Consider the following 144,179-nt stretch of genomic DNA (forward strand, 5'->3'; position numbering starts at 1 on the left):
AACAGGCTAAAACCAAGAAAACATTGCTTAGAAGCTGTAAACAGCCATGTTAGTGTTTCTGGGGTTAAAATGTTTCTTAATCCAATACAACTGACTAAGTATAAGACTTTAAGATAGATGTGGAGAGTTTAAAAGCCACTTATACCCATTTTGTCCCAAAACAGGCTAAAACCAAGAAAACATTGCTTAGAAGCTGTAAACAGCTATGTTAGTGTTTCTGGGGTTAAAATGTGTCTTAATCCAATGCAACTAACTAATTATAGGAGTTTGAGATAGATGTGGAGAGTTTAAAAGCCACTTATATCCATTTTGTCCCAAAACAGGCTAAAACCAAGAAAACATTGCTTAGAAGCTGTAAACTGCTATGTTAGTGTTTCTGGGGTTAAAATGTGTCTTTATCCATTGAAACTAACTAATTATAAGACTTTAAGATAGATGTGGAGAGTTTAAAAGCCACTTATACCCATTTTGTCCCAAAATAGGCTAAAACCAAGAAAACATTGCTTAGAAGCACTAAACAGCTTTGTTAGTGTTTCTGGGGTTAAAATGTGTCTTAATCCAATGCAACTAACTCATTATAAGAGTTTGAGATTGATGTGGAGAGTTTAAAAGCCACTTATACCCATTTTATCCCAAAACAGGCTAAAACCAAGAAAACATTGCTTAGAAGCTCTAAACAGCTTTGTTAGTGTTTCTGGGGTGAAAATGTGTCTTAATCCAATGCAACTAACTAATTATAAGAGTTTGAGATTGATGTGGAGAGTTTAATAGCCACTTATACCCATTTTGTCCCAAAACAGGCTAAAACAAAGAAAACATTGCTTAGAAGCTGTAAACAGCTATGTTAGTGTTTATGGGTTAAAATGTGTCTTTATCCAATGCCACTGACTAGTTATAAGAGTTTGAGATAGATGTGGAGAGTTTAAAAGCCACTTATACCCATTTTGTTCCAAAACAGGCTAAAACCAAGAAAATATTGCTTAGAAGCACTAAACAGCTTTGTTAGTGTTTCTGGGGTTAAAATGTGTCTTAATCCAATGCAACTAACTAATTATAAGACTTTGAGATTGATGTGGAGAGTTTAAAAGCCACTTATACCCATTTTGTCCCAAAACAGGCTAAAACCAAGAAAACATTGCTTAGAAGCTGTAAACAGCTATGTTAGTGTTTCTGGGGTTAAAATGTGTCTTTATCCAATGCAACTAACTAATTATAAGAGATTGAGATAGATGTGGAGAGTTTAAAAGCCACCTATACCCATTTTGTCCTAAAACAGGCTAAAACCAAGAAAACATTGTTTAGAAGCTGTAAACAGCTATGTTAGTGTTTCTGGGGTAAAATGTGTCTTAATCCATTGAAACTAACTAATTATAAGACTTTAAGATAGATGTGGAGAGTCTAAAAGCCACTTATACCCATTTTGTCCCAAAACATGCTAAAACCAAACTAACTAATTATAAGACTTTAAGATAGATGTGGAGAGTTTAAAAGCCACTTATACCCATTTTGTCCCAAAACATACTAAAACCAAGAAAACATTGCTTAGAAGCTGTTTACAGCTTTGTTAGTGTTTCTGGGGTTAAAATGTGTCTTAATCCATTGAAACTAACTAATTATAGGAGTTTGGGATAGATGTGGAGAGTTTAAAAGCCACTTATACCCATTTTGTCCCAAAACAGGCTAAAACCAAGAAAACATTGCTTAGAAGCTGTAAACAGCCATGTTAGTGTTTCTGGGGTTAAAATGTTTCTTAATCCAATACAACTGACTAAGTATAAGACTTTAAGATAGATGTGGAGAGTTTAAAAGCCACTTATACCCATTTTGTCCCAAAACAGGCTAAAACCAAGAAAACATTGCTTAGAAGCTGTAAACAGCTATGTTAGTGTTTCTGGGGTTAAAATGTGTCTTTATCCAATGCAACTAACTAATTATAAGAGATTGAGATAGATGTGGAGAGTTTAAAAGCCACTTATACCCATTTTGTCCCAAAACAGGATAAAACCAAGAAAACATTGTTTAGAAGCTGTAGACAGCTATGTTAGTGTTTCTGGGGTTAAAATATGTCTTAATCCATTGAAACTAACTAATTATAAGACTTTAAGATAGATGTGGAGAGTCTAAAAGCCACTTATACCCATTTTATCCCAAAACAGGCTAAAACCAAACTAACTAATTATAAGACTTTAAGATAGATGTGGAGAGTTTAAAAGCCACTTATACCCATTTTGTCCCAAAACATACTAAAACCAAAAAAACGTTGCTTAGAAGCTGTTTACAGCTTTGTTAGTGTTTCTAGGGTTAAAATGTGTCTTTATCCAATGCAACTAACTAATTATAAGAGATTGAGATAGATGTGGAGAGTTTAAAAGCCACTTATACCCATTTTGTCCCAAAACAGGCTAAAACCAAGAAAACATTGTTTAGAAGCTGTAGACAGCTATGTTAGTGTTTCTGGGGTTAAAATATGTCTTAATCCATTGAAACTAACTAATTATAAGACTTTAAGATAGATGTGGAGAGTCTAAAAGCCACTTATACCCATTTTGTCCCAAAACAGGCTAAAACCAAACTAACTAATTATAAGACTTTAAGATAGATGTGGAGAGTTTAAAAGCCACTTATACCCATTTTGTCCCAAAACATACTAAAACCAAGAAAACGTTGCTTAGAAGCTGTTTACAGCTTTGTTAGTGTTTCTGGGGTTAAAATGTGTCTTTATCCAATGCAACTAACTAATTATAAGAGATTGAGATAGATGTGGAGAGTTTAAAAGCCACTTATACCCATTTTGTCCCAAAACAGGCTAAAACCAAGAAAACATTATTTAGAAGCTGTAAACAGCTATGTTAGTGTTTCTGGGGTTAAAATGTGTCTTAATCCATTGAAACTAACTAATTATAAGACTTTAAGATAGATGTGGAGAGTTTAAAAGCCACTTATACCCATTTTGTCCCAAAACATACTAAAACCAAGAAAACATTGCTTAGAAGCTGTTTACAGCTTTGTTAGTGTTTCTGGGGTTAAAATGTGTCTTTATGCAATGCAACTAACTAATTATAAGAGATTGAGATAGATGTGGAGAGTTTAAAAGCCACTTATACCCATTTTGTCCCAAAACAGGCTAAAACCAAGAAAACATTGTTTAGAAGCTGTAAACAGCTATGTTAGTGTTTCTGGGGTTAAAATGTGTCTTAATCCATTGAAACTAACTAATTATAAGACTTTAAGATAGATGTGGAGAGTCTAAAAGCCACTTATACCCATTTTGTATTGATCAAGAGAATAAGCCTAAGGCAGCCATGGCCGTCCGTACAATTATGGGGCCGTCCGTACAACCAAGCAATAAGGCCGAGTCATGTAAGTGTGTAAAGACAATGAGGAGGCCTGCTCTCCTTAGGCCCATGAGAAGGATCTAGAATGTCGCTTGTAGCCGTTAGAGAGGAGGAACAAGTGGAGTCACGGGTTATGTTGTGTTTAAGGAGACTAGGACGGGTCACTATCACCGTTGGGATTAGTTCTATCTCTCTCCTTGTCCCTATCACTTATACGATCGGTTGGTAGAGGGTGTAGCCCTAATTTTCCCTTGATATATATAGGCTTTAGCCTACATTGTAATATGTATTCTTATGGAACAATAACCTAATCTTTTCTTCTTCCTCATTCTCTTTGTCTACCGATATCTCTCATCAATCTCTTGATTCTCTTCTTTATTCTACAAAGTCTTACATGGTATCAGAGCAAGTTCTTCGATTCTCTACAGTCTAATCTCATTCTCCTACTCATTTCTACACTCTAGTCTCCTTATCTTCGTTTCTTCTTACTCGCATCTCTTTTATTCTCCGGGTAAAAGCTTTACCCATCGGTCCATAGAAATCCGACCATGGAAAACGCCAAGCCCATTGTTTCACCGGTTGTCCTAAAGGGGACAAACTACTTGCTGTGGACAAGAACCACAAGAACCGCCCTTGGAGGTCGTGGCCTTTGGAGTCATGTCGAGTCCGACTATGTCCCAAAGAAAAACCCCAAAGGAGAGGACGCTTCCGAGGCGGAAGCGGAGGAAGAGAGCGAGAGGAAGGCCAAATGGTTCCAAGAAGACCAAGTTGTCCTATCTGTTCTCCAAAACTCTCTGGACACGCCTATCCTTGAGGCCTACTCATATTGCGAGACGGCCAAGGAACTGTGGGAAACACTTAAAGGCGTGTATGGTAATGTCTCTAACATGACTAGAGTCTTTGAGGTCAAGAAGGCCATAAATGATCTTAACCAAGATGATGTGGAGTTCACTAAGCATCTTGGTAAGTTCCGTGCACTATGGTCCGAGCTTGACATGTTGCGGCCAAGTACACTTGAGGCAAGTGTGCTAAACGAAAGAAAGGAGCAAGACAAAGTCTTCGGACTCCTACTTACCTTGAACCCGTCCTTCAACGACCTCTTGAAGCACATCCTAAGGGCAGAGAAGCTCCCCTCCTTTGAAGATATTTGCTCCCAAATTCAGAAAGAGCAAGGATCCCTTGATTTGTTTAGCGGTAAGGGGGAGCTTGCTTCGGCCAACAAAGGAATGTACAAGCAAGAGGAGAGGAAGTTGTTGGTGTGCGACCACTGCAAGAAGCGGGGTCATCTGAAAGACAAGTGCTGGGTTCTCCATCCTCATCTCAAGCCGGCCAAGTTCAAAGCCAACCTCTCAAAGGAAGCGGTTAGCGATAAAGGAGCCGGATCATCAAAGCAGGGAGATGAGGTGGCCATGACCGCAGCCTACGGAGATGTGGTGAGGAAGTCAGACCTTGAGGCTCTCATCCGCTCCATTGCTTCACTCAAGGAGTCTGGTATCTCTTTCTTTACTTCTAGGCCTAGCAAATCGCTTGTTATTGACTCGGGAGCCTCACATCATATGATTAGTAACCCTAGTTTAATTGACAACATAAAACCGGCCTTAGGAAATGTTGTTATTGCAAATGGAGAACAAATACCAGTAAAGGGAATAGGGGACTTGAAACTATTTGATAAAACCTCAAAAGCTTTCTTTATGCCTACCTTTACCTCCAATTTACTATCGGTTAAGAGGGCCACAAATGATTTGAATTGTTATGCAATCTTTGGTCCTAACAATGTTTATTTTCAGGATATTGAGACTGGAAAGGTTCTTGGAGAAGGGCAAGGGAGTGGAGATCTCTATGTCCTAGAGAAAACCGATCCAAATTTATCCTCTACTAAGTCTTGTTTTGTTGTTGATTCGAATATGGTGTGGCATGCTAGGCTAGGCCACCCACATTCACGTGCTTTAGGGTTGATGTTTCCTAATATTTCTTTTGATAATTCTACTTGTGAACCTTGTATTCTTGGAAAACATTGCAAGTCTATCTTTCCTAAGTCAACTACTATTTATGAGAATTGTTTTGATTTAGTTCACTCAGATGTTTGGACATCACCATGCCTATCTAGAGATAATAACAAGTATTTTGTGACTTTTATTGATGAAAAATCAAAATACACTTGGATTACCTTGTTGCCATCTAAAGATAGAGTATTTGATGCCTTTATCAATTTTCAAAATTATGTGACTAATCACTTCAATGCTAAACTTAAGGTACTTAGGTCTGATAATGGGGGGGAATACACAAGTTGCAAGTTCAAAGAACATCTCTCCAAGCATGGCATTCTCCATCAAACTAGTTGTCCCTACACGCCACAACAAAATGGTGTGGCCGAGAGGAAGAACCGGCACCTCATGGAAGTGGCGCGGGCAATCATGTTCCATTCGAGTGTTCCTAAACGATATTGGGGTGATGCCGTGATGACTGCATGCTACCTAATCAACCGAACACCAACTAGAGTTCTTCATGACTTATCTCCATTTGAAGTACTAAACAAATTTAAACCATCTCTTGATCACTTACGAGTTTTCGGCTGTGTTTGTTTTGTGTTAGTACCAGGAGAACAAAGGAGTAAGCTGGATGCCAAAAGTACAAAGTGTATGTTCATTGGCTACTCCACCACACAAAAGGGGTACAAATGTTATGATCCGGCCACAAGTCGACTATATGTCTCTCGAGATGTCCGGTTTCTAGAACATGTGGGCTACCATGACAAGAGGGATTGGAACAGCCTTAAAGATCTCTCTCACTCACCTAATGACCGAGCTTCGAGTCTACGGTTCCTTCTTGATCGCCTTGGCAACCCATCTCCACCAACGGGTGCCGTGCGGCCAACACTAAGTCAAATTTCTACCGATGGTGGGTCTGACCAAGGAGATGCAAATGACAATGGTTCAGCCCAAGATGGTGAATCTCTCGAGTCTGGCCTACCCATAACCGGTGTTCCCGTCCCTGGCCCTACAACGGACACGCATGCTCCGGCGGCGGCCTCTACCGAGGAAAACACGGAGACGGCTCCTACGGACGGTACGTCCACCGTGTTGCCTAGCGTGGATCCACTTCCGGCACCAGTCCTGCGTCGGAGCACCAGACCTCGATCGGATCCCTCCACTTGGAAGAACAAGCGTGTCTATTACAACAGCCAAGCTGTCGCTCATCCCATTCAGTCCGTTTGTTCCCTTGAGCTGTTACCTGCTGATCACCAAGCTTTCTTCGGCCAAGTGGACGCCAATTGGATCCCGCAGACATATGATGAAGCCAAGGAACATCAAGTTTGGTTAGATGCGGTCAAGGATGAAACTGGCGCCATGATCCGGAATCATACGTGGGACGAATCGGATCTTCCTCAAGGCAAGCGGGCAGTTAGCTCCAAATGGGTGTTTACCATAAAGTATTTGAGCAATGGTGACATTGAACGGCATAAAGCCAGGTTAGTGGCCCGTGGCTTCACCCAAACCTATGGCGCGGACTACACGGACACTTTTGCACCCGTGGCCAAGCTCCATACGGTTCGGGTTGTGCTGTCTCTTGCTGTCAACCTCTCATGGGACTTATGGCAGATGGATGTGAAGAACGCCTTCCTTCAAGGTGAACTTGATGAAGAAGTGTACATGACGCCTCCTCCCGGCCTTGAAGACATGGTTACACCCGGAAAAGTCTTGAGGCTACGTAAGGCCATCTATGGCCTTAAGCAGTCCCCACGAGCGTGGTACCACAAACTAAGCTCCACTCTCAAGACTGATGGTTTTACGCGATCGGAGGCTGATCATACTCTCTTCACGCGTCGCACCTCTATTGGTTGGGTGGTGGTGCTCATATACGTCGACGACATCATCGTGACTGGTGATGATAAGGCGGCCATTCAGGACACCAAGGACTCTCTCAAGTCGGTATTTGACATCAAGGACCTTGGGGAACTCAAATACTTTCTTGGTATTGAGATTTGTCGCTCACCGGAAGGACTCTTCCTCTCACAACGCAAGTATACTCTTGACTTGTTAGAGGAGACTGGCAAGCTTGGTGTGTCTCCGGTTGCTACGCCCCTTGATGAAGATTACCAGCTCAAGCGAAAGGGGGAGAGCTTACGGGCAAAAGAAGGCCGACCTAAGGAACCAATGGACGAGCCATTCTTAGACGTCACACGCTACCGCCGGCTTGTAGGTAAGCTGATATACCTTACTATCACACGACCTGACATATCCTATGCTGTGAATCAGGTTAGCCAACATATGAAGGCACCAAGCAAGTACCAATGGAGTCAAGTCGAAAGGATCCTAAGCTATCTCAAGGGCAGTCCGGGTCAAGGTATTTGGATGGGCAAGAATGACAACACCGAAATCGTTGGCTATTGTGATGCGGATTACAATGGCGACACGCTGGATAGGAGATCCACCACTGGGTACTGCACGTTTGTTGGAGGCAACTTGGTTACATGGGGGTCTAAGAAACAAAAGGTGGTTTCATGCTCTAGCGCCGAGGCCGAGTATAGAGCTATGAGGAAGCTCACTAACGAGATGACATGGCTGAAGGGCCTACTCAAGGACTTAGGCATCGAGACAAAGCAGCCCATGACCATGCACTGCGACAATGAAGCGGCTATCCATATTGCCACAAACTCAGTCTTTCATGAGAGGACCAAGCACATAGAAAGCGATTGCCACAAGGTGAGAGAGAAGATTGAAGAAGGAGTGGTGTTACCATGCCACACAAGGAGTCAAGATCAGCTAGCTGACATCTTCACCAAGTCTGCAAGCTCCAAGGTTTGTGATCACATCTACAGCAAACTTGGACTTGTAGACATTACACGGCCATGATCAAGCTTCCCTAATCCGTGGACAGCACACTCTTTTTCCCTTGACTTGGTTTTGTCCCATGAGGTTTTCTAAGTCAAGGTTTTTAATGAGGTGCTGCTTCACGGGTTCCAAGCTTAGCCATTTCACTCGGCTAAGCTTGAGGGGGAGTATTGATCAAGAGAATAAGCCTAAGGCAGCCATGGCCGTCCGTACAATTATGGGGCCGTCCGTACAACCAAGCAATAAGGCCGAGTCATGTAAGTGTGTAAAGACAATGAGGAGGCCTGCTCTCCTTAGGCCCATGAGAAGGATCTAGAATGTCGCTTGTAGCCGTTAGAGAGGAGGAACAAGTGGAGTCACGGGTTATGTTGTGTTTAAGGAGACTAGGACGGGTCACTATCACCGTTGGGATTAGTTCTATCTCTCTCCTTGTCCCTATCACTTATACGATCGGTTGGTAGAGGGTGTAGCCCTAATTTTCCCTTGATATATATAGGCTTTAGCCTACATTGTAATATGTATTCTTATGGAACAATAACCTAATCTTTTCTTCTTCCTCATTCTCTTTGTCTACCGATATCTCTCATCAATCTCTTGATTCTCTTCTTTATTCTACAAAGTCTTACATTTTGTCCCAAAACATGCTAAAACCAAACTAACTAATTATAAGACTTTAAGATAGATGTGGAGAGTTTAAAAGCCACTTATACCCATTTTGTCCCAAAACATACTAAAACCAAGAAAACATTGCTTAGAAGCTGTTTACAGCTTTGTTAGTGTTTCTGGGGTTAAAATGTGTCTTAATCCATTGAAACTAACTAATTATAGGAGTTTGGGATAGATGTGGAGAGTTTAAAAGCCACATATACCCATTTTGTCCCAAAACAGGCTAAAACCAGGAAAACATTGCTTAGAAGCTGTAAACAGCTATGTTAGTGTTTCTGGGGTTAAAATGTGTCTTAATCCATTGAAACTAACTAATTATAAGACTTTAAGATAGATGTGGAGAGTCTAAAAGCCACTTATACCCATTTTGTCCCAAAACAGGCTAAAACCAAGAAAACATTGCTTAGAAGCTGTAAACAGCCATGTTAGTGTTTCTGGGGTTAAAATGTTTCTTAATCCAATACAACTGACTAAGTATAAGACTTTAAGATAGATGTGGAGAGTTTAAAAGCCACTTATACCCATTTTGTCCCAAAACAGGCTAAAACCAAGAAAACATTGCTTAGAAGCTGTAAACAGCTATGTTAGTGTTTCTGGGGTTAAAATGTGTCTTTATCCAATGCAACTAACTAATTATAAGAGATTGAGATATATGTGGAGAGTTTAAAAGCCACTGATACCCATTTTGTCCCAAAACAGGCTAAAACCAAGAAAACATTGTTTAGAAGCTGTAGACAGCTATGTTAGTGTTTCTGGGGTTAAAATATGTCTTAATCCATTGAAACTAACTAATTATAAGACTTTAAGATAGATGTGGAGAGTCTAAAAGCCACTTATACCCATTTTGTCCCAAAACAGGCTAAAACCAAACTAACTAATTATAAGACTTTAAGATAGATGTGGAGAGTTTAAAAGCCACTTATACCCATTTTGTCCCAAAACATACTAAAACCAAGAAAACGTTGCTTAGAAGCTGTTTACAGCTTTGTTAGTGTTTCTGGGGTTAAAATGTGTCTTTATCCAATGCAACTAACTAATTATAAGAGATTGAGATAGATGTGGAGAGTTTAAAACCCACTTATACCCATTTTGTCCCAAAACAGGCTAAAACCAAGAAAACATTGTTTAGAAGCTGTAAACAGCTATGTTAGTGTTTCTGGGGTTAAAATGTGTCTTAATCCATTGAAACTAACTAATTATAAGACTTTAAGATAGATGTGGAGAGTTTAAAAGCCACTTATACCCATTTTGTCCCAAAACATACTAAAACCAAGAAAACATTGCTTAGAAGCTGTTTACAGCTTTGTTAGTGTTTCTGGGGTTAAAATGTGTCTTAATCCATTGAAACTAACTAATTATAGGAGTTTGGGATAGATGTGGAGAGTTTAAAAGCCACATATACCCATTTTGTCCCAAAACAGCCTAAAACCAGGAAAACATTGCTTAGAAGCTGTAAACAGCTATGTTAGTGTTTCTGGGGTTAAAATGTTTCTTAATCCATTGAAACTAACTAATTATAAGACTTTAAGATAGATGTGGAGAGTTTAAAAGCCACTTATACCCATTTTGTCCCAAAACAGGCTAAAACCAAGAAAACATTGCTTAGAAGCTGTAAACAGCCATGTTAGTGTTTCTGGGGTTAAAATGTTTCTTAATCCAATACAACTGACTAAGTATAAGACTTTCAGATAGATGTGGAGAGTTTAAAAGCCACTTATACCCATTTTGTCCCAAAACAGGCTAAAACCAAGAAAACATTGCTTAGAAGCTGTAAACAGCTATGTTAGTGTTCTGGGGTTAAAATGTGTCTTAATCCAATGCAACTAACTAATTATAGGAGTTTGAGATAGATGTGGAGAGTTTAAAAGCCACTTATATCCATTTTGTCCCAAAACAGGCTAAAACCAAGAAAACATTGCTTAGAAGCTGTAAACAGCTATGTTAGTGTTTCTGGGGTTAAAATGTGTCTTAATCCAATGCAACTAACTAATTATAGGAGTTTGAGATAGATGTGGAGAGTTTAAAAGCCACTTATATCCATTTTGTCCCAAAACAGGCTAAAACAAGGAAAACATTGTTTAGAAGCTGTAAACAGCTATGTTAGTGTTTCTGGGGTTAAAATGTGTCTTTATCCATTGAAACTAACTAATTATAAGACCTTTAGATAGATGTGGAGAGTTTAAAAGCCACTTATACCCATTTTGTCCCAAAACAGGCTAAAACCAAGAAAACATTGCTTAGAAGCACTAAACAGCTTTGTTAGTGTTTCTGGGGTTAAAATGTGTCTTCATCCAATGCAACTAACTAATTATAAGAGTTTGAGATTGATGTGGAGAGCTTAAAAGACACTTATACCCATTTTGTCCCAAAACATACTAAAACCAAGAAAACATTGCTTAGAAGCTGTAAACAGCTTTGTTAGTGTTTATGGGGTTAATATGTGTCTTAACCCATTGAAACTAACTAATTATAAGACTTTAAGATAGATGTGGAGAGTTTAAAAGCCACTTATACCCATTTTGTCCCAAAACAGGCTAAAACCAAGAAAACATTGCTTAGAAGCTGTAAACAGCTTTGTTAGTGTTTCTGGGGTTAAAATGTGTCTTAATCCAATGCAACTAACTAATTATAAGAGTTTGAGATTGATGTGGAGAGCTTAAAAGACACTTATACCCATTTTGTCCCAAAACAGGCTAAAACCAAGAAAACATTGTTTAGAAGCTGTAAACAGCTATGTTAGTGTTTCTGGGGTTAAAATGTGTTTAATCCAATGCAACTAACTAATTATAAGAGTTTGAGATTGATGTGGAGAGCTTAAAAGACACTTATACCCATTTTGTCCCAAAACAGGCTAAAACCAAGAAAACATTGCTTAGAAGCTGTAAACAGCTTTGTTAGTGTTTCTGGGGTTAAAATTTGTCTTAATCCAATGCAACTAACTAATTATAAGAGTTTGAGATAGATGTGGAGAGTTTAAAAGCCACTTATACCTATTTTGTCCCAAAACAGGCTAAAACAAGGAAAACATTGTTTAGAAGCTGTAAACAGCTATGTTAGTGTTTCTGGGGTTAAAATGTGTCTTAATCCATTGAAACTAACTAATTAGAAGACTTTAAGATAAATGTGGAGAGTTTAAAAGCCACTTATACCCATTTTGTCCCAAAACAGGCTAAAACCAAGAAAACATTGTTTAGAAGCTGTAAACAGCTATGTTAGTGTTTCTGGGGTTAAAATGTGTCTTAATCCAATGCAACTAACTAATTATAGGAGTTTGAGATAGATGTGGAGAGTTTAAAAGCCACTTATATCCATTTTGTCCCAAAACAGGCTAAAACCAAGAAAACATTGCTTAGAAGCTGTAAACAGCTATGTTAGTGTTTCTGGGGTTAAAATGTGTCTTAATCCATTGAAACTAACTAATTAGAAGACTTTCAGATAGATGTGAAGAGTTTAAAAGCCACTTATACCCATTTTGTCCCAAAACAGGCTAAAACCAAACTAACTAATTATAAGACTTTAAGATAGATGTGGAGAGTTTAAAAGCCACTTATACCCATTTTGTCCCAAAACATACTAAAACCAAGAAAACATTGCTTAGAAGCTGTTTACAGCTTTGTTAGTGTTTCTGGGGTTAAAATGTGTCTTAATCCATTGAAACTAACTAATTCTAGGAGTTTGGGATAGATGTGGAGGTTTAAAAGCCACTTATATCCATTTTGTCCCAAAACAGGCTAAAACCAAGAAAACATTGCTTAGAAGCTGTAAACAGCTATGTTAGTGTTTCTGGGGTTAAAATGTGTCTTAATCCAATGCAACTAACTAATTATAGGAGTTTGAGATAGATGTGGAGAGTTTAAAAGCCACTTATATCCATTTTGTCCCAAAACAGGCTAAAACAAGGAAAACATTGTTTAGAAGCTGTAAACAGCTATGTTAGTGTTTCTGGGGTTAAAATGTGTCTTTATCCATTGAAACTAACTAATTATAAGACCTTTAGATAGATGTGGAGAGTTTAAAAGCCACTTATACCCATTTTGTCCCAAAACAGGCTAAAACCAAGAAAACATTGCTTAGAAGCACTAAACAGCTTTGTTAGTGTTTCTGGGGTTAAAATGTGTCTTCATCCAATGCAACTAACTAATTATAAGAGTTTGAGATTGATGTGGAGAGCTTAAAAGACACTTATACCCATTTTGTCCCAAAACATACTAAAACCAAGAAAACATTGCTTAGAAGCTGTAAACAGCTTTGTTAGTGTTTATGGGGTTAAAATGTGTCTTAACCCATTGAAACTAACTAATTATAAGACTTTAAGATAGATGTGGAGAGTTTAAAAGCCACTTATACCCATTTTGTCCCAAAACAGGCTAAAACCAAGAAAACATTGCTTAGAAGCTGTAAACAGCTTTGTTAGTGTTTCTGGGGTTAAAATGTGTCTTAATCCAATGCAACTAACTAATTATAAGAGTTTGAGATTGATGTGGAGAGCTTAAAAGACACTTATACCCATTTTGTCCCAAAACAGGCTAAAACCAAGAAAACATTGTTTAGAAGCTGTAAACAGCTATGTTAGTGTTTCTGGGGTTAAAATGTGTTTAATCCAATGCAACTAACTAATTATAAGAGTTTGAGATTGATGTGGAGAGCTTAAAAGACACTTATACCCATTTTGTCCCAAAACAGGCTAAAACCAAGAAAACATTGCTTAGAAGCTGTAAACAGCTTTGTTAGTGTTTCTGGGGTTAAAATTTGTCTTAATCCAATGCAACTAACTAATTATAAGAGTTTGAGATAGATGTGGAGAGTTTAAAAGCCACTTATACCTATTTTGTCCCAAAACAGGCTAAAACCAACAAAACACTGCTTAGAAGCTGTAAACAGCCATGTTAGTGTTTCTGGGGTTAAAATGTGTCTTAATCCAATGCAACTAACTAATTATAAGAGTTTGAGATTGATGTGGAGAGCTTAAAAGACACTTATACCCATTTTGTCCCAAAACAGGCTAAAACCAAGAAAACATTGTTTAGAAGCTGTAAACAGCTTTGTTAGTGTTTATGGGGTTAAAATGTGTCTTAACCCATTGAAACTAACTAATTATAAGACTTTAAGATAGATGTGGAGAGTTTAAAAGCCACTTATACCCATTTTGTCCCAAAACAGGCTAAAACCAAGAAAACATTGCTTAGAAGCTGTAAACAGCTTTGTTAGTGTTTCTGGGGTTAAAATGTGTCTTAATCCAATGCAACTAACTAATTATAAGAGTTTGAGATTGATGTGGAGAGCTTAAAAGACACTTATACCCATTTTGTCCCAAAACAGGCTAAAACCAAGAAAACATTGTTTAGAAGCTGTAAACAGCTATGTTAGTGTTTCTGGGGTTAAAATGTGTTTAATCCAATGCAACTAACTAATTATAAGAGTTTGAGATTGATGTGGAGAGCTTAAAAGACACTTATACCCATTTTGTCCCAAAACCGGCTAAAACCAAGAAAACATTGCTTAGAAGCTGTAAACAGCTTTGTTAGTGTTTCTGGGGTTAAAATTTGTCTTAATCCAATGCAACTAACTAATTATAAGAGTTTGAGATAGATGTGGAGAGTTTAAAAGCCACTTATACCTATTTTGTCCCAAAACAGGCTAAAACCAACAAAACACTGCTTAGAAGCTGTAAACAGCCATGTTAGTGTTTCTGGGGTTAAAATGTGTCTTAATCCAATGCAACTAACTAATTATAAGAGTTTGAGATTGATGTGGAGAGCTTAAAAGACACTTATACCCATTTTGTCCCAAAACAGGCTAAAACCAAGAAAACATTGTTTAGAAGCTGTAAACAGCTATGTTAGTGTTTCTGGGGTTAAAATGTGTTTAATCCAATGCAACTAACTAATTATAAGAGTTTGAGATTGATGTGGAGAGCTTAAAAGACACTTATACCCATTTTGTCCCAAAACAGGCTAAAACCAAGAAAACATTGCTTAGAAGCTGTAAACAGTTTTGTTAGTGTTTCTGGGGTTAAAATGTGTCTTAATCCATTGAAACTAACTAATTATAAGACTTTAAGATAGATGTGGAGAGTCTAAAAGCCACTTATACCCATTTTGTCCCAAAACAGGCTAAAACCAAACTAACTAATTATAAGACTTTAAGATAGATGTGGAGAGTTTAAAAGCCACTTATACCCATTTTGTCCCAAAACATACTAAAACCAAGAAAACATTGCTTAGAAGCTGTTTACAGCTTTGTTAGTGTTTCTGGGGTTAAAATGTGTCTTAATCCATTGAAACTAACTAATTCTAGGAGTTTGGGATAGATGTGGAGGTTTAAAAGCCACTTATACCCATTTTGTCCCAAAACAGGCTAAAACCAAGAAAACATTGCTTAGAAGCTGTAAACAGCTATGTTAGTGTTTTTGGGGTTAAAATGTGTCTTAATCCATTGAAACTAACTAATTATAAGACTTTAAGATAGATGTGGAGAGTTTAAAAGCCACTTATACCCATTTTGTCCCAAAACAGGCTAAAACCAAGAAAACATTGCTTAGAAGCTGTAAACAGCCATGTTAGTGTTTCTGGGGTTAAAATGTTTCTTAATCCAATGCAACTGACTAAGTATAAGACTTTAAGATAGATGTGGAGAGTTTAAAAGCCACTTATACCCATTTTGTCCCAAAACAGGCTAAAACCAAGAAAACATTGCTTAGAAGCTGTAAACAGCTATGTTAGTGTTTCTGGGGTTAAAATGTGTCTTAATCCAATGCAACTAACTAATTATAGGAGTTTGAGATAGATGTGGAGAGTTTAAAGGCCACTTATACCCATTTTGTCCCAAAACAGGCTAAAACCAAGAAAATATTGCTTAGAAGCACTAAACAGCTTTCTTAGTGTTTCTGGGGTTAAAATGTGTCTTAATCCAATGCAACTAACTAATTATAAGAGATTGAGATAGATGTGGAGAGTTTAAAAGCCACTTATACCCATTTTGTCCCAAAACAGGCTAAAACCAAGAAAACATTGCTTAGAAGCTGTAAACAGCTATGTTAGTGTTTCTGGGGTTAAAATGTTTCTTAATCCATTGAAACTAACTAATTATAAGACTTTAAGATAGATGTGGAGAGTTTAAAAGCCACTTATACCCATTTTGTCCCAAAACAGGCTAAAACCAAGAAAACATTGCTTAGAAGCTGTAAACAGCCATGTTAGTGTTTCTGGGGTTAAAATTTTTCTTAATCCAATACAACTGACTAAGTATAAGACTTTCAGATAGATGTGGAGAGTTTAAAAGCCACTTATACCCATTTTGTCCCAAAACAGGCTAAAACCAAGAAAACATTGCTTAGAAGCTGTAAACAGCTATGTTAGTGTTCTGGGGTTAAAATGTGTCTTAATCCAATGCAACTAACTAATTATAGGAGTTTGAGATAGATGTGGAGAGTTTAAAAGCCACTTATATCCATTTTGTCCCAAAACAGGCTAAAACCAAGAAAACATTGCTTAGAAGCTGTAAACAGCTATGTTAGTGTTTATGGGGTTAAAATGTGTCTTTATCCATTGAAACTAACTAATTATAAGACCTTTAGATAGATGTGGAGAGTTTAAAAGCCACTTATACCCATTTTGTCCCAAAACAGGCTAAAACCAAGAAAACATTGCTTAGAAGCACTAAACAGCTTTGTTAGTGTTTCTGGGGTTAAAATGTGTCTTCATCCAATGCAACTAACTAATTATAAGAGTTTGAGATTGATGTGGAGAGCTTAAAAGACACTTATACCCATTTTGTCCCAAAACATACTAAAACCAAGAAAACATTGCTTAGAAGCTGTAAACAGCTTTGTTAGTGTTTATGGGGTTAAAATGTGTCTTAACCCATTGAAACTAACTAATTATAAGACTTTCAGATAGATGTGGAGAGTTTAAAAGCCACTTATACCCATTTTGTCCCAAAACAGGCTAAAACCAAGAAAACATTGTTTAGTGTTGGGATTTATGAGACAAAGCTCACAAGAGAGGGTAGACAAACACTTGGTGAATGAATCCCCCTTTACCCACAACAAACTAACTCATTCTCAAGGGGGAGGAGAGAACATCAACTTGTGATGAACTCCCCATAAACAAGCTAGATAGAACCCAAATACTAGAGAGTAAGCGGATCCTAACTAGGAGAAGCACTAGTTTGAGACTTATCCTCTTCTAGTATCACAACACTTAGAGTTTGTGTACTTAGGAGAAGGAGGATTAAGAATCAGTAATCTAGGCTAAGTAAAGCAGTAAATAAGAAGAGTTTAGGTGGGTTTGAGAAGAGAATTAGGCTGCCATAAGGGCAGCCCCTAACCGCTAATCACCTAAACAATCTACATTGTGAATATGAACAAGAACACAAGTAGAGAGGGGAAATCGGATTCTCTTCTATTAGATAATATTGTGTTGTGTTACAAAATGAGAGATTACAATGCTTAATATAGGAGAACAAATGTATATGGCCGTTTGAGATAAATGAGAGGTGAGAGTGACATATAGCCGTTGGTGCACAAGTGGGTGTATGGTGAAAGGGACAGCTCCTTCCCTTCTTTTCCCTTTGTGAGACATTTAACTTCTTCTTGGGCCTCTTCTTCTTATAAGGCCTTTACTTCACAATTCTTCTCACATTGCTCTTATGGCCTTGCTGACCACTCTCATTGTTCTCACGGCCCACATGGCCTTATTGGCCACTCTTATTGTGCTCACGGCCTTACTGGCCGCTCCCACACCACTCATGGCCTTACCGGCCACACTTCTTGTACTAGCAGCCTTACCGGCCACTCTCTTCTTCCTTGTGCAGCTCGGCCTCACCGGCCTCACTCTCTCTTCTCCTTCATATATACTAATAGTACGGACGGGCCTGTACGGACGGGCCTGTACGGACGGGCCTGTACGGACGGGCCTGTACGGACGGGCCTTCTCTTCAATGTGTTCACGGCCTAACTGGCCGCTCACCGGACATGGGTCCGTTCACGGACACGGTACATGGTACCGGACACGGTACATGGTCGCTCACGGACACGGACATGGCCTTACCGGCCTTTACATGGCCTTTCCGGCCTTTCTTCTCTTCTTCCAAGGCTCGGCCTAACCGGCCTCTCCTCTCTCTTCCTTCTTACTCTCTAATACTCCCCCGCACGCTTGATCTGCAGGGCACCATGGGGACCAAAGATCAAGGGTGGACTCGTGTCGACTACCTCATTAAAAACCTCAACAAAGAAAACCACTTGGGAAAAACTTTGTTAAGTAAAAAGAGTGTAGTTTCCACGGTCCTTGATGTCCCATTGATCTTGGTTTGTCAAGAACCAGCTCTCTCCTCTTCAGGCCTTGAACCGCTACACTCCTTAGCCCTTCTTGCCTTGAACTCTCTTCATATGATCTCTCCAAGCTTGCACTTCTCGAATTTTCTTTTGAGGCTCTCATAGTCTCCTTCACCCTTGAAACAAGTGATAAAGAAGAAAAGAATAAGTGTTTGCTATGAGGAATATCAAAGAAAATTCTAAAGAAAACTTTAAAAGAACATATTAAAGAGTAAAGACTAGTAATAGAGCTAAGATAATGAATTTAAGAAATTTAAATAGAGTAGAGTTTAGAGCACAGCCTTTTTGGTGTTTTGATGGATAGGAAGGAGAGGGTTGATCACTGATGCGGTTTGGAATTCCTCCTTGAGACCGCTCCTACTCTAACCATGGTTTTTTAAACCCGGCCAGTTTTATCGTCAGACTGACATATGCCCACTGAATCGGACATAACTTTTGAACGGCTGCTCGGATTGGTATGATTCCACTTCCACTGGCAAGATGACTCCATGGTCTAGAACTTTTGTGAAGAACGCGGAAGCTGAATCGCAGTGGAAGGGTTTCGTCCGAGTCAATCTTTGAGACGCTTCGGCTGAGCTTTAAGTAAAAACTTTTGCTTGTGGCCGAGCAGAATCTGTGAGGTACGGTCTGAAGTCACTTGATCTCCCCCGTAACCTTTACTTGATGATGGGCTGAAACCTCATCACCTCAGTTGAAGCCTTGTGCATCACCGTTCTTGTGCACATCCAATCAACAGTTGAAACCTTGTGCATCACCTTTCCTAAAGACCATTGTGCACATCCGATCAACAACTTGGCACTAACACACATGCTCTTGGACTGATTCATCACATTCCACCAGCTTAACAAAGACTTGGTGGCCCTTGGTTCTAACTCCAGGCATTGTGCTGCGCTCTCCTCATGGCTATCTTGTAGCCTTCAACCTCGCCACTTCTTCTTCTTGAGATAGTAGGCGAGCTCCACACAATCTTCAAGGCTGAAGCTGAAACCAAATTCAATGGAACAGATTCTAAACAAGAGATTGTTAGAGATTAGAGAATAGAGAATATAGAATATTACTGAAAATAAAATAGAATTTAGAGAATAAGTAACCAAGTATAAGTAACCAAGAGAATAAAGTATAAGAGAGTATAAGAGAGAATATGGGCGATAGTATAAGGTGAATGGAGAGTAGAATAGAGCTCAAGAGTTCCTATGGACAGAGTTAGACTCTGTTTTCTTGAGTTTGCAGAAGCTTTGACAGCCAAGAACAACCAAGAAGACAATCTCTTTTGGTGCTTTAATGGCTGAAACACATGGACCTTATGGAAAATTAGTTTCTCCAAAGGTTTAGGACACTTCTCATGGTAGAATCACTTAAACAGGTGTTCTCCAAGAGTCTAATGCCTTCAAGGATCACGAAATAGCATATAGAAGATGCTTTCCATGTTCAAAATTCAAATAAAAGAAGAAACACCTTTGGAACAACCTTTTGTCCATTGGTTAAAAGAATGCATCTTGGACCAACTTGAATCTATTTGACCAAGCGGGCCAAACATGCTAAAAACAAGAACTCTCTCTTCCCCAAACTCGAATCTGGACACACCATATGGCCAGAAACAAAGCTTTCTCAACCTTGAGAAGAAGAAGAAGCGATTTAGTAATTAAGCCTTTAAAGGAAATTTAACAAAAGCAAAATTAAACCTTTAGAGGAAAATTAACTAAATCCTAAGAGAACTAAATCCTAAGAATTTCGTGGCTCATACAAGCACACAAAAACGTGAATCCTTACCAAGAACAAAACCGATTTGCTCCTTGGTTCATCACCACCTCATTTAAACCCAAGCTTTCACCAAATCGGTAAGCCTAAAGATGAGGTTTTAAAATCGATTTCTTTCACACACTTGGTCTACAAATTCTAACAAGACAAGAGACCAAGCTTACTCAACAATGAGCTGCTAGAGAATCGATTTAACAACAAAAGCAAAATTAAAGCTTTAAAGAACTAAGCTAAGCGAATTAACACCTAAGCTAGGATTAAAACTTTAACTAAGCTAACTCCTAAGAAAACGACATTGAGAATGAGTTTGAATCACCAAGAACAGAACCTGCTCTGATACCATGTTGGGATTTATGAGACAAAGCTCACAAGAGAGGGTAGACAAACACTTGGTGAATGAATCCCCCTTTACCCACAACAAACTAACTCATTCTCAAGGGGGAGGAGAGAACATCAACTTGTGATGAACTCCCCATAAACAAGCTAGATAGAACCCAAATACTAGAGAGTAAGCGGATCCTAACTAGGAGAAGCACTAGTTTGAGACTTATCCTCTTCTAGTATCACAACACTTAGAGTTTGTGTACTTAGGAGAAGGAGGATTAAGAATCAGTAATCTAGGCTAAGTAAAGCAGTAAATAAGAAGAGTTTAGGTGGGTTTGAGAAGAGAATTAGGCTGCCATAAGGGCAGCCCCTAACCGCTAATCACCTAAACAATCTACATTGTGAATATGAACAAGAACACAAGTAGAGAGGGGAAATCGGATTCTCTTCTATTAGATAATATTGTGTTGTGTTACAAAATGAGAGATTACAATGCTTAATATAGGAGAACAAATGTATATGGCCGTTTGAGATAAATGAGAGGTGAGAGTGACATATAGCCGTTGGTGCACAAGTGGGTGTATGGTGAAAGGGACAGCTCCTTCCCTTCTTTTCCCTTTGTGAGACATTTAACTTCTTCTTGGGCCTCTTCTTCTTATAAGGCCTTTACTTCACAATTCTTCTCACATTGCTCTTATGGCCTTGCTGACCACTCTCATTGTTCTCACGGCCCACATGGCCTTATTGGCCACTCTTATTGTGCTCACGGCCTTACTGGCCGCTCCCACACCACTCATGGCCTTACCGGCCACACTTCTTGTACTAGCAGCCTTACCGGCCACTCTCTTCTTCCTTGTGCAGCTCGGCCTCACCGGCCTCACTCTCTCTTCTCCTTCATATATACTAATAGTACGGACGGGCCTGTACGGACGGGCCTGTACGGACGGGCCTGTACGGACGGGCCTGTACGGACGGGCCTTCTCTTCAATGTGTTCACGGCCTAACTGGCCGCTCACCGGACATGGGTCCGTTCACGGACACGGTACATGGTACCGGACACGGTACATGGTCGCTCACGGACACGGACATGGCCTTACCGGCCTTTACATGGCCTTTCCGGCCTTTCTTCTCTTCTTCCAAGGCTCGGCCTAACCGGCCTCTCCTCTCTCTTCCTTCTTACTCTCTAATATTTAGAAGCTGTAAACAGCTATGTTAGTGTTTCTGGGGTTAAAATGTGTCTTAATCCAATGCAACTAACTAATTATAAGAGTTTGAGATAGATGTGGAGAGTTTAAAAGCCACTTATACCCATTTTGTCCCAAAACAGGCTAAAACCAAGAAAACATTGTTTAGAAGCACTAAACAGCTATGTTAGTGTTTCTTGGGTTAAAATGTGTCTTAATCCAATGCAACTAACTAATTATAAGAGTTTGAGATTGATGTGGAGAGCTTAAAAGACACTTATACCCATTTTGTCCCAAAACAGGCTAAAACCAAGAAAACATTGCTTAGAAGCTGTAAACAGTTTTGTTAGTGTTTCTGGGGTTAAAATGTGTCTTAATCCATTGAAACTAACTAATTATAAGACTTTAAGATAGATGTGGAGAGTCTAAAAGCCACTTATACCCATTTTGTCCCAAAACAGGCTAAAACCAAACTAACTAATTATAAGACTTTAAGATAGATGTGGAGAGTTTAAAAGCCACTTATACCCATTTTGTCCCAAAACATACTAAAACCAAGAAAACATTGCTTAGAAGCTGTTTACAGCTTTGTTAGTGTTTCTGGGGTTAAAATGTGTCTTAATCCATTGAAACTAACTAATTCTAGGAGTTTGGGATAGCTGTGGAGGTTTAAAAGCCACTTATACCCATTTTGTCCCAAAACAGGCTAAAACCAAGAAAACATTGCTTAGAAGCTGTAAACAGCTATGTTAGTGTTTTTGGGGTTAAAATGTGTCTTAATCCATTGAAACTAACTAATTATAAGACTTTAAGATAGATGTGGAGAGTTTAAAAGCCACTTATACCCATTTTGTCCCAAAACAGGCTAAAACCAAGAAAACATTGCTTAGAAGCTGTAAACAGCCATGTTAGTGTTTCTGGGGTTAAAATGTTTCTTAATCCAATGCAACTGACTAAGTATAAGACTTTAAGATAGATGTGGAGAGTTTAAAAGCCACTTATACCCATTTTGTCCCAAAACAGGCTAAAACCAAGAAAACATTGCTTAGAAGCTGTAAACAGCTATGTTAGTGTTTCTGGGGTTAAAATGTGTCTTAATCCAATGCAACTAACTAATTATAGGACTTTGAGATAGATGTGGAGAGTTTAAAGGCCACTTATACCCATTTTGTCCCAAAACAGGCTAAAACCAAGAAAATATTGCTTAGAAGCACTAAACAGCTTTCTTAGTGTTTCTGGGGTTAAAATGTGTCTTAATCCAATGCAACTAACTAATTATAAGAGATTGAGATAGATGTGGAGAGTTTAAAAGCCACTTATACCCATTTTGTCCCAAAACAGGCTAAAACCAAGAAAACATTGCTTAGAAGCTGTAAACAGCTATGTTAGTGTTTCTGGGGTTAAAATGTTTCTTAATCCATTGAAACTAACTAATTATAAGACTTTAAGATAGATGTGGAGAGTTTAAAAGCCACTTATACCCATTTTGTCCCAAAACAGGCTAAAACCAAGAAAACATTGCTTAGAAGCTGTAAACAGCCATGTTAGTGTTTCTGGGGTTAAAATGTTTCTTAATCCAATACAACTGACTAAGTATAAGACTTTCAGATAGATGTGGAGAGTTTAAAAGCCACTTATACCCATTTTGTCCCAAAACAGGCTAAAACCAAGAAAACATTGCTTAGAAGCTGTAAACAGCTATGTTAGTGTTCTGGGGTTAAAATGTGTCTTAATCCAATGCAACTAACTAATTATAGGAGTTTGAGATAGATGTGGAGAGTTTAAAAGCCACTTATATCCATTTTGTCCCAAAACAGGCTAAAACCAAGAAAACATTGCTTAGAAGCTGTAAACAGCTATGTTAGTGTTTATGGGGTTAAAATGTGTCTTTATCCATTGAAACTAACTAATTATAAGACCTTTAGATAGATGTGGAGAGTTTAAAAGCCACTTATACCCATTTTGTCCCAAAACAGGCTAAAACCAAGAAAACATTGCTTAGAAGCACTAAACAGCTTTGTTAGTGTTTCTGGGGTTAAAATGTGTCTTCATCCAATGCAACTAACTAATTATAAGAGTTTGAGATTGATGTGGAGAGCTTAAAAGACACTTATACCCATTTTGTCCCAAAACATACTAAAACCAAGAAAACATTGCTTAGAAGCTGTAAACAGCTTTGTTAGTGTTTATGGGGTTAAAATGTGTCTTAACCCATTGAAACTAACTAATTAGAAGACTTTCAGATAGATGTGGAGAGTTTAAAAGCCACTTATACCCATTTTGTCCCAAAACAGGCTAAAACCAAGAAAACATTGTTTAGAAGCTGTAAACAGCTATGTTAGTGTTTCTGGGGTTAAAATGTGTCTTAATCCAATGCAACTAACTAATTATAAGAGTTTGAGATTGATGTGGAGAGCTTAAAAGACACTTATACCCATTTTGTCCCAAAACAGGCTAAAACCAAGAAAACATTGTTTAGAAGCTGTAAACAGCTATGTTAGTGTTTCTGGGGTTAAAATGTGTTTAATCCAATGCAACTAACTAATTATAAGAGTTTGAGATTGATGTGGAGAGCTTAAAAGACACTTATACCCATTTTGTCCCAAAACAGGCTAAAACCAAGAAAACATTGCTTAGAAGCTGTAAACAGCTTTGTTAGTGTTTCTGGGGTTAAAATTTGTCTTAATCCAATGCAACTAACTAATTATAAGAGTTTGAGATAGATGTGGAGAGTTTAAAAGCCACTTATACCTATTTTGTCCCAAAACAGGCTAAAACAAGGAAAACATTGTTTAGAAGCTGTAAACAGCTATGTTAGTGTTTCTGGGGTTAAAATGTGTCTTAATCCATTGAAACTAACTAATTAGAAGACTTTAAGATAAATGTGGAGAGTTTAAAAGCCACTTATACCCATTTTGTCCCAAAACAGGCTAAAACCAAGAAAACATTGTTTAGAAGCTGTAAACAGCTATGTTAGTGTTTCTGGGGTTAAAATGTGTCTTAATCCAATGCAACTAACTAATTATAGGAGTTTGAGATAGATGTGGAGAGTTTAAAAGCCACTTATATCCATTTTGTCCCAAAACAGGCTAAAACCAAGAAAACATTGCTTAGAAGCTGTAAACAGCTATGTTAGTGTTTCTGGGGTTAAAATGTGTCTTAATCCATTGAAACTAACTAATTAGAAGACTTTCAGATAGATGTGGAGAGTTTAAAAGCCACTTATACCCATTTTGTCCCAAAACAGGCTAAAACCAAGAAAACATTGTTTAGAAGCTGTAAACAGCTATGTTAGTGTTTCTGGGGTTAAAATGTGTCTTAATCCAATGCAACTAACTAATTATAAGAGTTTGAGATTGATGTGGAGAGCTTAAAAGACACTTATACCCATTTTGTCCCAAAACAGGCTAAAACCAAGAAAACATTGTTTAGAAGCTGTAAATATGAGTTTGGCACACCACCTTGGCCACCACCGTCCGTACAACCGTACGGACGTCCGTACGATCGACAACCTATGGGCTGACCAAGCCATCTCGTATCTCATAAGCCCAATCCACTAAGGAGAGCTCCCAACGATCTCCCTTCATCGAGATCCTTCTATTATAGCCGTTAGGCAACTTGCAAGTGGGAAGTCAAAGGTTTAGTCACATGTAGGAATAAGGAGATGTCGCTATCTCTCATTAATGTGCACATAGAACCCTAGGAAAGAATATCCTCTTTGTATAGCTCTATATATGGTTTGTAAGTATGTTCTAATTCAAGTAAGAAAAGAGTTTATTCTCTTTCTCCAACACTCTCTCTCTCAATCGTTCACTCTCCTCACTCTTTACACGATTTCACTCTCTTCCATAATCTCTTGATTACTCTACTCTCAAACTTACATGGTATCAGAGCAGATTTGATTCTGTTCTTGCCTCAAATCTCCATCACTCCCTTCCGCATTCTCTTTCTTGTTCTTGAAATTTCTTGTTCTTGAATCTTCTTTCTTTAACCGTTGGACAATAGCTTTAACCAACGGTCTCTTCATCTTTTTCCATGGAAACTACCAAAACTCTCATTGTTCCAGTTACTCTCAAGGGAGAGAATTACTTACTGTGGGCTAGAACCACAAAGACAGCCCTATGCGGCCGAGGACTTTGGTCCCATGTTGAGACAAGCGAAGCTCCTAGTGGCGAGACCACCAAAGACGGCAAGGATCTTGTCGATGAGAAGAACAAGTGGTTTCAAGAAGATCAGGGAGTCCTAGCTATCATTCAAAACTCCCTAGATGCACCTATACTTGAAGCTTACTCTTATTGCGAGACAGCAAAAGACTTGTGGGACACTCTCAAGAATGTTTTTGGGAATGTTACAAATGTAAACCGAATTTTTGAGATTAAGAGGGCCATCAACAACCTCAACCAAGAAGACATGGAGTTCACCAAGCACTTTGGGAAGTTTAGGTCCCTTTGGGCTGAACTAGAGATGCTCCGGCCGGCGACTATAGATCCGGCCATTCTGAATGAGAGGCGTGAACAAGATAAGGTGTTCGGCCTTCTCTTGACCTTGAACCCCTCCTACAATGACCTTATCAAGCATATTCTACGGTCGGACAAGCTCCCTAGCCTTGATGATGTCTGTAACCAAATTCAAAAGGAGCATGGCTCCATGGGATTGTTTGGCGGCAAGGAAGAACTTGTGACCGCTAACAAAGCTGAGACGGCATCAGCAAACAAGGGCTACTACAAGCCGGAGGACAAGAACAACCCGCCATTTTGTGAGCATTGTAAGAAGCTTGGTCACTTCAAGAGCCGCTGCTGGATTCTACACCCTCATCTAGCACCACCGCCGGGTACCATCCGAGGTGGACGACCAAACCGCGGAGGACCACCGAGAGCTCATCAAGCAGTAGCCATGGGGGGGTCATCAATCTCTGAGCAACCTCAACAAGTGACCAGTGGAACTGCTCTTGCTGCAGCATCGTCCGAGCTGGTAAGGCGGTCCGACCTTGATGCGCTCATCAAAGCCATCAAAGAGGCCACCGGTAAGGCGTTTCTTGCCTCAAACAAAATTAAACCCCTCATAGTTGATTCTGGTGCATCCCATCACATGATTAGTGATTCTAGGCTAATTAGTGATATTAAACCTGCTAATGGTCATGTGATAATAGCAAATGGTGAGAAAGTACCAGTTAAAGGCATTGGGAACTTGAAACTATTTGATAAGGAGACTAAGGCATTTTATATGCCAAACTTTACTTCTAACTTGCTATCAGTTAAGAGAGCCACTACTGATTTAAATTGTTATGCTATATTTGGTCCTAACAATGTTCATTTTCAGGATATTGAGACAAGTAAGGTTCTTGGTCAAGGAGGATCCAAGGATGACCTCTATGTGCTTGAGGACTTGAACTTATCTTCTAATGTATCTTGTTTTAATTCAGTTATTATGAAACCTAGTGATTCTATTTTACATGCTAGGCTAGGACACCCTCACACAAGAGCTTTATCTTTAATATTTCCTAATGTTTCTTTTCAAAATGATGAGTGTGAGGCTTGTATTCTTGGTAAACATTGCAAGGCTGTTTTTCCTAAATCTATTACTATTTATGAAAAATGTTTTGATTTAATTCATTCTGATGTTTGGACATCTCCTTGCTTATCTAGAGATAATCAAAAATATTTTGTGACTTTTATTGATGAAAAATCAAAATATACTTGGATAACTTTGCTTCCCTCTAAGGATAGAGTTCTTGAGGCCTTTACTAATTTTCAAAATTATGTCACTAACCACTTTCATGCCAAGATTAAAATTTTGAGATCAGATAATGGTGGAGAGTACACAAGCCATGCCTTTAAGCAATATCTAGCCAAACATGGAATTCTTCACCAAACTAGTTGTCCTTACACACCACAACAAAATGGAGTGGCTGAGAGGAAGAATAGGCATCTGATGGAGGTAGCAAGGTCTATGATGTTTCACACAAGGGTTCCAAAGAGGTTTTGGGGAGATGCTGTGCTAGCCGCTTGTTATCTTATTAACCGCACACCAACAAAAATTCTAAAGGATGTGTCTCCATTTGAGGTATTAACTAATGACAAACCTACATTTGATCACTTACGAGTGTTTGGTTGTGTGTGCTATGTTTTGCGACCAGGTGAGCTAAGAGACAAGCTTGATGCAAAGAGTACAAAGGCTATGTTTCTTGGCTATTCTACTACACAAAAGGGGTATAAGTGCTATGAACCTACAACAAGGAGAATTCTAGTATCTCGTGATGTCAAGTTCATGGAGACACACGGCTTTTATGACGAGAAGAATTGGGATGAGCTCCGTAATCTCTCCGACTCTCCATCTGATCGGACGCGCAACCTCCGAGTAATTCTTGAGCGGCTAGGTCTTGAAAATGATAGGATCTCTACCGAGTCAGCCAGACCAACATCACCAGAACAATCTGAGCCATTCACTGAGCCTGATCCTGATATACATGCCGATGACCATACTGAGCAGCCTGAGGAGTCACCCGCGGACATCACGGCCGAAACAACCGAGGAGTCGGCCGAACAGCTTGAGGAAATCATAACTCCGGGACGGGCCAACTCCGAAGCTGGGGCTGTAGTTCCTCTTAGGCGCAGCCAACGTATCAAGTATCCTCCTAGTCATTGGAAGAACACCCGTGTGTACTACAACAACATGGCCGTTGCTCATCCGATTCAGGCCGTGTGCACCTTAGCTCATTTTCCGATAGAGCATCAAGTGTTTCTTGGCCATATTGATGAGCATTGGATCCCCAAGACCTATGATGAGGCTAAGCAGCACAAGGTATGGAGAGATGCGGTGGACGCCGAGAATACGGCCATGGTGCAAAATCACACATGGGACGAGGCTGACTTACCCAAGGGCAAGAAGGCTGTCACATCTCGGTATATCTTCACAATCAAATATAAGAGCAATGGGGAGATAGAACGGTATAAGGCACGCCTTGTAGCCCGGGGATTCACGCAAACGTATGGGGAGGACTATCTTGATACGTTTGCTCCGGTGGCCAAACTTCACACTGTTCGAGTGGTTCTCTCTCTTGCCACAAATCTTGATTGGGAGCTATGGCAAATGGATGTGAAGAACGCCTTCCTACAAGGAGAGCTCGAAGATGAAGTGTATATGCGGCCACCACCGGGCCTAGAAGACACCATTGGTCCGGGGAAGGTTCTCAAGCTCAACAAAGCCATCTATGGACTAAAGCAGTCGCCAAGGGCGTGGTACCACAAGCTGAGCACAATCCTCCTTGACAAAGGCTTTCGCAAATCCGAGGCTGATCACACACTATTTACCTCACCAAGCACCAAAGGTATAGTAGTCATCCTAGTGTATGTTGATGATATCATCATCACTGGGAGTGACTCGGTAGGTATTCAAAACACTAAAACCTTCTTGAAATCAGTCTTTGATATTAAGGACCTTGGAGAGTTGAAATATTTTCTTGGGATAGAAATATGTAGATCAAAGGAAGGTTTATTTCTATCACAAAGAAAATATGCTCTTGACTTGTTAAATGAGACAGGAAAATTAGGTTCAAAGGCAGTGGCATCACCTCTTGAAGAGAACTACAAGGCCGGAGGTCAGGGGGAGCTTGAGCAGGCACCATACAAGGACGTTGGTCGCTACCGGCGCCTAGTAGGTAAGTTAATCTATTTAACTATAACACGGCCTGATATTTGCTTTGCTGTGAACCAGGTGAGCCAGCACATGAACAATCCAACTGTCCATCATTGGAACATGGTCGACCGAATCCTTAAATACATCAAGGGCTCACCGGGACAAGGCATTTGGATGGGCCGCAACAAGAACACCGAGTTGGTAGGATATTGCGACGCTGACTATGCTGGAGACCGTGGAGACCGTCGCTCCACAACTGGCTATTGCACATTCCTTGGAGGCAACCTGATCACATGGAAGAGCAAGAAACAAAAGGTCGTATCGCTTTCAAGTGCCGAATCCGAGTATAGGGCCATGCGCAAACTCACAACTGAACTAATGTGGCTCAAAGCACTCCTCAAGGATTTAGGAGTGGAAATCACAAGTCCTATCACCATGCATTGTGACAATGAAGCTGCCATTCACATAGCAACCAATTCAGTGTTTCATGAGAGGACCAAACATATTGAGGTGGACTGTCATAAGGTGCGAGAGCAAATCAAGCTTGGAGTTGTCCTACCATGTCACACCGAGAGCAAGGAACAACTCGCTGACATCCTCACCAAAGCTGCAAGTCCCCAAGTGTGCGAATATATTCACTCGAAGCTCGGCCTTATAGACCTCACTCGGCCATGAGTCTTTCACAAGGCACCTACACTCTTTTTCCCTTATGTATAGTTTTTCCCATGAGGTTTTCTATACTAAGGTTTTTTTAATGAGGTGGGTGCCTCGACTGTCAAGCTTGCCTGATCATCTAAGTCAAGCTTGAGGGGGAGTATGAGTTTGGCACACCACCTTGGCCACCACCGTCCGTACAACCGTACGGACGTCCGTACGATCGACAACCTATGGGCTGACCAAGCCATCTCGTATCTCATAAGCCCAATCCACTAAGGAGAGCTCCCAACGATCTCCCTTCATCGAGATCCTTCTATTATAGCCGTTAGGCAACTTGCAAGTGGGAAGTCAAAGGTTTAGTCACATGTAGGAATAAGGAGATGTCGCTATCTCTCATTAATGTGCACATAGAACCCTAGGAAAGAATATCCTCTTTGTATAGCTCTATATATGGTTTGTAAGTATGTTCTAATTCAAGTAAGAAAAGAGTTTATTCTCTTTCTCCAACACTCTCTCTCTCAATCGTTCACTCTCCTCACTCTTTACACGATTTCACTCTCTTCCATAATCTCTTGATTACTCTACTCTCAAACTTACAGTAAACAGCTATGTTAGTGTTTCTGGGGTTAAAATGTGTTTAATCCAATGCAACTAACTAATTATAAGAGTTTGAGATTGATGTGGAGAGCTTAAAAGACACTTATACCCATTTTGTCCCAAAACAGGCTAAAACCAAGAAAACATTGCTTAGAAGCTGTAAACAGTTTTGTTAGTGTTTCTGGGGTTAAAATGTGTCTTAATCCATTGAAACTAACTAATTATAAGACTTTAAGATAGATGTGGAGAGTCTAAAAGCCACTTATACCCATTTTGTCCCAAAACAGGCTAAAACCAAACTAACTAATTATAAGACTTTAAGATAGATGTGGAGAGTTTAAAAGCCACTTATACCCATTTTGTCCCAAAACATACTAAAACCAAGAAAACATTGCTTAGAAGCTGTTTACAGCTTTGTTAGTGTTTCTGGGGTTAAAATGTGTCTTAATCCATTGAAACTAACTAATTCTAGGAGTTTGGGATAGATGTGGAGGTTTAAAAGCCACTTATACCCATTTTGTCCCAAAACAGGCTAAAACCAAGAAAACATTGCTTAGAAGCTGTAAACAGCTATGTTAGTGTTTTTGGGGTTAAAATGTGTCTTAATCCATTGAAACTAACTAATTATAAGACTTTAAGATAGATGTGGAGAGTTTAAAAGCCACGTATACCCATTTTGTCCCAAAACAGGCTAAAACCAAGAAAACATTGCTTAGAAGCTGTAAACAGCCATGTTAGTGTTTCTGGGGTTAAAATGTTTCTTAATCCAATGCAACTGACTAAGTATAAGACTTTAAGATAGATGTGGAGAGTTTAAAAGCCACTTATACCCATTTTGTCCCAAAACAGGCTAAAACCAAGAAAACATTGCTTAGAAGCTGTAAACAGCTATGTTAGTGTTTCTGGGGTTAAAATGTGTCTTAATCCAATGCAACTAACTAATTATAGGAGTTTGAGATAGATGTGGAGAGTTTAAAGGCCACTTATACCCATTTTGTCCCAAAACAGGCTAAAACCAAGAAAATATTGCTTAGAAGCACTAAACAGCTTTCTTAGTGTTTCTGGGGTTAAAATGTGTCTTAATCCAATGCAACTAACTAATTATAAGAGATTGAGATAGATGTGGAGAGTTTAAAAGCCACTTATACCCATTTTGTCCCAAAACAGGCTAAAACCAAGAAAACATTGCTTAGAAGCTGTAAACAGCTATGTTAGTGTTTCTGGGGTTAAAATGTTTCTTAATCCATTGAAACTAACTAATTATAAGACTTTAAGATAGATGTGGAGAGTTTAAAAGCCACTTATACCCATTTTGTCCCAAAACAGGCTAAAACCAAGAAAACATTGCTTAGAAGCTGTAAACAGCCATGTTAGTGTTTCTGGGGTTAAAATGTTTCTTAATCCAATACAACTGACTAAGTATAAGACTTTCAGATAGATGTGGAGAGTTTAAAAGCCACTTATACCCATTTTGTCCCAAAACAGGCTAAAACCAAGAAAACATTGCTTAGAAGCTGTAAACAGCTATGTTAGTGTTTTTGGGGTTAAAATGTGTCTTAATCCATTGAAACTAACTAATTATAAGACTTTAAGATAGATGTGGAGAGTTTAAAAGCCACTTATACCCATTTTGTCCCAAAACAGGCTAAAACCAAGAAAACATTGCTTAGAAGCTGTAAACAGCCATGTTAGTGTTTCTGGGGTTAAAATGTTTCTTAATCCAATACAACTGACTAAGTATAAGACTTTCAGATAGATGTGGAGAGTTTAAAAGCCACTTATACCCATTTTGTCCCAAAACAGGCTAAAACCAAGAAAACATTGCTTAGAAGCTGTAAACAGCTATGTTAGTGTTCTGGGGTTAAAATGTGTCTTAATCCAATGCAACTAACTAATTATAGGAGTTTGAGATAGATGTGGAGAGTTTAAAAGCCACTTATATCCATTTTGTCCCAAAACAGGCTAAAACCAAGAAAACATTGCTTAGAAGCTGTAAACAGCTATGTTAGTGTTTATGGGGTTAAAATGTGTCTTTATCCATTGAAACTAACTAATTATAAGACCTTTAGATAGATGTGGAGAGTTTAAAAGCCACTTATACCCATTTTGTCCCAAAACAGGCTAAAACCAAGAAAACATTGCTTAGAAGCACTAAACAGCTTTGTTAGTGTTTCTGGGGTTAAAATGTGTCTTCATCCAATGCAACTAACTAATTATAAGAGTTTGAGATTGATGTGGAGAGCTTAGACGCTGTAAACAGCTATGTTAGTGTTTCTGGGGTTAAAATGTGTCTTAATCCAATGCCACTGACCAGTTATAAGAGTTTAAGATAGATGTGGAGAGTCTAAAAGCCACTTATACCCATTTTGTCCCAAAACAGGCTAAAACCAAGAAAACATTGCTTAGAAGCTGTAAACAGCTATGTTAGTGTTTCTGGGGTTAAAATGTGTCTTAATCCAATGCAACTGACTAGTTATAAGAGTTTGAGATAGATGTGGAGAGTTTAAAAGCCACTTATACCCATTTTGTCCCAAAACAGGCTAAAACCAAGAAAACATTGCTTAGAAGCTGTAAACAGCTTTGTTAGTGTTTATGGGGTTAAAATGTGTCTTAACCCATTGAAACTAACTAATTAGAAGACTTTCAGATAGATGTGGAGAGTTTAAAAGCCACTTATACCCATTTTGTCCCAAAACAGGCTAAAACCAAGAAAACATTGTTTAGAAGCTGTAAACAGCTATGTTAGTGTTTCTGGGGTTAAAATGTGTCTTAATCCAATGCAACTAACTAATTATAAGAGTTTGAGATTGATGTGGAGAGCTTAAAAGACACTTATACCCATTTTGTCCCAAAACAGGCTAAAACCAAGAAAACATTGTTTAGAAGCTGTAAACAGCTATGTTAGTGTTTCTGGGGTTAAAATGTGTTTAATCCAATGCAACTAACTAATTATAAGAGTTTGAGATTGATGTGGAGAGCTTAAAAGACACTTATACCCATTTTGTCCCAAAACAGGCTAAAACCAAGAAAACATTGCTTAGAAGCTGTAAACAGCTTTGTTAGTGTTTCTGGGGTTAAAATTTGTCTTAATCCAATGCAACTAACTAATTATAAGAGTTTGAGATAGATGTGGAGAGTTTAAAAGCCACTTATACCTATTTTGTCCCAAAACAGGCTAAAACAAGGAAAACATTGTTTAGAAGCTGTAAACAGCTATGTTAGTGTTTCTGGGGTTAAAATGTGTCTTAATCCATTGAAACTAACTAATTAGAAGACTTTAAGATAAATGTGGAGAGTTTAAAAGCCACTTATACCCATTTTGTCCCAAAACAGGCTAAAACCAAGAAAACATTGTTTAGAAGCTGTAAACAGCTATGTTAGTGTTTCTGGGGTTAAAATGTGTCTTAATCCAATGCAACTAACTAATTATAGGAGTTTGAGATAGATGTGGAGAGTTTAAAAGCCACTTATATCCATTTTGTCCCAAAACAGGCTAAAACCAAGAAAACATTGCTTAGAAGCTGTAAACAGCTATGTTAGTGTTTCTGGGGTTAAAATGTGTCTTAATCCATTGAAACTAACTAATTAGAAGACTTTCAGATAGATGTGGAGAGTTTAAAAGCCACTTATACCCATTTTGTCCCAAAACAGGCTAAAACCAAGAAAACATTGTTTAGAAGCTGTAAACAGCTATGTTAGTGTTTCTGGGGTTAAAATGTGTCTTAATCCAATGCAACTAACTAATTATAAGAGTTTGAGATTGATGTGGAGAGCTTAAAAGACACTTATACCCATTTTGTCCCAAAACAGGCTAAAACCAAGAAAACATTGTTTAGAAGCTGTAAACAGCTATGTTAGTGTTTCTGGGGTTAAAATGTGTTTAATCCAATGCAACTAACTAATTATAAGAGTTTGAGATTGATGTGGAGAGCTTAAAAGACACTTATACCCATTTTGTCCCAAAACAGGCTAAAACCAAGAAAACATTGCTTAGAAGCTGTAAACAGTTTTGTTAGTGTTTCTGGGGTTAAAATGTGTCTTAATCCATTGAAACTAACTAATTATAAGACTTTAAGATAGATGTGGAGAGTCTAAAAGCCACTTATACCCATTTTGTCCCAAAACAGGCTAAAACCAAACTAACTAATTATAAGACTTTAAGATAGATGTGGAGAGTTTAAAAGCCACTTATACCCATTTTGTCCCAAAACATACTAAAACCAAGAAAACATTGCTTAGAAGCTGTTTACAGCTTTGTTAGTGTTTCTGGGGTTAAAATGTGTCTTAATCCATTGAAACTAACTAATTCTAGGAGTTTGGGATAGATGTGGAGGTTTAAAAGCCACTTATACCCATTTTGTCCCAAAACAGGCTAAAACCAAGAAAACATTGCTTAGAAGCTGTAAACAGCTATGTTAGTGTTTTTGGGGTTAAAATGTGTCTTAATCCATTGAAACTAACTAATTATAAGACTTTAAGATAGATGTGGAGAGTTTAAAAGCCACGTATACCCATTTTGTCCCAAAACAGGCTAAAACCAAGAAAACATTGCTTAGAAGCTGTAAACAGCCATGTTAGTGTTTCTGGGGTTAAAATGTTTCTTAATCCAATGCAACTGACTAAGTATAAGACTTTAAGATAGATGTGGAGAGTTTAAAAGCCACTTATACCCATTTTGTCCCAAAACAGGCTAAAACCAAGAAAACATTGCTTAGAAGCTGTAAACAGCTATGTTAGTGTTTCTGGGGTTAAAATGTGTCTTAATCCAATGCAACTAACTAATTATAGGAGTTTGAGATAGATGTGGAGAGTTTAAAGGCCACTTATACCCATTTTGTCCCAAAACAGGCTAAAACCAAGAAAATATTGCTTAGAAGCACTAAACAGCTTTCTTAGTGTTTCTGGGGTTAAAATGTGTCTTAATCCAATGCAACTAACTAATTATAAGAGATTGAGATAGATGTGGAGAGTTTAAAAGCCACTTATACCCATTTTGTCCCAAAACAGGCTAAAACCAAGAAAACATTGCTTAGAAGCTGTAAACAGCTATGTTAGTGTTTCTGGGGTTAAAATGTTTCTTAATCCATTGAAACTAACTAATTATAAGACTTTAAGATAGATGTGGAGAGTTTAAAAGCCACTTATACCCATTTTGTCCCAAAACAGGCTAAAACCAAGAAAACATTGCTTAGAAGCTGTAAACAGCCATGTTAGTGTTTCTGGGGTTAAAATGTTTCTTAATCCAATACAACTGACTAAGTATAAGACTTTCAGATAGATGTGGAGAGTTTAAAAGCCACTTATACCCATTTTGTCCCAAAACAGGCTAAAACCAAGAAAACATTGCTTAGAAGCTGTAAACAGCTATGTTAGTGTTTTTGGGGTTAAAATGTGTCTTAATCCATTGAAACTAACTAATTATAAGACTTTAAGATAGATGTGGAGAGTTTAAAAGCCACTTATACCCATTTTGTCCCAAAACAGGCTAAAACCAAGAAAACATTGCTTAGAAGCTGTAAACAGCCATGTTAGTGTTTCTGGGGTTAAAATGTTTCTTAATCCAATACAACTGACTAAGTATAAGACTTTCAGATAGATGTGGAGAGTTTAAAAGCCACTTATACCCATTTTGTCCCAAAACAGGCTAAAACCAAGAAAACATTGCTTAGAAGCACTAAACAGCTTTGTTAGTGTTTCTGGGGTTAAAATGTGTCTTCATCCAATGCAACTAACTAATTATAAGAGTTTGAGATTGATGTGGAGAGCTTAAAAGACACTTATACCCATTTTGTCCCAAAACATACTAAAACCAAGAAAACATTGCTTAGAAGCTGTAAACAGCTTTGTTAGTGTTTATGGGATTAAAATGTGTCTTAACCCATTGAAACTAACTAATTAGAAGACTTTCAGATAGATGTGGAGAGTTTAAAAGCCAGTTATACCCATTTTGTCCCAAAACAGGCTAAAACCAAGAAAACATTGTTTAGAAGCTGTAAACAGCTATGTTAGTGTTTCTGGGGTTAAAATGTGTCTTAATCCAATGCAACTAACTAATTATAAGAGTTTGAGATTGATGTGGAGAGCTTAAAAGACACTTATGTAAGACTTTGTAGAATAAAGAAGAGAATCAAGAGATTGATGAGAGATATCAGTAGACAAAGAGAATGAGGAAGAAGAAAAGATTAGGTTATTGTTCCATAAGAATATCGGTTACAATGTAGGCTAATGCCTATTTATATCATGAGAAACTCTAGGGCTACACCCTTTACAAACCGCACAGCTAAGTGATAGGGACAGGAAGAGAGAAGAGACTAATCCCAAGGTTGATAGCGACCCGTCTTAGTCTCCTTAAACCAAACATCACCCGTGACTCTTCTTGCTCCACTTGCGCTTTCCCTCCAACGGCTATCTTGGGAATTCTAGAGTCTTCTAATGGGCTTAGGATGAGCAGGCCTCCTCTCCATTCCTTATCACTAGAAGACTCGGCCATTTCACCACACTTGTACGGACAGCCCATATTCAATACTCGTACGGACGGCCATGGCTGCCTTAGGCTTATTCTTTTGATCAATACTCCCCCTCAAGCTTAGCCTAATGAAGTGGCTAAGCTTGGAACCCGTGAAGCAGCACCTCATTAAAAACCTTGACTTAGAAAACCTCATGGGACAAAACCAAGTCGAGGGAAAAAGAGTGTGCTGTCCACGGATTAGAGAAGCTTGATCATGGCCGTGTAATGTCTACAAGTCCAAGTTTGCTATAGATGTGATCACAAACCTTGGAGCTTGCAGACTTGGTGAAGATGTCAGCTAGCTGATCTTGACTCCTTGTGTGGCATGGTAACACCACTCCTTCTTCAATCTTCTCTCTCACCTTGTGGCAATCGCTTTCTATGTGCTTGGTCCTCTCATGAAAGACCGAGTTTGTGGCAATGTGGATGGCCGCTTCATTGTCGCAATGCATGGTCATGGGCTGCTTTGTTTCGATGCCTAAGTCCTTGAGTAGACCCTTCAGCCATGTCATCTCGTTAGTGAGCTTCCTCATAGCTCTATACTCGGCCTCGGCGCTAGAGCATGAAACCACCTTTTGTTTCTTAGACCTCCATGTAACCAAGTTGCCTCCAACAAACGTGCAGTACCCAGTGGTGGATCTCCTATCCAGCGTGTCGCCATTGTAATCCGCATCACAATAGCCAACGATTTCGGTGTTGTCATTCTTGCCCATCCAAATACCTTGACCCGGACTGCCCTTGAGATAGCTTAGGATCCTTTCGACTTGACTCCATTGGTACTTGCTTGGTGCCTTCATATGTTGGCTAACCTGATTCACAGCATAGGATATGTCAGGTCGTGTGATAGTAAGGTATATCAGCTTACCTACAAGCCGGCGGTAGCGTGTGACGTCTAAGAATGGCTCGTCCATTGGTTCCTTAGGTCGGCCTTCTTTTGCCCGTAAGCTCTCCCCCTTTCGCTTGAGCTGGTAATCTTCATCAAGGGGCGTAGCAACCGGAGACACACCAAGCTTGCCAGTCTCCTCTAACAAGTCAAGAGTAAACTTGCGTTGTGAGAGGAAGAGTCCTTCCGGTGAGCGACAAATCTCAATACCAAGAAAGTATTTGAGTTCCCCAAGGTCCTTGATGTCAAATACCGACTTGAGAGAGTCCTTGGTGTCCTGAATGGCCGCCTTATCATCACCAGTCACGATGATGTCGTCGACGTATATGAGCACCACCACCCAACCAATAGAGGTGCGACGCGTGAAGAGAGTATGATCAGCCTCCGATCGCGTAAAACCATCAGTCTTGAGAGTGGAGCTTAGTTTGTGGTACCACGCTCGTGGGGACTGCTTAAGGCCATAGATGGCCTTACGTAGCCTCAAGACTTTTCCGGGTGTAACCATGTCTTCAAGGCCGGGAGGAGGCGTCATGTACACTTCTTCATCAAGTTCACCTTGAAGGAAGGCGTTCTTCACATCCATCTGCCATAAGTCCCATGAGAGGTTGACAGCAAGAGACAGCACAACCCGAACCGTATGGAGCTTGGCCACGGGTGCAAAGGTGTCCGTGTAGTCCGCGCCATAGGTTTGGGTGAAGCCACGGGCCACTAACCTGGCTTTATGCCGTTCAATGTCACCATTGCTCAAATACTTTATGGTAAACACCCATTTGGAGCTAACTGCCCGCTTGCCTTGAGGAAGATCCGATTCGTCCCACGTATGATTCCGGATCATGGCGCCAGTTTCATTCTTGACCGCATCTAACCAAACTTGATGTTCCTTAGCTTCATCATATGTCTGCGGGATCCAATTGGCGTCCACTTGGCCGAAGAAAGCTTGGTGATCAGCAGGTAACAGCTCAAGGGAACAAACGGACTGAATGGGATGAGCGACAGCTTGGCTGTTGTAATAGACACGCTTGTTCTTCCAAGTGGAGGGATCTGATCGAGGTCTGGTGCTCCGACGCAGGACTGGTGCCGGAAGTGGATCCACGCTAGGCAACACGGTGGGCGTACCGTCCGTAGGAGCCGTCTCCGTGTTTTCCTCGGTAGAGGCCGCCGCCGGAGCATGCGTGTCCGTTGTAGGGCCAGGGACGGGAACACCGGTTATGGGTAGGCCAGACCCGAGAGATTCACCATCTTGGGCTGAACCATTGTCATTTGCATCTCCTTGGTCAGACCCACCATCGGTAGAAATTTGACTTAGTGTTGGCCGCACGGCACCCGTTGGTGGAGATGGGTTGCCAAGGTGATCAAGAAGGAACCGTAGACTCGAAGCTCGGTCATTAGGTGAGTGAGAGAGATCTTTAAGGCTGTTCCAATCCCTCTTGTCATGGTAGCCCATATGTTCTAGAAACCGGACGTCTCGAGAGACATATAGTCGACTTGTGGCCGGATCATAACATTTGTACCCCTTTTGTGTGGTGGAGTAGCCAATGAACATACACTTTGTACTTTTGGCATCCAGCTTACTCCTTTGTTCTCCTGGTACTAACACAAAACAAACACAGCCGAAAACTCGTAAGTGATCAAGAGATGGTTTAAATTTGTTTAGTACTTCAAATGGAGATAAGTCATGAAGAACTCTAGTTGGTGTTCGGTTGATTAGGTAGCATGCAGTCATCACGGCATCACCCCAATATCGTTTAGGAACACTCGAATGGAACATGATTGCCCGCGCCACTTCCATGAGGTGCCGGTTCTTCCTCTCGGCCACACCATTTTGTTGTGGCGTGTAGGGACAACTAGTTTGATGGAGAATGCCATGCTTGGAGAGATGTTCTTTGAACTTGCAACTTGTGTATTCCCCCCCATTATCAGACCTAAGTACCTTAAGTTTAGCATTGAAGTGATTAGTCACATAATTTTGAAAATTGATAAAGGCATCAAATACTCTATCTTTAGATGGCAACAAGGTAATCCAAGTGTATTTTGATTTTTCATCAATAAAAGTCACAAAATACTTGTTATTATCTCTAGATAGGCATGGTGATGTCCAAACATCTGAGTGAACCAAATCAAAACAATTCTCATAAATAGTAGTTGACTTAGGAAAGATAGACTTGCAATGTTTTCCAAGAATACAAGGTTCACAAGTAGAGTTATCAAAAGAAATATTAGGAAACATCAACCCTAAAGCACGTGAATGTGGGTGGCCTAGCCTAGCATGCCACACCATATTCGAATCAACAACAAAACAAGACTTAGTAGAGGATAAATTTGGATCGGTTTTCTCTAGGACATAGAGATCTCCACTCCCTTGCCCTTCTCCAAGAACCTTTCCAGTCTCAATATCCTGAAAATAAACATTGTTAGGACCAAAGATTGCATAACAATTCAAATCATTTGTGGCCCTCTTAACCGATAGTAAATTGGAGGTAAAGGTAGGCATAAAGAAAGCTTTTGAGGTTTTATCAAATAGTTTCAAGTCCCCTATTCCCTTTACTGGTATTTGTTCTCCATTTGCAATAACAACATTTCCTAAGGCCGGTTTTATGTTGTCAATTAAACTAGGGTTACTAATCATATGATGTGAGGCTCCCGAGTCAATAACAAGCGATTTGCTAGGCCTAGAAGTAAAGAAAGAGATACCAGACTCCTTGAGTGAAGCAATGGAGCGGATGAGAGCCTCAAGGTCTGACTTCCTCACCACATCTCCGTAGGCTGCGGTCATGGCCATCTCATCTCCCTGCTTTGATGATCCGGCTCCTTTATCGCTAACCGCTTCCTTTGAGAGGTTGGCTTTGAACTTGGCCGGCTTGAGATGAGGATGGAGAACCCAGCACTTGTCTTTCAGATGACCCCGCTTCTTGCAGTGGTCGCACACCAACAACTTCCTCTCCTCTTGCCTGTACATTCCTTTGTTGGCCGAAGCAAGCTCCCCCTTACCGCTAAACAAGTCAAGGGATCCTTGCTCTTTCTGAATTTGGGAGCAAATATCCTCAAAGGAGGGGAGCTTCTCTGCCCTTAGGATGTGCTTCAAGAGGTCGTTGAAGGACGGGTTCAAGGTAAGTAGGAGTCCGAAGACTTTGTCTTGCTCCTTTCTTTCGTTTAGCACACTTGCCTCAAGTGTACTTGGCCGCAACATGTCAAGCTCGGACCATAGTGCACGGAACTTACCAAGATGCTTAGTGAACTCCACATCATCTTGGTTAAGATCATTTATGGCCTTCTTGACCTCAAAGACTCTAGTCATGTTAGAGACATTACCATACACGCCTTTAAGTGTTTCCCACAGTTCCTTGGCCGTCTCGCAATATGAGTAGGCCTCAAGGATAGGCGTGTCCAGAGAGTTTTGGAGAACAGATAGGACAACTTGGTCTTCTTGGAACCATTTGGCCTTCCTCTCGCTCTCTTCCTCCGCTTCCGCCTCGGAAGCGTCCTCTCCTTTGGGGTTTTTCTTTGGGACATAGTCGGACTCGACATGACTCCAAAGGCCACGACCTCCAAGGGCGGTTCTTGTGGTTCTTGTCCACAGCAAGTAGTTTGTCCCCTTTAGGACAACCGGTGAAACAATGGGCTTGGCGTTTTCCATGGTCGGATTTCTATGGACCGATGGGTAAAGCTTTTACCCGGAGAATAAATGGGATGCGAGTAAGAAGAAACGAAGATAAGGAGACTAGAGTGTAGAAATGAGTAGGAGAATGAGATTAGACTGTAGAGAATCGAAGAACTTGCTCTGATACCATGTAAGACTTTGTAGAATAAAGAAGAGAATCAAGAGATTGATGAGAGATATCAGTAGACAAAGAGAATGAGGAAGAAGAAAAGATTAGGTTATTGTTCCATAAGAATATCGGTTACAATGTAGGCTAATGCCTATTTATATCATGAGAAACTCTAGGGCTACACCCTTTACAAACCGCACAGCTAAGTGATAGGGACAGGAAGAGAGAAGAGACTAATCCCAAGGTTGATAGCGACCCGTCTTAGTCTCCTTAAACCAAACATCACCCGTGACTCTTCTTGCTCCACTTGCGCTTTCCCTCCAACGGCTATCTTGGGAATTCTAGAGTCTTCTAATGGGCTTAGGATGAGCAGGCCTCCTCTCCATTCCTTATCACTAGAAGACTCGGCCATTTCACCACACTTGTACGGACAGCCCATATTCAATACTCGTACGGACGGCCATGGCTGCCTTAGGCTTATTCTTTTGATCAATAACTTATACCCATTTTGTCCCAAAACAGGCTAAAACCAAGAAAACATTGTTTAGAAGCTGTAAACAGCTATGTTAGTGTTTCTGGGGTTAAAATGTGTTTAATCCAATGCAACTAACTAATTATAAGAGTTTGAGATTGATGTGGAGAGCTTAAAAGACACTTATACCCATTTTGTCCCAAAACAGGCTAAAACCAAGAAAACATTGCTTAGAAGCTGTAAACAGCTTTGTTACTGTTTCTGGGGTTAAAATTTGTCTTAATCCAATGCAACTAACTAATTATAAGAGTTTGAGATAGATGTGGAGAGTTTAAAAGCCACTTATACCTATTTTGTCCCAAAACAGGCTAAAACAAGGAAAACATTGTTTAGAAGCTGTAAACAGCTATGTTAGTGTTTCTGGGGTTAAAATGTGTCTTAATCCATTGAAACTAACTAATTAGAAGACTTTAAGATAAATGTGGAGAGTTTAAAAGCCACTTATACCCATTTTGTCCCAAAACAGGCTAAAACCAAGAAAACATTGTTTAGAAGCTGTAAACAGCTATGTTAGTGTTTCTGGGGTTAAAATGTGTCTTAATCCAATGCAACTAACTAATTATAGGAGTTTGAGATAGATGTGGAGAGTTTAAAAGCCACTTATATCCATTTTGTCCCAAAACAGGCTAAAACCAAGAAAACATTGCTTAGAAGCTGTAAACAGCTATGTTAGTGTTTCTGGGGTTAAAATGTGTCTTAATCCATTGAAACTAACTAATTAGAAGACTTTCAGATAGATGTGGAGAGTTTAAAAGCCACTTATACCCATTTTGTCCTAAAACAGGCTAAAACCAAGAAAACATTGTTTAGAAGCTGTAAACAGCTATGTTAGTGTTTCTGGGGTTAAAATGTGTCTTAATCCAATGCAACTAACTAATTATAAGAGTTTGAGATTGATGTGGAGAGCTTAAAAGACACTTATACCCATTTTGTCCCAAAACAGGCTAAAACCAAGAAAACATTGTTTAGAAGCTGTAAACAGCTATGTTAGTGTTTCTGGGGTTAAAATGTGTTTAATCCAATGCAACTAACTAATTATAAGAGTTTGAGATTGATGTGGAGAGCTTAAAAGACACTTATACCCATTTTGTCCCAAAACAGGCTAAAACCAAGAAAACATTGCTTAGAAGCTGTAAACAGTTTTGTTAGTGTTTCTGGGGTTAAAATGTGTCTTAATCCATTGAAACTAACTAATTATAAGACTTTAAGATAGATGTGGAGAGTCTAAAAGCCACTTATACCCATTTTGTCCCAAAACAGGCTAAAACCAAACTAACTAATTATAAGACTTTAAGATAGATGTGGAGAGTTTAAAAGCCACTTATACCCATTTTGTCCCAAAACATACTAAAACCAAGAAAACATTGCTTAGAAGCTGTTTACAGCTATGTTAGTGTTTATGGGGTTAAAATGTGTCTTTATCCATTGAAACTAACTAATTATAAGACCTTTAGATAGATGTGGAGAGTTTAAAAGCCACTTATACCCATTTTGTCCCAAAACAGGCTAAAACCAAGAAAACATTGCTTAGAAGCACTAAACAGCTTTGTTAGTGTTTCTGGGGTTAAAATGTGTCTTCATCCAATGCAACTAACTAATTATAAGAGTTTGAGATTGATGTGGAGAGTTTAAAAGCCACTTATATCCATTTTGTCCCAAAACAGGCTAAAACCAAGAAAACATTGCTTAGAAGCTGTAAACAGCTATGTTAGTGTTCTGGGGTTAAAATGTGTCTTAATCCAATGCAACTAACTAATTATAGGAGTTTGAGATAGATGTGGAGAGTTTAAAAGCCACTTATATCCATTTTGTCCCAAAACAGGCTAAAACCAAGAAAACATTGCTTAGAAGCTGTAAACAGCTATGTTAGTGTTTATGGGGTTAAAATGTGTCTTTATCCATGGAAACTAACTAATTATAAGACCTTTAGATAGATGTGGAGAGTTTAAAAGCCACTTATACCCATTTTGTCCCAAAACAGGCTAAAACCAAGAAAACATTGCTTAGAAGCACTAAACAGCTTTGTTAGTGTTTCTGGGGTTAAAATGTGTCTTCATCCAATGCAACTAACTAATTATAAGAGTTTGAGATTGATGTGGAGAGCTTAAAAGACACTTATACCCATTTTGTCCCAAAACATACTAAAACCAAGAAAACATTGCTTAGAAGCTGTAAACAGCTTTGTTAGTGTTTATGGGATTAAAATGTGTCTTAACCCATTGAAACTAACTAATTAGAAGACTTTCAGATAGATGTGGAGAGTTTAAAAGCCAGTTATACCCATTTTGTCCCAAAACAGGCTAAAACCAAGAAAACATTGTTTAGAAGCTGTAAACAGCTATGTTAGTGTTTCTGGGGTTAAAATGTGTCTTAATCCAATGCAACTAACTAATTATAAGAGTTTGAGATTGATGTGGAGAGCTTAAAAGACACTTATACCCATTTTGTCCCAAAACAGGCTAAAACCAAGAAAACATTGTTTAGAAGCTGTAAACAGCTATGTTAGTGTTTCTGGGGTTAAAATGTGTTTAATCCAATGCAACTAACTAATTATAAGAGTTTGAGATTGATGTGGAGAGCTTAAAAGACACTTATACCCATTTTGTCCCAAAACAGGCTAAAACCAAGAAAACATTGCTTAGAAGCTGTAAACAGCTTTGTTACTGTTTCTGGGGTTAAAATTTGTCTTAATCCAATGCAACTAACTAATTATAAGAGTTTGAGATAGATGTGGAGAGTTTAAAAGCCACTTATACCTATTTTGTCCCAAAACAGGCTAAAACAAGGAAAACATTGTTTAGAAGCTGTAAACAGCTATGTTAGTGTTTCTGGGGTTAAAATGTGTCTTAATCCATTGAAACTAACTAATTAGAAGACTTTAAGATAAATGTGGAGAGTTTAAAAGCCACTTATACCCATTTTGTCCCAAAACAGGCTAAAACCAAGAAAACATTGTTTAGAAGCTGTAAACAGCTATGTTAGTGTTTCTGGGGTTAAAATGTGTCTTAATCCAATGCAACTAACTAATTATAGGAGTTTGAGATAGATGTGGAGAGTTTAAAAGCCACTTATATCCATTTTGTCCCAAAACAGGCTAAAACCAAGAAAACATTGCTTAGAAGCTGTAAACAGCTATGTTAGTGTTTCTGGGGTTAAAATGTGTCTTAATCCATTGAAACTAACTAATTAGAAGACTTTCAGATAGATGTGGAGAGTTTAAAAGCCACTTATACCCATTTTGTCCTAAAACAGGCTAAAACCAAGAAAACATTGTTTAGAAGCTGTAAACAGCTATGTTAGTGTTTCTGGGGTTAAAATGTGTCTTAATCCAATGCAACTAACTAATTATAAGAGTTTGAGATTGATGTGGAGAGCTTAAAAGACACTTATACCCATTTTGTCCCAAAACAGGCTAAAACCAAGAAAACATTGTTTAGAAGCTGTAAACAGCTATGTTAGTGTTTCTGGGGTTAAAATGTGTTTAATCCAATGCAACTAACTAATTATAAGAGTTTGAGATTGATGTGGAGAGCTTAAAAGACACTTATACCCATTTTGTCCCAAAACAGGCTAAAACCAAGAAAACATTGCTTAGAAGCTGTAAACAGTTTTGTTAGTGTTTCTGGGGTTAAAATGTGTCTTAATCCATTGAAACTAACTAATTATAAGACTTTAAGATAGATGTGGAGAGTCTAAAAGCCACTTATACCCATTTTGTCCCAAAACAGGCTAAAACCAAACTAACTAATTATAAGACTTTAAGATAGATGTGGAGAGTTTAAAAGCCACTTATACCCATTTTGTCCCAAAACATACTAAAACCAAGAAAACATTGCTTAGAAGCTGTTTACAGCTTTGTTAGTGTTTCTGGGGTTAAAATGTGTCTTAATCCATTGAAACTAACTAATTCTAGGAGTTTGGGATAGATGTGGAGGTTTAAAAGCCACTTATACCCATTTTGTCCCAAAACAGGCTAAAACCAAGAAAACATTGCTTAGAAGCTGTAAACAGCTATGTTAGTGTTTTTGGGGTTAAAATGTGTCTTAATCCATTAAACTAACTAATTATAAGACTTTAAGATAGATGTGGAGAGTTTAAAAGCCACTTATACCCATTTTGTCCCAAAACAGGCTAAAACCAAGAAAACATTGCTTAGAAGCTGTAAACAGCCATGTTAGTGTTTCTGGGGTTAAAATGTTTCTTAATCCAATGCAACTGACTAAGTATAAGACTTTAAGATAGATGTGGAGAGTTTAAAAGCCACTTATACCCATTTTGTCCCAAAACAGGCTAAAACCAAGAAAACATTGCTTAGAAGCTGTAAACAGCTATGTTAGTGTTTCTGGGGTTAAAATGTGTCTTAATCCAATGCAACTAACTAATTATAGGAGTTTGAGATAGATGTGGAGAGTTTAAAGGCCACTTATACCCATTTTGTCCCAAAACAGGCTAAAACCAAGAAAATATTGCTTAGAAGCACTAAACAGCTTTCTTAGTGTTTCTGGGGTTAAAATGTGTCTTAATCCAATGCAACTAACTAATTATAAGAGATTGAGATAGATGTGGAGAGTTTAAAAGCCACTTATACCCATTTTGTCCCAAAACAGGCTAAAACCAAGAAAACATTGCTTAGAAGCTGTAAACAGCTATGTTAGTGTTTCTGGGGTTAAAATGTTTCTTAATCCATTGAAACTAACTAATTATAAGACTTTAAGATAGATGTGGAGAGTTTAAAAGCCACTTATACCCATTTTGTCCCAAAACAGGCTAAAACCAAGAAAACATTGCTTAGAAGCTGTAAACAGCCATGTTAGTGTTTCTGGGGTTAAAATGTTTCTTAATCCAATACAACTGACTAAGTATAAGACTTTCAGATAGATGTGGAGAGTTTAAAAGCCACTTATACCCATTTTGTCCCAAAACAGGCTAAAACCAAGAAAACATTGCTTAGAAGCTGTAAACAGCTATGTTAGTGTTCTGGGGTTAAAATGTGTCTTAATCCAATGCAACTAACTAATTATAGGAGTTTGAGATAGATGTGGAGAGTTTAAAACCACTTATATCCATTTTGTCCCAAAACAGGCTAAAACCAAGAAAACATTGCTTAGAAGCTGTAAACAGCTATGTTAGTGTTTATGGGGTTAAAATGTGTCTTTATCCATTGAAACTAACTAATTATAAGACCTTTAGATAGATGTGGAGAGTTTAAAAGCCACTTATACCCATTTTGTCCCAAAACAGGCTAAAACCAAGAAAACATTGCTTAGAAGCACTAAACAGCTTTGTTAGTGTTTCTGGGGTTAAAATGTGTCTTCATCCAATGCAACTAACTAATTATAAGAGTTTGAGATTGATGTGGAGAGCTTAAAAGACACTTATACCCATTTTGTCCCAAAACATACTAAAACCAAGAAAACATTGCTTAGAAGCTGTAAACAGCTTTGTTAGTGTTTATGGGGTTAAAATGTGTCTTAACCCATTGAAACTAACTAATTATAAGACTTTAAGATAGATGTGGAGAGTTTAAAAGCCACTTATACCCATTTTGTCCCAAAACAGGCTAAAACCAAGAAAACATTGCTTAGAAGCTGTAAACAGCTTTGTTAGTGTTTCTGGGGTTAAAATGTGTCTTAATCAAATGCAACTAACTAAATATAAGAGTTTGAGATAGATGTGGAGAGTTTAAAAGCCACTTATACCCATTTTGTCCCAAAACAGGCTAAAACCAAGAAAATATTGCTTAGAAGCACTAAACAGCTTTGTTAGTGTTTCTTGGGTTAAAATGTGTCTTAATCCAATGCAACTAACTAATTATAAGACTTTGAGATTGATGTGGAGAGTTTAAAAGCCACTTATACCCATTTTGTCCCAAAACAGGCTAAAACCAAGAAAACATTGCTTAGAAGCTGTAAACAGCTTTGTTAGTGTTTCTGGGGTTAAAATTTGTCTTAATCCAATGCAACTAACTAATTATAAGAGTTTGAGATAGATGTGGAGAGTTTAAAAGCCACTTATACCTATTTTGTCCCAAAACAGGCTAAAACAAGGAAAACATTGTTTAGAAGCTGTAAACAGCTATGTTAGTGTTTCTGGGGTTAAAATGTGTCTTAATCCATTGAAACTAACTAATTAGAAGACTTTAAGATAAATGTGGAGAGTTTAAAAGCCACTTATACCCATTTTGTCCCAAAACAGGCTAAAACCAAGAAAACATTGTTTAGAAGCTGTAAACAGCTATGTTAGTGTTTCTGGGGTTAAAATGTGTCTTAATCCAATGCAACTAACTAATTATAGGAGTTTGAGATAGATGTGGAGAGTTTAAAAGCCACTTATATCCATTTTGTCCCAAAACAGGCTAAAACCAAGAAAACATTGCTTAGAAGCTGTAAACAGCTATGTTAGTGTTTCTGGGGTTAAAATGTGTCTTAATCCATTGAAACTAACTAATTAGAAGACTTTCAGATAGATGTGGAGAGTTTAAAAGCCACTTATACCCATTTTGTCCCAAAACAGGCTAAAACCAACAAAACATTGTTTAGAAGCTGTAAACAGCTATGTTAGTGTTTCTGGGGTTAAAATGTGTCTTAATCCAATGCAACTAACTAATTATAAGAGTTTGAGATTGATGTGGAGAGCTTAAAAGACACTTATACCCATTTTGTCCCAAAACAGGCTAAAACCAAGAAAACATTGTTTAGAAGCTGTAAACAGCTATGTTAGTGTTTCTGTGGTTAAAATGTGTTTAATCCAATGCAACTAACTAATTATAAGAGTTTGAGATTGATGTGGAGAGCTTAAAAGACACTTATACCCATTTTGTCCCAAAACAGGCTAAAACCAAGAAAACATTGCTTAGAAGCTGTAAACAGTTTTGTTAGTGTTTCTGGGGTTAAAATGTGTCTTAATCCATTGAAACTAACTAATTATAAGACTTTAAGATAGATGTGGAGAGTCTAAAAGCCACTTATACCCATTTTGTCCCAAAACAGGCTAAAACCAAACTAACTAATTATAAGACTTTAAGATAGATGTGGAGAGTTTAAAAGCCACTTATACCCATTTTGTCCCAAAACATACTAAAACCAAGAAAACATTGCTTAGAAGCTGTTCACAGCTTTGTTAGTGTTTCTGAGGTTAAAATGTGTCTTAATCCATTGAAACTAACTAATTCTAGGAGTTTGGGATAGATGTGGAGGTTTAAAAGCCACTTATACCCATTTTGTCCCAAAACAGGCTAAAACCAAGAAAACATTGCTTAGAAGCTGTAAACAGCTATGTTAGTGTTTTTGGGGTTAAAATGTGTCTTAATCCATTGAAACTAACTAATTATAAGACTTTAAGATAGATGTGGAGAGTTTAAAAGCCACTTATACCCATTTTGTCCCAAAACAGGCTAAAACCAAGAAAACATTGCTTAGAAGCTGTAAACAGCCATGTTAGTGTTTCTGGGGTTAAAATGTTTCTTAATCCAATGCAACTGACTAAGTATAAGACTTTAAGATAGATGTGGAGAGTTTAAAAGCCACTTATACCCATTTTGTCCCAAAACAGGCTAAAACCAAGAAAACATTGCTTAGAAGCTGTAAACAGCTATGTTAGTGTTTCTGGGGTTAAAATGTGTCTTAATCCAATGCAACTAACTAATTATAGGAGTTTGAGATAGATGTGGAGAGTTTAAAAGCCACTTATATCCATTTTGTCCCAAAACAGGCTAAAACCAAGAAAACATTGCTTAGAAGCTGTAAACAGCTATGTTAGTGTTTCTGGGGTTAAAATGTGTCTTTATCCATTGAAACTAACTAATTATAAGACTTTAAGATAGATGTGGAGAGTTTAAAAGCCACTTATACCCATTTTGTCCCAAAACAGGCTAAAACCAAGTAAACATTGCTTAGAAGCACTAAACAGCTTTGTTAGTGTTTCTGGGGTTAAAATGTGTCTTAATCCAATGCAACTAACTAATTATAAGAGTTTGAGATTGATGTGGAGAGCTTAAAAGACACTTATACCCATTTTGTTCCAAAACATACTAAAACCAAGAAAACATTGCTTAGAAGCTGTAAACAGCTTTGTTAGTGTTTATGGGGTTAAAATGTGTCTTAACCCATTGAAACTAACTAATTATAAGACTTTAAGATAGATGTGGAGAGTTTAAAAGTCACGTATACCCATTTTGTCCCAAAACAGGCTAAAACCAAGAAAACATTGCTTAGAAGCACTAAACAGCTTTGTTAGTGTTTCTGGGGTTAAAATGTGTCTTAATCCAATGCAACTAACTAATTATAAGAGTTTGAGATTGATGTGGAGAGCTTAAAAGACACTTATACCCATTTTGTCCCAAAACATACTAAAACCAAGAAAACATTGCTTAGAAGCTGTAAACAGCTTTGTTAGTGTTTATGGGGTTAAAAGGTGTCTTAACCCATTGAAACTAACTAATTATAAGACTTTAAGATAGATGTGGAGAGTTTAAAAGCCACTTATACCCATTTTGTCCCAAAACAGGCTAAAACCAAGAAAACATTGCTTAGAAGCTGTAAACAGCTTTGTTAGTGTTTCTGGGGTTAAAATGTGTCTTAATCCAATGCAACTAACTAATTATAAGAGTTTGAGATAGATGTGGAGAGTTTAAAAGCCACTTATACCTATTTTGTCCCAAAACAGGCTAAAACAAGGAAAACATTGTTTAGAAGCTGTAAACAGCTATGTTAGTGTTTCTGGGGTTAAAATGTATCTTAATCCATTGAAACTAACTAATTAGAAGACTTTAAGATAAATGTGGAGAGTTTAAAAGCCACTTATACCCATTTTGTCCCAAAACAGGCTAAAACCAAGAAAACATTGTTTAGAAGCTGTAAACAGCTATGTTAGTGTTTCTGGGGTTAAAATGTGTCTTAATCCAATGCAACTAACTAATTATAGGAGTTTGAGATAGATGTGGAGAGTTTAAAAGCCACTTATATCCATTTTGTCCCAAAACAGGCTAAAACCAAGAAAACATTGCTTAGAAGCTGTAAACAGCTATGTTAGTGTTTCTGGGGTTAAAATGTGTCTTAATCCATTGAAACTAACTAATTAGAAGACTTTCAGATAGATGTGGAGAGTTTAAAAGCCACTTATACCCATTTTGTCCCAAAACAGGCTAAAACCAAGAAAACATTGTTTAGAAGCTGTAAACAGCTATGTTAGTGTTTCTGGGGTTAAAATGTGTCTTAATCCAATGCAACTAACTAATTATAAGAGTTTGAGATTGATGTGGAGAGCTTAAAAGACACTTATACCCATTTTGTCCCAAAACAGGCTAAAACCAAGAAAACATTGTTTAGAAGCTGTAAACAGCTATGTTAGTGTTTCTGGGGTTAAAATGTGCTTAATCCAATGCAACTAACTAATTATAAGAGTTTGAGATTGATGTGGAGAGCTTAAAAGACACTTATACCCATTTTGTCCCAAAACAGGCTAAAACCAAGAAAACATTGCTTAGAAGCTGTAAACAGCTTTGTTAGTGTTTCTGGGGTTAAAATGTGTCTTAATCCATTGAAACTATATAATTATAGGAGTTTGGGATAGATGTGGAGAGTTTAAAAGCCACTTATACCCATTTTGTCCCAAAACAGGCTAAAACCAAGAAAACATTGCTTAGAAGCTTTAAACAGCTATGTTAGTGTTTATGGAGTTAAAATGTGTCTTAATCCATTGAAACTAACTAATTATAAGACTTTAAGATAGATGTGGAGAGTTTAAAAGCCACTTATACCCATTTTGTCCCAAAACAGGCTAAAACCAAGAAAACATTGCTTAAAAGCTGTAAACAGCCATGTTAGTGTTTCTGGGGTGAAAATGTTTCTTAATCCAATGCAACTGACTAAGTATATGACTTTAAGATAGATTTGGAGAGTTTAAAAGCCACTTATACCCATTTTGTCCCAAAACAGGCTAAAACCAAGAAAACATTGCTTAGAAGCTGTAAACAGCTATGTTAGTGTTTCTGGGGTTAAAATGTGTCTTAATCCATTGAAACTAACTAATTATAAGACTTTAAGATAGATGTGGAGAGTTTAAAAGCCACTTATACCCATTTTGTCCCAAAACAGGCTAAAACTAACAAAACATTGCTTAGAAGCACTAAACAGCTTTGTTAGTGTTTCTGGGGTTAAAATGTGTCTTAATCCAATGCAACTAACTAATTATAGGAGTTTGAGATAGATGTGGAGAGTTTAAAAGCCACTTATACCCATTTTGTCCCAAAACAGGCTAAAACCAAGAAAACATTGCTTAGAAGCTGTAAAAAGCTATGTTAGTGTTTCTGGGGTTAAAATGTGTCTTAATCCAATGCAACTAACTAATTATAGGAGTTTGAGATAGATGTGGAGAGTTTAAAAGCCACTTATATCCATTTTGTCCCAAAACAGGCTAAAACCAAGAAAACATTGCTTAGAAGCTGTAAACAGCTATGTTAGTGTTTCTGGGGTTAAAATGTGTCTTTATCCATTGAAACTAACTAATTATAAGACTTTAAGATAGATGTGGAGAGTTTAAAAGCCACTTATACCCATTTTGTCCCAAAACAGGCTAAAACCAAGAAAACATTGCTTAGAAGCACTAAACAGCTTTGTTAGTGTTTCTGGGGTTAAAATTTGTCTTAATCCAATGCAACTAACTAATTATAAGAGTTTGAGATTGATGTGGAGAGCTTAAAAGACACTTATACCCATTTTGTTCCAAAACATACTAAAACCAAGAAAACATTGCTTAGAAGCTGTAAACAGCTTTGTTAGTGTTTATGGGGTTAAAATGTGTCTTAACCCATTGAAACTAACTAATTATTAGACTTTAAGATAGATGTGGAGAGTTTAAAAGTCACGTATACCCATTTTGTCCCAAAACAGGCTAAAACCAAGAAAACATTGCTTAGAAGCACTAAACAGCTTTGTTAGTGTTTCTGGGGTTAAAATGTGTCTTAATCCAATGCAACTAACTAATTATAAGAGTTTGAGATTGATGTGGAGAGCTTAAAAGACACTTATACCCATTTTGTCCCAAAACAGGCTAAAACCAAGAAAACATTGTTTAGAAGCTGTAAACAGCTATGTTAGTGTTTCTGGGGTTAAAATGTGTTTAATCCAATGCAACTAACTAATTATAAGAGTTTGAGATTGATGTGGAGAGCTTAAAAGACACTTATACCCATTTTGTCCCAAAACAGGCTAAAACCAAGAAAACATTGCTTAGAAGCTGTAAACAGCTTTGTTAGTGTTTCTGGGGTTAAAATGTGTCTTAATCCGTTGAAACTAACTAATTATAGGAGTTTGGGATAGATGTGGAGAGTTTAAAAGCCACTTATACCCATTTTGTCCCAAAACAGGCTAAAACAAGAAAACATTGCTTAGAAGCTTTAAACAGCTATGTTAGTGTTTATGGGGTTAAATATTAGTATATATGAAGGAGAAGAGAGAGTGAGGCCGGTGAGGCCGAGCTGCACAAGGAAGAAGAGAGTGGCCGGTAAGGCTGCTAGTACAAGAAGTGTGGCCGGTAAGGCCATGAGTGGTGTGGGAGCGGCCAGTAAGGCCGTGAGCACAATAAGAGTGGCCAATAAGGCCATGTGGGCCGTGAGAACAATGAGAGTGGTCAGCAAGGCCATAAGAGCAATGTGAGAAGAATTGTGAAGTAAAGGCCTTATAAGAAGAAGAGGCCCAAGAAGAAGTTAAATGTCTCACAAAGGGAAAAGAAGGGAAGGAAGGAAGCATGTGAGACCTTGGTTGGTGAAGAATGAGACAACCAAGGGAAGGAGCTGTCCCTTTCACCATACACCCACTTGTGCACCAACGGCTATATGTCACTCTCACCTCTCATTTATCTCAAACGGCCATATACATTTGTTCTCCTATATTAAGCATTGTAATCTCTCATTTTGTAATATATCACAACATTATTCAATAAGAGAATCCGATTTCCCCTCTTTTACCTTGTGTTCTTGTTCTAGCTTCAATGTAGATAGTTTAGGGAATCGGTTAGAGGCTGCCCTTAAGGCAGCCTATTCTCTTCCCAAATCTCACCTAAAGTCTTCTTATTTACTCTTTCATATAGCCTAGATTACTGATTCTTAATCCTCCTCTCCTAAGTACACAAACTCTTAGTGTTGTGTTACTAGAACAAGGATAAGTCTCAAACTAGTGCTTCTCCTTGATAGGATCCGCTTACTCTCTAGTATTTGGGTTCTATCTAGCCTAGTTTATGAGGAGTTCATCACAAGTTGATGTTCTCTTCTTCCCCTTGAGAATGAGTTAGTTTGTTGTGGGTAAAGGGGGATTCATTCACCAAGTGTTTGTCTACCCTCTCTTGTGAGCTTTGTCTCATAAATCCCAACATGGTATCAGAGCAGGCTCTGTTCTTGGTGACTCAAACTCGTTCTCAAGTTGGTTCTCTTAGGAGTTAGCTTAATTAAAGTTTTAATCCTAGCCTAGGTGTTAAATCGCTTAGCTTAGTTTCTTTAAAACTTTAATTTTGCTTTTGTTGTTAAATCGATTCTCTAGCAGCTCAATGTTGAGTAAGCTTGGTCTTGGGTCTTTGTAGAGTTCATAGACCAAGTGTGTGAAAGAAATCGATTTTAAAACCTCATCCTTAGGCTTCACCGATTGGGTAAAAGCTTGGGTTTAAATTGAGGTGGTGATGAACCAAGGAGCAAATTGTTCTTGTTCTTGGTAAGGATTCACGTGTTTTTAGGCTTGTATAGAGCCACGAAATCCTTAGGATTTTTCCTAGGATTCTCTTAAGATTTAGTTAATTTTCCTTTAAAGGTTTAATTTTGCTTTTGTTAAATTTCCTTTAAAGTTTAATTACTAAATCACTTCTTCTTCTTCTCAAGGTTGAGAAAGCTTTGTTTCTGGTCATATGGTGTGTCCAGGTTCGAGTTTGAGGAAGAGAGAGACTATTTTAGCATGTAGAGCCCGCTTGGTCAAATAGATTCAAGTTGGTCCAAGATGCATTCTTTTAACCGTTGGACAATAGGCTGTTCCAAAGGCTTTTGTTGTTTCTTCTTTGCTTGGGACCACGAAAAACATCTTCTATATGTTATCTTCGTGGATCTAAAGCCTTAATCTCTTGAAGAACACTTGTTTAAGTGATTCTACAAGGAGTTTTGTTGTTAAACCTTTGGAGAAACTAATTTTCCATAAGGTCCATTGTGTTTCAGCCATTAAAGCACCAAAAGAGATTGTCTTCTTGGATGTTCTTGGCTGTCAAAGCTTCTTTCAACTCAAGAAAACAGAGTTAAACTCTGTCCATAAGAACTCTTGAGCAGATTCTCTATTCTACTCTCCATTCATCTTATACTACCGCCAATACTCTCCCTTATACTCTCACTTTCTATTCTCCATATATACTCTTATTAATTCTCTAAATTCTCTATTTAATTTCAGTAATATTCTCTATACTCTAATCTCTAACAATCTCTTGTTTAGAATCTGTTCCATTGATTTTTGGTTTCAGTTTCAGCATTGAAGATTGTGTGGAGCTCGCTCACTATCTCAAGGAGAAGAAGTGGCGAGGTTGAAGGCTACAAGATAGCCATGTAAGAGCGCAGCACAATGCCTGGAGTTAGAACCAAGGGCCACCAAGTCTTTGTTAAGCTGGTGGAAGGTGATGAATCAGTCCAAGAGCATGTGTGTTAGTGCCAAGTTGTTGATCGGATGTGCACAATGGTCTTTAGGAAAGGTGATGCACAAGGTTTCAACTGTTGATTGGATGTGCACAAGAACGGTGATGCACAAGGCTTCAACTGAGGTGATGAGGTTTCAGCCCATCATCAAGTAAAGGTTACGGGGGAGATCAAGTGACTTCAGACCGTACCTCACAGATTCTGCTCGGCCACAAGCAAAAGTCTTTACTTAAAGCTCAGCCGAAGCGTCTCAAAGATCGACTCGGACGAAACCCTTCCACTGCGATTCGGCTTCCGCGTTCTTCATTAAAGTTCGAGACCACAGAGTCATCTTGCCAGTGGAAGTGGAATCATACCAATCCGAGCAGCCGTTCGAAAGTTATGTCCGATTCAGTGGGCATGTGTCAGTCTGACAAATAAAACTGACCGGGTTTAAAACCATGGTTAGAGGAGCGGTCTCAAGGAGGAATTCCAAACCGCAACAGTGATCAACTCTCTCCCTCCTATCCATCAAAACACCATAAAGGCTGTGCTCTAAACTCTTCTCTATTTTAATTCATAAATTCATTACCTTAGCTTCATTACTAGTCTTTAGTCTTTAATATGATTCTCCTTAAATTGTCACACTTTTAGAAATTTTCTTTGATATTCCTCATAGCAAACACTTATTCTTTTCTTCTTTATCACTTGTTTAAGGGTAAAGGAGACTATGAGAGCCTCAAAGGAATTCTAAAGGAACAAGGATGGAGATCATAAGGAATGTGCTAAAGGCAAGGAGGGCTAAGGAAGTGTAGCGGTTAAAAGGCTTAAAGAGAAGAGAGCTGGTTCTTGACAAACCAAGATCATTGCGACATCAAGGAACGTGGAGACTACACTCTTTTTACTTAACAAAGTTTTCTCCCAAGTGGTTTTCTTTGTTAAGGTTTTTAATGAGGTAGTCCTCACGTGTCCACGCTTGATCTTTGGTCCCCATGGTGCCCTTCAGATCAAACGTGCGGGGGAGTATTAGTATATATGAAGGAGAAGAGAGAGTGAGGCCGGTGAGGCCGAGCTGCACAAGGAAGAAGAGAGTGGCCGGTAAGGCTGCTAGTACAAGAAGTGTGGCCGGTAAGGCTGCTAGTACAAGAAGTGTGGCCGGTAAGGCCATGAGTGGTGTGGGAGCGGCCAGTAAGGCCGTGAGCACAATAAGAGTGGCCAATAAGGCCATGTGGGCCGTGAGAACAATGAGAGTGGTCAGCAAGGCCATAAGAGCAATGTGAGAAGAATTGTGAAGTAAAGGCCTTATAAGAAGAAGAGGCCCAAGAAGAAGTTAAATGTCTCACAAAGGGAAAAGAAGGGAAGGAAGGAAGCATGTGAGACCTTGGTTGGTGAAGAATGAGACAACCAAGGGAAGGAGCTGTCCCTTTCACCATACACCCACTTGTGCACCAACGGCTATATGTCACTCTCACCTCTCATTTATCTCAAACGGCCATATACATTTGTTCTCCTATATTAAGCATTGTAATCTCTCATTTTGTAATATATCACAACATTATTCAATAAGAGAATCCGATTTCCCCTCTTTTACCTTGTGTTCTTGTTCTAGCTTCAATGTAGATAGTTTAGGGAATCGGTTAGAGGCTGCCCTTAAGGCAGCCTATTCTCTTCCCAAATCTCACCTAAAGTCTTCTTATTTACTCTTTCATATAGCCTAGATTACTGATTCTTAATCCTCCTCTCCTAAGTACACAAACTCTTAGTGTTGTGTTACTAGAACAAGGATAAGTCTCAAACTAGTGCTTCTCCTTGATAGGATCCGCTTACTCTCTAGTATTTGGGTTCTATCTAGCCTAGTTTATGAGGAGTTCATCACAAGTTGATGTTCTCTTCTTCCCCTTGAGAATGAGTTAGTTTGTTGTGGGTAAAGGGGGATTCATTCACCAAGTGTTTGTCTACCCTCTCTTGTGAGCTTTGTCTCATAAATCCCAACATTAAAATGTGTCTTAATCCATTGAAACTAACTAATTATAAGACTTTAAGATAGATGTGGAGAGTTTAAAAGCCACTTATACCCATTTTGTCCCAAAACAGGCTAAAACTAAGAAAACATTGCTTAAAAGCTGTAAACAGCCATGTTAGTGTTTCTGGGGTTAAAATGTTTCTTAATCCAATGCAACTGACTAAGTATAAGACTTTAAGATAGATTTGGAGAGTTTAAAAGCCACTTCTACCCATTTTGTCCCAAAACAGGCTAAAACCAAGAAAACATTGCTTAGAAGCTGTAAACAGCTATGTTAGTGTTTCTGGGGTTAAAATGTGTCTTAATCCATTGAAACTAACTAATTATAAGACTTTAAGATAGATGTGGAGAGTTTAAAAGCCACTTATATCCATTTTGTCCCAAAACAGGCTAAAACCAAGAAAACATTCCTTAGAAGCACTAAACAGCTTAGTTAGTGTTTCTGGGGTTAAAATGTGTCTTAATCCAATGCAACTAACTAATTATAAGAGTTTGAGATTGATGTGGAGAGCTTAAAAGACACTTATACCCATTTTGTTCCAAAACATACTAAAACCAAGAAAACATTGCTTAGAAGCTGTAAACAGCTTTGTTAGTGTTTATGGGGTTAAAATGTGTCTTAACCCATTGAAACTAACTAATTATAAGACTTTAAGATAGATGTGGAGAGTTTAAAAGTCACGTATACCCATTTTGTCCCAAAACAGGCTAAAACCAAGAAAACATTGCTTAGAAGCACTAAACAGCTTTGTTAGTGTTTCTGGGGTTAAAATGTGTCTTAATCCAATGCAACTAACTAATTATAAGAGTTTGAGATTGATGTGGAGAGCTTAAAAGACACTTATACCCATTTTGTCCCAAAACATACTAAAACCAAGAAAACATTGCTTAGAAGCTGTAAACACCTTTGTTAGTGTTTATGGGGTTAAAAGGTGTCTTAACCCATTGAAACTAACTAATTATAAGACTTTAAGATAGATGTGGAGAGTTTAAAAGCCACTTATACCCATTTTATCCCAAAACAGGCTAAAACCAAGAAAACATTGCTTAGAAGCTGTAAACAGCTTTGTTAGTGTTTCTGGGGTTAAAATGTGTCTTAATCCATTGAAACTAACTAATTATAGGAGTTTGGGATAGATGTGGAGAGTTTAAAAGCCACTTATACCCTTTTTGTCCCAAAACAGGCTAAAACCAAGAAAACATTGCTTAGAAGCTTTAAACAGCTATGTTAGTGTTTCTGGGGTTAAAATGTGTCTTAATCCATTGAAACTAACTAATTATAAGACTTTAAGATAGATGTGGAGAGTTTAAAAGCCACTTATACCCATTTTGTCCCAAAACAGGCTAAAACCAAAAAAACATTGCTTAAAAGCTGTAAACAGCCATGTTAGTGTTTCTGGGGTTAAAATGTTTCTTAATCCAATGCAACTGACTAAGTATAAGACTTTAAGATAGATTTGGAGAGTTTAAAAGCAACTTATACCCATTTTGTCCCAAAACAGGCTAAAACCAAGAAAACATTGCTTAGAAGCTGTAAACAGCTATGTTAGTGTTTCTGGGGTTAAAATGTGTCTTAATCCATTGAAACTAACTAATTATAAGACTTTAAGATAGATGTGGAGAGTTTAAAAGCCACTTATACCCATTTTGTCCCAAAACAGGCTAAAACCAACGAAACATTGCTTAGAAGCACTAAACAGCTTTGTTAGTGTTTCTGGGGTTAAAATGTGTCTTAATCCAATGCTGTAAGTTTGAGAGTAGAGTAATCAAGAGATTATGGAAGAGAGTGAAATCGTGTAAAGAGTGAGGAGAGTGAACGATTGAGAGAGAGAGTGTTGGAGAAAGAGAATAAACTCTTTTCTTACTTGAATTAGAACATACTTACAAACCATATATAGAGCTATACAAAGAGGATATTCTTTCCTAGGGTTCTATGTGCACATTAATGAGAGATAGCGACATCTCCTTATTCCTACATGTGACTAAACCTTTGACTTCCCACTTGCAAGTTGCCTAACGGCTATAATAGAAGGATCTCGATGAAGGGAGATCGTTGGGAGCTCTCCTTAGTGGATTGGGCTTATGAGATACGAGATGGCTTGGTCAGCCCATAGGTTGTCGATCGTACGGACGTCCGTACGGTTGTACGGACGGTGGTGGCCAAGGTGGTGTGCCAAACTCATACTCCCCCTCAAGCTTGACTTAGATGATCAGGCAAGCTTGACAGTCGAGGCACCCACCTCATTAAAAAAACCTTAGTATAGAAAACCTCATGGGAAAAACTATACATAAGGGAAAAAGAGTGTAGGTGCCTTGTGAAAGACTCATGGCCGAGTGAGGTCTATAAGGCCGAGCTTCGAGTGAATATATTCGCACACTTGGGGACTTGCAGCTTTGGTGAGGATGTCAGCGAGTTGTTCCTTGCTCTCGGTGTGACATGGTAGGACAACTCCAAGCTTGATTTGCTCTCGCACCTTATGACAGTCCACCTCAATATGTTTGGTCCTCTCATGAAACACTGAATTGGTTGCTATGTGAATGGCAGCTTCATTGTCACAATGCATGGTGATAGGACTTGTGATTTCCACTCCTAAATCCTTGAGGAGTGCTTTGAGCCACATTAGTTCAGTTGTGAGTTTGCGCATGGCCCTATACTCGGATTCGGCACTTGAAAGCGATACGACCTTTTGTTTCTTGCTCTTCCATGTGATCAGGTTGCCTCCAAGGAATGTGCAATAGCCAGTTGTGGAGCGACGGTCTCCACGGTCTCCAGCATAGTCAGCGTCGCAATATCCTACCAACTCGGTGTTCTTGTTGCGGCCCATCCAAATGCCTTGTCCCGGTGAGCCCTTGATGTATTTAAGGATTCGGTCGACCATGTTCCAATGATGGACAGTTGGATTGTTCATGTGCTGGCTCACCTGGTTCACAGCAAAGCAAATATCAGGCCGTGTTATAGTTAAATAGATTAACTTACCTACTAGGCGCCGGTAGCGACCAACGTCCTTGTATGGTGCCTGCTCAAGCTCCCCCTGACCTCCGGCCTTGTAGTTCTCTTCAAGAGGTGATGCCACTGCCTTTGAACCTAATTTTCCTGTCTCATTTAACAAGTCAAGAGCATATTTTCTTTGTGATAGAAATAAACCTTCCTTTGATCTACATATTTCTATCCCAAGAAAATATTTCAACTCTCCAAGGTCCTTAATATCAAAGACTGATTTCAAGAAGGTTTTAGTGTTTTGAATACCTACCGAGTCACTCCCAGTGATGATGATATCATCAACATACACTAGGATGACTACTATACCTTTGGTGCTTGGTGAGGTAAATAGTGTGTGATCAGCCTCGGATTTGCGAAAGCCTTTGTCAAGGAGGATTGTGCTCAGCTTGTGGTACCACGCCCTTGGCGACTGCTTTAGTCCATAGATGGCTTTGTTGAGCTTGAGAACCTTCCCCGGACCAATGGTGTCTTCTAGGCCCGGTGGTGGCCGCATATACACTTCATCTTCGAGCTCTCCTTGTAGGAAGGCGTTCTTCACATCCATTTGCCATAGCTCCCAATCAAGATTTGTGGCAAGAGAGAGAACCACTCGAACAGTGTGAAGTTTGGCCACCGGAGCAAACGTATCAAGATAGTCCTCCCCATACGTTTGCGTGAATCCCCGGGCTACAAGGCGTGCCTTATACCGTTCTATCTCCCCATTGCTCTTATATTTGATTGTGAAGATATACCGAGATGTGACAGCCTTCTTGCCCTTGGGTAAGTCAGCCTCGTCCCATGTGTGATTTTGCACCATGGCCGTATTCTCGGCGTCCACCGCATCTCTCCATACCTTGTGCTGCTTAGCCTCATCATAGGTCTTGGGGATCCAATGCTCATCAATATGGCCAAGAAACACTTGATGCTCTATCGGAAAATGAGCTAAGGTGCACACGGCCTGAATCGGATGAGCAACGGCCATGTTGTTGTAGTACACACGGGTGTTCTTCCAATGACTAGGAGGATACTTGATACGTTGGCTGCGCCTAAGAGGAACTACAGCCCCAGCTTCGGAGTTGGCCCGTCCCGGAGTTATGATTTCCTCAAGCTGTTCGGCCGACTCCTCGGTTGTTTCGGCCGTGATGTCCGCGGGTGACTCCTCAGGCTGCTCAGTATGGTCATCGGCATGTATATCAGGATCAGGCTCAGTGAATGGCTCAGATTGTTCTGGTGATGTTGGTCTGGCTGACTCGGTAGAGATCCTATCATTTTCAAGACCTAGCCGCTCAAGAATTACTCGGAGGTTGCGCGTCCGATCAGATGGAGAGTCGGAGAGATTACGGAGCTCATCCCAATTCTTCTCGTCATAAAAGCCGTGTGTCTCCATGAACTTGACATCACGAGATACTAGAATTCTCCTTGTTGTAGGTTCATAGCACTTATACCCCTTTTGTGTAGTAGAATAGCCAAGAAACATAGCCTTTGTACTCTTTGCATCAAGCTTGTCTCTTAGCTCACCTGGTCGCAAAACATAGCACACACAACCAAACACTCGTAAGTGATCAAATGTAGGTTTGTCATTAGTTAATACCTCAAATGGAGACACATCCTTTAGAATTTTTGTTGGTGTGCGGTTAATAAGATAACAAGCGGCTAGCACAGCATCTCCCCAAAACCTCTTTGGAACCCTTGTGTGAAACATCATAGACCTTGCTACCTCCATCAGATGCCTATTCTTCCTCTCAGCCACTCCATTTTGTTGTGGTGTGTAAGGACAACTAGTTTGGTGAAGAATTCCATGTTTGGCTAGATATTGCTTAAAGGCATGGCTTGTGTACTCTCCACCATTATCTGATCTCAAAATTTTAATCTTGGCATGAAAGTGGTTAGTGACATAATTTTGAAAATTAGTAAAGGCCTCAAGAACTCTATCCTTAGAGGGAAGCAAAGTTATCCAAGTATATTTTGATTTTTCATCAATAAAAGTCACAAAATATTTTTGATTATCTCTAGATAAGCAAGGAGATGTCCAAACATCAGAATGAATTAAATCAAAACATTTTTCATAAATAGTAATAGATTTAGGAAAAACAGCCTTGCAATGTTTACCAAGAATACAAGCCTCACACTCATCATTTTGAAAAGAAACATTAGGAAATATTAAAGATAAAGCTCTTGTGTGAGGGTGTCCTAGCCTAGCATGTAAAATAGAATCACTAGGTTTCATAATAACTGAATTAAAACAAGATACATTAGAAGATAAGTTCAAGTCCTCAAGCACATAGAGGTCATCCTTGGATCCTCCTTGACCAAGAACCTTACTTGTCTCAATATCCTGAAAATGAACATTGTTAGGACCAAATATAGCATAACAATTTAAATCAGTAGTGGCTCTCTTAACTGATAGCAAGTTAGAAGTAAAGTTTGGCATATAAAATGCCTTAGTCTCCTTATCAAATAGTTTCAAGTTCCCAATGCCTTTAACTGGTACTTTCTCACCATTTGCTATTATCACATGACCATTAGCAGGTTTAATATCACTAATTAGCCTAGAATCACTAATCATGTGATGGGATGCACCAGAATCAACTATGAGGGGTTTAATTTTGTTTGAGGCAAGAAACGCCTTACCGGTGGCCTCTTTGATGGCTTTGATGAGCGCATCAAGGTCGGACCGCCTTACCAGCTCGGACGATGCTGCAGCAAGAGCAGTTCCACTGGTCACTTGTTGAGGTTGCTCAGAGATTGATGACCCCCCCATGGCTACTGCTTGATGAGCTCTCGGTGGTCCTCCGCGGTTTGGTCGTCCACCTCGGATGGTACCCGGCGGTGGTGCTAGATGAGGGTGTAGAATCCAGCAGCGGCTCTTGAAGTGACCAAGCTTCTTACAATGCTCACAAAATGGCGGGTTGTTCTTGTCCTCCGGCTTGTAGTAGCCCTTGTTTGCTGATGCCGTCTCAGCTTTGTTAGCGGTCACAAGTTCTTCCTTGCCGCCAAACAATCCCATGGAGCCATGCTCCTTTTGAATTTGGTTACAGACATCATCAAGGCTAGGGAGCTTGTCCGACCGTAGAATATGCTTGATAAGGTCATTGTAGGAGGGGTTCAAGGTCAAGAGAAGGCCGAACACCTTATCTTGTTCACGCCTCTCATTCAGAATGGCCGGATCTATAGTCGCCGGCCGGAGCATCTCTAGTTCAGCCCAAAGGGACCTAAACTTCCCAAAGTGCTTGGTGAACTCCATGTCTTCTTGGTTGAGGTTGTTGATGGCCCTCTTAATCTCAAAAATTCGGTTTACATTTGTAACATTCCCAAAAACATTCTTGAGAGTGTCCCACAAGTCTTTTGCTGTCTCGCAATAAGAGTAAGCTTCAAGTATAGGTGCATCTAGGGAGTTTTGAATGATAGCTAGGACTCCCTGATCTTCTTGAAACCACTTGTTCTTCTCATCGACAAGATCCTTGCCGTCTTTGGTGGTCTCGCCACTAGGAGCTTCGCTTGTCTCAACATGGGACCAAAGTCCTCGGCCGCATAGGGCTGTCTTTGTGGTTCTAGCCCACAGTAAGTAATTCTCTCCCTTGAGAGTAACTGGAACAATGAGAGTTTTGGTAGTTTCCATGGAAAAAGATGAAGAGACCGTTGGTTAAAGCTATTGTCCAACGGTTAAAGAAAGAAGATTCAAGAACAAGAAATTTCAAGAACAAGAAAGAGAATGCGGAAGGGAGTGATGGAGATTTGAGGCAAGAACAGAATCAAATCTGCTCTGATACCATGTAAGTTTGAGAGTAGAGTAATCAAGAGATTATGGAAGAGAGTGAAATCGTGTAAAGAGTGAGGAGAGTGAACGATTGAGAGAGAGAGTGTTGGAGAAAGAGAATAAACTCTTTTCTTACTTGAATTAGAACATACTTACAAACCATATATAGAGCTATACAAAGAGGATATTCTTTCCTAGGGTTCTATGTGCACATTAATGAGAGATAGCGACATCTCCTTATTCCTACATGTGACTAAACCTTTGACTTCCCACTTGCAAGTTGCCTAACGGCTATAATAGAAGGATCTCGATGAAGGGAGATCGTTGGGAGCTCTCCTTAGTGGATTGGGCTTATGAGATACGAGATGGCTTGGTCAGCCCATAGGTTGTCGATCGTACGGACGTCCGTACGGTTGTACGGACGGTGGTGGCCAAGGTGGTGTGCCAAACTCATAAATGCAACTAACTAATTATAGGAGTTTGAGATAGATGTGGAGAGTTTAAAAGCCACTTATACCCATTTTGTCCCAAAACAGGCTAAAACCAAGAAAACATTGCTTAGAAGCTGTAAACAGCTATGTTAGTGTTTCTGGGGTTAAAATGTGTCTTAATCCAATGCAACTAACTAATTTTAGGAGTTTGAGATAGATGTGGAGAGTTTAAAAGCCACTTATACCCATTTTGTCCCAAAACAGGCTAAAACCAAGAAAACATTGCTTAGAAGCTGTAAACAGCTATGTTAGTGTTTTTGGGGTTAAAATGTGTCTTAATCCATTGAAACTAACTAATTATAAGACTTTAAGATAGATGTGGAGAGTTTAAAAGCCACTTATACCCATTTTGTCCCAAAACAGGCTAAAACCAAGAAAACATTGCTTAGAAGCTGTAAACAGCCATGTTAGTGTTTCTGGGGTTAAAATGTTTCTTAATCCAATGCAACTGACTAAGTATAAGACTTTAAGATAGATGTGGAGAGTTTAAAAGCCACTTATACCCATTTTGTCCCAAAACAGGCTAAAACCAAGAAAACATTGCTTAGAAGCTGTAAACAGCTATGTTAGTGTTTCTGGGGTTAAAATGTGTCTTAATCCAATGCAACTAACTAATTATAGGAGTTTGAGATAGATGTGGAGAGTTTAAAAGCCACTTATATCCATTTTGTCCCAAAACAGGCTAAAACCAAGAAAACATTGCTTAGAAGCTGTAAACAGCTATGTTAGTGTTTCTGGGGTTAAAATGTGTCTTTATCCATTGAAACTAACTAATTATAAGACTTTAAGATAGATGTGGAGAGTTTAAAAGCCACTTATACCCATTTTGTCCCAAAACAGGCTAAAACCAAGTAAACATTGCTTAGAAGCACTAAACAGCTTTGTTAGTGTTTCTGGGGTTAAAATGTGTCTTAATCCAATGCAACTAACTAATTATAAGAGTTTGAGATTGATGTGGAGAGCTTAAAAGACACTTATACCCATTTTGTTCCAAAACATACTAAAACCAAGAAAACATTGCTTAGAAGCTGTAAACAGCTTTGTTAGTGTTTATGGGGTTAAAATGTGTCTTAACCCATTGAAACTAACTAATTATAAGACTTTAAGATAGATGTGGAGAGTTTAAAAGTCACGTATACCCATTTTGTCCCAAAACAGGCTAAAACCAAGAAAACATTGCTTAGAAGCACTAAACAGCTTTGTTAGTGTTTCTGGGGTTAAAATGTGTCTTAATCCAATGCAACTAACTAATTATAAGAGTTTGAGATTGATGTGGAGAGCTTAAAAGACACTTATACCCATTTTGTCCCAAAACATACTAAAACCAAGAAAACATTGCTTAGAAGCTGTAAACACCTTTGTTAGTGTTTATGGGGTTAAAAGGTGTCTTAACCCATTGAAACTAACTAATTATAAGACTTTAAGATAGATGTGGAGAGTTTAAAAGCCACTTATACCCATTTTATCCCAAAACAGGCTAAAACCAAGAAAACATTGCTTAGAAGCTGTAAACAGCTTTGTTAGTGTTTCTGGGGTTAAAATGTGTCTTAATCCATTGAAACTAACTAATTATAGGAGTTTGGGATAGATGTGGAGAGTTTAAAAGCCACTTATACCCTTTTTGTCCCAAAACAGGCTAAAACCAAGAAAACATTGCTTAGAAGCTTTAAACAGCTATGTTAGTGTTTCTGGGGTTAAAATGTATCTTAATCCATTGAAACTAACTAATTAGAAGACTTTAAGATAAATGTGGAGAGTTTAAAAGCCACTTATACCCATTTTGTCCCAAAACAGGCTAAAACCAAGAAAACATTGTTTAGAAGCTGTAAACAGCTATGTTAGTGTTTCTGGGGTTAAAATGTGTCTTAATCCAATGCAACTAACTAATTATAGGAGTTTGAGATAGATGTGGAGAGTTTAAAAGCCACTTATATCCATTTTGTCCCAAAACAGGCTAAAACCAAGAAAACATTGCTTAGAAGCTGTAAACAGCTATGTTAGTGTTTCTGGGGTTAAAATGTGTCTTAATCCATTGAAACTAACTAATTAGAAGACTTTCAGATAGATGTGGAGAGTTTAAAAGCCACTTATACCCATTTTGTCCCAAAACAGGCTAAAACCAAGAAAACATTGTTTAGAAGCTGTAAACAGCTATGTTAGTGTTTCTGGGGTTAAAATGTGTCTTAATCCAATGCAACTAACTAATTATAAGAGTTTGAGATTGATGTGGAGAGCTTAAAAGACACTTATACCCATTTTGTCCCAAAACAGGCTAAAACCAAGAAAACATTGTTTAGAAGCTGTAAACAGCTATGTTAGTGTTTCTGGGGTTAAAATGTGCTTAATCCAATGCAACTAACTAATTATAAGAGTTTGAGATTGATGTGGAGAGCTTAAAAGACACTTATACCCATTTTGTCCCAAAACAGGCTAAAACCAAGAAAACATTGCTTAGAAGCTGTAAACAGCTTTGTTAGTGTTTCTGGGGTTAAAATGTGTCTTAATCCATTGAAACTATATAATTATAGGAGTTTGGGATAGATGTGGAGAGTTTAAAAGCCACTTATACCCATTTTGTCCCAAAACAGGCTAAAACCAAGAAAACATTGCTTAGAAGCTTTAAACAGCTATGTTAGTGTTTATGGGGTTAAAATGTGTCTTAATCCATTGAAACTAACTAATTATAAGACTTTAAGATAGATGTGGAGAGTTTAAAAGCCACTTATACCCATTTTGTCCCAAAACAGGCTAAAACCAAGAAAACATTGCTTAAAAGCTGTAAACAGCCATGTTAGTGTTTCTGGGGTGAAAATGTTTCTTAATCCAATGCAACTGACTAAGTATATGACTTTAAGATAGATTTGGAGAGTTTAAAAGCCACTTATACCCATTTTGTCCCAAAACAGGCTAAAACCAAGAAAACATTGCTTAGAAGCTGTAAACAGCTATGTTAGTGTTTCTGGGGTTAAAATGTGTCTTAATCCATTGAAACTAACTAATTATAAGACTTTAAGATAGATGTGGAGAGTTTAAAAGCCACTTATACCCATTTTGTCCCAAAACAGGCTAAAACTAACAAAACATTGCTTAGAAGCACTAAACAGCTTTGTTAGTGTTTCTGGGGTTAAAATGTGTCTTAATCCAATGCAACTAACTAATTATAGGAGTTTGAGATAGATGTGGAGAGTTTAAAAGCCACTTATACCCATTTTGTCCCAAAACAGGCTAAAACCAAGAAAACATTGCTTAGAAGCTGTAAAAAGCTATGTTAGTGTTTCTGGGGTTAAAATGTGTCTTAATCCAATGCAACTAACTAATTATAGGAGTTTGAGATAGATGTGGAGAGTTTAAAAGCCACTTATATCCATTTTGTCCCAAAACAGGCTAAAACCAAGAAAACATTGCTTAGAAGCTGTAAACAGCTATGTTAGTGTTTCTGGGGTTAAAATGTGTCTTTATCCATTGAAACTAACTAATTATAAGACTTTAAGATAGATGTGGAGAGTTTAAAAGCCACTTATACCCATTTTGTCCCAAAACAGGCTAAAACCAAGAAAACATTGCTTAGAAGCACTAAACAGCTTTGTTAGTGTTTCTGGGGTTAAAATTTGTCTTAATCCAATGCAACTAACTAATTATAAGAGTTTGAGATTGATGTGGAGAGCTTAAAAGACACTTATACCCATTTTGTTCCAAAACATACTAAAACCAAGAAAACATTGCTTAGAAGCTGTAAACAGCTTTGTTAGTGTTTATGGGGTTAAAATGTGTCTTAACCCATTGAAACTAACTAATTATTAGACTTTAAGATAGATGTGGAGAGTTTAAAAGTCACGTATACCCATTTTGTCCCAAAACAGGCTAAAACCAAGAAAACATTGCTTAGAAGCACTAAACAGCTTTGTTAGTGTTTCTGGGGTTAAAATGTGTCTTAATCCAATGCAACTAACTAATTATAAGAGTTTGAGATTGATGTGGAGAGCTTAAAAGACACTTATACCCATTTTGTCCCAAAACAGGCTAAAACCAAGAAAACATTGTTTAGAAGCTGTAAACAGCTATGTTAGTGTTTCTGGGGTTAAAATGTGTTTAATCCAATGCAACTAACTAATTATAAGAGTTTGAGATTGATGTGGAGAGCTTAAAAGACACTTATACCCATTTTGTCCCAAAACAGGCTAAAACCAAGAAAACATTGCTTAGAAGCTGTAAACAGCTTTGTTAGTGTTTCTGGGGTTAAAATGTGTCTTAATCCGTTGAAACTAACTAATTATAGGAGTTTGGGATAGATGTGGAGAGTTTAAAAGCCACTTATACCCATTTTGTCCCAAAACAGGCTAAAACAAGAAAACATTGCTTAGAAGCTTTAAACAGCTATGTTAGTGTTTATGGGGTTAAAATGTGTCTTAATCCATTGAAACTAACTAATTATAAGACTTTAAGATAGATGTGGAGAGTTTAAAAGCCACTTATACCCATTTTGTCCCAAAACAGGCTAAAACTAAGAAAACATTGCTTAAAAGCTGTAAACAGCCATGTTAGTGTTTCTGGGGTTAAAATGTTTCTTAATCCAATGCAACTGACTAAGTATAAGACTTTAAGATAGATTTGGAGAGTTTAAAAGCCACTTCTACCCATTTTGTCCCAAAACAGGCTAAAACCAAGAAAACATTGCTTAGAAGCTGTAAACAGCTATGTTAGTGTTTCTGGGGTTAAAATGTGTCTTAATCCATTGAAACTAACTAATTATAAGACTTTAAGATAGATGTGGAGAGTTTAAAAGCCACTTATATCCATTTTGTCCCAAAACAGGCTAAAACCAAGAAAACATTCCTTAGAAGCACTAAACAGCTTAGTTAGTGTTTCTGGGGTTAAAATGTGTCTTAATCCAATGCAACTAACTAATTATAAGAGTTTGAGATTGATGTGGAGAGCTTAAAAGACACTTATACCCATTTTGTTCCAAAACATACTAAAACCAAGAAAACATTGCTTAGAAGCTGTAAACAGCTTTGTTAGTGTTTATGGGGTTAAAATGTGTCTTAACCCATTGAAACTAACTAATTATAAGACTTTAAGATAGATGTGGAGAGTTTAAAAGTCACGTATACCCATTTTGTCCCAAAACAGGCTAAAACCAAGAAAACATTGCTTAGAAGCACTAAACAGCTTTGTTAGTGTTTCTGGGGTTAAAATGTGTCTTAATCCAATGCAACTAACTAATTATAAGAGTTTGAGATTGATGTGGAGAGCTTAAAAGACACTTATACCCATTTTGTCCCAAAACATACTAAAACCAAGAAAACATTGCTTAGAAGCTGTAAACACCTTTGTTAGTGTTTATGGGGTTAAAAGGTGTCTTAACCCATTGAAACTAACTAATTATAAGACTTTAAGATAGATGTGGAGAGTTTAAAAGCCACTTATACCCATTTTATCCCAAAACAGGCTAAAACCAAGAAAACATTGCTTAGAAGCTGTAAACAGCTTTGTTAGTGTTTCTGGGGTTAAAATGTGTCTTAATCCATTGAAACTAACTAATTATAGGAGTTTGGGATAGATGTGGAGAGTTTAAAAGCCACTTATACCCTTTTTGTCCCAAAACAGGCTAAAACCAAGAAAACATTGCTTAGAAGCTTTAAACAGCTATGTTAGTGTTTCTGGGGTTAAAATGTGTCTTAATCCATTGAAACTAACTAATTATAAGACTTTAAGATAGATGTGGAGAGTTTAAAAGCCACTTATACCCATTTTGTCCCAAAACAGGCTAAAACCAAAAAAACATTGCTTAAAAGCTGTAAACAGCCATGTTAGTGTTTCTGGGGTTAAAATGTTTCTTAATCCAATGCAACTGACTAAGTATAAGACTTTAAGATAGATTTGGAGAGTTTAAAAGCAACTTATACCCATTTTGTCCCAAAACAGGCTAAAACCAAGAAAACATTGCTTAGAAGCTGTAAACAGCTATGTTAGTGTTTCTGGGGTTAAAATGTGTCTTAATCCATTGAAACTAACTAATTATAAGACTTTAAGATAGATGTGGAGAGTTTAAAAGCCACTTATACCCATTTAGTCCCAAAACAGGCTAAAACCAACGAAACATTGCTTAGAAGCACTAAACAGCTTTGTTAGTGTTTCTGGGGTTAAAATGTGTCTTAATCCAATGCAACTAACTAATTATAGGAGTTTGAGATAGATGTGGAGAGTTTAAAAGCCACTTATACCCATTTTGTCCCAAAACAGGCTAAAACCAAGAAAACATTGCTTAGAAGCTGTAAACAGCTATGTTAGTGTTTCTGGGGTTAAAATGTGTCTTAATCCAATGCAACTAACTAATTTTAGGAGTTTGAGATAGATGTGGAGAGTTTAAAAGCCACTTATACCCATTTTGTCCCAAAACAGGCTAAAACCAAGAAAACATTGCTTAGAAGCTGTAAACAGCTATGTTAGTGTTTTTGGGGTTAAAATGTGTCTTAATCCATTGAAACTAACTAATTATAAGACTTTAAGATAGATGTGGAGAGTTTAAAAGCCACTTATACCCATTTTGTCCCAAAACAGGCTAAAACCAAGAAAACATTGCTTAGAAGCTGTAAACAGCCATGTTAGTGTTTCTGGGGTTAAAATGTTTCTTAATCCAATGCAACTGACTAAGTATAAGACTTTAAGATAGATGTGGAGAGTTTAAAAGCCACTTATACCCATTTTGTCCCAAAACAGGCTAAAACCAAGAAAACATTGCTTAGAAGCTGTAAACAGCTATGTTAGTGTTTCTGGGGTTAAAATTGTTAGACTTTGTAGAATAAAGAAGAGAATCAAGAGAGTGATGAGAGATGTCGGTAGACAAAGAGAATGAGGAAGAAGAAAAGATTAGGTTATTGTTCCATGAGAATATCGGTTACAATGTAGGCTAATGCCTATTTATATCATGAGAAACTCTAGGGCTACACCCTTTACAAACCGCACAGCTAAGTGATAGGGACAGGAAGAGAGAAGAGACTAATCCCAAGGTTGATAGCGACCCGTCTTAGTCTCCTTAAACCAAACATCACCCGTGACTCTTCTTGCTCCACTTGCGCTTTCCCTCCAACGGCTATCTTGGGAATTCTAGAGTCTTCTAATGGGCTTAGGATGAGCAGGCCTCCTCTCCATTCCTTATCACTAGAAGACTCGGCCATTTCACCACACTTGTACGGACAGCCCATATTCAATACTCGTACGGACGGCCATGGCTGCCTTAGGCTTATTCTTTTGATCAATACTCCCCCTCAAGCTTAGCCTAATGAGATGGCTAAGCTTGGAACCCGTGAAGCAGCACCTCATTAAAAACCTTGACTTAGAAAACCTCATGGGACAAAACCAAGTCGAGGGAAAAAGAGTGTGCTGTCCACGGATTAGAGAAGCTTGATCATGGCCGTGTAATGTCTACAAGTCCAAGTTTGCTATAGATGTGATCACAAACCTTGGAGCTTGCAGACTTGGTGAAGATGTCAGCTAGCTGATCTTGACTCCTTGTGTGGCATGGTAACACCACTCCTTCTTCAATCTTCTCTCTCACCTTGTGGCAATCGCTTTCTATGTGCTTGGTCCTCTCATGAAAGACTGAGTTTGTGGCAATGTGGATGGCCGCTTCATTGTCGCAGTGCATGGTCATGGGCTGCTTTGTCTCGATGCCTAAATCCTTGAGTAGGCCCTTCAGCCATGTCATCTCGTTAGTGAGCTTCCTCATAGCTCTATACTCGGCCTCGGCGCTAGAGCATGAAACCACCTTTTGTTTCTTAGACCTCCATGTAACCAAGTTGCCTCCAACAAACGTGCAGTACCCAGTGGTGGATCTCCTATCCAGCGTGTCGCCATTGTAATCCGCATCACAATAGCCAACGATTTCGGTGTTGTCATTCTTGCCCATCCAAATACCTTGACCCGGACTGCCCTTGAGATAGCTTAGGATCCTCTCGACTTGACTCCATTGGTACTTGCTTGGTGCCTTCATATGTTGGCTAACCTGATTCACAGCATAAGATATGTCAGGTCGTGTGATAGTAAGGTATATCAGCTTACCTACAAGCCGGCGATAGCGTGTGACGTCTAAGAATGGCTCGTCCATTGGTTCCTTAGGTCGGCCTTCCATTGCCCGTAAGCTCTCCCCCTTTCGCTTGAGCTGGTAATCTTCATCAAGGGGCGTAGCAACCGGAGACACACCAAGCTTGCCAGTCTCCTCTAACAAGTCAAGAGTATACTTGCGTTGTGAGAGGAAGAGTCCTTCCGGTGAGCGACAAATCTCAATACCAAGAAAGTATTTGAGTTCCCCAAGGTCCTTGATGTCAAATACCGACTTGAGAGAGTCCTTGGTGTCCTGAATGGCCGCCTTATCATCACCAGTCACGATGATGTCGTCGACGTATATGAGCACCACCACCCAACCAATAGAGGTGCGACGCGTGAAGAGAGTATGATCAGCCTCCGATCGCGTAAAACCATCAGTCTTGAGAGTGGCGCTTAGTTTGTGGTACCACGCTCGTGGGGACTGCTTAAGGCCATAGATGGCCTTACGTAGCCTCAAGACTTTTCCGGGTGTAACCATGTCTTCAAGGCCGGGAGGAGGCGTCATGTACACTTCTTCATCAAGTTCACCTTGAAGGAAGGCGTTCTTCACATCCATCTGCCATAAGTCCCATGAGAGGTTGACAGCAAGTGACAGCACAACCCGAACCGTATGGAGCTTGGCCACGGGTGCAAAGGTGTCCGTGTAGTCCGCGCCATAGGTTTGGGTGAAGCCACGGGCCACTAACCTGGCTTTATGCCGTTCAATGTCACCATTGCTCAAATATTTTATGGTAAACACCCATTTGGAGCTAACTGCCCGCTTGCCTTGAGGAAGATCCGATTCGTCCCACGTATGATTCCGGATCATGGCGCCAGTTTCATCCTTGACCGCATCTAACCAAACTTGATGTGCCTTGGCTTCATCATATGTCTGCGGGATCCAATTGGCGTCCACTTGGCCGAAGAAAGCTTGGTGATCCGCAGGTAACAGCTCAAGGGAACAAACGGACTGAATGGGATGAGCGACAGCTTGGCTATTGTAATAGACACGCTTGTTCTTCCAAGTGGAGGGATCCGACCGAGGTCTGGTGCTCCGACGCAGGACTGGTGCCGGAAGTGGATCCACGCTAGGCAACACGGTGGACGTACCGTCCGTAGGAGCCGTCTCCGTGTTTTCCTCGGTAGAGGCCGCCGCCGGAGCATGCGTGTCCGTTGTAGGGCCAGGGACGGGAACGCCGGTTATGGGTAGGCCAGTCTCGAGAGATTCACCATCTTGGGCTGAACCATTGTCATTTGCATCTCCTTGGTCAGACCCACCATTGGTAGAAATTTGACTTAGTGTTGGCCGCACGGCACCCGTTGGTGGAGATGGGTTGCCAAGGTGATCAAGAAGGAACCGTAGACTCGAAGCTCGGTCATTAGGTGAGTGAGCGAGATCTTTAAGGCTGTTCCAATCCCTCTTGTCATGGTAGCCCACATGTTCTAGAAACCGGACATCTCGAGAGACATATAGTCGACTTGTGGCCGGATCATAACATTTGTACCCCTTTTGTGTGGTGGAGTAGCCAATGAACATACACTTTGTACTTTTGGCATCCAGCTTACTCCTTTGTTCTCCTGGTACTAACACAAAACAAACACAGCCGAAAACTCGTAAGTGATCAAGAGATGGTTTAAATTTGTTTAGTACTTCAAATGGAGATAAGTCATGAAGAACTCTAGTTGGTGTTCGGTTGATTAGGTAGCATGCAGTCATCACGGCATCACCCCAATATCGTTTAGGAACACTCGAATGGAACATGATTGCCCGCGCCACTTCCATGAGGTGCCGGTTCTTCCTCTCGGCCACACCATTTTGTTGTGGCGTGTAGGGACAACTAGTTTGATGGAGAATGCCATGCTTGGAGAGATGTTCTTTGAACTTGCAACTTGTGTATTCCCCCCCATTATCAGACCTAAGTACCTTAAGTTTAGCATTGAAGTGATTAGTCACATAGTTTTGAAAATTGATAAAGGCATCAAATACTCTATCTTTAGATGGCAACAAGGTAATCCAAGTGTATTTTGATTTTTCATCAATAAAGGTCACAAAATACTTGTTATTATCTCTAGATAGGCATGGTGATGTCCAAACATCTGAGTGAACTAAATCAAAACAATCCTCATAAATAGTAGTTGACTTAGGAAAGATAGACTTGCAATGTTTTCCAAGAATACAAGGTTCACAAGTAGAATTATCAAAAGAAATATTAGGAAACATCAACCCTAAAGCACGTGAATGTGGGTGGCCTAGCCTAGCATGCCACACCATATTCGAATCAACAACAAAACAGGACTTAGTAGAGGATAAATTTGGATCGGTTTTCTCTAGGACATAGAGATCTCCACTCCCTTGCCCTTCTCCAAGAACCTTTCCAGTCTCAATATCCTGAAAATAAACATTGTTAGGACCAAAGATTGCATAACAGTTCAAATCATTTGTGGCCCTCTTAACCGATAGTAAATTGGAGGTAAAGGTAGGCATAAAGAAAGCTTTTGAGGTTTTATCAAATAGTTTCAAGTCCCCTATTCCCTTTACTGGTATTTGTTCTCCATTTGCAATAACAACATTTCCTAAGGCCGGTTTTATGTTGTCAATTAAACTAGGGTTACTAATCATATGATGTGAGGCTCCCGAGTCAATAACAAGCGATTTGCTAGGCCTAGAAGTAAAGAAAGAGATACCAGACTCCTTGAGTGAAGCAATGGAGCGGATGAGAGCCTCAAGGTCTGACTTCCTCACCACATCTCCGTAGGCTGCGGTCATGGCCACCTCATCTCCCTGCTTTGATGATCCGGCTCCTTTATCGCTAACCGCTTCCTTTGAGAGGTTGGCTTTGAACTTGGCCGGCTTGAGGTGAGGATGGAGAACCCAGCACTTGTCTTTCAGATGACCCCGCTTCTTGCAGTGGTCGCACACCAACCACTTCCTCTCCTCTTGCTTGTACGTTCCTTTGTTGGCCGAAGCAAGCTCCCCCTTACCGCTAAACAAATCAAGGGATCCTTGCTCTTTCTGAATTTGGGAGCAAATATCTTCAAAGGAGGGGAGCTTCTCGGCCCTTAGGATGTGCTTCAAGAGATCGTTGAAGGACGGATTCAAGGTAAGTAGGAGTCCGAAGACTTTGTCTTGCTCCTTTCGTTCGTTTAGCACACTTGCCTCAAGTGTACTTGGCCGCAACATGTCAAGCTCGGACCATAGTGCACGGAACTTACCAAGATGCTTAGTGAACTCCACATCATCTTGGTTAAGATCATTTATGGCCTTCTTGACCTCAAAGACTCTAGTCATGTTAGAGACATTACCATACACGCCTTTAAGTGTTTCCCACAGTTCCTTGGCCGTCTCGCAATATGAGTAGGCCTCAAGGATAGGCGTGTCCAGAGAGTTTTGGAGAACAGATAGGACAACTTGGTCTTCTTGGAACCATTTGGCCTTCCTCTCGCTCTCTTCCTCCGCTTCCGCCTCGGAAGCGTCCTCTCCTTTGGGGTTTTTCTTTGGGACATAGTCGGACTCGACATGACTCCAAAGGCCACGACCTCCAAGGGCGGTTCTTGTGGTTCTTGTCCACAGCAAGTAGTTTGTCCCCTTTAGGACAACCGGTGAAACAATGGGCTTGGCGTTTTCCATGGTCGGATTTCTATGGACCGATGGGTAAAGCTTTTACCCGGAGAATAAAAGAGATGTGAGTGAGAAGAAACGAAGATAAGGAGACTAGAGTGTAGAAATGAGTAGGAGAATGAGATTAGACTGTAGAGAATCGAAGAACTTGCTCTGATACCATGTTAGACTTTGTAGAATAAAGAAGAGAATCAAGAGAGTGATGAGAGATGTCGGTAGACAAAGAGAATGAGGAAGAAGAAAAGATTAGGTTATTGTTCCATGAGAATATCGGTTACAATGTAGGCTAATGCCTATTTATATCATGAGAAACTCTAGGGCTACACCCTTTACAAACCGCACAGCTAAGTGATAGGGACAGGAAGAGAGAAGAGACTAATCCCAAGGTTGATAGCGACCCGTCTTAGTCTCCTTAAACCAAACATCACCCGTGACTCTTCTTGCTCCACTTGCGCTTTCCCTCCAACGGCTATCTTGGGAATTCTAGAGTCTTCTAATGGGCTTAGGATGAGCAGGCCTCCTCTCCATTCCTTATCACTAGAAGACTCGGCCATTTCACCACACTTGTACGGACAGCCCATATTCAATACTCGTACGGACGGCCATGGCTGCCTTAGGCTTATTCTTTTGATCAATAAAAATGTGTCTTAATCCAATGCAACTAACTAATTATAGGAGTTTGAGATAGATGTGGAGAGTTTAAAAGCCACTTATATCCATTTTGTCCCAAAACAGGCTAAAACCAAGAAAACATTGCTTAGAAGCTGTAAACAGCTATGTTAGTGTTTCTGGGGTTAAAATGTGTCTTTATCCATTGAAACTAACTAATTATAAGACTTTAAGATAGATGTGGAGAGTTTAAAAGCCACTTATACCCATTTTGTCCCAAAACAGGCTAAAACCAAGTAAACATTGCTTAGAAGCACTAAACAGCTTTGTTAGTGTTTCTGGGGTTAAAATGTGTCTTAATCCAATGCAACTAACTAATTATAAGAGTTTGAGATTGATGTGGAGAGCTTAAAAGACACTTATACCCATTTTGTTCCAAAACATACTAAAACCAAGAAAACATTGCTTAGAAGCTGTAAACAGCTTTGTTAGTGTTTATGGGGTTAAAATGTGTCTTAACCCATTGAAACTAACTAATTATAAGACTTTAAGATAGATGTGGAGAGTTTAAAAGTCACGTATACCCATTTTGTCCCAAAACAGGCTAAAACCAAGAAAACATTGCTTAGAAGCACTAAACAGCTTTGTTAGTGTTTCTGGGGTTAAAATGTGTCTTAATCCAATGCAACTAACTAATTATAAGAGTTTGAGATTGATGTGGAGAGCTTAAAAGACACTTATACCCATTTTGTCCCAAAACATACTAAAACCAAGAAAACATTGCTTAGAAGCTGTAAACAGCTTTGTTAGTGTTTATGGGGTTAAAAGGTGTCTTAACCCATTGAAACTAACTAATTATAAGACTTTAAGATAGATGTGGAGAGTTTAAAAGCCACTTATACCCATTTTGTCCCAAAACAGGCTAAAACCAAGAAAACATTGCTTAGAAGCTGTAAACAGCTTTGTTAGTGTTTCTGGGGTTAAAATGTGTCTTAATCCAATGCAACTAACTAATTATAAGAGTTTGAGATAGATGTGGAGAGTTTAAAAGCCACTTATACCTATTTTGTCCCAAAACAGGCTAAAACAAGGAAAACATTGTTTAGAAGCTGTAAACAGCTATGTTAGTGTTTCTGGGGTTAAAATGTATCTTAATCCATTGAAACTAACTAATTAGAAGACTTTAAGATAAATATGGAGAGTTTAAAAGCCACTTATACCCATTTTGTCCCAAAACAGGCTAAAACCAAGAAAACATTGTTTAGAAGCTGTAAACAGCTATGTTAGTGTTTCTGGGGTTAAAATGTGTCTTAATCCAATGCAACTAACTAATTATAGGAGTTTGAGATAGATGTGGAGAGTTTAAAAGCCACTTATATCCATTTTGTCCCAAAACAGGCTAAAACCAAGAAAACATTGCTTAGAAGCTGTAAACAGCTATGTTAGTGTTTCTGGGGTTAAAATGTGTCTTAATCCATTGAAACTAACTAATTAGAAGACTTTCAGATAGATGTGGAGAGTTTAAAAGCCACTTATACCCATTTTGTCCCAAAACAGGCTAAAACCAAGAAAACATTGTTTAGAAGCTGTAAACAGCTATGTTAGTGTTTCTGGGGTTAAAATGTGTCTTAATCCAATGCAACTAACTAATTATAAGAGTTTGAGATTGATGTGGAGAGCTTAAAAGACACTTATACCCATTTTGTCCCAAAACAGGCTAAAACCAAGAAAACATTGTTTAGAAGCTGTAAACAGCTATGTTAGTGTTTCTGGGGTTAAAATGTGCTTAATCCAATGCAACTAACTAATTATAAGAGTTTGAGATTGATGTGGAGAGCTTAAAAGACACTTATACCCATTTTGTCCCAAAACAGGCTAAAACCAAGAAAACATTGCTTAGAAGCTGTAAACAGCTTTGTTAGTGTTTCTGGGGTTAAAATGTGTCTTAATCCATTGAAACTATATAATTATAGGAGTTTGGGATAGATGTGGAGAGTTTAAAAGCCACTTATACCCATTTTGTCCCAAAACAGGCTAAAACCAAGAAAACATTGCTTAGAAGCTTTAAACAGCTATGTTAGTGTTTATGGGGTTAAAATGTGTCTTAATCCATTGAAACTAACTAATTATAAGACTTTAAGATAGATGTGGAGAGTTTAAAAGCCACTTATACCCATTTTGTCCCAAAACAGGCTAAAACCAAGAAAACATTGCTTAAAAGCTGTAAACAGCCATGTTAGTGTTTCTGGGGTGAAAATGTTTCTTAATCCAATGCAACTGACTAAGTATATGACTTTAAGATAGATTTGGAGAGTTTAAAAGCCACTTATACCCATTTTGTCCCAAAACAGGCTAAAACCAAGAAAACATTGCTTAGAAGCTGTAAACAGCTATGTTAGTGTTTCTGGGGTTAAAATGTGTCTTAATCCATTGAAACTAACTAATTATAAGACTTTAAGATAGATGTGGAGAGTTTAAAAGCCACTTATACCCATTTTGTCCCAAAACAGGCTAAAACTAACAAAACATTGCTTAGAAGCACTAAACAGCTTTGTTAGTGTTTCTGGGGTTAAAATGTGTCTTAATCCAATGCAACTAACTAATTATAGGAGTTTGAGATAGATGTGGAGAGTTTAAAAGCCACTTATACCCATTTTGTCCCAAAACAGGCTAAAACCAAGAAAACATTGCTTAGAAGCTGTAAAAAGCTATGTTAGTGTTTCTGGGGTTAAAATGTGTCTTAATCCAATGCAACTAACTAATTATAGGAGTTTGAGATAGATGTGGAGAGTTTAAAAGCCACTTATATCCATTTTGTCCCAAAACAGGCTAAAACCAAGAAAACATTGCTTAGAAGCTGTAAACAGCTATGTTAGTGTTTCTGGGGTTAAAATGTGTCTTTATCCATTGAAACTAACTAATTATAAGACTTTAAGATAGATGTGGAGAGTTTAAAAGCCACTTATACCCATTTTGTCCCAAAACAGGCTAAAACCAAGAAAACATTGCTTAGAAGCACTAAACAGCTTTGTTAGTGTTTCTGGGGTTAAAATTTGTCTTAATCCAATGCAACTAACTAATTATAAGAGTTTGAGATTGATGTGGAGAGCTTAAAAGACACTTATACCCATTTTGTTCCAAAACATACTAAAACCAAGAAAACATTGCTTAGAAGCTGTAAACAGCTTTGTTAGTGTTTATGGGGTTAAAATGTGTCTTAACCCATTGAAACTAACTAATTATTAGACTTTAAGATAGATGTGGAGAGTTTAAAAGTCACGTATACCCATTTTGTCCCAAAACAGGCTAAAACCAAGAAAACATTGCTTAGAAGCACTAAACAGCTTTGTTAGTGTTTCTGGGGTTAAAATGTGTCTTAATCCAATGCAACTAACTAATTATAAGAGTTTGAGATTGATGTGGAGAGCTTAAAAGACACTTATACCCATTTTGTCCCAAAACATACTAAAACCAAGAAAACATTGCTTAGAAGCTGTAAACACCTTTGTTAGTGTTTATGGGGTTAAAAGGTGTCTTAACCCATTGAAACTAACTAATTATAAGACTTTAAGATAGATGTGGAGAGTTTAAAAGCCACTTATACCCATTTTATCCCAAAACAGGCTAAAACCAAGAAAACATTGCTTAGAAGCTGTAAACAGCTTTGTTAGTGTTTCTGGGGTTAAAATGTGTCTTAATCCATTGAAACTAACTAATTATAGGAGTTTGGGATAGATGTGGAGAGTTTAAAAGCCACTTATACCCTTTTTGTCCCAAAACAGGCTAAAACCAAGAAAACATTGCTTAGAAGCTTTAAACAGCTATGTTAGTGTTTCTGGGGTTAAAATGTGTCTTAATCCATTGAAACTAACTAATTATAAGACTTTAAGATAGATGTGGAGAGTTTAAAAGCCACTTATACCCATTTTGTCCCAAAACAGGCTAAAACCAAAAAAACATTGCTTAAAAGCTGTAAACAGCCATGTTAGTGTTTCTGGAGTTAAAATGTTTCTTAATCCAATGCAACTGACTAAGTATAAGACTTTAAGATAGATTTGGAGAGTTTAAAAGCAACTTATACCCATTTTGTCCCAAAACAGGCTAAAACCAAGAAAACATTGCTTAGAAGCTGTAAACAGCTATGTTAGTGTTTCTGGGGTTAAAATGTGTCTTAATCCATTGAAACTAACTAATTATAAGACTTTAAGATAGATGTGGAGAGTTTAAAAGCCACTTATACCCATTTTGTCCCAAAACAGGCTAAAACCAACGAAACATTGCTTAGAAGCACTAAACAGCTTTGTTAGTGTTTCTGGGGTTAAAATGTGTCTTAATCCAATGCAACTAACTAATTATAGGAGTTTGAGATAGATGTGGAGAGTTTAAAAGCCACTTATACCCATTTTGTCCCAAAACAGGCTAAAACCAAGAAAACATTGCTTAGAAGCTGTAAACAGCTATGTTAGTGTTTCTGGGGTTAAAATGTGTCTTAATCCAATGCAACTAACTAATTTTAGGAGTTTGAGATAGATGTGGAGAGTTTAAAAGCCACTTATACCCATTTTGTCCCAAAACAGGCTAAAACCAAGAAAACATTGCTTAGAAGCTGTAAACAGCTATGTTAGTGTTTCTGGGGTTAAAATATTAGAGAGTAAGGAGGAAGAGAGAGGAGAGGCCGGTAAGGCCGAGCCTTGAAGGAAGAGGAGAAACGGCCGGTAAGGTCGTGTACACCAAGAGAATGGCCGGTGAGGCCATGGGAGGCATGAGAGCGGCCAGTTAGGCCGCGAACAAGAGAAGAAAGGCCGTGAAGGCCCATGGAGGCACATGTGAGATGTGCCAATCTCGTGTCCGTACGGTCAGCCTTCCCTTATGTCCGTACGGTCGTGCCTTTAGGGCTGCTCTTGGTCCATGAGATAGAAAGGCCGAGTTTGAGAGGCTTGGGAGAAAGGAAAACGAGGCCTTACAAGGGAGAGAGGCCCATAAAGAAGAAGAAAGGAAATCCCACAAGGAAAAGGAAGGAAGGGATATTCACGTGAGCTTTTGGTTAGGTGAAGGAAGAGAGAAGTCGCTTTCTACTTCCTCTACTCGAGACAAACGGCCACAAGTCACTCTCATCTTCTATCTTCTCTCTAACGGTCATATGACCATGTATTCCTATATTAATGTGTAATCTCTCATATGTAACACAACACACAATTATCTAATAAGAAGAGAATCCGATTTCCCCTCTTTTACCTTGTGTTCTTGTTCTTAGCTTCAATGTAGATAGTTTAGGGAATCGGTTAGAGGCTGCCCTTAAGGCAGCCTATTCTCTTCCCAAATCTCACCTAAAGTCTTCTTATTTACTCTTTCATATAGCCTAGATTACTGGTTCTTAATCCTCCTCTCCTAAGTACACAAACTCTTAGTGTTGTGTTACTAGAACAAGGATAAGTCTCAAACTAGTGCTTCTCCTTGATAGGATCCGCTTACTCTCTAGTATTTGGGTTCTATCTAGCCTAGTTTATGAGGAGTTCATCACAAGTTGATGTCCTCTTCTTCCCCTTGAGAATGAGTTAGTTTGTTGTGGGTAAAGGGGGATTCATTCACCAAGTGTTTGTCTACCCTCTCGTGTGAGCTTTGTCTCATAAATCCCAACATGGTATCAGAGCAGGTTCTGTTCTTGGTGATTCAAACTCGTTCTCAATTCAATTCTTCTTAGGAGTTAGCTTAGTTAAAGTTTTAGACTTTGCTTAGGTGTTAAATCGCTTAGCTTAGTTTCTTTAAAACTTTATTTTTGCTTTTGTTGTTAAATCGATTCTCTAGCAGCTCATTGTTGAGAAAGCTTGGCCTTGGGTCTTGATAGAATTCGTAGGCCAAGTGTGTGAAAGAAATCGATTTGTAAACCCCATTCTTAAGCTTTACCGATTTGGTAATAGCCTTGTTTAAATGGGGAAGTGATGAACCATTGAACAAATTGTGTTGTTCATGGTGAGGATTCACGGTTCTTGTGTGCTTGTATGAGCCACGAAATTCTTAGGATTTTCTTAGGATTCTCTTAGGATTTAGTTAATTTTCCTTTAAAGGTTTAGTTGCTAAATCGCTTCTTCTTCTTCTCAAGGTTGAGAAAGCTTTGTTTCTGGCCATATGGTATGTCCAAATTCGAGCTTGAGGAAGAAAGAGATCTTGTTTTTCATCTTATCCTCTCAGCTTGGTCAAATAGATTAAAGCTGGTCCAAAGAGGAAGTCTTTTAACCGATGGACACAAGGGTGCTCCAAAGGTGCTTTTATCTTTTATTTGAATTAGACCATGGAAAGCATCTTCTAAATGCTATTTCGTGGTTCTTGAAGGCTTTTAATCTTGGAGAACACTTTGTTTAAGTGATTCTACCATGAGATATGCCTAAACCTTTGGAGAAACTAATTTTCCATAAGGTCCATGTGTTTCAGCCATTAAAGCACCAAAAGAGATTGTCTTCTTGGTTGTTCTTGGCTGTCAAAGCTTCCGCAAACTCAAGAAAACAGAGTATAACTCTGTCCATTGGAACTCTTGAGCTCTATTCTACTCTCCATTCACTTATACTCCCGCCCATATACTCTACTATACTCTATACTCTTGGTTACTAATTCTCTGGTTACTTATTCTCTAAATTCTCTTTTATTTTTCAGTAATATTCTCTATACTCTAACCTCTCACAATCTCTTGTTTAGAATCTGTCCCATTGAATTTGGTTTCAGTTTCAGCCTTGAAGATTGTGTGGAGCTCGCTTACTATCTCAAGAAGAAGTGGCGAGGTTGAAGGCTACAAGAAAGCCATGAGGAGAGCGCAGCACAATGCCTGGAGTTAGAACCAAGGGCCACCAAGTCTTTGTTAAGCTGGTGGAAGGTGATGAATCAGTCCAAGAGCATGTGTGTTAGTGCCAAGTTGTTGATCGGATGTGCACAATTGTCTTTAAGAAAGGTGATGCACAAGGTTTCAACTGAGATGATGAGGAGAGGCCCATCATCAAGTAAAGGTTGCGGGGGAGATCGACTTTCAAGTGACTTCACCACACCTCACAGATTCTGCTCGGTCAGAAGCAAAAGTTTTACTTAAAGCTCAGCCGAAGCGTCTCAAAGATCGACTCGGACGAAAGCCTTCCACTGCGATTCAGCTTCCGCGTTCTTCACAAAAGTTCTAGGCCATAGAGACATCTTGCCAGTGGAAGTGGAATTATACCAATCCGAGCAGCCGTTCGAAAGTTATGTCCGATTCAGTGGGCATATATCAGTCTGACGATAAAACTGGCCTGGTTAAAAACCATGGCTAGAGGAGCGGTCTCAAGGAGGAATTCCAAACCGCATCAGTGATCAACCCTCTCCTTCTTATCCATCAAAACACCAAAAAGGCTGGGCTCTAAACTCTACTCTATTTAAATTTCTTAAATTCATTATCTTAGCTCTATTACCAGTCTTTACTCTTTAATATGTTCTTTTAAAGTTTTCTTTAGAATTTTCTTTGATATTCCTCATAGCAAACACTTATTCTTTTCTTCTTTATCACTTGTTTCAAGGGTGAAGGAGACTATGAGAGCCTCAAAAGAAAATTTGAGAAGTGCAAGCTTGGAGAGATCATATGAAGTGAGTTCAAGGCAAGAAGGGCTAAGGAGTGTAGCGGTTCAAAGGCCTGAAGAGGAGAGAGCTGGTTCTTGACAAACCAAGATCAATGGGACATCAAGGACCGTGGAAACTACACTCTTTTTACTTAACAAAGTTTTTCCCAAGTGGTTTTCTTTGTTAAGGTTTTTAATGAGGTAGTAGACACGAGTCCACCCTTGATCTTTGGTCCCCATGGTGCCCTGCAGATCAAGCGTGCGGGGGAGTATTAGAGAGTAAGGAGGAAGAGAGAGGAGAGGCCGGTAAGGCCGAGCCTTGAAGGAAGAGGAGAAACGGCCGGTAAGGTCGTGTACACCAAGAGAATGGCCGGTGAGGCCATGGGAGGCATGAGAGCGGCCAGTTAGGCCGCGAACAAGAGAAGAAAGGCCGTGAAGGCCCATGGAGGCACATGTGAGATGTGCCAATCTCGTGTCCGTACGGTCAGCCTTCCCTTATGTCCGTACGGTCGTGCCTTTAGGGCTGCTCTTGGTCCATGAGATAGAAAGGCCGAGTTTGAGAGGCTTGGGAGAAAGGAAAACGAGGCCTTACAAGGGAGAGAGGCCCATAAAGAAGAAGAAAGGAAATCCCACAAGGAAAAGGAAGGAAGGGATATTCACGTGAGCTTTTGGTTAGGTGAAGGAAGAGAGAAGTCGCTTTCTACTTCCTCTACTCGAGACAAACGGCCACAAGTCACTCTCATCTTCTATCTTCTCTCTAACGGTCATATGACCATGTATTTCTATATTAATGTGTAATCTCTCATATGTAACACAACACACAATTATCTAATAAGAAGAGAATCTGATTTCCCCTCTTTTACCTTGTGTTCTTGTTCTTAGCTTCAATGTAGATAGTTTAGGGAATCGGTTAGAGGCTGCCCTTAAGGCAGCCTATTCTCTTCCCAAATCTCACCTAAAGTCTTCTTATTTACTCTTTCATATAGCCTAGATTACTGATTCTTAATCCTCCTCTCCTAAGTACACAAACTCTTAGTGTTGTGTTACTAGAACAAGGATAAGTCTCAAACTAGTGCTTCTCCTTGATAGGATCCGCTTACTCTCTAGTATTTGGGTTCTATCTAGCCTAGTTTATGAGGAGTTCATCACAAGTTGATGTCCTCTTCTTCCCCTTGAGAATGAGTTAGTTTGTTGTGGGTAAAGGGGGATTCATTCACCAAGTGTTTGTCTACCCTCTCTTGTGAGCTTTGTCTCATAAATCCCAACATAAAATGTGTCTTAATCCATTGAAACTAACTAATTATAAGACTTTAAGATAGATGTGGAGAGTTTAAAAGCCACTTATACCCATTTTGTCCCAAAACAGGCTAAAACCAAGAAAACATTGCTTAGAAGCACTAAACAGCTTTGCTAGTGTTTCTGGGGTTAAAATGTGTCTTAATTCTATGCAACTAACTAATTATAAGAGTTTGAGATTGATGTGGAGAGCTTAAAAGACACTTATACCCATTTTGTCCCAAAACATACTAAAACCAAGAAAACATTGCTTAGAAACTGTAAACAGCTTTGTTAGTGTTTATGGGGTTAAAATGTGTCTTAACCCATTGAAACTAACTAATTATAAGACTTTAAGATAGATGTGGAGAGTTTAAAAGCCACTTATACCCATTTTGTCCCAAAACAGGCTAAAACCAAGAAAACATTGCTTAGAAGCTGTAAACAGCTTTGTTAGTGTTTCTGGGGTTAAAATGTGTCTTAATCCAATGCAACTAACTAATTATAAGAGTTTGAGATAGATGTGAAGAGTTTAAAAGCCACTTATACCTATTTTGTCCCAAAACAGGCTAAAACAAGGAAAACATTGTTTAGAAGCTGTAAACAGCTATGTTAGTGTTTCTGGGGTTAAAATGTGTCTTAATCCACTGAAACTAACTAATTATAAGACTTTAAGATAGATGTGGAGAGTTTAAAAGCCACTTATACCCATTTTGTCCCAAAACAGGCTAAAACCAAGAAAACATTGTTTAGAAGCTGTAAACAGCTATGTTAGTGTTTCTGGGGTTAAAATGTGTCTTAATCCAATGCAACTAACTAATTATAAGAGTTTGAGATTGATGTGGAGAGCTTGAAAGACACTTATACCCATTTTGTCCCAAAACAGGCTAAAACCAAGAAAACATTGCTTAGAAGCTGTTTACAGCTTTGTTAGTGTTTCTGGGGTTAAAATGTGTCTTAATCCATTGAAACTAACTAATTATAGGAGTTTGGGATAGATGTGGAGAGATTAAAAGCCACTTATACCCATTTTGTCCCAAAACAGGATAAAACCAAGAAAACATTGCTTAGAAACTATAAACAGCTATGTTAGTGTTTCTGGGGTTTAAATATGTCTTAATCTATTGAAACTAACTAATTATAAGACTTTAAGATAGATGTGGAGAGTTTAAAAGCCACTTATACCCATTTTGTCCCAAAACAGGCTAAAACCAAGAAAACATTGCTTAGAAGCTGTAAACAGCCATGTTAGTGTTTCTGGGGTTAAAATGTTTCTTAATCCAATGCAACTGACTACGTATAAGACTTTAAGATAGATGTGGAGAGTTTAAAAGCCACTTATGTTAGTGTTTCTGGGGTTAAAATGTGTCTTTATCCAATGCAACTAACTAATTATAGGAGTTTGAGATAGATGTGGAGAGTTTAAAAGCCACTTATACCCATTTTGTCCCAAAACAGGCTAAAACCAAGAAAACATTGCTTAGAAGCACTAAAAGCTATGTTAGTGTTTCTGGGGTTAAAATGTGTCTTAATCCAATGCAACTAACTAAGTATAGGAGTTTGAGATAGATGTGGAGAGTTTAAAACCCACTTATACCCATTTTGTCCCAAAACAGGCTAAAACAAAGAAAACATTGCTTAGAAGCACTAAACAGCTTTGTTAGTGTTTATGGGGTTAAAATGTGTCTTAATCCAATGCAACTAACTAATTATAGGAGTTTGAGATAGATGTGGAGAGTTTAAAAGCCACATACCCATTTTGTCCCAAAACAGGCTAAAACCAAGAAAACATTGCTTAGAAGCACTAAACAGCTTTGTTAGTGTTTCTGGGGTTAAAATGTGTCTTAATCCAATGCAACTGACTAGTTATAAGAGTTTGAGATAGATGTGGAGAGTCTAAAAGCCACTTCTACCCATTTTGTCCCAAAACAGGCTAAAACCAAGAAAACATTGCTTAGAAGCACTAAACAGCTTTGTTAGTGTTTCTGGGGTTAAAATGTGTCTTAATCCAATGCAACTAACTAATTATAAGAGATTGAGATAGATGTGGAGAGTTTAAAAGCCACTTATACTCATTTTGTCCCAAAACAGGCAAAAACAAGGAAAACATTGTTTAGAAGCAATAAACAGCTATGTTAGTGTTTCTGGGGTTAAAATGTGTCTTAATCCAATGCAACTAACTCATTATAGGAGTTTGAGATAGATGTGGAGAGTTTAAAAGCCACTAATACCCATTTTGTCCCAAAACAGGCTAAAGCCAAGAAAACATTGCTTAGAAGCTGTAAACAGCTAAGTTAGTGTTTCTCGGGTTAAAATGTGTCTTAATCCATTGAAACTAACTAATTATAAGACTTTAAGATAGATGTGGAGAGTTTAAAAGCCACTTATACCCATTTTGTCCCAAAACAGGCTAAAACCAAGAAAACAATGCTTAGAAGCTGTAAACAGCTATGTTAGTGTTTCTGGGGTTAAAATGTGTCTTAATCCAATGCAACTAACTAATTATAGGAGTTTGAGATAGATGTGGAGAGTTTAAAAGCCACTTATACCCATTTTGTCCCAAAACAGGCTAAAACCAAGAAAACATTGCTTAGAAGCACTAAACAGCTTTGTTAGTGTTTCTGGGGTTAAAATGTGTCTTAATACAATGCAACTAACTAATTATAGGAGTTTGGGATAGATGTGGAGAGTTTAAAAGCCACTTATACCCATTTTGTCCCAAAACAGGCTAAAACCAAGAAAACATTGCTTAGAAGCTGTAAACAGCTATGTTAGTGTTTCTGGGGTTAAAATGTGTCTTAATCCATTCAAACTAACTAATTATAAGACATTAAGATAGATGTGGAGAGCTTAAAAGCCACTTATACCCATTTTGTCCCAAAACAGGCTAAAACAAAGAAAACATTGCTTAGAAGCTGTAAACAGCTATGTTAGTGTTTCTGGGGTTAAAATGTGTCTTAATCCAATGCAACTGTCTAATTATAAGAGTTTGAGATAGATGTGGAGAGTCTAAATGTTGGGATTTATGAGACAAAGCTCACAAGAGAGGGTAGACAAACACTTGGTGAATGAATCCCCCTTTACCCACAACAAACTAACTCATTCTCAAGGGGGAGGAGAGAACATCAACTTGTGATGAACTCCCCATAAACAAGCTAGATAGAACCCAAATACTAGAGAGTAGGCGGATCCTAACTAGGAGAAGCACTAGTTTGAGACTTATCCTCTTCTAGTATCACAACACTTAGAGTTTGTGTACTTAGGAGAAGGAGGATTAAGAATCAGTAATCTAGGCTAAGTAAAGCAGTAAATAAGAAGAGTTTAGGTGGATTTGAGAAGAGAATAGGCTGCCTTAAGGGCAGCCCCTAACCGCTAATCCTAAACTCTCTACATTGTTAATATGAAACAAGAACACAAGTATAGAGAGGAAATCGGTTTCTCTTCTATTGAATAATCTTGTGATGTGTTACAAAATGAGAGATTACAATGCTTAATATAGGAGAACAAATGTATATGGCCGTTTGAGATAAATGAGAGGTGAGAGTGACATATAGCCGTTGGTGCACAAGTGGGTGTATGGTGAAAGGGACAGCTCCTTCCCTTGGTTGTCTCATTCTTCACCAACCAAGGTCTCACATGCTTCCTTCCTTCCCTTCTTTTCCCTTTGTGAGACATTTAACTTCTTCTTGGGCCTCTTCTTCTTATAAGGCCTTTACTTCACAATTCTTCTCACATTGCTCTTATGGCCTTGCTGACCACTCTCATTGTTCTCACGGCCCACATGGCCTTATTGGCCACTCTTATTGTGCTCACGGCCTTACTGGCCGCTCCCACACCACTCATGGCCTTACCGGCCACACTTCTTGTACTAGCAGCCTTACCGGCCACTCTCTTCTTCCTTGTGCAGCTCGGCCTCACCGGCCTCACTCTCTCTTCTCCTTCATATATACTAATAGTACGGACGGGCCTGTACGGACGGGCCTGTACGGACGGGCCTGTACGGACGGGCCTGTACGGACGGGCCTGTACGGACGGGCCTTCTCTTCAATGTGTTCACGGCCTAACTGGCCGCTCACCGGACATGGGTCCGTTCACGGTACATGGTACCGGACACGGTACATGGTCGCTCACGGACACGGACATGGCCTTACCGGCCTTTACATGGCCTTTCCGGCCTTTCTTCTCTTCTTCCAAGGCTCGGCCTTACCGGCCTCTCCTCTCTCCTCCTTGGTACATTCTAATACTCCCCCGCACGCTTGATCGGTGGGACACCATGGGGACCAAAGATCAAGGGTGGACTAGTGTCATCTACCTCATTAAAAACCTCAACAAAGAAAACCTCTTGGGATAAAACTTTGTTAAGGGAAAAAGAGTATAGACTCCACTATCCATGATGTCCCTTGACCTTGGTTTGCAAAGAACTAGCTCCCTTCTCTTCATGATTTGAACCGCTCCTACTCCTTAGCCCACCTTGCCGTTAGCACATTCCTTATGATCTCCATCCTTGCGCCTTTAGAATTTCTTTGAGGCTCTCATAGTCTCCTTTACCCCTTAAACAAGTGATAAAGAAGAAAAGAATAAGTGTTTGCTATGAGGAATATCAAAGAAAATTTCTAAAAGTGTGACAATTTAAGAGAACATATTAAAGACTAAAGACTAGTAATGAAGCTAAGGTAATGAATTTATGAATTAAAATAGAGAAGAGTTTAGAGCACAGCCTTTATGGTGTTTTGATGGATAGGAGGGAGAGAGTTGATCACTGTTGCGGTTTGGAATTCCTCCTTGAGACCGCTCCTCTAACCATGGTTTTAAACCCGGTCAGTTTTATTTGTCAGACTGACACATGCCCACTGAATCGGACATAACTTTCGAACGGCTGCTCGGATTGGTATGATTCCACTTCCACTGGCAAGATGACTCTGTGGTCTCGAACTTTAATGAAGAACGCGGAAGCCGAATCGCAGTGGAAGGGTTTCGTCCGAGTCGATCTTTGAGACGCTTCGGCTGAGCTTTAAGTAAAGACTTTTGCTTGTGGCCGAGCAGAATCTGTGAGGTACGGTCTGAAGTCACTTGATCTCCCCCGTAACCTTTACTTGATGATGGGCTGAAACCTCATCACCTCAGTTGAAGCCTTGTGCATCACCGTTCTTGTGCACATCCAATCAACAGTTGAAACCTTGTGCATCACCTTTCCTAAAGACCATTGTGCACATCCGATCAACAACTTGGCACTAACACACATGCTCTTGGACTGATTCATCACCTTCCACCAGCTTAACAAAGACTTGGTGGCCCTTGGTTCTAACTCCAGGCATTGTGCTGCGCTCTTACATGGCTATCTTGTAGCCTTCAACCTCGCCACTTCTTCTCCTTGAGATAGTGAGCGAGCTCCACACAATCTTCAATGCTGAAACTGAAACCAAAAATCAATGGAACAGATTCTAAACAAGAGATTGTTAGAGATTAGAGTATAGAGAATAATACTGAAAAATAAAATAGAATTTAGAGAATAAGTAAGAGTATAAATAGAGAACAGAGAATCAGTAACCAAGAGTATAGAAAGTGAGAGTATAAGGGAGAGTATTGGCGGTAGTATAAGATGAATGGAGAGTAGAATAGAGAATCTGCTCAAGAGTTCTTATGGACAGAGTTCAACTCTGTTTTCTTGAGTTGAACGAAGCTTTGACAGCCAAGAACATCCAAGAAGACAATCTCTTTTGGTGCTTTAATGGCTGAAACACAATGGACCTTATGGAAAATTAGTTTCTCCAAAGGTTTAACAACAAAACTCCTTGTAGAATCACTTAAACAAGTGTTCTTCAAGAGATTAAGGCTTTAGATCCACGAAGATAACATATAGAAGATGTTTTTCGTGGTCCCAAGCAAAGAAGAAACAACAAAAGCCTTTGGAACAGCCTATTGTCCAACGGTTAAAAGAATGCATCTTGGACCAACTTGAATCTATTTGACCAAGCGGGCTCTACATGCTAAAATAAAGTCTCTCTCTTCCTCAAACTCGAACCTGGACACACCATATGACCAGAAACAAAGCTTTCTCAACCTTGAGAAGAAGAAGAAGTGATTTAGTAATTAAACTTTAAAGGAAATTTAACAAAAGCAAAATTAAACCTTTAAAGGAAAATTAACTAAATCTTAAGAGAATCCTAGGAAAAATCCTAAGGATTTCGTGGCTCTATACAAGCCTAAAAACACGTGAATCCTTACCAAGAACAAGAACAATTTGCTCCTTGGTTCATCACCACCTCAATTTAAACCCAAGCTTTTACCCAATCGGTGAAGCCTAAGGATGAGGTTTTAAAATCGATTTCTTTCACACACTTGGTCTATGAACTCTACAAAGACCCAAGACCAAGCTTACTCAACATTGAGCTGCTAGAGAATCGATTTAACAACAAAAGCAAAATTAAAGTTTTAAAGAAACTAAGCTAAGCGATTTAACACCTAGGCTAGGATTAAAACTTTAATTAAGCTAACTCCTAAGAGAACCAACTTGAGAACGAGTTTGAGTCACCAAGAACAGAGCCTGCTCTGATACCATGTTGGGATTTATGAGACAAAGCTCACAAGAGAGGGTAGACAAACACTTGGTGAATGAATCCCCCTTTACCCACAACAAACTAACTCATTCTCAAGGGGGAGGAGAGAACATCAACTTGTGATGAACTCCCCATAAACAAGCTAGATAGAACCCAAATACTAGAGAGTAGGCGGATCCTAACTAGGAGAAGCACTAGTTTGAGACTTATCCTCTTCTAGTATCACAACACTTAGAGTTTGTGTACTTAGGAGAAGGAGGATTAAGAATCAGTAATCTAGGCTAAGTAAAGCAGTAAATAAGAAGAGTTTAGGTGGATTTGAGAAGAGAATAGGCTGCCTTAAGGGCAGCCCCTAACCGCTAATCCTAAACTCTCTACATTGTTAATATGAAACAAGAACACAAGTATAGAGAGGAAATCGGTTTCTCTTCTATTGAATAATCTTGTGATGTGTTACAAAATGAGAGATTACAATGCTTAATATAGGAGAACAAATGTATATGGCCGTTTGAGATAAATGAGAGGTGAGAGTGACATATAGCCGTTGGTGCACAAGTGGGTGTATGGTGAAAGGGACAGCTCCTTCCCTTGGTTGTCTCATTCTTCACCAACCAAGGTCTCACATGCTTCCTTCCTTCCCTTCTTTTCCCTTTGTGAGACATTTAACTTCTTCTTGGGCCTCTTCTTCTTATAAGGCCTTTACTTCACAATTCTTCTCACATTGCTCTTATGGCCTTGCTGACCACTCTCATTGTTCTCACGGCCCACATGGCCTTATTGGCCACTCTTATTGTGCTCACGGCCTTACTGGCCGCTCCCACACCACTCATGGCCTTACCGGCCACACTTCTTGTACTAGCAGCCTTACCGGCCACTCTCTTCTTCCTTGTGCAGCTCGGCCTCACCGGCCTCACTCTCTCTTCTCCTTCATATATACTAATAGTACGGACGGGCCTGTACGGACGGGCCTGTACGGACGGGCCTGTACGGACGGGCCTGTACGGACGGGCCTGTACGGACGGGCCTGTACGGACGGGCCTTCTCTTCAATGTGTTCACGGCCTAACTGGCCGCTCACCGGACATGGGTCCGTTCACGGTACATGGTACCGGACACGGTACATGGTCGCTCACGGACACGGACATGGCCTTACCGGCCTTTACATGGCCTTTCCGGCCTTTCTTCTCTTCTTCCAAGGCTCGGCCTTACCGGCCTCTCCTCTCTCCTCCTTGGTACATTCTAATACTAAAAGCCACTTATACCCATTTTGTCCCAAAACAGGCTAAAACAAGGAAAACACTGTTTAGAAGCTGTAAACAGCTATGTTAGTGTTTCTGGGGTTAAAATATGTCTTAATCCAATGCAACTAACTAATTATAAGACTTTAAGATAGATATGGAGAGTTTAAAAGCCATTTATACCCATTTTGTCCCAAAACATACTAAAACCAAGAAAACATTGCTTAGAAGCTGTAAACAGCTATGTTAGTGTTTATGGGGTTAAAATGTGTCTTAATCCTATGCAACTAACTAACTATAAGAGATTGAGATAGATGTGGAGAGTTTAAAAGCCACTTATACCCATTTTGTCCCAAAACAGGCTAAAACCAAGAAAACATTGCTTAGAAGCACTAAACAGCTATGTTAGTGTTTCTGGGGTTAAAATGTGTCTTAATCCATTGAAACTAACTAATTATAAGACTTTAAGATAGATATGGAGAGTTTAAAAGCCATTTATACCCATTTTGTCCCAAAACATACTTAAACCAAGAAAACATTGCTTAGAAGCTGTAAACAGCTATGTTAGTGTTTCTGGGGTTAAAATGTGTCTTAATCCAATGCAACTAACTAAGTATAGGAGTTTGAGATAGATGTGGAGAGTTTAAAACCCACTTATACCCATTTTGTCCCAAAACAGGCTAAAACAAAGAAAACATTGCTTAGAAGCACTACACAGCTTTGTTAGTGTTTATGGGGTTAAAATGTGTCTTAATCCAATGCAACTAACTAATTATAGGAGTTTGAGATAGATGTGGAGAGTTTAAAAGCCACATACCCATTTTGTCCCAAAACAGGCTAAAACCAAGAAAACATTGCTTAGAAGCACTAAACAGCTTTGTTAGTGTTTCTGGGGTTAAAATGTGTCTTAATCCAATGCAACTGACTAGTTATAAGAGTTTGAGATAGATGTGGAGAGTCTAAAAGCCACTTCTACCCATTTTGTCCCAAAACAGGCTAAAACCAAGAAAACATTGCTTAGAAGCACTAAACAGCTTTGTTAGTGTTTCTGGGGTTAAAATGTTTCTTAATCCAATGCAACTAACTAATTATAAGAGATTGAGATAGATGTGGAGAGTTTAAAAGCCACTTATACTCATTTTGTCCCAAAACAGGCAAAAACAAGGAAAACATTGTTTAGAAGCAATAAACAGCTATGTTAGTGTTTCTGGGGTTAAAATGTGTCTTAATCCAATGCAACTAACTCATTATAGGAGTTTGAGATAGATGTGGAGAGTTTAAAAGCCACTAATACCCATTTTGTCCCAAAACAGGCTAAAGCCAAGAAAACATTGCTTAGAAGCTGTAAACAGCTATGTTAGTGTTTCTCGGGTTAAAATGTGTCTTAATCCATTGAAACTAACTAATTATAAGACTTTAAGATAGATGTGGAGAGTTTAAAAGCCACTTATACCCATTTTGTCCCAAAACAGGCTAAAACCAAAAAAACAATGCTTAGAAGCTGTAAACAGCTATGTTAGTGTTTCTGGGGTTAAAATGTGTCTTAATCCAATGCAACTAACTAATTATAGGAGTTTGAGATAGATGTGGAGAGTTTAAAAGCCACTTATACCCATTTTGTCCCAAAACAGGCTAAAACCAAGAAAACATTGCTTAGAAGCACTAAACAGCTTTGTTAGTGTTTCTGGGGTTAAAATGTGTCTTAATACAATGCAACTAACTAATTATAGGAGTTTGGGATAGATGTGGAGAGTTTAAAAGCCACTTATACCCATTTTGTCCCAAAACAGGCTAAAACAAAGAAAACATTGCTTAGAAGCTGTAAACAGCTATGTTAGTGTTTCTGGGGTTAAAATGTGTCTTAATCCAATGCAACTGTCTAATTATAAGAGTTTGAGATAGATGTGGAGAGTCTAAAAGCCACTTATACCCATTTTGTCCCAAGACAGGCTAAAACAAGGAAAACACTGTTTAGAAGCTGTAAACAGCTATGTTAGTGTTTCTGGGGTTAAAATATGTCTTAATCCAATGCAACTAACTAATTATAAGACTTTAAGATAGATATGGAGAGTTTAAAAGCCATTTATACCCATTTTGTCCCAAAACATACTAAAACCAAGAAAACATTGCTTAGAAGCTGTAAACAGCTATGTTAGTGTTTATGGGGTTAAAATGTGTCTTAATCCTATGCAACTAACTAACTATAAGAGATTGAGATAGATGTGGAGAGTTTAAAAGCCACTTATACCCATTTTGTCCCAAAACAGGCTAAAACCAAGAAAACATTGCTTAGAAGCACTAAACAGCTATGTTAGTGTTTCTGGGGTTAAAATGTGTCTTAATCCATTGAAACTAACTAATTATAAGACTTTAAGATAGATATGGAGAGTTTAAAAGCCATTTATACCCATTTTGTCCCAAAACATACTTAAACCAAGAAAACATTGCTTAGAAGCTGTAAACAGCTATGTTAGTGTTTCTGGGGTTAAAATGTGTCTTAATCCAATGCAACTAACTAAGTATAGGAGTTTGAGATAGATGTGGAGAGTTTAAAACCCACTTATACCCATTTTGTCCCAAAACAGGCTAAAACAAAGAAAACATTGTTTAGAAGCTGTAAACAGCTATGTTAGTGTTTATGGGGTTAAAATTTGTCTAAATCCATTGAAACTAACTAATTATAGGAGTTTGAGATAGATGTGGAGAGTTTGAAAGCCACTTATACCCATTTTGTCCCAAAACAGGCTAAAACCAACAAAACACTGCTTAGAAGCTGTAAACAGCCATGTTAGTGTTTCTGGGGTTAAAATGTTTCTTAATCCAATGCAACTAACTAATTATAAGAGTTTGAGATAGATGTGGAGAGTCTAAAAGCCACTTATACCCATTTTGTCCCAAAACATGCTAAAACAAAGAAAACATTGCTTAGAGCACTAAACAGCTTTGTTAGTGTTTATGGGGTTAAAATGTGTCTTAATCCAATGCAACTAACTAACTATAGGAGTTTGAGATAGATGTGGAGAGTTTAAAAGCCACTTATACCCATTTTGTCCCAAAACAGGCTAAAACCAAGAAAACATTGCTTAGAAGCTGTAAACAGCTATGTTAGTGTTTCTGGGGTTAAAATGTGTCTTAATGCATTGAAACTAACTAATTATAAGACTTTAACATAGATGTGGAGAGTTTAAAAGCCACTTATACCCATTTTGTCCCAAAACAGGCTAAAACCAAGAAAACATTGCTTAGATGCTGTAAACAGCTTTGTTAGTGTTTCTGGGGTTAAAATGTGTCTTAATCCAATGAAACTAACTAATTATAAGACTTTAAGATAGATGTGGAGAGTTTAAAAGCCACTTATACCCATTTTGTCCCAAAACAGGCTAAAACCAAGAAAACAATGCTTAGAAGCTGTAAACAGCTATGTTAGTGTTTCTGGGGTTAAAATGTGTCTTAATCCAATGCAACTAACTAACTATAGGAGTTTGAGATAGATGTGGAGAGTTTAAAAGCCACTTATACCCATTTTGTCCCAAAACAGGCTAAAACCAAGAAAACATTGCTTAGAAGCACTAAACAGCTTTGTTAGTGTTTCTGGGGTTAAAATGTGTCTTAATACAATGCAACTAAATAATTACAGGAGTTTGGGATAGATGTGGAGAGTTTAAAAGCCACTTAAACCCATTTTGTCCCAAAACAGGCTAAAACCAAGAAAACATTGCTTAGAAGCTGTAAACAGCTATGTTAGTGTTTCTGGGGTTAAAATGTGTCTTAATCCATTCAAACTAACTAATTATAAGACATTAAGATAGATGTGGAGAGCTTAAAAGCCACTTATACCCATTTTGTCCCAAAACAGGCTAAAACAAAGAAAACATTGCTTAGAAGCTGTAAACAGCTATGTTAGTGTTTCTGGGGTTAAAATGTGTCTTAATCCAATGCAACTGTCTAATTATAAGAGTTTGAGATAGATGTGGAGAGTCTAAAAGCCACTTATACCCATTTTGTCCCAAAACAGGCTAAAACAAGGAAAACACTGTTTAGAAGCTGTAAACAGCTATGTTAGTGTTTCTGGGGTTAAAATGTGTCTTAATCCAATGCAACTAACTAATTATAAGACTTTAAGATAGATATGGAGAGTTTAAAAGCCATTTATACCCATTTTGTCCCAAAACATACTAAAACCAAGAAAACATTGCTTAGAAGCTGTAAACAGCTATGTTAGTGTTTCTGGGGTTAAAATGTGTCTTAATCCTATGCAACTAACTAATTATAAGAGATTGAGATAGATGTGGAGAGTTTAAAAGCCACTTATACCCATTTTGTCCCAAAACAGGCTAAAACCAAGAAAACATTGCTTAGAAGCACTAAACAGCTATGTTAGTGTTTCTGGGGTTAAAATGTGTCTTAATCCATTGAAACTAACTAATTATAAGACTTTAAGATAGATGTGGAGAGTTTAAAAGCCACTTATACCCATTTTGTCCCAAAACAGGCTAAAACCAAGAAAACATTGCTTAGAAGCTGTAAACAGCTATGTTAGTGTTTCTGGGGTTAAAATGTGTCTTAATCCAATGCAACTGACTAGTTATAAGAGTTTGAGATAGATGTGGAGAGTTTAAAAGCCACTTATACCCATTTTGTCCCAAAACAGGCTAAAACCAAGAAAACATTGCTTAGAAGTTGTAAACAGCTATGTTAGTGTTTCTGGGGTTAAAATGTGTCTTTATCCAATGCAACTAACTAATTATAGGAGTTTGGGATAGATGTGGAGAGTCTAAAAGCCACTTATACCCATTTTGTCCCAAAACAGGCTAAAACCAAGAAAACATAGCTTAGAAGCTGTAAACAGCTATGTTAGTGTTTCTGGGGTTAAAATGTGTCTTAATCCAATGCAACTGACTAGTTATAAGAGATTGAGATTGATGTGGAGAGTTTAAAAGCCGTTATACCCAAAACAGGCTAAAACCAAGAAAACATTGCTTAGAAGCACTAAACAGCTTTGTTAGTGTTTCTGGGGTTAAAATGTGTCTTAATACAATGCAACTAAATAATTACAGGAGTTTGGGATAGATGTGGAGAGTTTAAAAGCCACTTAAACCCATTTTGTCCCAAAACAGGCTAAAACCAAGAAAACATTGCTTAGAAGCTGTAAACAGCTATGTTAGTGTTTCTGGGGTTAAAATGTGTCTTAATCCATTCAAACTAACTAATTATAAGACATTAAGATAGATGTGGAGAGCTTAAAAGCCACTTATACCCATTTTGTCCCAAAACAGGCTAAAACAAAGAAAACATTGCTTAGAAGCTGTAAACAGCTATGTTAGTGTTTCTGGGGTTAAAATGTGTCTTAATCCAATGCAACTGTCTAATTATAAGAGTTTGAGATAGATGTGGAGAGTCTAAAAGCCACTTATACCCATTTTGTCCCAAAACAGGCTAAAACAAGGAAAACACTGTTTAGAAGCTGTAAACAGCTATGTTAGTGTTTCTGGGGTTAAAATGTGTCTTAATCCAATGCAACTAACTAATTATAAGACTTTAAGATAGATATGGAGAGTTTAAAAGCCATTTATACCCATTTTGTCCCAAAACATACTAAAACCAAGAAAACATTGCTTAGAAGCTGTAAACAGCTATGTTAGTGTTTCTGGGGTTAAAATGTGTCTTAATCCTATGCAACTAACTAATTATAAGAGATTGAGATAGATGTGGAGAGTTTAAAAGCCACTTATACCCATTTTGTCCCAAAACAGGCTAAAACCAAGAAAACATTGCTTAGAAGCACTAAACAGCTATGTTAGTGTTTCTGGGGTTAAAATGTGTCTTAATCCATTGAAACTAACTAATTATAAGACTTTAAGATAGATGTGGAGAGTTTAAAAGCCACTTATACCCATTTTGTCCCAAAACAGGCTAAAACCAAGAAAACATTGCTTAGAAGCTGTAAACAGCTATGTTAGTGTTTCTGGGGTTAAAATGTGTCTTAATCCAATGCAACTGACTAGTTATAAGAGTTTGAGATAGATGTGGAGAGTTTAAAAGCCACTTATACCCATTTTGTCCCAAAACAGGCTAAAACCAAGAAAACATTGCTTAGAAGTTGTAAACAGCTATGTTAGTGTTTCTGGGGTTAAAATGTGTCTTTATCCAATGCAACTAACTAATTATAGGAGTTTGAGATAGATGTGGAGAGTTTAAAAGCCACATACCCATTTTGTCCCAAAACAGGCTAAAACCAAGAAAACATTGCTTAGACGCACTAAACAGCTTTGTTAGTGTTTCTGGGGTTAAAATGTGTCTTAATCCAATGCAACTGACTAGTTATAAGAGTTTGAGATAGATGTGGAGAGTCTAAAAGCCACTTCTACCCATTTTGTCCCAAAACAGGCTAAAACCAAGAAAACATTGCTTAGAAGCACTAAACAGCTTTGTTAGTGTTTCTGGGGTTAAAATGTTTCTTAATCCAATGCAACTAACTAATTATAAGAGATTGAGATAGATGTGGAGAGTTTAAAAGCCACTTATACTCATTTTGTCCCAAAACAGGCAAAAACAAGGAAAACATTGTTTAGAAGCAATAAACAGCTATGTTAGTGTTTCTGGGGTTAAAATGTGTCTTAATCCAATGCAACTAACTCATTATAGGAGTTTGAGATAGATGTGGAGAGTTTAAAAGCCACTAATACCCATTTTGTCCCAAAACAGGCTAAAGCCAAGAAAACATTGCTTAGAAGCTGTAAACAGCTATGTTAGTGTTTCTCGGGTTAAAATGTGTCTTAATCCATTGAAACTAACTAATTATAAGACTTTAAGATAGATGTGGAGAGTTTAAAAGCCACTTATACCCATTTTGTCCCAAAACAGGCTAAAACCAAGAAAACAATGCTTAGAAGCTGTAAACAGCTATGTTAGTGTTTCTGGGGTTAAAATGTGTCTTAATCCAATGCAACTAACTAACTATAGGAGTTTGAGATAGATGTGGAGAGTTTAAAAGCCACTTATACCCATTTTGTCCCAAAACAGGCTAAAACCAAGAAAACATTGCTTAGAAGCACTAAACAGCTTTGTTAGTGTTTCTGGGGTTAAAATGTGTCTTAATACAATGCAACTAAATAATTACAGGAGTTTGGGATAGATGTGGAGAGTTTAAAAGCCACTTAAACCCATTTTGTCCCAAAACAGGCTAAAACCAAGAAAACATTGCTTAGAAGCTGTAAACAGCTATGTTAGTGTTTCTGGGGTTAAAATGTGTCTTAATCCATTCAAACTAACTAATTATAAGACATTAAGATAGATGTGGAGAGCTTAAAAGCCACTTATACCCATTTTGTCCCAAAACAGGCTAAAACAAAGAAAACATTGCTTAGAAGCTGTAAACAGCTATGTTAGTGTTTCTGGGGTTAAAATGTGTCTTAATCCAATGCAACTGTCTAATTATAAGAGTTTGAGATAGATGTGGAGAGTCTAAAAGCCACTTATACCCATTTTGTCCCAAAACAGGCTAAAACAAGGAAAACACTGTTTAGAAGCTGTAAACAGCTATGTTAGTGTTTCTGGGGTTAAAATGTGTCTTAATCCAATGCAACTAACTAATTATAAGACTTTAAGATAGATATGGAGAGTTTAAAAGCCATTTATACCCATTTTGTCCCAAAACATACTAAAACCAAGAAAACATTGCTTAGAAGCTGTAAACAGCTATGTTAGTGTTTCTGGGGTTAAAATGTGTCTTAATCCTATGCAACTAACTAATTATAAGAGATTGAGATAGATGTGGAGAGTTTAAAAGCCACTTATACCCATTTTGTCCCAAAACAGGCTAAAACCAAGAAAACATTGCTTAGAAGCACTAAACAGCTATGTTAGTGTTTCTGGGGTTAAAATGTGTCTTAATCCATTGAAACTAACTAATTATAAGACTTTAAGATAGATGTGGAGAGTTTAAAAGCCACTTATACCCATTTTGTCCCAAAACAGGCTAAAACCAAGAAAACATTGCTTAGAAGCTGTAAACAGCTATGTTAGTGTTTCTGGGGTTAAAATGTGTCTTAATCCAATGCAACTGACTAGTTATAAGAGTTTGAGATAGATGTGGAGAGTTTAAAAGCCACTTATACCCATTTTGTCCCAAAACAGGCTAAAACCAAGAAAACATTGCTTAGAAGTTGTAAACAGCTATGTTAGTGTTTCTGGGGTTAAAATGTGTCTTTATCCAATGCAACTAACTAATTATAGGAGTTTGGGATAGATGTGGAGAGTCTAAAAGCCACTTATACCCATTTTGTCCCAAAACAGGCTAAAACCAAGAAAACATAGCTTAGAAGCTGTAAACAGCTATGTTAGTGTTTCTGGGGTTAAAATGTGTCTTAATCCAATGCAACTGACTAGTTATAAGAGATTGAGATTGATGTGGAGAGTTTAAAAGCCGTTATACCCAAAACAGGCTAAAACCAAGAAAACATTGCTTAGAAGCTGTAAACAGCTATGTTAGTGTTTCTGGGGTTAAAATGTGTCTTAATCCAATGCAACTGACTAGTTATAAGAGATTGAGATAGATGTGGAGAGTTTAAAAGCCGTTTATACCCAAAACAGGCTAAAACCAAGAAAACATTGCTTAGAAGCACTAAACAGCTTTGTTACTGTTTATGGGGTTAAAATGTGTCTTAATCCAATGCAACTAACTAATTATAGGAGTTTGAGATAGATGTGGAGAGTCTAAAAGCCACTTATACCCATTTTGTCCCAAAACAGGCTAAAACAAAGAAAACACTGCTTAGAAGGTGTAAACAGCTATGTTAGTGTTTCTGGGGTTAAAATGTGTCTTAATCCAATGCAACTGACTAGTTATAGGAGTTTGAGATAGATGTGGAGAGTCTAAAAGCCACTTATACCCATTTTGTCCCAAAACAGGCTAAAACCAAGAAAACATTGCTTAGAAGCTGTAAACAGCTATGTTAGTGTTTATGGGTTAAAATGTGTCTTAATCAAATGCAACTAACTAATTATAAGAGTTTGAGATAGATGTGGAGAGTTTAAAAGCCACTTATACCCATTTTGTCCCAAAACAGGCTAAAACAAAGAAAACATTGCTTAGAAGCTGTAAACAGCTATGTTAGTGTTTCTGGGGTTAAAATGTGTCTTAATCCAATGCAACTGTCTAATTATAAGAGTTTGAGATAGATGTGGAGAGTCTAAAAGCCACTTATACCCATTTTGTCCCAAAACAGGCTAAAACAAGGAAAACACTGTTTAGAAGCTGTAAACAGCTATGTTAGTGTTTCTGGGGTTAAAATGTGTCTTAATCCAATGCAACTAACTAATTATAAGACTTTAAGATAGATATGGAGAGTTTAAAAGCCATTTATACCCATTTTGTCCCAAAACATACTAAAACCAAGAAAACATTGCTTAGAAGCTGTAAACAGCTATGTTAGTGTTTCTGGGGTTAAAATGTGTCTTAATCCTATGCAACTAACTAATTATAGGAGTTTGAGATAGATGTGGAGAGTTTAAAAGCCACTTATAACCATTTTGTCCCAAAACAGGCTAAAACCAAGAAAACATTGCTTAGAAGCTGTAAACAGCCATGTTAGTGTTTATGGGGTTAAAATGTTTCTTAATCCAATGCAACTGACTAAGTATAAGATTTTGAGATAGTTGTGGAGAGTCTAAAAGCCACTTATACCCATTTTGTCCTAAAACAGGCTAAAACAAAGAAAACATTGCTTAGAAGCTGTAAACAGCTTTGTTAATGTTTCTGGGGTTAAAATGTGTCTTAATCCAATGCCACTGACTAGTTATAAGAGTTTGAGATAGATGTGGAGAGTTTAAAAGCCACTTATACCCATTTTGTCCCAAAACAGGCTAAAACCAAGAAAACATTGCTTAGAAGCACTAAACAGCTTTGTTAGTGTTTATGGGGTTAAAATGTGTCTTAATCCAATGCAACTGACTAGTTATAAGAGTTTGAGATAGATGTGGAGAGTTTAAAAGCCACTTATACCCATTTTGTCCCAAAACAGGCTAAAACCAAGAAAACATTGCTTAGAAGCTGTAAACAGCTATGTTAGTGTTTCTGGGGTTAAAATGTGTACTAAACAGCTTTGTTAGTGTTTATGGGGTTAAAATGTGTCTTAATCCAATGCCACTGACTAGTTATAAGAGTTTTAGATAGATGTGGAGAGTTTAAAAGCCACTTATACCCATTTTGTCCCAAAACAGGCTAAAACCAAGAAAACATTGCTTAAAATGTGTACTAAACAGCTTTGTTAGTGTTTATGGGGTTAAAATGTGTCTTAATCCAATGCCACTGACTAGTTATAAGAGTTTTAGATAGATGTGGAGCGTTTAAAAGCCATTTATACCCATTTTGTCCCAAAACATACTAAAACCAAGAAAACATTGCTTAGAAGCTGTAAACAGCTATGTTAGTGTTTCTGGGGTTAAAATGTGTCTTAATCCTAATGCCACTGACTAGTTATAAGAGTTTGAGATAGATGTGGAGAGTTTAAAAGCCACTTATAACCATTTTGTCTCAAAACAGGCTAAAACCAAGAAAACATTGCTTAGAAGCTGTAAACAGCCATGTTAGTGTTTATGGGGTTAAAATGTTTCTTAATCCAATGCAACTGACTAAGTATAAGATTTTGAGATAGTTGTGGAAAGTCTAAAAGCCACTTATACCCATTTTGTCCTAAAACAGGCTAAAACCAAGAAAACATTGCTTAGAAGCTGTAAACAGCTTTGTTAATGTTTCTGGGGTTAAAATGTGTCTTAATCCAATGCCACTGACTAGTTATAAGAGTTTGAGATAGATGTGGAGAGTTTAAAAGCCACTTATACCCATTTTGTCCCAAAACAGGCTAAAACCAAGAAAACAATGCTTAGAAGCTGTAAACAGCTATGTTAGTGTTTCTGGGGTTAAAATGTGTCTTAATCCAATGCAACTAACTAACTATAGGAGTTTGAGATAGATGTGGAGAGTTTAAAAGCCACTTATACCCATTTTGTCCCAAAACAGGCTAAAACCAAGAAAACATTGCTTAGAAGCACTAAACAGCTTTGTTAGTGTTTCTGGGGTTAAAATGTGTCTTAATACAATGCAACTAAATAATTATAGGAGTTTGGGATAGATGTGGAGAGTTTAAAAGCCACTTATACCCATTTTGTCCCAAAACAGGCTAAAACCAAGAAAACATTGCTTAGAAGCTGTAAACAGCTATGTTAGTGTTTCTGGGGTTAAAATGTGTCTTAATCCATTCAAACTAACTAATTATAAGACATTAAGATAGATGTGGAGAGCTTAAAAGCCACTTATACCCATTTTGTCCCAAAACAGGCTAAAACAAAGAAAACATTGCTTAGAAGCTGTAAACAGCTATGTTAGTGTTTCTGGGGTTAAAATGTGTCTTAATCCAATGCAACTGTCTAATTATAAGAGTTTGAGATAGATGTGGAGAGTCTAAAAGCCACTTATACCCATTTTGTCCCAAAACAGGCTAAAACAAGGAAAACACTGTTTAGAAGCTGTAAACAGCTATGTTAGTGTTTCTGGGGTTAAAATGTGTCTTAATCCAATGCAACTAACTAATTATAAGACTTTAAGATAGATATGGAGAGTTTAAAAGCCATTTATACCCATTTTGTCCCAAAACATACTAAAACCAAGAAAACATTGCTTAGAAGCTGTAAACAGCTATGTTAGTGTTTCTGGGGTTAAAATGTGTCTTAATCCTATGCAACTAACTAATTATAAGAGATTGAGATAGATGTGGAGAGTTTAAAAGCCACTTATACCCATTTTGTCCCAAAACAGGCTAAAACCAAGAAAACATTGCTTAGAAGCTGTAAACAGGGGTTAAAATGTGTCTTAATCCATTGAAACTAACTAATTATAAGACTTTAAGATAGATGTGGAGAGTTTAAAAGCCACTTATACCCATTTTGTCCCAAAACAGGCTAAAACAAGAAAACATTTTTTAGAAGCTGTAAACAGCTATGTTAATGTTTCTGGGGTTAAAATGTGTCTTTATCCAATGCAACTAACTAATTATAGGAGTTTGAGATAGATGTGGAGAGTTTAGAAGCCACTTATACCCATTTTGTCCCAAAACAGGCTAAAACCAAGAAAACATTGCTTAGAAGCACTAAACAGCTATGTTAGTGTTTGTGGGGTTAAAATGTGTACTAAACAGCTATGTTAGTGTTTCTGGGGTTAAAATGTGTCTTAATCCAATTCAACTAACTAATTATAGGAGTTTGAGATAGATGTGGAGAGTTTAAAAGCCACTTATACCCATTTTGTCCCAAAACAGGCTAAAACCAAGAAAACATTGCTTAGAAGCACTAAACAGCTATGTTAGTGTTTCTGGGGTTAAAATGTGTCTTAATCCATTGAAACTAACTAATTATAAGACTTTAAGATAGATGTGGAGAGTTTAAAAGCCACTTATACCCATTTTGTCCCAAAACAGGCTAAAACCAAGAAAACATTGCTTAGAAGCTGTAAACAGCTATGTTAGTGTTTCTGGGGTTAAAATGTGTCTTAATCCAATGCAACTGACTAGTTATAAGAGTTTGAGATAGATGTGGAGAGTTTAAAAGCCACTTATACCCATTTTGTCCCAAAACAGGCTAAAACCAAGAAAACATTGCTTAGAAGTTGTAAACAGCTATGTTAGTGTTTCTGGGGTTAAAATGTGTCTTTATCCAATGCAACTAACTAATTATAGGAGTTTGGGATAGATGTGGAGAGTCTAAAAGCCACTTATACCCATTTTGTCCCAAAACAGGCTAAAACCAAGAAAACATAGCTTAGAAGCTGTAAACAGCTATGTTAGTGTTTCTGGGGTTAAAATGTGTCTTAATCAAATGCAACTGACTAGTTATAAGAGATTGAGATTGATGTGGAGAGTTTAAAAGCCGTTTATACCCAAAACAGGCTAAAACCAAGAAAACATTGCTTAGAAGCACTAAACAGCTTTGTTACTGTTTATGGGGTTAAAATGTGTCTGAATCCAATGCAACTAACTAATTATAGGAGTTTGAGATAGATGTGGAGAGTCTAAAAGCCACTTATACCCATTTTGTCCCAAAACAGGCTAAAACAAAGAAAACATTGCTTAGAAGGTGTAAACAGCTATGTTAGTGTTTCTGGGGTTAAAATGTGTCTTAATCCAATGCAACTGACTAGTTATAAGAGTTTGAGATAGATGTGGAGAGTTTAAAAGCCACTTATACCCATTTTGTCCCAAAACAGGCTAAAACCAAGAAAACATTGCTTAGAAGTTGTAAACAGCTATGTTAGTGTTTCTGGGGTTAAAATGTGTCTTTATCGAATGCAACTAACTAATTATAGGAGTTTGGGATAGATGTGGAGAGTCTAAAAGCCACTTATACCCATTTTGTCCCAAAACAGGCTAAAACCAAGAAAACATTGCTTAGAAGCTGTAAACAGCTATGTTAGTGTTTCTGGGGTTAAAATGTGTCTTAATCCAATGCAACTGACTAGTTATAAGAGATTGAGATAGATGTGGAGAGTTTAAAAGCCGTTTATACCCAAAACAGGCTAAAACCAAGAAAACATTGCTTAGAAGCACTAAACAGCTTTGTTACTGTTTATGGGGTTAAAATGTGTCTTAATCCAATGCAACTAACTAATTATAGGAGTTTGAGATAGATGTGGAGAGTCTAAAAGCCACTTATACCCATTTTGTCCCAAAACAGGCTAAAACAAAGAAAACACTGCTTAGAAGGTGTAAACAGCTATGTTAGTGTTTCTGGGGTTAAAATGTGTCTTAATCCAATGCAACTGACTAGTTATAGGAGTTTGAGATAGATGTGGAGAGTCTAAAAGCCACTTATACCCATTTTGTCCCAAAACAGGCTAAAACCAAGAAAACATTGCTTAGAAGCTGTAAACAGCTATGTTAGTGTTTATGGGTTAAAATGTGTCTTAATCAAATGCAACTAACTACTTATAAGAGTTTGAGATAGATGTGGAGAGTTTAAAAGCCACTTATACCCATTTTGTCCCAAAACAGGCTAAAACAAAGAAAACATTGCTTAGAAGCTGTAAACAGCTATGTTAGTGTTTCTGGGGTTAAAATGTGTCTTAATCCAATGCAACTGTCTAATTATAAGAGTTTGAGATAGATGTGGAGAGTCTAAAAGCCACTTATACCCATTTTGTCCCAAAACAGGCTAAAACAAGGAAAACACTGTTTAGAAGCTGTAAACAGCTATGTTAGTGTTTCTGGGGTTAAAATGTGTCTTAATCCAATGCAACTAACTAATTATAAGACTTTAAGATAGATATGGAGAGTTTAAAAGCCATTTATACCCATTTTGTCCCAAAACATACTAAAACCAAGAAAACATTGCTTAGAAGCTGTAAACAGCTATGTTAGTGTTTCTGGGGTTAAAATGTGTCTTAATCCTATGCAACTAACTAATTATAGGAGTTTGAGATAGATGTGGAGAGTTTAAAAGCCACTTATAACCATTTTGTCCCAAAACAGGCTAAAACCAAGAAAACATTGCTTAGAAGCTGTAAACAGCCATGTTAGTGTTTATGGGGTTAAAATGTTTCTTAATCCAATGCAACTGACTAAGTATAAGATTTTGAGATAGTTGTGGAGAGTCTAAAAGCCACTTATACCCATTTTGTCCTAAAACAGGCTAAAACCAAGAAAACATTGCTTAGAAGCTGTAAACAGCTTTGTTAATGTTTCTGGGGTTAAAATGTGTCTTAATCCAATGCCACTGACTAGTTATAAGAGTTTGAGATAGATGTGGAGAGTTTAAAAGCCACTTATACCCATTTTGTCCCAAAACAGGCTAATACCAAGAAAACATTGCTTAGAAGCACTAAACAGCTTTGTTAGTGTTTATGGGGTTAAAATGTGTCTTAATCCAATGCAACTGACTAGTTATAAGAGTTTGAGATAGATGTGGAGAGTTTAAAAGCCACTTATACCCATTTTGTCCCAAAACAGGCTAAAACCAAGAAAACATTGCTTAGAAGCTGTAAACAGCTATGTTAGTGTTTCTGGGGTTAAAATGTGTACTAAACAGCTTTGTTAGTGTTTATGGGGTTAAAATGTGTCTTAATCCAATGCCACTGACTAGTTATAAGAGTTTTAGATAGATGTGGAGAGTTTAAAAGCCACTTATACCCATTTTGTCCCAAAACAGGCTAAAACAAAGAAAACATTGCTTAGAAGGTGTAAACAGCTATGTTAGTGTTTCTGGGGTTAAAATGTGTCTTAATCCAATGCAACTGACTAGTTATAAGAGTTTGAGATAGATGTGGAGAGTTTAAAAGCCACTTATACCCATTTTGTCCCAAAACAGGCTAAAACCAAGAAAACATTGCTTAGAAGTTGTAAACAGCTATGTTAGTGTTTCTGGGGTTAAAATGTGTCTTTATCCAATGCAACTAACTAATTATAGGAGTTTGGGATAGATGTGGAGAGTCTAAAAGCCACTTATACCCATTTTGTCCCAAAACAGGCTAAAACCAAGAAAACATTGCTTAGAAGCTGTAAACAGCTATGTTAGTGTTTCTGGGGTTAAAATGTGTCTTAATCCAATGCAACTGACTAGTTATAAGAGATTGAGATAGATGTGGAGAGTTTAAAAGCCGTTTATACCCAAAACAGGCTAAAACCAAGAAAACATTGCTTAGAAGCACTAAACAGCTTTGTTACTGTTTATGGGGTTAAAATGTGTCTTAATCCAATGCAACTAACTAATTATAGGAGTTTGAGATAGATGTGGAGAGTCTAAAAGCCACTTATACCCATTTTGTCCCAAAACAGGCTAAAACAAAGAAAACACTGCTTAGAAGGTGTAAACAGCTATGTTAGTGTTTCTGGGGTTAAAATGTGTCTTAATCCAATGCAACTGACTAGTTATAGGAGTTTGAGATAGATGTGGAGAGTCTAAAAGCCACTTATACCCATTTTGTCCCAAAACAGGCTAAAACCAAGAAAACATTGCTTAGAAGCTGTAAACAGCTATGTTAGTGTTTCTGGGGTTAAAATGTGTCTTAATCCAATGCAACTGACTAGTTATAGGAGTTTGAGATAGATGTGGAGAGTCTAAAAGCCACTTATACCCATTTTGTCCCAAAACAGGCTAAAACCAAGAAAACATTGCTTAGAAGCTGTAAACAGCTATGTTAGTGTTTATGGGTTAAAATGTGTCTTAATCAAATGCAACTAACTACTTATAAGAGTTTGAGATAGATGTGGAGAGTTTAAAAGCCACTTATACCCATTTTGTCCCAAAACAGGCTAAAACAAAGAAAACATTGCTTAGAAGCTGTAAACAGCTATGTTAGTGTTTCTGGGGTTAAAATGTGTCTTAATCCAATGCAACTGTCTAATTATAAGAGTTTGAGATAGATGTGGAGAGTCTAAAAGCCACTTATACCCATTTTGTCCCAAAACAGGCTAAAACAAGGAAAACACTGTTTAGAAGCTGTAAACAGCTATGTTAGTGTTTCTGGGGTTAAAATGTGTCTTAATCCAATGCAACTAACTAATTATAAGACTTTAAGATAGATATGGAGAGTTTAAAAGCCATTTATACCCATTTTGGCCCAAAACATACTAAAACCAAGAAAACATTGCTTAGAAGCTGTAAACAGCTATGTTAGTGTTTCTGGGGTTAAAATGTGTCTTAATCCTATGCAACTAACTAATTATAGGAGTTTGAGATAGATGTGGAGAGTTTAAAAGCCACTTATAACCATTTTGTCCCAAAACAGGCTAAAACCAAGAAAACATTGCTTAGAAGCTGTAAACAGCCATGTTAGTGTTTATGGGGTTAAAATGTTTCTTAATCCAATGCAACTGACTAAGTATAAGATTTTGAGATAGTTGTGGAGAGTCTAAAAGCCACTTATACCCATTTTGTCCTAAAACAGGCTAAAACCAAGAAAACATTGCTTAGAAGCTGTAAACAGCTTTGTTAATGTTTCTGGGGTTAAAATGTGTCTTAATCCAATGCCACTGACTAGTTATAAGAGTTTGAGATAGATGTGGAGAGTTTAAAAGCCACTTATACCCATTTTGTCCCAAAACAGGCTAATACCAAGAAAACATTGCTTAGAAGCACTAAACAGCTTTGTTAGTGTTTATGGGGTTAAAATGTGTCTTAATCCAATGCAACTGACTAGTTATAAGAGTTTGAGATAGATGTGGAGAGTTTAAAAGCCACTTATACCCATTTTGTCCCAAAACAGGCTAAAACCAAGAAAACATTGCTTAGAAGCTGTAAACAGCTATGTTAGTGTTTCTGGGGTTAAAATGTGTACTAAATATGAAACCGCACACACACCTTGTCCGTACATCCGTCCGTACAACCATCACCATTGGGCCGTCCGTACAGCTAAAGGCCTACCAAGCTCAACCCATGAGAATCACGAGTCCATTCCATGTTCACCAGCCTCCAACGGTCACAAGAGCTTCTCGATCCTTCTCCTCATAGCCGTTAGTGTAGAGTGCGCAAGTGGGAAGGATCACATGTCTTCTTAAGGACATGTCGCTATCTTTATATGTAAATGTGCCTAGGATCATCTTAGTATATTCTTTTGTATATGCCTATAAGTAGATTGTAATTATGTTCTAAATGAGGTAAGAAGAGATAATATCTCTTTCTCCACAATACTCTCTCTATACTCTCTTACTATACTCTCAACGATTCTCCCTCTCTTGTTATTCAAATCTTCTCACTAAACTCATAATCGATCCTATTAATTCTTTCATGGTATCAGAGCCTGGTTGCTCGTCATTCTAAAGTTTTTGATCATCACTTACTTCCGCTTCTCCTTCTCTCTCATTTTCTGTTTTTGACTTGAAAGTCATTTTCTTTAACCGTTGGATAATAGCTTTACCTAACGGTCTCTTCATCATGGAAAGTGTCAAAACCATGGTTGTTCCGGTGACTCTCAAGGGAGAGAACTATCTGCTGTGGGCGAGGACCACGAAAACTGCCCTTTGTGGCCGAGGCCTTTGGTCTCACGTTGAGAAGAGCGAAGCTCCGAGTGGTGAGGCCACCAAGGACGGCAAGGAACTTGCCGGAGATGAAAAGAACAAATGGTTCCAAGAAGACCAAGGGGTCTTAGCCATCATTCAAAACTCTCTAGATGCCCCCATTCTTGAAGCCTACTCCTACTGCGAGACGGCGAAGGACTTGTGGGACACCCTCAAGAACGTTTTTGGTAATATTACCAATGTCAATCGTATCTTCGAGATTAAAAGGGCCATCAATAACCTCAACCAAGAGGATATGGAGTTTACAAAGCATTTTGGGAAGTTTAGGTCCCTTTGGGCTGAACTAGAAATGCTGCGACCGGCGACAATTGACCCGGCCATACTGAACGAGAGGCGTGAACAAGACAAAGTGTTTGGGCTGCTCTTGACCCTAAACCCCTCCTACAATGATCTCATCAAACACATCTTGCGGTCAGATAAACTCCCAAGCCTTGATGATGTTTGTAACCAAATTCAAAAGGAGCATGGCTCCATGGGATTGTTCGGCAGCAAGGGAGAGCTGGTGACCGCTAACAAAGCTGAGATGGCATCAGCAAACAAAGGCTACTACCGACCGGAGGACAAGAACAACCCGCCGGTTTGTGAGCACTGTAAGAAACTTGGCCACTTCAAGAGCCGCTGCTGGATCCTACATCCGCATCTAGCACCACCACCGGGAACAATCCGAGGTGGACGACCAAACCGCGGAGGACAACCGAGAGCTCACCAAGCAACTGCCGTGGGGGAGCCATTGATCTCTGAGCAGCCTCAACAAGTGACCGGTGGAACTGCTCTTGCTGCAGCATCGTCCGAGCTGGTAAGGCGGTCCGACCTTGATGCGCTCATCAAAGCCCTCAAGGAGGCCACCGGTAAGGCGTTTCTTACTTCAAACAAAACTAAGTCTCTTATTGTTGATTCTGGTGCATCTCATCACATGATTAGTGATTCTAGGTTAATGAGTGATATTAAGCCTGCTAATGGTAATGTTGTGATAGCTAATGGTGAGAAAGTTCCAATTAAAGGCATAGGGAATTTAAAGTTATTTAACAAAGAAACTAAAGCTTTCTATATGCCAAATTTCACATCTAATTTGCTATCAGTTAAGAGGGCCACCACTGATTTAAATTGTTATGCAATATTTGGTCCTAACAAGGTTCATTTTCAGGATATTGAGACAAGTAAAGTTCTTGGTCAAGGAGGTTCCAAGGATGATCTATATGTGCTTGAGGACTTGAATCTATCTTCTTCTGCATCGTGTTTTAATTCGGTTATTATTAAACCTAGTGATTCTATTTTACATGCTAGGCTAGGACATCCTCATACTAGAGCTTTATCATTAATGTTTCCTAATATTTCTTTTAAAAATGATGAGTGTGAGGCATGTATTCTTGGTAAACATTGCAAGGCTGTTTTTCCTAAATCTATGACTATTTATGAAAATTGTTTTGATTTAATCCATTCAGATGTTTGGACTTCCCCTTGCTTGTCTAGAGAAAATCAAAAATATTTTGTGACTTTTATTGATGAAAAATCAAAATATACTTGGCTGACCTTGCTTCCTTCTAAAGATAGAGTTCTTGAAGCCTTCACTAATTTTCAAAAATATGTGACTAACCATTATAATGCAAAGATTAAAATTTTGAGATCAGATAATGGAGGAGAGTATACAAGCCATGCCTTCAAACAATACCTAGCAAACCATGGGATTATTCATCAAACAAGCTGTCCATATACACCCCAACAAAATGGTGTTGCTGAAAGGAAGAATAGGCACCTCATGGAAGTGGCAAGATCCATGATGTTTCACACCAATGTTCCAAAGAAGTTTTGGGGAGATGCTGTTCTTGCGGCTTGCTACCTCATTAACCGGACACCAACCAAAGTTCTTCAAGACAGTTCACCGTTTGAGGTAATAAACAAGGTAAAACCCTCATTTGATCATTTAAGAGTATTTGGCTGCGTGTGTTATGTGTTGAAGCCAGGAGAACTGCGCGACAAGCTTGATGCTAAGAGTGTTAAGAGCATGTTCCTTGGGTACTCGACGACTCAAAAAGGCTACAAGTGCTACGAGCCGAACATGAAGCGCGTTTTTGTCTCTCGTGATGTTAAGTTCGTGGAGTCTAAAGGCTTCTATGAGGAAAAGAACTGGGAGAGCCTTCGAGACTTGTCCACCTCACCATCTGACCGAGCTAACAACCTTCGCATCCTTCTCGAGAGACTCGGTGTTGACAATGCCCCCGCGTCAACACCTGCACCCCCAGTCAATGCACCGGCCACTTCACCGCCGGAGTCTCTAGACTATGATCCCTCGGCTGCACTTGATGAACACTCGGCTGACCTTGATGAACAATCCGATGATGAAAATGGTTTAAATTCAGTTCCGGTGGACAATGCTTCCGGTGATGAGGATTATGTGCCCACCAAGGAAGACAATGACGATGAGGCCACACCACAGGAAGTTATCCCACTTCGCCGCAGTGAACGCCTCAAGTTTCCCCCCTCCAATTGGCGAAACACTCGGGTCTACTACAACAACGTTGCTGTAGCTCATCCGATTCAAGCGGTATGCACCTTGGCTCATTTTCCTCCACACCATCAAGTGTTTCTTGGCAAGATTGATGCTCATTGGATTCCCAAAGACTATGAAGAAGCCAAGAATCATAAGGAATGGTGTGATGCTGTCAATGCCGAGAAGAATGCAATGGAGGCCAATCATACATGGGACGAGGCTGACTTACCCAAAGGCAAGAAGGCTGTGACATCCAGGTGGATCTTTACCATTAAATATAAGAGTGATGGGGAGATCGAACGCTACAAAGCCAGACTCGTTGCAAGGGGGTTCACTCAAACGTATGGGGAGGACTACCAAGATACGTTTGCACCGGTGGCCAAACTTCACACGGTTCGAGTTGTTCTCTCTCTTGCAACCAACCTTGACTGGGACTTATGGCAAATGGATGTTAAGAACGCCTTCTTACAAGGAGAGCTCGAGGATGAAGTTTATATGAGGCCACCTCCGGGTTTAGAAGACATCATTGGTCCCGGGAAAGTATTAAAACTGAACAAGGCGATTTATGGACTCAAACAGTCCCCTAGGGCTTGGTATCACAAGTTAAGCACCACACTCCTTGAGAAAGGCTTCCGCAAATCAGAGGCTGACCACACTCTATTCACCTTACCAAGTGAAAAAGGTATTATAGTCATTCTAGTTTATGTTGATGATATCATCATAACTGGAAGTGACAAGGTAGGCATTCAAGAGACTAAGGCTTACCTTAAGTCAGTTTTTGATATCAAAGACCTAGGAGAACTTAAATATTTTCTTGGTATAGAAGTATATAGGACTAATGAAGGATTGTTTTTATCACAAAGAAAATATGCTCTTGATTTCTTGAGTGAAGCAGGGAAGCTAGGTTCAAAAGCTGTATCTACACCCCTTGATGAAAACTATAAGGCCGGAGGAAAGGGGGAGTTTGATGCAGCTCCATTTCAAGACGTCAAGCGATACCGGCGGCTAGTAGGTAAGCTTATATACCTTACTATCACTAGACCTGATATTTGCTTTGCTGTTAATCAGGTGAGCCAACACATGCAAAGTCCTACCGTGCATCATTGGGGTATGGTGAACCGCATCCTCAAATATCTCAAGGGCTCGCCGGGGCAAGGCATATGGATGGGTCGAAATGAAAGCACGGAGCTAGTAGGGTATTGTGATGCGGATTACGCCGGAGACCGTGGAGACCGTCGCTCCACTACAGGCTATTGCACGTTCCTAGGAGGCAACTTGATCACATGGAAGAGCAAGAAACAAAAGGTGGTATCCCCATCAAGTGCTGAATCGGAGTATAGAGCCATGAGAAAGTTAACAACCGAGTTGATGTGGCTCAAGGCACTCATCAAGGACCTTGGAATCGAGTCACCTAAGCCTATTACTATGCATTGCGACAATGAGGCAGCTATTCACATCGCAACAAACTCGGTGTTCCATGAGAGAACCAAGCACATTGAAGTCGACTGCCACAAAGTCCGAGAGCAAATTAAACTCGGAGTTGTTCTACCATGTCACACCGAGAGCTCTGAACAATTGGCTGACGTTTTCACCAAGGCGGCCAGTCCACAAGTGTGTGAGTACATTCACTCCAAACTTGGCCTCAAAGATCTTACTCGGCCATGATTGTCTTCACATGATGCCCACACTCTTTTTCCCTTAAGTATAGTTTTTCCCAAGTGGTTTTCTATACTAAGGTTTTTAATGAGGTGGGTGTGCATGAGTCCAAGCTTGATCAATGCTCATGATCAAGCTTGAGGGGGAGTATGAAACCGCACACACACCTTGTCCGTACATCCGTCCGTACAACCATCACCATTGGGCCGTCCGTACAGCTAAAGGCCTACCAAGCTCAACCCATGAGAATCACGAGTCCATTCCATGTTCACCAGCCTCCAACGGTCACAAGAGCTTCTCGATCCTTCTCCTCATAGCCGTTAGTGTAGAGTGCGCAAGTGGGAAGGATCACATGTCTTCTTAAGGACATGTCGCTATCTTTATATGTAAATGTGCCTAGGATCATCTTAGTATATTCTTTTGTATATGCCTATAAGTAGATTGTAATTATGTTCTAAATGAGGTAAGAAGAGATAATATCTCTTTCTCCACAATACTCTCTCTATACTCTCTTACTATACTCTCAACGATTCTCCCTCTCTTGTTATTCAAATCTTCTCACTAAACTCATAATCGATCCTATTAATTCTTTCACTAAACAGCTTTGTTAGTGTTTATGGGGTTAAAATGTGTCTTAATCCAATGCCACTGACTAGTTATAAGAGTTTTAGATAGATGTGGAGAGTTTAAAAGCCACTTATACCCATTTTGTCCCAAAACAGGCTAAAACAAAGAAAACATTGCTTAGAAGGTGTAAACAGCTATGTTAGTGTTTCTGGGGTTAAAATGTGTCTTAATCCAATGCAACTGACTAGTTATAAGAGTTTGAGATAGATGTGGAGAGTTTAAAAGCCACTTATACCCATTTTGTCCCAAAACAGGCTAAAACCAAGAAAACATTGCTTAGAAGTTGTAAACAGCTATGTTAGTGTTTCTGGGGTTAAAATGTGTCTTTATCCAATGCAACTAACTAATTATAGGAGTTTGGGATAGATGTGGAGAGTCTAAAAGCCACTTATACCCATTTTGTCCCAAAACAGGCTAAAACCAAGAAAACATTGCTTAGAAGCTGTAAACAGCTATGTTAGTGTTTCTGGGGTTAAAATGTGTCTTAATCCAATGCAACTGACTAGTTATAAGAGATTGAGATAGATGTGGAGAGTTTAAAAGCCGTTTATACCCAAAACAGGCTAAAACCAAGAAAACATTGCTTAGAAGCACTAAACAGCTTTGTTACTGTTTATGGGGTTAAAATGTGTCTTAATCCAATGCAACTAACTAATTATAGGAGTTTGAGATAGATGTGGAGAGTTTAAAAGCCACTTATACCCATTTTGTCCCAAAACAGGCTAAAACAAAGAAAACACTGCTTAGAAGGTGTAAACAGCTATGTTAGTGCTTCTGGGGTTAAAATGTGTCTTAATCCAATGCAACTGACTAGTTATAGGAGTTTGAGATAGATGTGGAGAGTCTAAAAGCCACTTATACCCATTTTGTCCCAAAACAGGCTAAAACCAAGAAAACATTGCTTAGAAGCTGTAAACAGCTATGTTAGTGTTTATGGGTTAAAATGTGTCTTAATCAAATGCAACTAACTACTGATAAGAGTTTGAGATAGATGTGGAGAGTTTAAAAGCCACTTATACCCATTTTGTCCCAAAACAGGCTAAAACAAAGAAAACATTGCTTAGAAGCTGTAAACAGCTATGTTAGTGTTTCTGGGGTTAAAATGTGTCTTAATCCAATGCAACTGTCTAATTATAAGAGTTTGAGATAGATGTGGAGAGTCTAAAAGCCACTTATACCCATTTTGTCCCAAAACAGGCTAAAACAAGGAAAACACTGTTTAGAAGCTGTAAACAGCTATGTTAGTGTTTCTGGGGTTAAAATGTGTCTTAATCCAATGCAACTAACTAATTATAAGACTTTAAGATAGATATGGAGAGTTTAAAAGCCATTTATACCCATTTTGTCCCAAAACATACTAAAACCAAGAAAACATTGCTTAGAAGCTGTAAACAGCTATGTTAGTGTTTCTGGGGTTAAAATGTGTCTTAATCCTATGCAACTAACTAATTATAGGAGTTTGAGATAGATGTGGAGAGTTTAAAAGCCACTTATAACCATTTTGTCCCAAAACAGGCTAAAACCAAGAAAACATTGCTTAGAAGCTGTAAACAGCCATGTTAGTGTTTATGGGGTTAAAATGTTTCTTAATCCAATGCAACTGACTAAGTATAAGATTTTGAGATAGTTGTGGAGAGTCTAAAAGCCACTTATACCCATTTTGTCCTAAAACAGGCTAAAACCAAGAAAACATTGCTTAGAAGCTGTAAACAGCTTTGTTAATGTTTCTGGGGTTAAAATGTGTCTTAATCCAATGCCACTGACTAGTTATAAGAGTTTGAGATAGATGTGGAGAGTTTAAAAGCCACTTATACCCATTTTGTCCCAAAACAGGCTAATACCAAGAAAACATTGCTTAGAAGCACTAAACAGCTTTGTTAGTGTTTATGGGGTTAAAATGTGTCTTAATCCAATGCAACTGACTAGTTATAAGAGTTTGAGATAGATGTGGAGAGTTTAAAAGCCACTTATACCCATTTTGTCCCAAAACAGGCTAAAACCAAGAAAACATTGCTTAGAAGCTGTAAACAGCTATGTTAGTGTTTCTGGGGTTAAAATGTGTACTAAACAGCTTTGTTAGTGTTTATGGGGTTAAAATGTGTCTTAATCCAATGCCACTGACTAGTTATAAGAGTTTTAGATAGATGTGGAGAGTTTAAAAGCCACTTATACCCATTTTGTCCCAAAACAGGCTAAAACCAAGAAAACATTGCTTAAAATGTGTACTAAACAGCTTTGTTAGTGTTTATGGGGTTAAAATGTGTCTTAATCCAATGCCACTGACTAGTTATAAGAGTTTTAGATAGATGTGGAGAGTTTAAAAGCCATTTATACCCATTTTGTCCCAAAACATACTAAAACCAAGAAAACATTGCTTAGAAGCTGTAAACAGCTATGTTAGTGTTTCTGGGGTTAAAATGTGTCTTAATCCTAATGCCACTGACTAGTTATAAGAGTTTGAGATAGATGTGGAGAGTTTAAAAGCCACTTATAACCATTTTGTCTCAAAACAGGCTAAAACCAAGAAAACATTGCTTAGAAGCTGTAAACAGCCATGTTAGTGTTTATGGGGTTAAAATGTTTCTTAATCCAATGCAACTGACTAAGTATAAGATTTTGAGATAGTTGTGGAAAGTCTAAAAGCCACTTATACCCATTTTGTCCTAAAACAGGCTAAAACCAAGAAAACATTGCTTAGAAGCTGTAAACAGCTTTGTTAATGTTTCTGGGGTTAAAATGTGTCTTAATCCAATGCCACTGACTAGTTATAAGAGTTTGAGATAGATGTGGAGAGTTTAAAAGCCACTTATACCCATTTTGTCCCAAAACAGGCTAAAACCAAGAAAACATTGCTTAGAAGCACTAAACAGCTTTGTTAGTGTTTATGGGGTTAAAATGTATCTTAATCCAATGCAACTGACTAGTTATAAGAGTTTGAGATAGATGTGGAGAGTTTAAAAGCCACTTATACCCATTTTGTCCCAAAACAGGCTAAAACCAAGAAAACATTGCTTAGAAGCTGTAAACAGCTATGTTAGTGTTTCTGGGGTTAAAATGTGTCTTAATCCAATGCCACTGACTAGTTATAAGACTTTGAGATAGATTTGGAGAGTTTAAAAGCCACTTATACCCATTTTGTCCCAAAACAGGCTAAAACCAAGAAAACATTGCTTAGAAGCACTAAACAGCTTTGTTAGTGTTTATGGGGTTAAAATGTGTCTTAATCCAATGCAACTGACTAGTTATAAGAGTTTGAGATTGATGTGGAGAGTTTAAAAGCCACTTATACCCATTTTGTCCCAAAACAGGCTAAAACAAGGAAAACATTGCTTAGAAGCTGTAAACAGCTATGTTAGTGCTTCTGGGGTTAAAATGTGTACTAAACAGCTTTGTTAGTGTTTATGGGGTTAAAATGTGTCTTAATCCAATGCCACTGACTAGTTATAAGAGTTTTAGATAGATGTGGAGAGTTTAAAAGCCACTTATACCCATTTTGTCCCAAAACAGGCTAAAACTAAGAAAACATTGCTTAGAAGCTGTAAACAGCTATGTTAGTGTTTCTGGGGTTAAAATGTGTACTAAACAGCTATGTTAGTGTTTCTGGCGTTAAAATGTGTCTTTATCCAATGCCACGGACTAGTTATAAGAGTTTGAGATTGATGTGGAGAGCTTAAAAGACACTTATACCCATTTTGTCTCAAAACAGGCTAAAACCAAGAAAACATGGCTTAGAAGCTGTAAACAGCCATGTTAGTGTTTATGGGGTTAAAATGTTTCTTAATCCAATGCAACTGACTAAGTATAAGATTTTGAGATAGTTGTGGAGAGTCTAAAAGCCACTTATACCCATTTTGTCCTAAAACAGGCTAAAACCAAGAAAACATTGCTTAGAAGCTGTAAACAGCTTTGTTAATGTTTCTGGGGTTAAAATGTGTCTTAATCCAATGCCACTGACTAGTTATAAGAGTTTGAGATAGATGTGGAGAGTTTAAAAGCCACTTATACCCATTTTGTCCCAAAACAGGCTAAAACCAAGAAAACATTGCTTAGAAGCACTAAACAGCTTTGTTAGTGTTTATGGGGTTAAAATGTGTCTTAATCCAATGCAACTGACTAGTGATAAGAGTTTGAGATAGATGTGGAGAGTTTAAAAGCCACTTATACCCATTTTGTCCCAAAACAGGCTAAAACCAAGAAAACATTGCTTAGAAGCTGTAAACAGCTATGTTAGTGTTTCTGGGGTTAAAATGTGTCTTAATCCAATGCCACTGACTAGTTATAAGACTTTGAGATAGATGTGGAGAGTTTAAAAGCCACTTATACCCATTTTGTCCCAAAACAGGCTAAAACCAAGAAAACATTGCTTAGAAGCACTAAACAGCTTTGTTAGTGTTTATGGGGTTAAAATGTGTCTTAATCCAATGCAACTGACTAGTTATAAGAGTTTGAGATAGATGTGGAGAGTTTAAAAGCCACTTATACCCATTTTGTCCCAAAACAGGCTAAAACCAAGAAAACATTGCTTAGAAGCTGTAAACAGCTATGTTAGTGTTTCTGGGGTTAAAATGTGTACTAAACAGCTTTGTTAGTGTTTACGGGGTTAAAATGTGTCTTAAATCAATGCCACTGACTAGTTATAAGAGTTTTAGATAGATGTGGAGAGTTTAAAAGCCACTTATACCCATTTTGTCCCAAAACAGGCTAAAACCAAGAAAACATTGCTTAGAAGCTGTAAACAGCTATGTTAGTGTTTCTGGGGTTAAAATGTGTACTAAACAGCTATGTTAGTGTTTCTGGCGTTAAAATGTGTCTTTATCCAATGCCACGGACTAGTTATAAGTGTTTGAGATTGATGTGGAGAGCTTAAAAGACACTTATACCCATTTTGTCCCAAAACAGGCTAAAACCAAGAAAACATTGCTTAGAAGCACTAAACAGCTTTGTTAGTGTATCTAGGGTTAAAATGTTTCTTAATCCAATGCAACTGACTAAGTATAAGATTTTGAGATAGTTGTGGAGAGTCTAAAAGCCACTTATACCCATTTTGTCCCAAAATAGGCTAAAACCAAGAAAACATTGCTTAGAAGCTGTAAACAGCTATGTTAGTGTTTCTAGGGTTAAAATGTGTCTTAATCCAATGCAACTAACTAATTATAGGAGTTTGAGATAGATGTGGAGAGTTTAAAAGCCACTTATACCCATTTTGTCCCAAAACAGGCTAAAACCAAGAAAACATTGCTTAGAAGCACTAAACAGCTTTGTTAGTGTTTCTTGTTGGGATTTATGAGACAAAGCTCACAAGAGAGGGTAGACAAACACTTGGTGAATGAATCCCCCTTTACCCACAACAAACTAACTCATTCTCAAGGGGGAGGAGAGAACATCAACTTGTGATGAACTCCCCATAAACAAGCTAGATAGAACCCAAAGACTAGAGAGTAAGCGGATCCTAACTAGGAGAAGCACTAGTTTGAGACTTATCCTCTTCTAGTATCACAACACTTAGAGTTTGTGTACTTAGGAGAAGGAGGATTAAGAATCAGTAATCTAGGCTAAGTAAAGCAGTAAATAAGAAGAGTTTAGGTGGATTTGAGAAGAGAATAGGCTGCCTTAAGGGCAGCCCCTAACCGCTAATCCTAAACTCTCTACATTGTTAATATGAAACAAGAACACAAGTATAGAGAGGAAATCGGTTTCTCTTCTATTAGATTGTTGTGTTGTGTTACAAAATGAGAGATTACAATGCTTAATATAGGAGAACAAATGTATATGGCCGTTTGAGATAAATGAGAGGTGAGAGTGACATATAGCCGTTGGTGCACAAGTGGGTGTATGGTGAAAGGGACAGCTCCTTCCCTTGGTTGTCTCATTCTTCACCAACCAAGGTCTCACATGCTTCCTTCCTTCCCTTCTTTTCCCTTTGTGAGACATTTAACTTCTTCTTGGGCCTCTTCTTCTTATAAGGCCTTTACTTCACAATTCTTCTCACATTGCTCTTATGGCCTTGCTGACCACTCTCATTGTTCTCACGGCCCACATGGCCTTATTGGCCACTCTTATTGTGCTCACGGCCTTACTGGCCGCTCCCACACCACTCATGGCCTTACCGGCCACACTTCTTGTACTAGCAGCCTTACCGGCCACTCTCTTCTTCCTTGTGCAGCTCGGCCTCACCGGCCTCACTCTCTCTTCTCCTTCATATATACTAATAGTACGGACGGGCCTGTACGGACGGGCCTGTACGGACGGGCCTGTACGGACGGGCCTGTACGGACGGGCCTGTACGGACGGGCCTTCTCTTCAATGTGTTCACGGCCTAACTGGCCGCTCACCGGACATGGGTCCGTTCACGGTACATGGTACCGGACACGGTACATGGTCGCTCACGGACACGGACATGGCCTTACCGGCCTTTACATGGCCTTTCCGGCCTTTCTTCTCTTCTTCCAAGGCTCGGCCTTACCGGCCTCTCCTCTCTCCTCCTTGGTACATTCTAATACTCCCCCGCACGCTTGATCGGTGGGACACCATGGGGACCAAAGATCAAGGGTGGACTAGTGTCATCTACCTCATTAAAAACCTCAACAAAGAAAACCTCTTGGGATAAAACTTTGTTAAGGGAAAAAGAGTATAGACTCCACTATCCATGATGTCCCTTGACCTTGGTTTGCAAAGAACTAGCTCCCTTCTCTTCATGATTTGAACCGCTCCTACTCCTTAGCCCACCTTGCCGTTAGCACATTCCTTATGATCTCCATCCTTGCGCCTTTAGAATTTCTTTGAGGCTCTCATAGTCTCCTTTACCCCTTAAACAAGTGATAAAGAAGAAAAGAATAAGTGTTTGCTATGAGGAATATCAAAGAAAATTTCTAAAAGTGTGACAATTTAAGAGAACATATTAAAGACTAAAGACTAGTAATGAAGCTAAGGTAATGAATTTATGAATTAAAATAGAGAAGAGTTTAGAGCACAGCCTTTATGGTGTTTTGATGGATAGGAGGGAGAGAGTTGATCACTGTTGCGGTTTGGAATTCCTCCTTGAGACCGCTCCTCTAACCATGGTTTTAAACCCGGTCAGTTTTATTTGTCAGACTGACACATGCCCACTGAATCGGACATAACTTTCGAACGGCTGCTCGGATTGGTATGATTCCACTTCCACTGGCAAGATGACTCTGTGGTCTCGAACTTTAATGAAGAACGCGGAAGCCGAATCGCAGTGGAAGGGTTTCGTCCGAGTCGATCTTTGAGACGCTTCGGCTGAGCTTTAAGTAAAGACTTTTGCTTGTGGCCGAGCAGAATCTGTGAGGTACGGTCTGAAGTCACTTGATCTCCCCCGTAACCTTTACTTGATGATGGGCTGAAACCTCATCACCTCAGTTGAAGCCTTGTGCATCACCGTTCTTGTGCACATCCAATCAACAGTTGAAACCTTGTGCATCACCTTTCCTAAAGACCATTGTGCACATCCGATCAACAACTTGGCACTAACACACATGCTCTTGGACTGATTCATCACCTTCCACCAGCTTAACAAAGACTTGGTGGCCCTTGGTTCTAACTCCAGGCATTGTGCTGCGCTCTCCTCATGGCTATCTTGTAGCCTTCAACCTCGCCACTTCTTCTTCTTGAGATAGTAGGCGAGCTCCACACAATCTTCAAGGCTGAAGCTGAAACCAAATTCAATGGAACAGATTCTAAACAAGAGATTGTTAGAGATTAGAGAATAGAGAATATAGAATATTACTGAAAATAAAATAGAATTTAGAGAAAAAGTAACCAGAGAATTAGTAACCAAGAGTATAGAGTATAGTAGAGTATATGGGCGGAAGTATAAGGTGAGTGGAGAGTAGAATAGAGAATTTGCTCAAGAGTTCTTATGGACAGAGTTATACTCTGTTTTCTTGAGTTTGCAGAAGCTTTGACAGCCAAGAGCATCCAACATTCAACAAGACTTTGGTGCTTTAATGGCTGAAACACATGGACCGTTTGGAAAATTAATTTCTCCAACGGTTTGGACCTAACTCATGGTAGAATCACTTAAACAAAGTGTTCTCCAAGATCTTAAGGCTTTAGATCCACGAAAATAACATATAGAAGATGTTTTTCGTGGTCCCAAGCAAAGAAGAAACAACAAAAGCCTTTGGAACAACCTATTGTCCAACGGTTAAAAGAATGCATCTTTGAACAGCTTTAGTCTAGTTGACCAAGCGGACATGAGATGCGAAAATTAAGATCTCTCTCTTCTTCAAGCTTGAATCTGGACACACCATAGGGGCAGAAACAAAGCTTTCTCAACATTGAGAAGAAGAAGTAGCGATTTAGTAATTAAGCCTTTAAAGGAAATTTAACAAAAGCAAAATTAAACCTTTAGAGGAAAATTAACTAAATCCTAAGAGAGCTAAATCCTAAGAATTTCGTGGCTCATACAAGCACACAAGAACCGTGAATCCTCACCATGAACAACACAATTTGCTCAATGGTTCATCACTTCCCACACATCCCAAAATAAACAAAGCTATTACCAAATCGGTAAAGCTTAAGGATGGGGCTTGTAAAATCGATTTCTTTCCACACACTTGGTCTACAAATTCTAACAAGACAAGAGACCAAGCTTACTCAACAATGAGCTGCTAGAGAATCGATTTAATCAACAAAAGCAAAATTAAAGCTTTAAAGAAACTAAGCTAAGCGATTTAACACCTAAGCAAAGTCTAAAACTTTAACTAAGCTAACTCCTAAGAAAACGACTTTGAGAATGAGTTTAAATCACCAAGAACAGAACCTGGCTCTGATACCATGTTGGGATTTATGAGACAAAGCTCACAAGAGAGGGTAGACAAACACTTGGTGAATGAATCCCCCTTTACCCACAACAAACTAACTCATTCTCAAGGGGGAGGAGAGAACATCAACTTGTGATGAACTCCCCATAAACAAGCTAGATAGAACCCAAAGACTAGAGAGTAAGCGGATCCTAACTAGGAGAAGCACTAGTTTGAGACTTATCCTCTTCTAGTATCACAACACTTAGAGTTTGTGTACTTAGGAGAAGGAGGATTAAGAATCAGTAATCTAGGCTAAGTAAAGCAGTAAATAAGAAGAGTTTAGGTGGATTTGAGAAGAGAATAGGCTGCCTTAAGGGCAGCCCCTAACCGCTAATCCTAAACTCTCTACATTGTTAATATGAAACAAGAACACAAGTATAGAGAGGAAATCGGTTTCTCTTCTATTAGATTGTTGTGTTGTGTTACAAAATGAGAGATTACAATGCTTAATATAGGAGAACAAATGTATATGGCCGTTTGAGATAAATGAGAGGTGAGAGTGACATATAGCCGTTGGTGCACAAGTGGGTGTATGGTGAAAGGGACAGCTCCTTCCCTTGGTTGTCTCATTCTTCACCAACCAAGGTCTCACATGCTTCCTTCCTTCCCTTCTTTTCCCTTTGTGAGACATTTAACTTCTTCTTGGGCCTCTTCTTCTTATAAGGCCTTTACTTCACAATTCTTCTCACATTGCTCTTATGGCCTTGCTGACCACTCTCATTGTTCTCACGGCCCACATGGCCTTATTGGCCACTCTTATTGTGCTCACGGCCTTACTGGCCGCTCCCACACCACTCATGGCCTTACCGGCCACACTTCTTGTACTAGCAGCCTTACCGGCCACTCTCTTCTTCCTTGTGCAGCTCGGCCTCACCGGCCTCACTCTCTCTTCTCCTTCATATATACTAATAGTACGGACGGGCCTGTACGGACGGGCCTGTACGGACGGGCCTGTACGGACGGGCCTGTACGGACGGGCCTTCTCTTCAATGTGTTCACGGCCTAACTGGCCGCTCACCGGACATGGGTCCGTTCACGGTACATGGTACCGGACACGGTACATGGTCGCTCACGGACACGGACATGGCCTTACCGGCCTTTACATGGCCTTTCCGGCCTTTCTTCTCTTCTTCCAAGGCTCGGCCTTACCGGCCTCTCCTCTCTCCTCCTTGGTACATTCTAATATTTCTGGGGTTAAAATGTGTCTTAATACAATGCAACTAACTAACTATAGGAGTTTGGGATAGATGTGGAGAGTTTAAAAGCCACTTATACCCATTTTGTCCCAAAACAGGCTAAAACCAAGAAAACATTGCTTAGAAGCTGTAAACAGCTATGTTAGTGTTTCTGGGGTTAAAATGTGTCTTAATCCATTCAAACTAACTAATTATAAAACTTTAAGATAGATGTGGAGAGTTTAAAAGCCACTTATACCCATTTTGTCCCAAAACAGGCTAAAACAAAGAAAACATTGCTTAGAAGCTGTAAACAGCTATGTTAGTGTTTCTGGGGTTAAAATGTGTCTTAATCCAATGCAACTGTCTAATTGTAAGAGTTTGAGATAGATGTGGAGAGTCTAAAAGCCACTTATACCCATTTTGTCCCAAAACAGGCTAAAACAAGGAAAACACTGTTTAGAAGCTGTAAACAGCTATGTTAGTGTTTCTGGGGTTAAAATGTGTCTTAATCCAATGCAACTAACTAATTATAAGACTTTAAGATAGATATGGAGAGTTTAAAAGCCATTTATATCCATTTTGTCCCAAAACATACTAAAAGCAAGAAAACATTGCTTAGAAGCTGTAAACAGCTATGTTAGTGTTTCTGGGGTTAAAATGTGTCTTAATCCTATGCAACTAACTAATTATAAGAGATTGAGATAGATGTGGAGAGTTTAAAAGCCACTTATACCCATTTTGTCCCAAAACAGGCTAAAACCAAGAAAACATTGCTTAGAAGCACTAAACAGCTATGTTAGTGTTTCTGGGGTTAAAATGTGTCTTAATCCATTGAAACTAACTAATTATAAGACTTTAAGATAGATGTGGAGAGTTTAAAAGCCACTTATACCCATTTTGTCCCAAAACAGGCTAAAACCAAGAAAACATTGCTTAGAAGCTGTAAACAGCTATGTTAGTGTTTCTGGGGTTAAAATGTGTACTAAACAGCTATGTTAGTGTTTATCGGGTTAAAATGTGTCTTAATCCAATGCCACTGACTACTTATAAGAGTTTTAGATAGATGTGGAGAGTTTAAAAGCCACTTATACCCATTTTGTCCCAAAACAGGCTAAAACCAAGAAAACATTGCTTAGAAGCTGTAAACAGCTATGTTAGTGTTTGTGGGGTTAAAATGTGTACTAAACAGCTATGTTAGTGTTTCTGGGGTTAAAATGTGTCATAATGCAATGCAACTAACTAATTATAGGAGTTTGAGATAGATGTGGAGAGTTTAAAAGCCACTTATACCCATTTTGTCCCAAAACAGGCTAAAACCAAGAAAACATTGCTTAGAAGCACTAAACAGCTTTGTTAGTGTTTCTGGGGTTAAAATGTGTCTTAATACAATGCAACTAACTAACTATAGGAGTTTGGGATAGATGTGGAGAGTTTAAAAGCCACTTATACCCATTTTGTCCCAAAACAGGCTAAAACCAAGAAAACATTGCTTAGAAGCTGTAAACAGCTATGTTAGTGTTTCTGGGGTTAAAATGTGTACTAAACAGCTTTGTTAGTGTTTATGGGGTTAAAATGTGTCTTAATCCAATGCCACTGACTAGTTATAAGAGTTTTAGATAGATGTGGAGAGTTTAAAAGCCACTTATACCCATTTTGTCCCAAAACAGGCTAAAACTAAGAAAACATTGCTTAGAAGCTGTAAACAGCTATGTTAGTGTTTCTGGGGTTAAAATGTGTACTAAACAGCTATGTTAGTGTTTCTGGCGTTAAAATGTGTCTTTATCCAATGCCACGGACTAGTTATAAGAGTTTGAGATTGATGTGGAGAGCTTAAAAGACACTTATACCCATTTTGTCTCAAAACAGGCTAAAACCAAGAAAACATTGCTTAGAAGCTGTAAACAGCCATGTTAGTGTTTATGGGGTTAAAATGTTTCTTAATCCAATGCAACTGACTAAGTATAAGATTTTGAGATAGTTGTGGAGAGTCTAAAAGCCACTTATACCCATTTTGTCCTAAAACAGGCTAAAACGAAGAAAACATTGCTTAGAAGCTGTAAACAGCTTTGTTAATGTTTCTGGGGTTAAAATGTGTCTTAATCCAATGCCACTGACTAGTTATAAGAGTTTGAGATAGATGTGGAGAGTTTAAAAGCCACTTATACCCATTTTGTCCCAAAACAGGCTAAAACCAAGAAAACATTGCTTAGAAGCTGTAAACAGCTATGTTAGTGTTTCTGGGGTTAAAATGTGTCTTAATCCATTCAAACTAACTAATTATAAAACTTTAAGATAGATGTGGAGAGTTTAAAAGCCACTTATACCCATTTTGTCCCAAAACAGGCTAAAACAAAGAAAACATTGCTTAGAAGCTGTAAACAGCTATGTTAGTGTTTCTGGGGTTAAAATGTGTCTTAATCCAATGCAACTGTCTAATTATAAGAGTTTGAGATAGATGTGGAGAGTCTAAAAGCCACTTATACCCATTTTGTCCCAAAACAGGCTAAAACAAGGAAAACACTGTTTAGAAGCTGTAAACAGCTATGTTAGTGTTTCTGGGGTTAAAATGTATCTTAATCCAATGCAACTAACTAATTATAAGACTTTAAGATAGATATGGAGAGTTTAAAAGCCATTTATATCCATTTTGTCCCAAAACATACTAAAAGCAAGAAAACATTGTTTAGAAGCTGTAAACAGCTATGTTAGTGTTTCTGGGGTTAAAATGTGTCTTAATCCTATGCAACTAACTAATTATAAGAGATTGAGATAGATGTGGAGAGTTTAAAAGCCACTTATACCCATTTTGTCCCAAAACAGGCTAAACCCAAGAAAACATTGCTTAGAAGCACTAAACAGCTATGTTAGTGTTTCTGGGGTTAAAATGTGTCTTAATCCATTGAAACTAACTAATTATAAGACTTTAAGATAGATGTGGAGAGTTTAAAAGCCACTTATACCCATTTTGTCCCAAAACAGGCTAAAACCAAGAAAACATTGCTTAGAAGCTGTAAACAGCTATGTTAGTGTTTCTGGGGTTAAAATGTGTACTAAACAGCTATGTTAGTGTTTATCGGGTTAAAATGTGTCTTAATCCAATGCCACTGACTACTTATAAGAGTTTTAGATAGATGTGGAGAGTTTAAAAGCCACTTATACCCATTTTGTCCCAAAACAGGCTAAAACCAAGAAAACATTGCTTAGAAGCTGTAAACAGCTATGTTAGTGTTTCTGGGGTTAAAATGTGTACTAAACAGCTATGTTAGTGTTTCTGGCGTTAAAATGTGTCTTTATCCAATGCCACGGACTAGTTATAAGAGTTTGAGATTGATGTGGAGAGCTTAAAAGACACTTATACCCATTTTGTCCCAAAACAGGCTAAAACCAAGAAAACATTGCTTAGAAGCACTAAACAGCTTTGTTAGTGTATCTAGGGTTAAAATGTTTCTTAATCCAATGCAACTGACTAAGTATAAGATTTTGAGATAGTTGTGGAGAGTCTAAAAGCCACTTATACCCATTTTGTCCCAAAATAGGCTAAAACCAAGAAAACATTGCTTAGAAGCTGTAAACAGCTATGTTAGTGTTTCTGGGGTTAAAATGTGTCTTAATCCAATGCAACTAACTAATTATAGGAGTTTGAGATAGATGTGGAGAGTTTAAAAGCCACTTATACCCATTTTGTCCCAAAACAGGCTAAAACCAAGAAAACATTGCTTAGAAGCTGTAAACAGCTATGTTAGTGTTTCTGGGGTTAAAATGTGTCTTAATCCATTCAAACTAACTAATTATAAAACTTTAAGATAGATGTGGAGAGTTTAAAAGCCACTTATACCCATTTTGTCCCAAAACAGGCTAAAACAAAGAAAACATTGCTTAGAAGCTGTAAACAGCTATGTTAGTGTTTCTGGGGTTAAAATGTGTCTTAATCCAATGCAACTGTCTAATTATAAGCGTTTGAGATAGATGTGGAGAGTCTAAAAGCCACTTATACCCATTTTGTCCCAAAACAGGCTAAAACAAGGAAAACACTGTTTAGAAGCTGTAAACAGCTATGTTAGTGTTTCTGGGGTTAAAATGTGTCTTAATCCAATGCAACTAACTAATTATAAGACTTTAAGATAGATATGGAGAGTTTAAAAGCCATTTATATCCATTTTGTCCCAAAACATACTAAAAGCAAGAAAACATTGTTTAGAAGCTGTAAACAGCTATGTTAGTGTTTCTGGGGTTAAAATGTGTCTTAATCCTATGCAACTAACTAATTATAAGAGATTGAGATAGATGTGGAGAGTTTAAAAGCCACTTATACCCATTTTGTCCCAAAACAGGCTAAACCCAAGAAAACATTGCTTAGAAGCACTAAACAGCTATGTTAGTGTTTCTGGGGTTAAAATGTGTCTTAATCCATTGAAACTAACTAATTATAAGACTTTAAGATAGATGTGGAGAGTTTAAAAGCCACTTATACCCATTTTGTCCCAAAACAGGCTAAAACCAAGAAAACATTGCTTAGAAGCTGTAAACAGCTATGTTAGTGTTTCTGGGGTTAAAATGTGTACTAAACAGCTATGTTAGTGTTTATCGGGTTAAAATGTGTCTTAATCCAATGCCACTGACTACTTATAAGAGTTTTAGATAGATGTGGAGAGTTTAAAAGCCACTTATACCCATTTTGTCCCAAAACAGGCTAAAACCAAGAAAACATTGCTTAGAAGCTGTAAACAGCTATGTTAGTGTTTCTGGGGTTAAAATGTGTACTAAACAGCTATGTTAGTGTTTCTGGCGTTAAAATGTGTCTTTATCCAATGCCACGGACTAGTTATAAGAGTTTGAGATTGACGTGGAGAGCTTAAAAGACACTTATACCCATTTTGTCCCAAAACAGGCTAAAACCAAGAAAACATTGCTTAGAAGCACTAAACAGCTTTGTTAGTGTATCTAGGGTTAAAATGTTTCTTAATCCAATGCAACTGACTAAGTATAAGATTTTGAGATAGTTGTTGGGATTTCAAGAGAGATGGCTCTTGACAAAGGAGAGACAACTCCCAAGGATTGAATCTCCTTATACCCACAACAAACTAGCTCATTCTCAAGGGGGAAGGAGAGGACATCAACTTGTGATGAACTCCCCACAAACAACCTCAATAGACCCCAAATACTAGATATAAATCGGATCTATGAGGAACAAACAGCCTAGTTTGAGACTTATCCTCTTCTAGTATCACAACACTCAAGTTTGTGTACTTAGGAGAAAGAGGATTAAGAATCAGTAATCTAGGCTATATAAAACAGTAAATAAGGAAGATTTTAGGTGAGATTTGGGAAGAGAATAGGCTGCCTTAAGGGCAGCCTCTAACCGTTTACCCCTAGGCTCTCTACATTGCTAATAAGAACATAAACACTTGTGTAGAGAGGAGAAGATGGGAAACGGATTCTCTTAGTATTAGATAATGTTATGTTGTTACATATGAGAGTGTATACAATGTAATATATGAGTACAAAATGTTATATGACCGTTAGAGAGAGAAGAAGGGAGATAGGGACATAAAGTGGTCTTCTCTTGGGCAAGACAATGGTGAAAGGGACAGCTCCTTCCTTCACCAACCAAAGGCCACGTGATTCTTCCTTCCCTTCCTTCCTTGTGCGCTTTTCCCTTCTTCTTCTTCCCATTGGCCTCTCTTTTCTTCTCTTCTTCCCATGGGCCTCTCTCTCTTGTAAGGCCTTGTTTTCCTTCTCTCAAACTCGGCCTTTCTCTTGTGAAGCCCCTTGGACCAAGCGCAGGCCGTACGGACGTAACAGGCCGAGACCGTACGGACGGGCCTGTACGGACGGGCCTGTACGGACGGGCCTGTACGGACGGACCTGTACGGACGGGCATCTTCATGGGCCTTCTCTTCCTGGTGTTCACGGCCTACCTGGCCGCTCACCGGACATGGGTCCGTTCATGGACACGGTACATGGTACCGGACACGGTACATGGCCTGACCGGCCTTTACATGGCCTTTCCGGCCTTTCTTCTCTTCTTCCAAGGCTCGGCCTTACCGGCCTCTCCTCCTTGGTATATTCTAATACTCCCCCGCACGCTTGATCGGCGGGACACCATGGGGACCAAAGATCAAGAGTGGAGTAGTGTAGTCTACCTCATTAAAAACCTCAACAAAGAAAACCTCTTGGGATAAAACTTTGTTAGAGGGAAAAAGAGTATAGCCTTCACTATCCATGATGTCCCTTGACCTTGGTTTATAAGGAACTAGCTCTCTTCTCTTCATGACTTGAACCGCTACTTCTCCTTAGCCCACCTTGCCTTTGGCACCTTCCTTATGATCTCCATCCTTGCACCTTTAGAATTTCTTTGAGGCTCTCATAGTCTCCTTTACCCTTTAAACAAGTGATAAAGAAGAAAAGTGTAAGTGTATGCTATGAGGAATATCAAAGTAAATTTCTATAAGTGTGACAATTTAAGAAAAATCATATGGAAGTGTAAAGACTAGCAATGGAACTAAGGTAATGAATTTATGAATTAAAATAGAGAAGAGTTTAGAGCACAGCCTTTATGGTGTTTTGATGGATAGGAGGGAGAGAGTTGATCACTGTTGCGGTTTGGAATTCCTCCTTGAGACCGCTCCTACTCTAACCATGGTTTTTTAAACCTGGTCAGTTTTATTTGTCAGACTGACACATGCCCACTGAATCGGACATAACTTTCGAACGGCTGCTCGGATTGGTATGATTCCACTTCCACTGGCAAGATGACTCTGTGGTCTCGAACTTTAATGAAGAACGCGGAAGCCGAATCGCAGTGGAAGGGTTTCGTCCGAGTCGATCTTTGAGACGCTTCGGCTGAGCTTTAAGTAAAGACTTTTGCTTGTGGCCGAGCAGAATCTGTGAGGTACGGTCTGAAGTCACTTGATCTCCCCCGTAACCTTTACTTGATGATGGGCTGAAACCTCATCACCTCAGTTGAAGCCTTGTGCATCACCGTTCTTGTGCACATCCAATCAACAGTTGAAACCTTGTGCATCACCTTTCCTAAAGACCATTGTGCACATCCGATCAACAACTTGGCACTAATACACATGTCCTTGGGCTGATTCATCACCTTCCACCAGCTCTCTCCACTAGAACTTCCTCCATAGCTTTATCTCTCTCGGTCAGCCTTAAATAGACCACCTCGCTCAAAAGAGTCTTCTGCTCTCCTCGGATGAGTCTAACCGCCGGAGTTTAATACCCAAAGCTTTATCTCTCTCGGTCAGCTTAATAGGTTACCTCGCTCAAAAGAGTCTTCTGCTCTCCTCGGGTAAACCTGACCGCCGGAGTTTATTACTATGGTGGTGAAACGTGTGGTCTAAGAAGCTTGATGGCCATTGGTTCTAACTCCAAGCATTGTGCTGCGCCTTCTCATGGCTTCTTTGTAGCCTTCAACCTCGCCACTTCTTCTTGAGATAGCAAGTGAGCTCCACACAATCTTCAAGTTTGAAACTGAAACCAAAATTTAATGGGACAGATTCTAAACAAGAGATTGTTAGGGGTTAGAGTATAGAGTGTAGAGTAGAGTATAGAGTGTAAATGGAGAATAAGTAACCAAAGAGAGTATAATAGAGTATATATATAAGAGAATGGGGGGTAGTATAAGATGGATGGAGTGTAGAATTGGACTCAAGAGTTCCAATGGACAGAGTTATACTCTGTTTTCTTGAGTTTGAGACAACTTTGACAGCCAAGAACAACCAACAAGACAATCTCTTTTGGTGCTTTAGTGGCTGAAACACATGGACCGATTGGAAAATTAATCTCTCCAACGGTTTAGACAAATTTCATGGTAGAATCACTTAAACAAAGTGTTCTCCAAGATCTTAAGGCTTTAGATCCACGAAAATAACATAAAGAAGATGCTTTTCGTGGTCACAAGCAAACAAGAAACAAAAGAGCCTTTGGAACACCCTATTGTCCATCGGTTAAAACAAAGCATTCTTGGACCAGCTGTAATCTCTTTGACCAAGCAGACCATATATGCGAAAAACAAGGTCTCTCTCTTCCTCAAGCGTGAATCCTAACCATGAACACAACCGATTTGCTCATTAGTTCATCACTACCTCATTTTGTACCCAACTTTCACCAAATCGGTAAAGCTTAAGAATGAGGCTTTTAAAGCTTAAGGATGGGGCTGTAAAATCGATTTCTCTTTACACACTTGGTCTACAAGTTCTAACAAGACAAGAGACCAAGCTTACTCAACATTGAGCTGTTAGAGAATCGTTTTTAACAACAAAAGCAAAGTTAAAGCTTTAAAGGACAAGGCTAAGCGAATTAACACTTAAGCAAAGTTTAAAACTTTCACTAAGCTATCTCCTAAGAGATTTAAACCTTGAGAACGAGTTTGAATCACCAAGAACAGAACCTGGGCTCTGATACCATGTTGGGATTTCAAGAGAGATGGCTCTTGACAAAGGAGAGACAACTCCCAAGGATTGAATCTCCTTATACCCACAACAAACTAGCTCATTCTCAAGGGGGAAGGAGAGGACATCAACTTGTGATGAACTCCCCACAAACAACCTCAATAGACCCCAAATACTAGATATAAATCGGATCTATGAGGAACAAACAGCCTAGTTTGAGACTTATCCTCTTCTAGTATCACAACACTCAAGTTTGTGTACTTAGGAGAAAGAGGATTAAGAATCAGTAATCTAGGCTATATAAAACAGTAAATAAGGAAGATTTTAGGTGAGATTTGGGAAGAGAATAGGCTGCCTTAAGGGCAGCCTCTAACCGTTTACCCCTAGGCTCTCTACATTGCTAATAAGAACATAAACACTTGTGTAGAGAGGAGAAGATGGGAAACGGATTCTCTTAGTATTAGATAATGTTATGTTGTTACATATGAGAGTGTATACAATGTAATATATGAGTACAAAATGTTATATGACCGTTAGAGAGAGAAGAAGGGAGATAGGGACATAAAGTGGTCTTCTCTTGGGCAAGACAATGGTGAAAGGGACAGCTCCTTCCTTCACCAACCAAAGGCCACGTGATTCTTCCTTCCCTTCCTTCCTTGTGCGCTTTTCCCTTCTTCTTCTTCCCATTGGCCTCTCTTTTCTTCTCTTCTTCCCATGGGCCTCTCTCTCTTGTAAGGCCTTGTTTTCCTTCTCTCAAACTCGGCCTTTCTCTTGTGAAGCCCCTTGGACCAAGCGCAGGCCGTACGGACGTAACAGGCCGAGACCGTACGGACGGGCCTGTACGGACGGGCCTGTACGGACGGGCCTGTACGGACGGACCTGTACGGACGGGCATCTTCATGGGCCTTCTCTTCCTGGTGTTCACGGCCTACCTGGCCGCTCACCGGACATGGGTCCGTTCATGGACACGGTACATGGTACCGGACACGGTACATGGCCTGACCGGCCTTTACATGGCCTTTCCGGCCTTTCTTCTCTTCTTCCAAGGCTCGGCCTTACCGGCCTCTCCTCCTTGGTATATTCTAATAATAGTTGTGGAGAGTCTAAAAGCCACTTATACCCATTTTGTCCCAAAATAGGCTAAAACCAAGAAAACATTGCTTAGAAGCTGTAAACAGCTATGTTAGTGTTTCTGGGGTTAAAATGTGTCTTAATCCAATGCAACTAACTAATTATAGGAGTTTGAGATAGATGTGGAGAGTTTAAAAGCCACTTATACCCATTTTGTCCCAAAACAGGCTAAAACCAAGAAAACATTGCTTAGAAGCTGTAAACAGCTATGTTAGTGTTTCTGGGGTTAAAATGTGTCTTAATCCATTCAAACTAACTAATTATAAAACTTTAAGATAGATGTGGAGAGTTTAAAAGCCACTTATACCCATTTTGTCCCAAAACAGGCTAAAACAAAGAAAACATTGCTTAGAAGCTGTAAACAGCTATGTTAGTGTTTCTGGGGTTAAAATGTGTCTTAATCCAATGCAACTGTCTAATTATAAGCGTTTGAGATAGATGTGGAGAGTCTAAAAGCCACTTATACCCATTTTGTCCCAAAACAGGCTAAAACAAGGAAAACACTGTTTAGAAGCTGTAAACAGCTATGTTAGTGTTTCTGGGGTTAAAATGTGTCTTAATCCAATGCAACTAACTAATTATAAGACTTTAAGATAGATATGGAGAGTTTAAAAGCCATTTATATCCATTTTGTCCCAAAACATACTAAAAGCAAGAAAACATTGTTTAGAAGCTGTAAACAGCTATGTTAGTGTTTCTGGGGTTAAAATGTGTCTTAATCCTATGCAACTAACTAATTATAAGAGATTGAGATAGATGTGGAGAGTTTAAAAGCCACTTATACCCATTTTGTCCCAAAACAGGCTAAACCCAAGAAAACATTGCTTAGAAGCACTAAACAGCTATGTTAGTGTTTCTGGGGTTAAAATGTGTCTTAATCCATTGAAACTAACTAATTATAAGACTTTAAGATAGATGTGGAGAGTTTAAAAGCCACTTATACCCATTTTGTCCCAAAACAGGCTAAAACCAAGAAAACATTGCTTAGAAGCTGTAAACAGCTATGTTAGTGTTTCTGGGGTTAAAATGTGTACTAAACAGCTATGTTAGTGTTTATCGGGTTAAAATGTGTCTTAATCCAATGCCACTGACTACTTATAAGAGTTTTAGATAGATGTGGAGAGTTTAAAAGCCACTTATACCCATTTTGTCCCAAAACAGGCTAAAACCAAGAAAACATTGCTTAGAAGCTGTAAACAGCTATGTTAGTGTTTCTGGGGTTAAAATGTGTACTAAACAGCTATGTTAGTGTTTCTGGCGTTAAAATGTGTCTTTATCCAATGCCACTGACTAGTTATAAGAGTTTGAGATTGATGTGGAGAGCTTAAAAGACACTTATACCCATTTTGTCCCAAAACAGGCTAAAACCAAGAAAACATTGCTTAGAAGCACTAAACAGCTTTGTTAGTGTATCTAGGGTTAAAATGTTTCTTAATCCAATGCAACTGACTAAGTATAAGATTTTGAGATAGTTGTGGAGAGTCTAAAAGCCACTTATACCCATTTTGTCCCATAATAGGCTAAAACCAAGAAAACATTGCTTAGAAGCTGTAAACAGCTATGTTAGTGTTTCTGGGGTTAAAATTTGTCTTAATCCAATGCAACTAACTAATTATAGGAGTTTGAGATAGATGTGGAGAGTTTAAAAGCCACTTATACCCATTTTGTCCCAAAACAGGCTAAAACCAAGAAAACATTGCTTAGAAGCACTAAATATTGAACCGGATGAAGAAGTCACACACCCGGGAGTTCACTCGCCACTCTCCATCAAGAAAGGAATGTGCAAAGTCCGGGTCAAGTTATCAAGACCACACAGCGTGTGCATAATCCGGGTCATAAGTTATCAAGATCAAGATGTGCTAAACCGATGTTAAACTACCGAAGAAGAATGTGCAAACTTCGGGTTAGTCTTGAAGATGAAGTTGTGCAAATGTAGGGTCAAGATGTTGATAAATATGTACAAACCTAGGGCCAATGAATGGAGTGAAGAAGGCCCTAGGATTCAAATAGAGTTTGGGCGGCAAAAAGTGGTCCCATGTGAGTTTGGAGTCAATGCAAGTTACAAGGAGGCACATGGGACCTAAAGATCCGTTTAGGAGGTGTCCCTATCACTCTTGGTCGTCCAACAACATTCAAAGATCACAAGTTGCTATTAGAGAAAGAAGGAACAAGTGGGAGAGTCACATGTTGGCTTAAGAGGTCACTTTGGAGCTGTCACTATCCACACACTTGGGACTAGCTTCCCTCTCTCTTCATGTCACTTTCTACACACTCAAATGTATATATGTGTATGTATATGTGGCCGTTGCACTTAGGTTTAGAAGGGAGACATATATCCCATTCACTCCTTGTATAAATAAGTAACACATATCATTAATAAAGATAAGCTCTCCAATGGGGAGTTTTTCCCTTTACTAAACTCGTCTCTTTACACTAAAATGGGTAGAATCTAGTCTTGATAATCTCATGGAGAGACCAAGCTTTGGCAATGCTTGGTCTCCACATTTCTTTCATTCCATTCTCTACACTATTCTCTAAACTATTCTAAAGGGTTATTGGGTTATCTTTGGTGTGAGAGTGCTGTTGCCTCTCATACTTATTCTTGAGTATGCACAGCTTATATTGGCGTGTATAACTCCTTCTTTACCTTAAGAACACTCTCATTGAGTTGTATCTTAAAGGCTTTACACATGAACACACAAATTCCACTTTAAGTGTTCTTGTGAGTTTATATTGGAGTAGAGTGTATCTTGCAGCTCACTCTCTCTAAATTCTAACATGGTATCAGAGCAGGCTCAAGATCTGAGCTGCTAGTATTCAATTCTGCAAAAAAGAAGCCACAAAGATGGCGTTTTGAAGCTGTTCTTGGAGCCATTGGAGTAGATACTCTATATGGAGGTTATCAAGGCAGTTTGAAGTTTCAGTTTGGAGTAGCCATGAAATCCACAAGGGAGAACTGTGAATCTACTTGTTGGAGGTTTATGGCGTCTTGAAGTCAGTCCTTAAAGGGGAGCTGCTTCAATTCCTTTGCTCATTCTTGGTTACTAATTCTCTCACTCTTGGATACTAAAACTCTCATTCTGGTTACTAAACTCTCGTTCTGGTTACAAACACTTTCGGTCACTAAGTTACAAGTTCTGGTTACTCTATTCTCGGCAACAAGCAAAATCTCTGCCGAAACGTCTCAAAGATCGACTCGTACGAAAGCCTTCCACTGCGATTCAGCTTCCGCGTTGTTCACAAAAGTTCTAGACGAGAGAGTCGTCTTTCCAGTGGAAGTGAAATCATATCAATCCGAGCAACCTTTAAAAAGTTATGCCCGATTCAGTGGGCATACATCATTTCGGCGCATCATCAATGCTTGGAGTTAGAACCAATGGCCATCAAGCTTCAGAGACCGCAGACAACCCCAACCACAGTAATTAGCCGGATGAATTGAACATGGCAGTCCAGAGAGGCTGACCGGAGGAAGCAGACCGGAGTTGACTATGGTGGAAGATCTAGTGGAGAGGAAAGCTGGTGGAAGGTGATGAATCAGCTCCAAAGCATGTGTGGTAGTGTCAAAGTTGTTAAGAGCTGATTGAATGTGCACTAGTTGAGATCTTCTAGGCACAAGGTTTCAAGACTCAAGACTCAAGACATGGCCCAAGCCATGACCAAGTCAAGAGAGTGGTCCCAAAGATGATTCAAACCACATCTCTACTTTAAAAGGCTACCCTCTAAACTCTATTTTTTAATTTATTTAAATTCATCTTAATTCAAGTTTTAAAAATTTTGAATTTTAAGTTTGAATTTATTTAATTATATATATTTATCTAAAAAAAAATATTTTAAATTCGTTTTTAAAAATATTTTTAAAAATATTTTAAATTCGTTTTTTTTTTTTTTAAATATTGTTCTTAAAATAAATATAGTATTTTTCATTACCTTAGTTATCTTAATTCTTCATTTGGTCTCTCAAGTTTTGTCAAGTGTTTTCTTAATACCCCACAACATGTACTTTAAATTTTTTCTTTAAATCTTATGATGAAGGATTAAAGGAGAGGAGACATGTGTGAACACTCTAATGAGAAACACAAGATAAAGCAAAGGGATCCATAAGAAGAGAAATCAAGTCATCAAGGACTACAAGGAATGTAAACACTTAGAGGGAGGAGCCAATTTTTTTTATGAAGTGTGTGGAGCTGTGGAGAAGCTCTAAAGATACTACAAAGAAGCTCCAAAACGTTTGGTGCTTATTTATGAGCAGTAAAGAAGTGACAAGAAGGGTGTGGACAAACCTTCATGATTGGTTCTCGACACATACGGAGGTCTTCCACTCTTTTCCAACTTCCGCGCTCTTCACAAAAATTGTAGACAAATGAGTTGTCTGTCCACCGGAGGTGAGATCATTCCAATCGGAGCAACCGTTAGCGAGTTATGCTCGATTAAGTGGACGTATATCAGTCTGGCGCGACTGAGAAGAAGCACTCGACCATTGAAATCAGTATAGGGTCGAGTGGCCATTGAATGGACACGAACAAAGCTTCAAAAGAAGCTACATTGACGTGCTTACTGGACTGGTTGGTCCATTGTTTGAGCTGAAGTAGGATTTACACAAACCTTCAAGATTGGCTTTCATTCACCATTCAAGTCAATCTTGAGGGGGAGGAAGGTGTAAAATTCCCTCATGGAGCTATAGAAGCAGTTTGAAGATAAAGATAATTGGGATCAAGATGTCATCAAACAAGAGAACCCATGGGGCAGAAACTCAAGTGGTGGTGCAAAGAATGTCTCAACCAACACATTTCAACAAAGAAGAACAAAGGCTATCTCTAAACCCTTAACTCTTTCAATATAATTAATTCATTAATCACATTTGAATCAGATTAGTCATGCATTTAGTGAATTTGTCATGCTTAGAATCTGAATTTAGAGAACAAATATTAGGTTGTGGTTTTAGAGAATTGCCTTGTGTTAAAACAGATTATTAATATTTAATTTGTCATTTTAAAAATTGACCTTAGGAATTAAATTCATGGTTAAAATCTGAAGTTTATCTTGTTGAATTATGAGATTATAAACTGAATATTAAACCGGATTTAGCATTATTTAAAATTGAATTTGCATGATTTAAAATCTGAGTTTTAGCTATATATTAAAATGAATTTAGACTTAGTAAATGCTAGCTTTTTCCAATTTATTCTCTCATGTCTCAATCTAAGCTTAATATTATTCTTATGGCAATTATACTTAAGAATCTCTTTATATCTTTTGTTGAAGGTGTAAAAGAAACAAAGCCATTTGTAAGATAGATGAGAAGAAGAGGTTCACTTGGATAATGGAGCAATGGTGTGTGAGAGAAAGAAGCAAGAAGCCAAAGACATCCCACATTCAAACCAAGGCCAAAGCTACACAATTCAACCATGAAGGCTATACTCTTTTTCCCTTGGCAAAGTTTTATCCCAAGTGGTTTTCTTTGCTAAGGTTTTTAATGAGGTAGTTCTTTGTGTGTTGCAAGCTTGGTCTTTGGTCCCCACCGCCCAAGCTTGAGGGGGAGTATTAGAGAGGAAGATCCAATGAGAATGTTGAAGTTCAAAGAAGGCTCATGAAGCTTCAAGCTTAACCTCCGATCTCTCTACACTTAAGCTTGAGGGGGAGTATTGAACCGGATGAAGAAGTCACACACCCGGGAGTTCACTCGCCACTCTCCATCAAGAAAGGAATGTGCAAAGTCCGGGTCAAGTTATCAAGACCACACAGCGTGTGCATAATCCGGGTCATAAGTTATCAAGATCAAGATGTGCTAAACCGATGTTAAACTACCGAAGAAGAATGTGCAAACTTCGGGTTAGTCTTGAAGATGAAGTTGTGCAAATGTAGGGTCAAGATGTTGATAAATATGTACAAACCTAGGGCCAATGAATGGAGTGAAGAAGGCCCTAGGATTCAAATAGAGTTTGGGCGGCAAAAAGTGGTCCCATGTGAGTTTGGAGTCAATGCAAGTTACAAGGAGGCACATGGGACCTAAAGATCCGTTTAGGAGGTGTCCCTATCACTCTTGGTCGTCCAACAACATTCAAAGATCACAAGTTGCTATTAGAGAAAGAAGGAACAAGTGGGAGAGTCACATGTTGGCTTAAGAGGTCACTTTGGAGCTGTCACTATCCACACACTTGGGACTAGCTTCCCTCTCTCTTCATGTCACTTTCTACACACTCAAATGTATATATGTGTATGTATATGTGGCCGTTGCACTTAGGTTTAGAAGGGAGACATATATCCCATTCACTCCTTGTATAAATAAGTAACACATATCATTAATAAAGATAAGCTCTCCAATGGGGAGTTTTTCCCTTTACTAAACTCGTCTCTTTACACTAAAATGGGTAGAATCTAGTCTTGATAATCTCATGGAGAGACCAAGCTTTGGCAATGCTTGGTCTCCACATTTCTTTCATTCCATTCTCTACACTATTCTCTAAACTATTCTAAAGGGTTATTGGGTTATCTTTGGTGTGAGAGTGCTGTTGCCTCTCATACTTATTCTTGAGTATGCACAGCTTATATTGGCGTGTATAACTCCTTCTTTACCTTAAGAACACTCTCATTGAGTTGTATCTTAAAGGCTTTACACATGAACACACAAATTCCACTTTAAGTGTTCTTGTGAGTTTATATTGGAGTAGAGTGTATCTTGCAGCTCACTCTCTCTAAATTCTAACACTAAACAGCTTTGTTAGTGTTTCTGGGGTTAAAATGTGTCTTAATACAATGCAACTAACTAACTATAGGAGTTTGGGATAGATGTGGAGAGTTTAAAAGCCACTTATACCCATTTTGTCCCAAAACAGGCTAAAACCAAGAAAACATTGCTTAGAAGCTGTAAACAGCTATGTTAGTGTTTCTGGGGTTAAAATGTGTCTTAATCCATTCAAACTAACTAATTATAAAACTTTAAGATAGATGTGGAGAGTTTAAAAGCCACTTATACCCATTTTGTCCCAAAACAGGCTAAAACAAAGAAAACATTGCTTAGAAGCTGTAAACAGCTATGTTAGTGTTTCTGGGGTTAAAATGTGTCTTAATCCAATGCAACTGTCTAATTATAAGAGTTTGAGATAGATGTGGAGAGTCTAAAAGCCACTTATACCCATTTTGCCCCAAAACAGGCTAAAACAAGGAAAACACTGTTTAGAAGCTGTAAACAGCTATGTTAGTGTTTCTGGGGTTAAAATGTGTCTTAATCCAATGCAACTAACTAATTATAAGCCTTTAAGATAGATATGGAGAGTTTAAAAGCCATTTATACCCATTTTGTCCCAAAACATACTAAAACCAAGAAAACATTGCTTAGAAGCTGTAAACAGCTATGTTAGTGTTTCTGGGGTTAAAATGTGTCTTAATCCAATGCAACTAACTAATTATAAGAGATTGAGATAGATGTGGAGAGTTTAAAAGCCACTTAAAGACACATTTTAACCCCAGAAACACTAACATAGTGTCCTAATCCAATGCCACTGACTAGTTATAAGAGTTTGAGATAGATGTGGAGAGTTTAAAAGCCACTTATACCCATTTTGTCCCAAAACAGGCTAAAACCAAGAAAACATTGCTTAGAAGCACTAAACAGCTATGTTAGTGTTTCTGGGGTTAAAATGTGTCTTAATCCATTGAAACTAACTAATTATAAGACTTTAAGATAGATGTGGAGAGTTTAAAAGCCACTTATACCCATTTTGTCCCAAAACAGGCTAAAACCAAGAAAACATTGCTTAGAAGCTGTAAACAGCTATGTTAGTGTTTCTGGGGTTAAAATGTGTCTTAATCCATTGAAACTAACTAATTATAAGACTTTAAGATAGATGTGGAGAGTTTAAAAGCCACTTATACCCATTTTGTCCCAAAACAGGCTAAAACCAAGAAAACATTGCTTAGAAGCACTAAACAGCTTTGTTAGTGTTTCTGGGGTTAAA

The sequence above is a fragment of the Camelina sativa genome, chromosome 2, assembly GCF_030686135.1.
Source record: "Camelina sativa cultivar CO46 ecotype springtype chromosome 2, ASM3068613v1".
Classification (NCBI taxonomy): Eukaryota; Viridiplantae; Streptophyta; class Magnoliopsida; order Brassicales; family Brassicaceae; genus Camelina; species Camelina sativa.